This window comes from Schistocerca nitens, chromosome 9, assembly GCF_023898315.1.
Source record: "Schistocerca nitens isolate TAMUIC-IGC-003100 chromosome 9, iqSchNite1.1, whole genome shotgun sequence".
NCBI classification, from domain to species: domain Eukaryota; kingdom Metazoa; phylum Arthropoda; class Insecta; order Orthoptera; family Acrididae; genus Schistocerca; species Schistocerca nitens.
The window spans coordinates 342,621,569-342,745,725 of record NC_064622.1 but is presented as its reverse complement, the minus strand read 5'-3'; the positions used below and the strand labels follow the sequence as shown (position 1 = coordinate 342,745,725).

At 40.4% G+C, this 124,157-nt stretch overlaps 1 protein-coding gene across 3 annotated transcripts; it reads right to left on the bottom strand.

Annotated features, from left to right (window-relative positions):
* Nucleotides 1–8,412: 8,412 nt before the first annotated feature.
* On the bottom strand, nucleotides 8,413–110,743 carry LOC126203207 (CUE domain-containing protein 2). Of its 3 annotated transcripts, none has more exons than XM_049937451.1 (8): nucleotides 110,631–110,727; nucleotides 110,423–110,519; nucleotides 108,099–108,304; nucleotides 100,457–100,653; nucleotides 88,608–88,787; nucleotides 45,284–45,409; nucleotides 28,847–29,027; nucleotides 8,413–8,768 (listed from the first exon to the last, which is right to left on the bottom strand). In XM_049937451.1, exons 2-7 carry the CDS (start codon nucleotides 110,512–110,514, stop codon nucleotides 28,881–28,883), a joined length of 948 nt encoding a protein of 315 aa, XP_049793408.1. In that variant the 5' UTR covers nucleotides 110,515–110,519; nucleotides 110,631–110,727; the 3' UTR covers nucleotides 8,413–8,768; nucleotides 28,847–28,880. The 3 variants fall into 3 exon arrangements, with proteins under 3 accessions (XP_049793408.1, XP_049793407.1, XP_049793409.1); XM_049937450.1 differs by having other exon boundaries at nucleotides 8,415–8,768; nucleotides 110,423–110,551; nucleotides 110,631–110,743; XM_049937452.1 differs by lacking the exons at nucleotides 8,413–8,768; nucleotides 28,847–29,027; nucleotides 45,284–45,409 and adding an exon at nucleotides 58,554–58,746 and having other exon boundaries at nucleotides 110,423–110,551; nucleotides 110,631–110,743.
* Nucleotides 110,744–124,157: the final 13,414 nt, after the last annotated feature.

Sequence of the window (124,157 nt, the reverse complement as noted above, 5' to 3'; positions counted from 1 at the left end):
ATTTTGCAGCAGAGTTAGTTACAAGAATATGAACGATATGCACAGAAATGGGTACAGGGGGGATTTAGTGTCTGACTAGGAGGATGACACAGGCAAATCTGTTTAATGCAGGGCGGGCTCTCATCTTGCACTGTTACAACTCCACTAACTGGGGGTTCTAGGTCATTTTCCTACTTTATCCTTGAAGAGTTCAATATCCTGCAATCTTTTCCTCCATTTAGTAAATAATTTTCTGTGCATAAAAACCAAATGTTTTACAAACGTGCATATTTGTCCAAAATGCAATCAGTAATATTAACAATAACACAAAAGTTCAAACAGGACAACCATAAACAATAACTTCTTTTATGAAATACCTCGACTGCACAAGTTGCTACTTCATCAATAGTTTAATTATAACTTTTACACCACTTCTATACCAGGAGAAGCAAACATATAAGAATTAGAAAGTGTAAGACATACAGATACCGGAGGAAATGAAAAGTTTTTCAACAACCAGGATTATGTAATGAAAGAAATTGTGTAGAGAAGTCACAATATACTTTCTAACCACCAAGCAGTCAACTATTTTATCTGCAGTACTTTGTTATCAGTTAACAACCTCTTTTGCATTTCACTGATCTTACATTTCTCTCCTGCATCTTTTATATCTCTCTAGATCAGTATATTTATGTACAGTTGCTGTTAACAATTCTCATAACAACAAATCTCAAACAGTACTGAACTGTAAAGTTTTAAAACCAAACTTTTTCATGTTATAATAATAAATGGTATACCATCTCACTTCTGTAAATCATTATTTGTGTTTTATACAGAGTTGCAGCATTCATATTTTGTCTTTTTTTTCTCCTTCAGGATCCCAGTGTAAAAATTTGAGAAGCAAAGCACTCACTTTATTTTACATATTTAACTTTTCTCTTCCGCTTGTCTGCAAGTTCCACATTTTTAACACACAGTCTATTTTTTTCATTGTACTGTACATTATTTGCCCTTCTTCCAAAGGGTGATCTACATTACAACCTGGCTCTTCAGAGGTCACAAAATGACACACCAGTTGTTGTTAATAATTAAATACTCAAGCACTTATCAGAAGTACCATAATTAATGTTTATCTCCAACACCAGGCAATAAAGTCAAAAAATATGCTACGGGCTGTAAAAGCTGTTGCAAAATAACCACTTATACGAAAACTGTAGAAGTCAGTAACAGCAAAAAGATTTTGAAATTTCATTACTTTTGGACTTATCTCTTATCAGCAGATTTGGTAATGGCCGAATGAGAGGCGATGAGACAAGATAACATCTCTATCAACTCTGAATTCTGTAATTTTACACTTTATGTTAAATATTTTATATTCTCTACTTCCCATAGTGCCAAGATTTTCAGACAACGGATAAGTCAAAATGCTCCAAATTTCTTGCATATTCCCAGTGCTACTGATTACTTTACTTCTGCATTTCTCTAAAATGTTCAACTTTCTCAACTATCTTTACAGGTTCAATCTGTGTTAGCTAGCAATGGGCATTTTTTCAACCTTTCTGCCTCTCATGGCTATATCAATAATGTAATTCTTATAACACAGCAAATCATTCCAATCAACTTCTACTGACAACAATTAGTTACATCTTTCACTACTGCTGTCATAAGCCATATAAAAATTTCTGAAAGAAAATAAAATATGCTGCTTTTCCTTAAATGCATATTTGAACCAAAATCACTGACATACAGCATGTAACTAAAATCCCTTCACAGATTTTGAGGACAAGTTCCTTACAGCAAACGAAGAAAAAAAGGTCTGGTAAACATGGGCTCTGAAAAGCATACCTTAAGAGCTATAAGCACTTGATCATCTTCAGTATTGTGACACACATCTCGTCTTTGCTTTCCAAATTTTGAGATGAGGTAGTAAGGATCAAAATAAAGGAAAAAGGTGCCCATTAAACACAGTCTCTAAAATGCATACCTTAAGAGCTATGAGCATGTGGTCAATAGAAGAGACATGTTTGACAGTAGAGGAAATGAACAAGTGCTCATAATTCTTAAGGTATGCATGTTAGAGTCCATGTTTACACAACTTTATTTCTTGTTTTGGTGTAAGGAACTTGTCCCTAAAGTTTGTAAACAGGAATTAGTTAGACCCGTATTTATAGCCAACTGGATATGAAATTTTCACTGCATTTAATGGAAGAACCTCTATGTTTCGGTTAAGGCCAAAATGAAAAAAAAGAACAAATTCCTTTTAATGAACGTACCAAAATCTGACAGAATGATTTGCAGCAGCAATTGTTACAAAATATTTTGTAGAATTACCGAACAGTGGTTCAGTTTTTTTTTTTTTAATTATTCAGTTTTTGTACTAAAAAGTGTCAATACCACATAATATAAAGTACTCAAACAAGCTGGCTTGATACTTTCAGGAATCTGAAGATGACAATATGCATGCAACATGTTACAACTATATTCACATGCACATTTACCTTGTTCATAAGTTCTGCATATCAGCTTATTCACTACAAAATCTGATTTATCGAGTGGTTAAGTATGATAAAAATGTATAATGCATCACCACAATTAGGTCTTCTGTGTGCAACAACATCAATTGAACATATTGTAACTTCAATAGGCCTATAATGAACTTGAGCACACTACCTTGCACAATAAATACAAATGAAAAGAGTTTGTTTTCAATTTCTGTGTAATTGGTTTACTTCTGGTCATTTTCAGTAGAATTTATGAATAGTTAGATAAGAAACACTTGTACAAAGTCTTCATTATCCTCCTTGAAAAAATGCCGTAAAATACAAGTGTTGGGATATACAAATTTGCACGAGGTATGAATTACTGATCATTGAAAATATGCTATTCTACTGCATGTAACAGAGTACAATACAGTTTTCACCAAAGATGAATTTTTCTTGTAACAGATGAGTGACAGAAAAGAAACTATTTTTGAACCTATAGGTCAGAGTCATTTTACTTAATATAAAATATTTACATGCACAATAAATTTTAGAAATAATATTTACAACAACATGCCTGAAGTACTCTACAAATTAAATATCAGACACATATATACACTTTCTGGTATCTTATCATCTACATTTCTACCAAATATTAGATTCTTTAAATTGTTGCTGGGGGGGAAAAGTGCACATTTGTGGAACAAATTTCACTGTGAAATTCTAACTCTACGTTTTCTACACAAAATTGAATGGTGATTTGCATAACACTAATTGTAAAGCCTCTAGACAGAAAAATGTAAATGCTTCACACAAAGATATTAAGTCCACATAAAGGATCAATGATTCAAAGTTTGACTTTGCCAAGACATCAATAACATAGTATCAAACAGTCAGAGTAAATCTGAACACATTTCCTCTAGCAGCATAACAAGTGCCATTATGGCAAATGAACAGACAATTATATTAAATATAGCTCAACACCATATACATTACTGTAACTCTTTAGTAAAAAGTCATTCAACAATGAATTTTTATTCTGTGAAAATTAGTCCAGATATATTTTACATTCTAAAATGTATAAACTTTTCACATGAGAGAAGCACTACATAAAATATAATTATGTAGCCATATAATAATCAGTGATTCTCTCCATTATCATCTACCATAACAGGTGAAGGATTTTTTTTGCTATTTAACATGTAGCATCAGAACAATTTAATGCCACATACAAAAGCATTTTTAGAGTAATAAACAGCAGAATAACTGCAAGTTAGTGTTATGAAAGTATGATTGGAAAACTTCTATGTAACATAAATGTCTTTTCTTTCTTAAAATTGCTCTACTCAGTTTTCCCCCATCACCACTGGGGAAATAATCTCTGTGATTCAAACAATCATACTTTCTACCAGCACCACTGTCACAGTGAATTCAGCCAACTACTTGCCACATTAAACATCATCACACATTCCTATCAAGCAATGTCAAAAGTGCCCAGTGTAAATTTAAAATGAATGACAGCCTCATTTCCAATTAATGTGATTTCAGTAAGCATTTTTGTACATTTCAGCCTTAATGTCTGTGATAAATATAGTTCATAATATTTAAATTAAAGGAAGGAGTTTCTGACAACTGGAGTTTATACTGTCATTCACTTCATCAACAGTGACAATGTCTGGCAGAAATATATCAATAATATTTTCATTTATGTGAGTGAAAAATATTTTCAACAATACTGTGGTTAATATGAAATAAAATTTCTTGATGCATACATTGACAACTATAAACCAGCAGTGGATCAGGGAAACAGATCTTCAATAACAAATCAATAGAAAAATTATGAAGTTAATTTGAATGCAGTTAAGACAAACTATTCCAAGTTACGAAAGAAATATGTCAAGACTGTTACTGGGAGAAAATGTGATGTGAGGGGTAGAAAGAGGCTAAACTCTATTTTGTTGCAGTTCTGTTGCACATGACCATGTGGAATTTATCTCAGCTCTTCATGTTCTTCACTTCAATTGGTAAATGACAGTGGGGGTAACGTTCAGTCAGCTACCTGAGTGTACACTGGACTGCCAAGATCAAACAACAACAGAAGTTATCGAGGTTCACTTTAATGACAGTTCCATTGCTAGGACATAAAATCAAGAAATTATATTATACTGTATGATACTCTTTGTCAGGAAGTCCAAATTATTGCACCTGGACAGATGGTACCAAAATGCATATGCATTTAGCTAACCAACAGTGATACTGCATGAATGTTGTTAGATGCAAATTATACACACCTGTCCTAGACTCAAACTGTTTTACAATTTTTGGGAAAAAGAATTAAACCTCTAACAAGAGATTTCCAAATTTTCCTTTGGCCTCACATTAGCTATTTTGCTGTAATTCCCTGCACACTCATTCCATATCCAGCCTGTGTGTCTATCCCCTATTCCACACCTCACAACCTTTCAGTCATCTACCTACGTCACTTTTTCATCACTCCTATTGCCTTGAGAGGTGGTCCCCCCCCCCCCCCCCCCTCCTCCCAAACTCACACCAGAAACTACTTCTGATAATTTCAGTTGATTTCTTCTTTTTATTACCTGTTTTCAGTTTGTTATGCACCTTATTGTCTAATAATACAAAAGTGAAGAGACATTTTCTTTATCTTATCATTGTGAACAATAAGTTGGTAAATGCTTTGCCAATTAGGTTACGGCTGTTTATCTTTGTAACCATTAGCATTAAACTGTTTTTTAAATTCCAAGCAACACCGGTTTCATTATTTTGAAAAGCATGTTTGATCCTGCTGAACCAGACACTAGGCACAATACAAACATGGCAATGTACAACTTTAAATTAAAGAGTACAGAAAAGGCAGTGAATTTAATTGAGGCCAAAAAGTCACAGGACATATTATATTGAAGCAATGTGCAAAAAGACTGTTCTGATTTTTTCAAAGAAAAACTATAAGTTTTTCTGCACATTGTTTTCAAATTATTGTACTACTAGCATACAAAATGAAGGAAGATTAGGGTGTAACTTCGAACCAACCATGAGGTCATTAGAGACAGGCAGAAATATACTGTATTGCATGTGTTAAATAAAACAGAACTGAAATGAAAAATGACAAACATAATATAATAAAACAGAAGAGCACAAAGTTAATGTTAATGGAATTATGTGGAATCAATAATGACTATTCTACAATTAAATTTTAGCAAAAAACAGAATCTGTCGCACAGGTACACAAAAGAATGTGTATACTGAACAAACACAGCCTCAAAATAGTATTTGTACTGAAGAGTGTCCCTCTGTACAATGGTAGTGCTACAGAATCTCACCAGAAAAAGACACAACAGTCGTAGAATGAGTGATGTCAACATTATAATTTTTCCTCCAAGTCATTTTACATTGAACACAATTATACCAAGAGTTCTGTTGAGAAAAAGACAAATAGTGTGGAAACAAACTTACTGACCTTTGTACTGCTGTCATGTATACAGAACAAAACCGATAACACAAAATTATGCCAACATTTTACTGCTGGTGTGAAATAAAGGATACAGCACTAAACTTGAGATAGTAGTAAATTGGGGATCACCAATGAGACTGTAATTTCCCCCTTTGGTGCCACCTTTAATTAATAACTGTCATCAAGAAAGATTGTACAACAGAAATAAGATACAGCAATGAAAGCAAGGAATCTTTTAAGAAGTAATGAACCATGCTGATTTGAAATAAACCATTATAAAAAGCTTTGTGCAATGCTGGTGCTATAAGATTCTTGCGTAGTACTAGCAGTTCAATGGAACTTTTGAGTGTAGTGGTACAGCCATCCATATATTTATAGCTGCAGTTTGTGATTTAAAAGCAAATACTACAAAACAATTAAAATATCAGATTAACATGCCAAACAGATTATTTATGATGATCACAAAGGGAAACAATACTACATTGCTGATCATATATATTGCATAGCTTTATGGGCATCCAACACACACAAACCACTGAAACCACCTGATCCACTCAAATAGAGCTATAAATGAAATGAGGTTGATAATTAAATGATATGAATGGATTCAGTCATACACCCATCTGTAGATATAACATAATCCTTACAAAACTTCTGAAATGATATTTCACTGTTCTTATTTTTTCATGTAAAAACACTGAAGCATCTCTGGCCACTGAGGAAGACACTGCGAAAAAATATCACACTTGTAGCAGTACATACAAAACTAGCACTAAAATTAAATCACTTGGCACACATAGCACAGATTTACTGGCCTTCTAACACTACTTGAAGTAACACCTGTAGAAGAATTTACCTGAAGGCAGATTTGTAATTCACAAATCATAAGCAGTAGAACTGTAAAAGGAAACGTTATCTCGGTGCTGTGAAAGAGAGACCTGTAGAAACACTTCTTTGTGTTTACCACTTACATGCACAAGCAACAAACTTGTCGCATTGATTATAAGTTTGGTCAAATGTAATATTGCACAGTTACCAAATGTGAAAGACAGCTGGCATCATAAGGATTCCGATTATTCTGCATATTTTTTTCTAAGATAATTTTCAAGACACAGTTATTCTTTAAACACAACTAAAGAAATAAGAAAGTTTCACAGCACTATTTTAACACCAGTGATTATCCAGTTAGTGCAAGAACTGAAAGTACCATAGTGTCTTTACAGAATATGAAAAACACACAGAGAAGTGTGGTTATCAAATGAGAAAATGAAAACATTGTTCTTTACATGAGTTTTTACTGTTGACTTCTTGTGTTTCGGAGTAACACTAAAATAAATTTTACCATTCTTGATTTGTGATAACACCAATCAAGCAGAACAATGCACTGAATAAAGTACTTCAACTTCTTAAAACATTTTTAAACGTCAAAACCATTTAAGCATGTTCACATATTCTACAATTCTGTAGCTTTCCTTTTTTAAATTAGTAGCTGCTTTATATTCTCAGTCATGAATACTGAGTTTTACAATTGGATAATATCTATGACACTCACATATGTATAAACTGTAACAAAAAACATCAAATAAAAAAAATTACAAAAAATAATTAGATAAATAAAGTACTTCTATGATCAATAATGGCAAGCTATGACATAAGAAACTTGTAACTGTGACACTATCAAACAAATGATTCTTTCACTCATTCAAATAAACAATACTAGCACTCAGTCTCTCTCTCTCTCTCTCTCTCTCACACACACACACACACACACACACAAAGTAACAAGGGGAAAATGTTCCAGTACAAAGAGTACTCCCATAAATGAAAAAATACATTCTACCAGAGCATAGGTTAATGTGCCTTAAAAATGAGAAAAATATCTGAGTAATTCACACGACAAATACAAAGAATACTCTGATAATATCATGTTCCATTTTATATGGAACTGTCTCTTACTAAACAATTTATGACGTCTTTTTTGTGACATACAATAAAACAAGTATAAGAAACACACAACACTTTTTACACGTAACAAACTTCGTATAAATAATTATGCACACAATTATACAAAATGTCTGCACTGCAATATCAGCAATTACTGCTGTGCCGTATGAAAGTTCATGTAACAGAGCAATTCAATACTGGATGACTGGCTGAAAAAAGGTAAATTTCTCGATGCCAGAATACCCTGCAGTGTCCATTATTATTCCTCCAACTATGCGCATGTAGTCTAAATAAGTGTATATACAAATAAAATAAGCATAGTGAGGAAACTATCTTCTAAGGAACATTAAATAGGTCTCTAATGCTTGGCATTAGTGGTACAGACTGCAGCAAGAATACTGTTAGACACTATTACTATTCAGAAATATTAATGAACACTTCAGTGATGGCATCCGACAAAAGCAATGTTCAGTTGCATTCTCACTAAGAAGTAACAATTATAAATACATTCTTGGCAGAGACAGTGCTGTGTCAAAACTTGTACAAGTTATAAAGTGTGGGGAAAATTGTCCAGTCTTTCCAAAATGTCACATTTCAGATCTGTATATTAAAAAGAATATTACAAAATTTCAGAAGAGAAAACAGTTAAAGCTCAAGAATAGTAATGGCACATGAAGTCCATGCGCAAAGTATAACTGCCTTCTAACAGAAAGGAATGCATAAATATTTTCTGTAATATTTTCACTATGTTTAATCTGTAAAACTTCATTCTTCAGATTAGCTGCAAAGATAAATTCTCTTCTTTGAAACAATACCTTTCTTTCAAAATCACATCTCTTTGTGCGGCCTCTCTTTTATTTCCCATTCCTCTAACCAGAAAGATGATGCTAAAATACCTGTAACATTTTTATATTATAAACACATAATAAAAGTGAGCTATCATTATATAGTAAATTGATTACAAGAGTGAAACATCATTATATAATGAACAGATCAGAAAAGTGAATCACCATTATGGAACAAAAATGTAACTGGCAGATAATGACTTTAAAAACACATACAAATTAATAAATATGAATGTAACATCCAGAGATACTGAAGTTCAAAATGCAAGATAGAACATGAACTCTAACAAACAAATAGTGCAGAACGCCATTTGCAGTCTTATAATTTTTGAAGCCAAATATTAATGACAATTGAAGCATATGTATGACTGTGAAATGCCACTGAAATGACAGGCAGTACAGAAAGAAAGAAAGATAATAACTCCGCAGCCATGGAGAGTGAGTGCTAAATGTCTTCAATCTTTTAAATGTTGCCTGCAATGCATACAACAGTACACACTTAGTCATAAACAAGAAGAAATGTAATTGTGGAAAGATGAAAATACCTGGCAAAAAATCAAGTCAATATCTAGTCTCATTATAAAATGACAAATACAGCCTGAAGTCTATTAATACATCAGCTGCAATACCTCTTCTCATTATGTGCCTTTATGAATTAAATCTTGCAGGCCACCTGCGTAAAGTTAATGAGCAGTTGTATCAGGTATCTGTGGAGAGGCCAGACTAACCCATGGTTCCTGAGACGGACAGTAGTTTTTCAGTAACTGCTTGGGCAACAATCTGGATGATTGACTGATCTGGTCTCGTAACATTAACCAACATGTTGGTAGCCTTCCTGTGCTGGTACTATGAATGGCTGAAAGCAAGGCAAAGCTACAGCCACCCCCCCCCCCCTTTCCCTCTCCTCTTCCCAAGGTATGCAGCTCTGTACAGGGGTTTAATGATGATGGCGTCCTCTTGGGTAAAGTATTCAGGACGTGAAATACATCCTCATTCAGATCCCTGGGTGGAGACTACTCAGGAGGATATCCTCCAGAAAAACAAAACTGACATTCAAATGGGTTGGAGAATGGAATGTTAGATTCATTAATCAGGTAAATAGGTTACAGAATCTGAAAAGGAAAATGGACAGACCGAAGTTCGATACGGTGGGATGAATTGATTGTGAATGGATTATTGTAATCAAGGTGGTCAAGAAACCATCAACCACCACTGTAATACAAGTTTATATGCTAATGAAGATCTGGGAAGAATGTACGATGAGATAAAGGAACTTATTCAGATGATTAAAGGATATGAAAATTTAACTGTGACGGGTGACTGAAATTCAGCAGTAGAGAAGAAAGAGAACGAAAACCAGTAGGGGAACATGGACTGGGGGAAAGGAATGGAAGAGGAAGGTGTCTGGTAGAATTTTGCAAGCACAGAGCATAATTTAATAATCACTAACACCTGGTGTAATCATCATGAAAGTAGGTTGTATATGAGGGAAAGTTCTGTGAACCTTTCAAGGTTTCACATTGATTATATAATAGTAAGACAGTCTTCAAAACCAAATTTTAAACTGTAAGCAATTTCCAGGAACAGATGTGGACTCTGAACATAATTTATTGGTTATGAACAGCAGACTAAAACTGAAGAGGTAACAAAAAAGTAGGGATCTCAGGACCAGAGGTTGTTGAGAGTTTTGGAGGGAGCATTAAGCAACTCTGGATTGAAACGGGGGGAAGGAACGCAATAGGAAACAAACGGGTAGCTCTGAGGGATGAAAATGGTGGCAGCAGAGGATTAGACATGTAAAAAGAGAAGGCCCAGTACAAATCACTGAATAACTCATAAGAAACTGAATCTAGAAAATATAAAAATGCAGGAAATAAAGCAGGTGAAATGGAATAAGATTGTCATAATGTGCCAAATGGCTAAGCAGGAATGACTAGAAGACAAATGCAAGGATGTAGAAATAAGCATAACTAAGGGAAAGATAAGATTGCTGCCTATATGACATTACACAGACCTTTGGAGGAAAGAGAAGCAACTGTATGGATTCCAAAAGCTCAGATGGTAAGCCAATGCTAAGCAAAGAAGGTAAAGCTGAAAGGTGGTAAGAGTATGTCGAGGGTCTACACAAGGCGAACGTACTTAAAAACCACATTATAGGAACAGAAGGTGAAGGTAACAAAGGTGATATGACAATGTGAGAAGAATTTGGCACAACACTGGAAGACCTAAGTGAAAGCAAGGCCCCTGGAGTAGACAACATTCTCTCAGAATTACTGAAATCCCTGGGAGAGCCAGTCACAGCAAAAATTATTCCACCTGAGGTGCAATACATACGAGACAGACAAAACACGTTTCAACTTCAGGAATAATGTAATAATTCCAATTCTAAAGAAGGCAGGTGTTGGTAGGTGTGAATACTACCAAACCAGTCATGGTTGCAAAACACTGACATGAATAATTTAGAGGAGAATGGATAAACCGGTAGAGGCTGACCTTAGTGAAGATCAGTTTTACTGTTTCCTACATGCAATCTGCCACTAATATAGATTGTTGCCACAGGTTGCTGAATTGCAGGCCTGTCGATGTCACATAATCGAGAAACAAACAGAACAGACCAGACCAACATCAACAGCAAGCTGTTGTCACAAGAAACTACGGCAGCCTACACTGCAACCTGCAGCACCCCTGTCAATGACAAGGATCTTGTTTATTGCTAATAGGGGGTATGAGAATCAAAGCACTACTCGCACTTGCCAGGTCACATGCCCACAAAAAGGCTGCACCATATTCCTCTGCCGCCACAGCATTTATGCTGCTTCACTCACTCAGTGAGCCAGTTCAGTTCGAGCCACCAAACCAGAACTAATACAGATGCTGACTCAGGATCGAGCTGTAACTGCCAATCCAGGACCACTTCACCTGCTTCGTCCTCCTGAGCAATCAGCTGGCCGACAACAAGCCTTCACCTTGTCGACTATCGTCTCGGAGGACTCCCAGCTTCTGACTTGGTGTAGAACTGCCACATAGACTTTACAGATGTGTATCCCAGACAGTAGTCCAGCCTGTGGCCTGTCTGCAGACAGACATTAGACTATCATTCACAGTGATTGTGTTTCCATCAAGACACCTAACCGTCATCAAATAACTACCTGAGAGTAGCTGTGTTACTAAATACTAAAATCCCTGTTGTGCTTTTTAGTATCTAATGCGACAGCAGCCCAATTAACTAGTGCAGTGTGTGTATTTATGCTGTGCCTAATAAAGCCCATAGTGTTACTTGTCTATTTGGATGCTCATTCTTTCTACATGCACCATGGTCTGGTCACTTCAAATTTGGGTTTCAAAGTTGATGATGATGATGATGATGATGTTTGGTTTGTCGGATGTTCAGCTGCATGGTCATCAGTGCCCTTACACATTCCCAACCTGAGCACAATCCAATCTCGCCACTTTTCATGAAAGATGATGGAATGATGAGGACAAAACAAACACCCAGTCCCTGGGAGGGAGGGGGGGGGGGAGGGGGGTGGTTTCAAACAACTATAGAAATAGGCAAGATAATACTTCCCCTACGGCTGACCTTACAAGACAGGTAGAAGAAAGGCAAAGCCTACATTCACTATATTTGTAGATTTAGAAAAAGCTTTTGACAGTGTGGAATGGATTACAGTCTTTGAAATTTTGAATGTAGCAAAGATAAAATACAGGGAGCATACGGTTATTTACAACTTGTACAGAAACAGAATGCAGTTATGTGTTGAAGGACATGAAAGGAAAGCAGTGGTTGATGAGGACTGCAGCCTACACTCAATGTTATTCAATCTGTACACTGAGCAAGTAGTAAAGAAAACTGAGGACAACTTTGGAAATTAAAGTTCAGAAAGAAGAAATAAAAACATAGCAATTTGCCAATGACACTTTAATTTCATATCAAGTACACCAACCACCAACAGTACCTCCACTTCACACACTCCATGTTAAAAAGTCTCCTCCTTATAGCCTCACCACCTCTAGATGCCACACCTGCAGAGGAAAGCAGTTATTATCAAAATATGCTGAAAACTTTACCAGAGGCTTTATTGACAGACAATATCCTAATCAACTCATCCATTAACATCTATCTCGTGCCATCTCCTCTTCTGACACCAGTAAACCTGTTAACTAGTTGCCAAACAGTACTCCTCCGATCATCCAGTATCAACTTGATCTTGAAAAGCTCAACCACATCCTTCAATATGGCTTCAACAACCTCTCGTTGTGGACTGTGATGAGGGATAGCCTACCCAAAATACTATCCATATCACCAAAGGTCTGCTGCCCACCCAACCTACACAATATTCTTATCCATCACAATATGGTAACCCACAGGTCATTCCTTTGACAAGCCAAGTGTAAGACCTGTCTCATACACCCATCCACCACTTCCCACTCCAGTGCAATCCCACTCCCAATACCTTAACTCATGTGTCATTCCCTCGTGAACAACTCAGGTACAACACCTGCCCCCACCCACTGCCACCTACCACAGTCTAGTCGAAGGCATTTACTACATATTAAACGGCAGGCCACTTGTGAAACTACCATGTTATGTAACAGATGTGCTGCAATTATTGTGGAGCATTCTATGTGGGCATGACATGTAGCTAACTGTCTACTTGCATGAATGCCAACTGCCAAACTGTGGCAAACAGCAAACTTGGTCCTCTAGTTGCCAAGCATGCTGCACACTACAACACACATGCAAACATTCCAAATGCCAAATCTGACATTTGTCAAGAGAATGAAAAAAAAACTATGTATCTCTGTTTATACATAAATGATTTGTATTTAAAAAATTGAGAAGGTTTTTTTTGATACAATTAAATTATGGTGTTCAATGCATCACCACAAAAAATGAGACAAATTATATATTAAATACTTCATTAGGAACATTCTAAGTACCATAACTGACTAGGTCTCAATGACAATAAGAAAGTTTCTACAAGTTGGTTCATGCAAAGAAGAAAACAGCACTATTTATTTACACAAATAATGCTGTTACAAACTGAGAGGTTCATATTCAGATGGCTGTTTACAGTTATATTACATTTGTTGTTGTTTACATTGGTGTTGGCTGTGTTTTTTGGAACACCTAATGTAAACAACAACAAATGTAATACAAACATGAACAGCCATCTGAAGATGAACCTGCCAGGATGGAAAAGGTATTGGTGCTACTTGTGTAAATAAAAAGCATTATTAACAGTGGCTGATTGCTGTTTTCTTCTTTGCAAGCTTGACAGAAAAGCAGGAAGAAAGTTTTTGTTCCAAGTGCCATTAGTACTGAGGAACTGCAGTTTATTTGTGGTGCTACACGAACAGAAATATAGCATCAGATTTTTAACTATTAGAAATATAGTCAGCAAAAACCATTTCTCATATTTCTTAAATTTCAGAACTCCACAAAGAAGCATATTTGGCACAAAGAACAGAAATATAGCATCATATTTTTAACTATTAGAACTATAGTCAACAAAAACCATTTCTCACATTTCTTAAATTTCAGAACTCCACAAAGAAGCATATTTGGCACGAAGACCATGCACCATCTACTAAAACATGTTTAAAAGACATTCTCTATGATTTGGCACCTGGAGACTTTCTCTGTGATTTGACACCTGGATTATATCTAGGTACATGCAACAGAATATCGAGAACACAATGGCATGGAAAATATGTTTTATGGAAAAATGCCGATGTTTTACATTTTCACTTTTCAAATGACGCTAACAGCTGCATCACTATGTGGTTGGGAATTGTCTTTCCAGCATATCCTGCACTCTCACAGTACCTCTGACCTAAATTCTGCTAACCTATTTTCCACTGCCTCACCTCACCTTTTTCCTTTTATCTTCCATCACATTTTTTGCTTTTAGGAAGCTTTAATTGTCGACTGCTAGTAATAGTGTTCCATAGACTTCGTGTTTGTTTTGAATACAGTCAGAGACAGTCCGTTTAGTCAGCCATAGTGCCAGTCGTGTCAGTGTCGTCGTAACTGCCGTCTGCTTCACGTCTGCTGTGCAGCGAGCTACATTAATTCAAGTATGAACTGTATTTTTCTTACTTGTCACTTCTTCGGTGTGTTTTTGCTTTTAGGAAGCTTTAATTGTCGAATGCTAGTAATAGTGTTCCATAGATTTCGTGTTTGTTTCGAATACAGTCAGAGAGAGTCCCTTTAGTCAACCGTAGTGCCAGTAGTGCTAGTGTTTGTTTTCAATACAGTCTAGAGACAGGTAGTGCTATTTTCATTGTTTTCTACAAGAAGTGTCTAGCAACCACAGTTTAGTCAACAATCAGCCACGTTTAGTCTAGTTAAAAGTTGATTAACTCTCTACAGTAAATTGATTTCTTAGGATGGATAGGATGTGTGACTGCTGTGTACGGACACAGGAGGAGCTGGCCACTGTTCGTGAAAAGCTGAGCATGTTGATGGCCGCGGTCAGCCGTCTTCAGGCTGCTGCCTCGGAGTGTAGCGGCAGTGGGGACTCTGGTGGGTCACATAGTACACCCCAGGTGTTACATGCTTCACCCAATGCCCTGCTGTCGAGACATCTTCATGGGTACCGGGCGCGGTTGGGCCACCCTCTCCCTAAGGGGAGTGGCGGGTTCAGCGGCATTCACGGCGCACGAGGCGGAAGGTCAATGTGGAGGCTGGCTGTGTGGCATCGCCCGCTCTGCCTGTGAGTGGACGTGTGGCCGCTCCTTTAGGAAGGTCCGAGCAGGCACACGGGGGGAGGGGTTTATTAGTTATTGGGAGCTCCAACGTTAGGCGGGTGATGGAGCCCCTTAGGGAAATAGCAGAAAGGTCGGGGAAGAAGGACAGTGTTCACTCTGTCTGCTTGCCGGGGGGTCTCATCCGAGGTGTGGAGGAGGCCCTGCCGGCGGCGATAGAGAGCACTAGGTGCACCTGACTGCAAATTGTTGCTCATGTCGGCACCAATGACTCCTGCCGTCTGGGTTCAGAGGTCATCCTCAGTTCATACAGGTGGTTGGCGGAATTGGTGAGGGCGGAAAGCCTCGCTCGTGGTGTGGAATCTGAGCTAACTATTTGTAGTATCATTCCCAGAACCGATCGCGGTCCTCTGGTTTGGAGCCGAGTAGAAGGCTTAAACCAGAGGCTCAGACGATTCTGCGGAGATCTGGGGTGCAAATTTCTCGACCTCTGCTATTGGGTGGAGAAATGTAGGGTCCCCCTGAATAGGTCAGGTGTGCACTACACACCGGAAGCGGCTACAAGGGTAGCAGAGGACGTGTGGAGTGCACATGTGGGTTTTTTAGGTTAGAGAATTCCCTCCCTAGGCCCAACAAGACACCTCCTGAAACGTGGCAAAGTAGGAGTAGGCAAAATGCAACAGGGAATAACAATATTAATGTGCTAATAGTAAACTGCAGGAGCGTCTATAGAAAGGTCCCACAACTGCTCTCATTAATAAACGGTCACAACGCCCATATAGTACTAGGGACAGAAAGTTGGCTGAAACCAGATGTAAACAGTAATGAAATCCTAAACTCAGATTGGAATGTATACCGCAGAGACAGGCTGGACAGTGAAGGGGGAGGCGTGTTTATAGTGATAAGAAGTGCAATAGTATCGAAGGGAATTGACGGAGATCCGAAATGTGAAATAATTTGGGTGAAGGTCACGGTTAAAGCAGGCTCAGACATGGTAATTGGATGTCTCTATAGGCCCCCTGGCTCAGCAGCTGTTGTGGCTGAGCACCTGAAGGATAATTTGGAAAATATTTCGAGTAGATTTCCCCACCATGTTATAGTTCTGGGTGGAGATTTTAATTTGCCGGATATAGCCTGGGAGACTCAAACGTTCATAACGGGTGGCAGGGACAAAGAATCCAATGAAATTTTTTTAAGTGCTTTATCTGAAAACTACCTTGAGCAGTTAAACAGAGAACTGACTCGTGGCGATAACATATTAGACCTTCTGGTGACAAACAGACCCGAACTATTTGAAACAGTTAACGCAGAACAGGGAATCAGCGATCATCGATGATTTCACCCGTAAATAGAAATATTAAAAAAGGTAGGAAGATTTTTCTGTTTAGCAAAAGTGACAAAAAGCAGATTACAGAGTACCTGATGGCTCAACACAAAAGTTTTGTCTCAAGTACAGGTAGTGTTGAGGATCAGTGGACAAAGTTCAAAACCATCGTACAATATGCGTTAGATGAGTATGTGCCAAGCAAGATCGTAAGAGATGGAAAAGAGCCACCGTGGTGCAACAACTGAGTTAGAAAACTGCTGCGGAAGCAAAGGGAACTTCACAATAAACATGAACATAGCCAAAGCCTTGCAGACAAACAAAAATTACGCGAAGCGAAATGTAGTGTGAGGAGGGCTATGCGAGAGGCGTTCAATGAATTCGAAAGTAAAGTTCTATGTACTGACTTGGCAGAAAATCCTAAGAAATTTTGGTCTTATGTCAAAGCGGTAGGTGGATCAAAACAAAATGTCCAGACACACTGTGACCAAAATGGTACTGAAACGGAGGATGACAGACTAAAGGCCGAAATACTAAATGTCGTTTTCCAAAACTGTTTCACAGAGGAAGACTGTACTGTAGTTCCTTCTCTAGATTCTCGCACAGATAACAAAATGGTAGATATCGAAATAGACGACAGAGGGATAGAGAAACAATTAAAATCGCTCAAAAGAGGAAAGGCCACTGGACCTGATGGGATACCAGTTCGATTTTACACAGAGTACGCGAAAGAACTTGCCCCCCTTCTTGCAGCGGTGTACCGTAGGTCTCCAGAAGAGCGTAGCGTTCCAAAGGATTGGAAAAGGGCACAGGTCATCCCCGTTTTCAAGAAGGGACGTCGAACAGATGTGCAGAACTATAGACCTATATCTCTAATGTCGATCAGTTGTAGAATTTTGGAACATGTATTATGTTCGAGTATAATGACTTTTCTGGAGACTAGAAATCTACTCTGTAGGAATCAGCATGGGTTTCGAAAAAGACGGTCATGCGAAACCCAGCTCGCGCTATTCGTCCACGAGACTCAGAGGGCCATTGACACGGGTTCACAGGTAGATGCTGTGTTTCTTGAATTCCACAAGGTGTTCCATACAGTTCCCCACAGTTGTTTAATGAACAAAGTATGAGCATATGGACTTTCAGACCAATTGTGTGATTGGACTGAAGGGTTCCTAGATAACAGAATGCAGCATGTCATTCTCAATGGAGAGAAGTCTTCCGAAGTAAGAGTGATTTCAGGTGTGCCGCAGGGGAGTGTCACAGGACCGTTGCTATTCACAATATACATAAATGACCTTGTGGATGACATCGGAAGTTCACTGAGGCTTTTTGCAGATGATGCTGTGGTGTATCGAGAGGTTGTAACAATGGAAAATTGTACTGAAATGCAGGAGGATCTGCAGCGAATTGATGCATGGTGCAGGGAATGGCAATTAAATCTCAATGTAGACAAGTGTAATGTGCTGCGAATACAGAGAAAGATAGATCCCTTATCATTTAGCTACAAAATAGCAGGTCAGCAACTGGAAGCAGTTAATTCCATAAATTATCTGGGAGTACGCATTAGGAGTGATTTAAAATGGAATGATCATATAAAGGTGATCAACGGTAAAGCAGATGACAGACTGAGATTCATTGGAAGATTCCTAAGGAAATGCAATCCGAAAACAAAGGAAGTAGGTTACAGTACGCTTATTCGCCCACTGCTTGAATACTGCTCAGCAGTGTGGGATCCGTACCAGATAGGGTTGATAGAAGAGATAGAGAAGATCCAATGGAGCGCAGTGCGCTTTGTTACAGGATCATTTAGTAATTGCGAAAGTGTTACGGAGATGATAGATAAACTCCAGAGGAAGACTCTGCAGGAGAGACGCTCAGTAGCTCGGTACGGACTTTTGTTAAAGTTTCAAGCAGTATATTGCTCCCTCCTACGTATATCTCGCGAAGAGACCATGAGGATAAAATCAGAGAGATTAGAGCCCACACAGAAGCATACCAACAATCCTTCTTTCCACGAACAATACGAGACTGGAATAGAAGGGAGAACCGATAGAGGTACTCAGGGTACCCTCCGCCACACACCGTCAGGTGGCTTGCGGAGTATGGATGTAGATGTAGATGTAGATGTAGATGTAGACCACTCCTTCTCTGTCCAGACTCCTTCTCCCACCACTCTTCCTCCTCCCCCATGGAGGTATATGCTCCCTCCTCCCTCTCGCTCTGTCTTTTCCGCTCCTACCTTGCACTATCGTGTTACCCCCTCCTTGGCTCATGCATTCTTCCCTACCCCCTCCCCACATCCATCAGCCCAAGTAATTGCTCTTTAATAATTAGTGTTGTCACAGCCACAATAGTGTCTGTTTGGGTACCTGTGCATGAAAAGTGAGGGTTGGAAGCTAGTTAATATTGCATTTTTATAATAGGAAAGTTCTGCTAGAATGTAAATAATTTAGAAATACAGGAGGCCACTCCTCAAATAACAGAAACATTGAGTCACTGACAGGGAGACAAAAAAGAGAAAGAAAACTTTCGACTTTTGGAATAAATACTTTCTTGAGGTAGAGTACTAACAAACAAAAGCAAGGAAGTGGGCGCGCGATATGCACATGCACGTACCCCCACACAGTGCTGACTATGCGACACAGACCGGACCCACCAAGTTTTCCTTCTCTTTTGTGTGTGCCTGTCAGTGACTCAACACTTCTTTACAAAAAGTTCAGTGATTGAAAGAGATTCAGTGTTCATTCTACAGTGGTCCATATATCACACAAGAAATCCAGTTAATGCAAAATACATGCAAAATTTACAGTGTAATGCCAGTCACCTTCATGACCTGTATTGAAGAAAACAACTGCACATGCAACATTCAGTACTGTAGAAGAAAGCATTGACTGACGAAACATGTGAATTAGTTCAAAACGCAGTCACAGGGTGACCACTTTGACAAGTTCATGATTCTTTTGTTGCAATCTGACTTGAAGAGAATTATGCGTAGGATACCAATTCATCTGAAAACATCTTCTGTGGAAGTTTGTGTGTGCCTGTTTCAGTTGTCATGTCAGTATCCTCACAGAATCTACAAAGGCTGGTGTACTATTTGCATAAGAGCACAAGGCACTCAAGGATGTGACAACAACACATTTATCATTTAACTACTTAAATCACACAAGAACGAAGAAGTTAAGTACATCAAGCAGGTAAAGTCTGTTCACACAGAGGACACAGATCAGACAGTATTGAAAGAAAAGAATATACACTGTCTGACAAAGCATCCAGATGACATCGTCAGATGTCAGTGTAACTCTGTACACGTACATACGATCAGTGGGGACGCAAACTATCAGAACTGCAATTCCTTGTGACGAGTAGAGTGGCCACCAGCGTGTGTTAGTGTTATTGTTTAGTGATATAATCAGCGCCGGTACGGTATACGAGGGGCACGAACTGCATCAGATGTCGAGTCACCACTGTGAACGTCACGAAGGTACTGTGCACTCGTGTGAGACCGCACTGTCGGCCAGAGTGGCAAAAGGGCCTCACTGTGGGCCTCTATTTGGCCAGCTATTGTGCAATATCCAGAATTTCAGGGCATTCAGATGTGACAGTGGACTGTACGAGAACACAAGGTAGGCACACTTGTCGTCACGTTTCTAGTCAATCACGTCTGACCGCCACAAGTGCTAATCGCTGTGTAATTCATTGAGTACACTGTAACCTCTCATATTTGCACTTGCTGTCTAAGAATAAGTAATGCTGTGTAGTTCCACACACTGGTCAGTGACTAGTAGTAGCCGAACTAGGGAATTATCATTATATGTGTAGGCTGTCATTAATACAACATAAACAGATTTTTATTTATTTTATTTATTTATTTATTTATTGTTCCATGGGACCAAATTAAGGAGAAGTCTCCATGGTCATGGAACGAGTCAATACATGAAATTATAACACGATAGTAGAAACAGATAAAATGAAATATAAAAAACATATTCAGGCAACAAGTCGTAAGTTTAAATAAAGAAAATCAACAATGTAACACTGGAATTTGCTTAATTTTTTAGCTCTTCCACGAGCTCCTCGACAGAATAGAAGGAGTGAGCCATGAGGAAACTCTTCAGTTTAGACTTAAAAGAGTTTGGGCTACTGCTAAGATTTTTGAGTTCTTGTGGCAGTTTATTGAAAATGGATGCAGCAGAATACTGCACTCCTTTCTGCACAAGAGTCAAGGAAGTGCATTCCACATGCAGATTAGATTTCTGCCTAGTATTAACTGAGTGAAAGCTGCTCACTCTTGGGGATAGGCTAATATTGCTAACAACAAACGACATTAAATAAAATATATACTGTGAGGGCAATGTCAAAATTCCCAGACTTTTGAATAGGGGTCGACAAGAGGTTCTCGAACTTACACCACATACAGCTCGAACAGCCCGTTTTTGAGCCAAAAATACCCTTTTTGAATCAGAAGAATTACCCCAAAAAATAATACCATATGACATAAGCGAATGAAAATATGCGAAGTAGACTACTTTTCGTGTTGAGCTGTCACTTGTTTCAGATACTGTTCTAATGGTAAATAAAGCAGCATTTAGTTTCTCAACAAGATCCTGGACATGGGCTTTCCACAACAGCTTACTATCTATCCGAATGCCTAGGAACTCGAACTGTTCCGTCTCGCTTATAATATGCCCATTCTGTCTGATCAAAATATCGGTTCTTGTTGAATTGTGAGTTAGAAACTGTAAAAACTGAGTCTTACTGTGATTTAGCATCAAATTATTTTCCACAAGCCACGAACTTATTGGATTGGTGCCACGATCAGGAAATCCGGACTGCAGACGAAGTGAGTTGCAATGTATTCGGCAATTTTCAACGAACAGCAGTTTCGCACTACCTCAGACGATTATCGTCAGCAAGTATAGCGACAACCTGGGTAGAGTACCCATTCTTCCACAGTTTTGCAGAAATACAGTGGTATTACACCTGGCATCACGGCGTCTGGAGTCATCGGGTACAACTTCAGGTCACGGCTGGTAGTGATCGAGGAAACTCTGATGACACAATGGTACACCGGGACATCCTATGCCCTCACATTTTGCCTCTGATGTGGCAGTATAGTGGTGCCATTTTTTGACAGGACGATGCTCGTCCAAATGTGGTACGTCTCTATGAAGTTGAGGTACTCCTACGGCCGGCAAGCTATCTACATCTGTCCCCAATAGAAAATGTGTGTGGCCAGGCCCAGTGGCAGTATGCAGGACATCGAGACCAGTTATGGTCGCTGTGTGCCAAAGTGCCTCGAGAGGCTACTACAGCTTTATGACACCCGTACCAACTGTATCATTGTGCACATCCAGGCAGAGGAAGCACAATGTCCTACTAGTAAGTGAGCTTGTAATGCAAAGTTCTTTGTAAATCTGACTCAATTTTGTAATCGCTGAATTAATATCACAAACCACCATAACCCAAAAGTTTCATTTCATTTACTTCTCCTTTTCTGAGCACTTCACATTTTTTATCAGGCAACGAACATGAAACAGGGATGTCTGTAACATCTGAATACATTAAATAAACTGTGTACATATAGTAGGCTCCTGTTTTCCACCTGAATGGCCTTCCTGCGCACCATTAATCCTGAAAGATTTACCGTGTGGCATTACAAGACAATCAGCATAATAATACAGATGCTTTACATGTAACACATTAACAAAATCCGACATTATTATCCTTTCTAATTGCTGTTTGAATCCATCATGTTTCTTATTAATGCTAGATAAACTTTCATTCATTTTTACACCACATACTTTTGAAGGACGGCTTCCAAAATGTAGTGCTCTCTGAAAAAGACTTTTAGTCCATTTCACTGTTTCCAGTACAGTGAAACCTATATTTATCCTGTTGAAAGTAATTTATAGACACCAATATTTGTCATGTTTTATGTTATAACTTGATTCTTTAATTTTTGAAGTGCAATACAATGTCCAGGAGTACTTTTGAAAGTAAGGATACATCAGGATGAAAATTTTACTAATGGAGGCTTTAAAGTTAACATAATGTAAGAAACATGTACACTAGATTTGTATCTGCAGAGGCACGTCAATGCTGTTAAACAACGCTGTCAGCATAAGATACAGAATGGGCCGACGGTGGCTTGACAACAAGCTGAGGAACTGAACCCTGCAAGTGGAAATCAAAACTTATTGTGTGATGGGAGGCAGAAAGTCCGAAATTGTGTAGAGATGTACACAGAATTAAACAGAACAGACATCTGGTGCAGGTGGCTGATGACCGAGCACATAGAAAATGCATACGACTCAAGGTGCCATGCGGGGTCTGTGGTTGTTGGATTTGATTGGATTGTTTGAGGGAAGAGACCAAACAGCGAGGTCATCGGTCTCATTGGATTCGGGAAGGATGGGGAAGGAAGTCGGCCAGGCCCTTTCAAAGGAACCATCCCAGCATTTGCCTGGAGCAATTTAGGGAAATTGCTGAAAACCTAAATAAGGATGGCCGGACGCAGTATTGAACCGTCGTCCTCCCAAATGCGAGTCCAGCGTCTGTGGTTGTTGAACATAGCATTACGAGGTGCATTCAAGTTCTAAGGCCTCCGATTTTTTTTCTAATTAACTACTCACCCAAAATCAATGAAACTGGTGTTACTTCTCGACGTAATCGCCCTGCAGACGTACACATTTTTCACAACGCTGACGCCATGATTCCATGGCAGCGGCGAAGGCTTCTTTAGGAGTCTGTTTTGACCACTGGAAAATCACTGAGGCAATAGCAGCACGGCTGGTGAATGTGCGGCCACGGAGAGTGTCTTTCATTGTTGGAGAAAGCCAAAAGTCACTAGGAGCCAGGTTAGGTGAGTAGTGAGCATGAGGAATCACTTCAAAGTTTTTATCATGAAGAAACTGTTGCGTAACGTTAGCTCGATGTGCGGGTGTGTTGTCTTGGTGAAACTGCACACGCGCAGCCCTTCTCGGACGTTTTTGTTGCAGTGCAGGAAGGAATGTGTTCTTCAAAACATTTTCGTAGGATGCACCTGTTACCGTAGTGCCCTTTGGAACACAATGGGTAAGAATTACACCCTCGCTGTCCCAGAACATGGACACCATCATTTTTTCAGCACTGGCAGTTACCCGAAATTTTTTGGTGGCGGTGAATCTGCGTGCTTCCATTGAGCTGACTGGTGCTTTGTTTCTGGATTGGAAAATGGCATCCACGTCTCATCCATTGTCACAACCGACGAAAAGAAAGTCCCATTCATGCTGTCGTTGCGAGTCAACATTGCTTGGCAACATGCCACACGGGCAGCCATGTGGTCGTCCGTCAGCATTCGTGGCACCCACCTGGATGACACTTTTCGCATTTTCAGGTCGTCATGCAGGATTGTGTGCACAGAACCCACAGAAATGCCAACTCTGAAGGCAATCTGTTCAACAGTCATTCGGCGATCCCCCAAAACAATTCTCTCCACTTTCTCGATCATGTCGTCAGACCGGCTTGTGCGAGCCCGAGGTTGTTTCGGTTTGTTGTCACACGATGTTCTGCCTTCATTAAACTGTTGCATCCACGAACACACTTTCGACACATCCATAACTCCATCACCACATGTCTCTTTCAACTGTCGATGAATTTGAATTGGTTTCACACCACGCAAATTCAGAAAACGAATGATTGCACGCTGTTCAAGTAAGGAAAACGTCGCCATTTTAAGTATTTAAAACAGTTCTCATTCTCGCCGCTGACGGTACAATTCCATCTGCCGTACGGTGCTGCCATCTCTGCGATGTATTGACAATGAACGCGGCCTCATTTTAAAACAATGTGCATGTTTCTATCTCTTTCCAGTCCGGAGAAAAAAAATCGGAGGCCTTAGAACTTGAATGCACCTCGTACATCTGCCCCACCTGGCTTACTATCGCCTGCATGTTAACATTTCTATCAGCATGTCTGCCCATGCCACAAGTCGTATTTGCCTCCCATGGCAGCTGTCCACACAATTCTGCCACAGTAATTACACCAGCTTATCTGCCTGCATCGCGATGTCTGCTGATGAGGATACTAAATCCCTCTCCCCTGAAAAGTTAACGTAACACTGAAAATGGCCTGGCTTTGGCCACCACCTCCTCTGCAGAACCTGGAAGAGTGGCAGAGACCCAGTCAGTGGACCAGCCACCAATGCAGACAATGCCGATGCCGCCAGAGCGGTAGAAGGCCAAGGAGGTGGAGGCAACAGTCGATCTAGTGGCAATGGCGGATGGGGGGGCAAATCCGATGGCTAGGGGGGAGAGGAGGCACAAGAGAATGGCATGTTGAAGTCCATGGACTCTACATTGGGAGGCACAGGAGCAAGCCTCGCTGGGGCACTACACCTCAGGTGAAGGGAGGGGGGTGATGGGGGAGGAGGGGCAGTGAAGGGTTCAAGGGGGCAGCAATGGGAAAGCACACTGCTGCAATTGTGAACGACATTGTGACTAACCGTACCACCTGGCTGACTGGAAGACCATATTGTGATGACCTGACTATGTGCAGGCATAACTGATTTGCATGACACCTCACCTGCTCTCAACTGACATCCACCACAAACAACCGCCAACCTTTGTCACCCACAATGACACTCGGCAGCTCTCCCTGCTGCTGGACTAAGACCTGCTCCAAACAGCAATCCCAGGGGAAAATACAATGAGCCATGGGTGGTCTGCAGTATGCAGCTTGAGGCAAAACTGTACCAATGCCATACTGGGACATGTCACATGCCAGGAATTAAGGGTTTAACCAGTGTAAAAGAAGCTAAACAGGGAGCAAAGCACAAACACTGCTCGAATGACTGAAAAGCTCATTGAAAATCCACAGACCAGACAAACTTAACATCCTATGTGTGAAGCCAGTTAAGAGGGTGGCAGATACTTGCAGCCTTGGAAATGAACTTAGCATAATACAAAATCTTGCCCAAAACAGACCGGAGCTCTTTCAGTTTCTTGGTAGCGGGCAGACTGACGGCAGCTTTGATGTGTTTGTCCATAGCGATGACACCACATATGCTAAGCACCCCCCCCTCCCCCCTCCCCCCCAAAAAAAGAAAGAAAAGGCAGATGAGATTCCAAAAGGCAAGCGAGTAAACTGGTAAAGTCCACAGAGGGTGCTGAGTTCCAAGAAAGCTCAAGAACCAATGGAAACTACAAGTATGTATTGTGAATGTAACTCGTGAAAAATAATGGTCCATACAGAAACTTCACCAACTCATTTGGCAGAAGAATTGCATATGATTCTGTGACACACTGCGCAATGACCATCTGTCTAAAATCACCGCAAAGATGCACGGCATCACTAGGCTTCTGAATCACCATCAAAGGGGTGGCCTATTGACTGAATGAAACAGGAGAAATGAGGTCCTGATCCTGCCAACACTGCAATGCAGTCTCTATCTTGTTGTGCATGGAGAAGGGAATGGGTTGGGGGCGACAAAATTTAAGCACTGCTGACAGCGTAAGAGAAATGTGGACCTCAAAATTTTCTGACCAGCCCAATTTATTCTTGAACAGCTGGTTGTTTGACTGTAGTAAGGAGCCCAAATCCAGAAAAGGAACCAATTGAGACACTAAATGGACTATGTCAACTATCTGGAAGCAAAAAACAGAAAATGCTTCTACCTCAAAAATATTTTTCTGGAGACTCAGGCACCGAACCGACCACCAAAGGAGGCAACAATGAATTGACCATTATAATTTAAGTTACCATTCCACATTCTTACATGATTTACTATACAACACATCCTGATATAATGGCTGCTGAACACCAGACAGCCCAAGAGCCTGTGCGTATCTAAGCTAATGAGCTACTCTAGTATCCATCTGAAATTCAATCATGTGCCTATTTACTACCAACATCAGCAAAATACACAGAGAAACCCGTGTGGGATGTTGTAGACAGTGAAAACACAGGGGCATCTGATGACTGATGGCTCAGCAACTGTCACAAACCAATGTTCAATGGCACATCAGATGGGGTACCTCACACATGGCCTCCACATGCGGGCAATCATGGAAAACATGTACCAAAAGATAATTGGGGCAGGACTGCTGGTTCACTCAATGAGCACAAGGCAAGCAACATCACGGACCTTACACTTTTGGAGGGAATTTTGACAAGTCAATGGATGCAAACCCATCAAACTCGACACTGCTTACAGACAGCACTATGATGCCTTTGAACCAGAATCATCAACAGCATCAACACATGGTAACCTGGCTACAGGGAAGGCCACCTGGGGCAAAGGGGGCTGTTTACCATGTTTACCTAATTGCACCACCAGCCAATTGTTGGAAAGGTCATCCCTTGCCACTGCTGTAAGCTTATATGGTTCCGCAATCTGGACAAAGTTCAAATAGCAAGTCTGCAAATAAGGCAACACATTTGGGGCACTTTTAAGTTACACTTGCATACAGACTCTCTGCAAATTGGTGATCCAGGCAACGTATGACTGTTCGAGACCATTGTAGTGCGGGTTAAACTGCAACCAAGACACCAACACACAGGTTTGATGTCCTAAAGCAACCAATAAAATTTGCCAAAGAGGAGTTTCTTGGGATCAGCGGAGGGCTTCAAATTTTGCACATCATCATACAACACCACGCTGCAGCACAATAACATGGCAGTTTTGTTGACTGGATTGATGATATGCCCTTCCTAGCAGTGCAGCAAGAACCAGTGGAGCTAACTAATTTTTCCATTTGTCCATAGACTTGTTGAAACTGGGAACAGTGTTCGACGTGGGCAAGCAAACTGCACATCAGCTGCCTCGCCCACCACCTGAGTGGCATTTTCTGCATTCTGGTTTAGCAGTGCCTGCATCTGCTCATGCTACTGCTGCTGTTCCTTCTGTAGGTACAACTGTATCTGCCAGTATGTATAAATTCCATGTCCATAGTGGCACACAGTTAATATTATGAAAGAGGAAGAAAAAAGTAGAAGCATTACGTGTGTAAGAATGTCCTTCGTTGCCACTTCAGCACTTGTACAAGTGTGAGAATGCCACTCAGCAATACTGTCAGCAATGGTATTAAACAGGCCGAGAGTTACTTGACAACAAGCAAGGGAACAGCACCCCCCGAGAGGAAATGAATATTTGCCATCTGAGTCAACCTATGGGGAAATAGGAAGTCTGTAATTATATAGATGTATGCACAAGGATAAACACAACACATGGCTGGTATGGATGGCCGATGACTTAGCACATGGAAGCGGCAACTGGCCTGAGGCACAAGGTGAGATCCACGGTTGTTAACTCTGAGTTAGAACTGCCCCGTCTGGTTTACTGTCATCTGCAGGTAAACACTTCCACCAGAGGGTCTGCCCACACCACATGTTGCATGCTCCCACCATGGCACTTGTCCACACAATTCCACTGCAATAACCATGCCAGCTCATCTGCCTCCAGTGCAGTGTCAACTGGCAGGGACAGCAACCACAATGCAAAATAAAAAAAAACTACATATGTTTCAGATTTGTATTAATTCAAATGACTAACAATCAATTTCTTTTTTGTATCTAATACTTATCAATCCCACAGACAATGATAAGCTTTAATTATTACAGTCAGTTAAGAGTAACATTTAAACTGAAAAATTTGGGGCAGTCCTGAGAACAATGGTGTTCAGTTTTTCAAAATCAAGTAGCAATCAATAAAAATATTCTTGATTTATGTCTGGACTATTTTAATACTATTATGCAGAACTACTACGAATTACAGCCCTAAAAATGTCAAAGCAGAGTATGTGTAACAACCAGAAGGACATATAAATGAATAATGTGTATTGGAAGTATCACATAACAGTTTGTAATTGATTAGAAAGTCAGTGTGAAGAAAGAAAGAAAGAAAGAAAGAAAGAGAGAGAGAGAGAGAGAGAGAATGTCTGGAATGCAATGTTCTTCCTAAGCCATATGGTGAACTGAAAAAACAGCAAGATTATCAGAGTCATAACTGTAAAGCTTCTATTGAGGAAATTTTTAACTTTCCACAGTAAATTATTTTACATTCACTTCTCCTCAGTTGGATATTTACCACCCACAACTTAAACATGAATCATACCTTTCTGTGGAGCAAATAAGCTCTAGGAGGAATATCAGTGGAAACGATACTGCCTTGCTGGCTTGATGCTCACATATGTTTTTTTCACATCTTCTTCGTCATCTTTTTTAACTTCAGTGAAACGTTCTCCTTTAAGACTGACAATCTTGTTGTCACGATACCTCACCAGCTTCTTAGGCTCCTGTGATAAATGAGAAATACCAACTACATTAAAACTTTGAACAGAAACATTACACAAATTGATTAACATATCATGGTTCATGTAGGCAGTCATGCAAAATTTTTGAAAAGACGTCATAGTCATCACTGACTGTAAAAAATTATTTATTTGCAATATTGCAATTTTGGCATTTGGGTCATTATCAAGTGGTATACTGAAGAAGACTGTGCTTTAGCATACTTCAAATCTAAAAGTCATCTGACATGTACACATGTCATCTTCGTATTTGTACTTATTTAATTACAAGAACATGTCAACATACATACGTTGTAGAAATAGCATAGATAACCTATACAGTTATCAAAGTTAACAACTTTCACATAGATCACTATTCTTGTACACTCTTTACATGAGAACTCATTGTCATGTAAAGTACAGTCTTTTACTGTACACCACTTGGTAATTAGCATAAGGCTGAAAAAAAAGCTGTTACAGTCAATGGTGACTATGAAGTCTTATAAAAATTTAAATGGATTGTTCATTAGATTTGCTATTACTGATTTCTTTATAGGTTCCTCCAGGAGACGTATCATGGTTAGACAGAAAGGAGTGAGATGTAGCAAAATGAAATTGTGCATTGCAGTAAACAAAGGGGTAAATATACACATCACACACAATATTCTAGAAGGATTTAGTAAAATGTGAATTTTTAAAAATCTGGTGTGTTTTGAGGAGAGATGAGAGAATAACATCAGAAATAGTGTACATTAAGACAGTATACAGGAAACTGTCTCTTTTCACTGCTACACCAGAACCAATTTCTGTGAGAGTAATATCCTGAAAACTACACACTCTTTAACGTAAAGTTATACTATTGAGTCACAGGGTCCCTGACACTTGTACTAATCAAAAATCATTTATAACAGACACAGCACAATCTATTTGTCACCTTTCTGAAGCCATATGTGAGGACAGTGGCAACATATGTGGAAAACTAATGTTTCAAGTTTCTTAGTATCTTGCACAAACTTAAGAGAAGGAGGCACGCAAGTTCGATGACTGTAACTATTGATTTCAACAATTACTCCCTGTTGTCTTCACACTGTTGAAGAAATTGGTGGGCACAGTTGACATTCTACTAATTGTGGTCTTCGTGAGACCCACTGTGTGCACACCTTGTGGCTCACCAATTTCTCGGCCAAAATTCTCACATTGAGCTAGCACAAATCTCAAGAACCCAAACAGCCAGTTCACGGTTGGTAAGCCTTTGATCTCAAGCAGTAGTCTCTCGAACTTGTTGACAGCCCCGTTTGTGATTGACGGTCAGGTTGAATGGCCCAATACTTTTGCCATAACGTTCACACAACTAACAATGGATGTCTATATGTGGAACCCCTTTTGTGTTTAATAACCAGGTAACTGAATGAATTTCACATTTGGCAGTAGTGGCGATTGGGACTTCCATCATGGGTGGCTGCTATGCAAACAGTGAATGGTGAAAAGAAGCAGGGAAGGTTGGGATCAACAGTAGGGAGCCACCATGCATGGCAGTGTTGCTGGATTTTGTCAGACACCTCGGCTTGTGGATCTACCACTTCAGGAACCTTACTATGAATCAACACTCATATTTTACAAGGCTGGCATCCCTTATTGTTAAGTTATGACTCATCAGTCTCAATGCAGAGACTGGGGCCCATTTTTAAAGGCCCAGTAGCCAGCATAATCCTTCATGGTGCAGTATGCCACACATTTTTAAATAGGAGAGTCTTGCAGACCCATATACCATACACCAACAATGAAGTCAAGATGCAGGAATGCTTTGCAAAACTGATGCATACAGATTCTGTCTGCTTCCCATGTGCTATGGCTACAACATTTTAAAATGTTTTGTTTTTAGGCATTGTGCTTTCAGGTCCATAAGATTTGACAGCCAATTAAGTTTAAATCTGAGGTCCAGAAAACTTAAAAGTCAATTTAAAATTAAAAACAATGTCCCTCATACTAAATGCAGGGAGTTTAAAAACAGAAGGTGCATGGTTAAAAAGGACATACACAGTCTTCTCACAAAGGAAACTCCCCATCACACTACTGTCCAATTTAGTAGTAAGAGGGCCTAGCAGACAGCTGGTCAAAATCTGAACACAGATCAAGCATGAAAACAGGAAGAAGGTATAGTAAATTGTGGCAAAAAATAAATAAATAAATAAATAAATAAAAATAGAAGCAGCGAACAGTCTAAGCTTAACAAGTGCTACATTGAGCAAAGAACAGAAACAACTGCATCATGGTTGAGTGGTTACGGTGTCGGACTGTAAAGCGGATGATCCATTTTCAAAGCTCCCTCGTACCTTTATTTATTTTACTTTTTCTTCCTGTTCACTGTAATCAAATCTGTGTTTGTGTCGTGGTGTAACATTTTGCAACAGCAAGTTGTGGGGAAGGGACCCACAGTGGAAGTTGATTCTGCACAAGTACTATATCAGCAGCTGAAAGGAAGAGGCTTTTCAATCACAAACCTTTGATGACAAAATGACAAGTCAGCTGAATGTCTGCTATATCATAAATGACATTAGTGACAGTACGTATGTCATATGATAGGACCTAATTTGTACATCTGGTGAGTGGGGGAGATATGCCTCCTTGCCTGATTTAGGTGTTCATATGAATGTGATCATTTCCAAGGAAACGATGAAAACATAATAGTTTGTCACATAAACCTGTAATAAAGGCATGCAACAGTTTCACATTCATGCAGTTTCTCTGTGCTCTGTCCACACATATGTTTTCAACATTTTTAAAGTTGCGTTCCATTTTGGAAGTTTTGACTCTTTTATTCCTTTGTTATAACATAGTACACATCTGTTTAATTGTTGTTTTCATTTCTGTGAGACATCTATGTGGCATCTCGCCTGCTGTCACATTTACTTGCAATGGTAATGATACTTACCACGTGACATATATTCTATAACCAATGTGTAATGTGACGCCTGCCAAGAGTACAGAAAGAGAACAAACATTTCAATGACTGGTCAGACAGTTCATAAAGTTGTGAAAATAAATAAATAAATAAATAAAAATAAATGGCACAATGGGGTTTAGAACCCAGTTTGCCTGCGTTGCAGTTCAAAACCGTGACCACTTAAACATGACGCCTTTGCTTTTGCTCTTCGCTCAATGTTGCACTTGTTAAGCTTGGACTGTCCACTGTTCCTATTTCACTTTTTTTCACAGTTCTGTACATCATCTTCCTGTTTTCATGCTTGATCTGTGTTCAGTTTTTGTCAGGCTGTCCACTGGGCCCTCTTACCACTAAAACTAAGGTGGGTGTGAGGGGAATTTCCCTTGTCCGTTGAAAAATTGAAAACTTTCTTCGTCACCCATTCCTCCAACATTTTAACAGTCGTTCACAACTGATAGGTTGTTGTGCAAGGATAGAAGCTGAACAAAGGACCAAGTAGTCATCTACAAACACAGAACACTGGAAAGGACTTTCTGTTACTAGAAGTTACACTGTTAATTGATTGATTGATTAATTGAGAGGGGTTATGGGACCAAACAATGACGACATCGGTCCTCCAATTCTGAAGTTAGTCATAGAAGAAAGAGGGTCTGCTAAAAGTTCACGGATCCAGTCAGGGGAGTCAAATTATGAAAGAATGAACATTAAACACTTACAGTAAAAGGCATAAATGGTGAGACCAAAGCTAAAAACTGGAAAAAAGGGACTGTCTTGGGGTCACAGATCGAGAAGACTGGAAAACAGGTCCCAACCACAACCAACCTTCCCCTGCTCCAAGGCTAAAGTAGAACCTTATATCTGGGGGAGGAGGGGGGACATTTTCACAGAGGAAACTGAGGACCAGTCTAACCATCCGTGAATCATCTGCAAATATTAAATTTAAGGTATTGGGAAGACTATATTTAGCAAAAGGGCCAAAAGAAGGGAGCATTCCACCAATATTTGGGATCCGTCAGTCTGGTCTGGCTCCACAACCACATTGTGGGAGTGGGTTGGCGCACGAGGAAACAATGGGTGAGCCTGGTATGACCAATGCATAGACGGCATAAAACGGTGGACTTCTCCTCAGAGGAGTGGAAGGAAGAGTGCCAAACTGCAGTAAACTCCTTCATTGTGCAGTGTTTATTACTACGAGCAGTAACACACCAGATATCATTCCATTTTTGGGGAAAGAGAGATTTGATATGGATCCGCATATTCGCAGCTGGAATCATGAAAGGCAATGGGAGATACGTATCTGCTTCTCTAGCCAAATGGTCAGCCAGTTCATTCCCTTGGATGCCCAGATGACTTTGGACCCAGAGAAAGACAACTGAACAGGCAGCATGCCCAAGGCAAGAGTGAAGGTCGTGGATAGCAGAGACCAAATGGTGAAGAGAGTAGCATCAGTCAATAGCCTGCAGGCTCCTCATTCACTCTGAACTAATTAAAACACTGCGGAGGGAGGCCTGAGAAACAAAAAGGAGGGCTCTGTGAATGGCTGGAAGTCCTGATCAGAACACACTATATGACCCCGGCAATAAATGGTACTCTAAAGCCAGTAGGAGACATGGAAGCGTATTCCACCTTATCGATTGTCTTAGAACCATCAGTGTAGAAGATGGTGGCACCCTGGAACTCTGCAAGGATGGCACAAACAAGACACCGGAAAACCCTAGAAGTCACAGAGATATTAGGACCCTGCAATAGATCGGTCCTAATCCATGGTCTAGGCACCATCCAAGGGGGGTTATGGGAGGAAAGACACAGGAGTGCATTCCAGTGAGTGGAGACGAAGATCCTGACGGGGGAAATGAGATGCATGCCAATCGGCAATCCCACCCACCCACCCATGAGCTGGTGTTAGGAGGGAGAAATCCCTCGCTGGCAAAGAGCACAGGGTACTCGGGACGATCAGGGAGTTGGTGAATGGCAGAATGGCAACTATGTAAGAAATGAGGAGCTGGCTCTGTCATGTGTGTAAAGTGTGAATATCCGCTCCTGTGAGGAGACCATCAGTGCAACTAGTGCAAAAGGCACCAACAGCCAGACGCACCCCACAATGGTGAACACAGTCAAGCAGTTTCAGAGTAGAAGGAGCTGCTGAGTCATAAACCTGACAACCATAATCTAGTCTGGACAAGACCAGAGCACAGTAAAGATGGAGAAGAGCAGAACAGTCTGCACATCAAGGTGTGTGGGCCAGGAGGCAGAGAGTGTTAAGCTTCTGTATACATGTAGTCTTTAGGTGGCAAATGTGGGGCAACCATGTCAGCTTGCTTTAAAAAATAAGGCCCAAGAAATGGGACATGTAATACGATGAACCCTTATCTCTGTTGTACACTTCACAAATCTGAAATGTCCGATAAGCGATGACATCACGTGAATTGAAATTATATAGCCCTTTTACTTTATCGACTTTTGGTCCACGTACAAGTGCAACAGTGACCCAGCCGTTACCGTGTTCATTCGTATCCTTGTTAGTGAGAGTGAAGTTCAAAACTCCACCGCAAAACACCGAACAGTGACCCAGCCGTTACCGTGTTCATTCGTATCCTTGTTAGTGAGAGTGAAGTTCAAAACTCCACCGCAAAACACCGATGGACAATGCAAGATGACTTGGGCACCTACAAAATCCTTGGTAGTAGTAGAAATGTTGTCTATTGCTTTAAAAAGCAAGCATTTCTATTACTACCAAGGAGTTGGTCACATAATAAAGTTCTGGACTGGGGTGTACTATGGGTCGATGACAAAAATGCATAACCTGTGTTTTGGAGGGAGAAAACTGGAAGCCATGGGAGGTGGCCCATGCAGAGGCCCATCGGATGGCGCCATGGAGCCAGTGGTCAGCAGTTGCTACCAAATGGGAGCTGCACCAGATGCAAAAATCATCGATGTAGAACAACGGTGTAACCAGAGGTCCAACAGAGGTCAGAAGCCCATTGATGGCAATGAAAAAGAGTGTGACACTTAGCACAGAACCCTGTGGGATACAGTTCTCCTGAATTCAAGGGGCACTGAGTGAAGTGCCAACTCGAACCTGGAAGAGTCAATGAGATAAAAACTTGTGGATAAAAATCAGAACTGGACCACGGAAGCCCCAGTCATGGAGGGTAACTAAAATGTGATGGCGCCGAGCCATGTCTTATCCCTTATGTAGGTGGAAAAAGACCACGACAAGGTGCCGGTGGTGAGTAAAAGCCTATCAGATGGCTGTTTCCTTTCTGAATAAATGGTCAGTTGGGGATTGTCCTGCTTGGAAGCCACACTGATATGGTAAGAAAAGGCCCCGAGACTTGAGTACCCAACATAATCTGAAGCTGACCATCCTCTTGAGCAGTTTACAAAGTAAATTCGTTAGGCTAATTGGGTGGTAGCTGTCGAGAGACTCCCCAGGCTCAAGGATGGGGATAACTATACTTTCTCACCATTGTAACAGAAAAGCACCCATGAGCCAAATGTGGCTGAAGACGCTGAGGAGATGTTGCCTTGGGGGAATGTCCAAGTGTTGGACCATCTGGTTGTGGATGAAGAGGTAAGAGCCTGCAAGAATTCCCATTAAGTGAAGGGCTCATTATAGGGCTCAGCATGGTGCGGGATGAAACAGATGGGGGTCAGTTCAACTCTGCGTTTCTGACAGAGAAAGGTAGTAGGATAGGAAGAGCATGCCGATGCTATCGCAAAACGTGTCATGAGGTGTTCTGTGAGGACCAATGGATCAGTGTACAGAGCACCTTGGAGGTTAAGACCCTAGACAGTTGACTGTTGCTCGCAGCCCAGAAGGCTACTTGCACCAAACTTGAAGAGGAATATGTCCCCAGGGAGGAAACATAGCTCTCCCAGCATTACTTTTTACTCTTCTTAATAAGGTAACGCACCTTAGCACAGAGATGCTTAAAAGTGAGGAGTTTTGTCTGTGAAGAGTGTTACTTAAATCACTGCAGCACCTGTCGGTGGTCCTGCTCAGTGACTGCAACATCCTTTGTCCACCACGGTACCAGTCGACGACGAGGGAGACCTGTGGAAAGGGGGGACAGCAGTGCCAGCAACATGAAGAATAGTGGCACAGTCACCTTGCACAGAAGGTGCCGAAGAGCACAGCAGACATATATAAAGACCAATTGGACCTGCAAAATGCCCTATGTGGAGGCCTGTCTGCCTGGCGGCTGCAGGGCAATACTAGAATCACCAGAAAGTGGTCACTCACAAAGGTTTTCATGGGATGACCAATGTAGGGAAGCCACGAGCGCAGGGGAGGATATCGTGAGACCAATAGCAAAAAGAGGAGACGAAAATCGAGGTCTGAGATAAGTTGGTGAATTAGGAGACCCTACCTGTTGAAGTGACACTCCCTCACAGTGGTAGTGGCACTGAAGTCCCCAAGGAGGAGAAACAGGGGCAGGAGTTGCTGAATTAAGGTAGACAGTGCAATGTAAGGAAGAGGCCTACCTGAAAGGAGGTAGGCATTGCACGTGGTGATTGCCAGAGTCATTTGGACTTGAACCACTATTGCTTCCAGGATGGTACGTAGTGGGATCCAGTCACTAATGACATCGGAGCGAACCAAAGTGCAGACCCCACCAGATGCTGCCCCGGGCCGGCACAGTTCCGACAGAACACCTGAAAACCACGAAATACTGGAGAGTGGTCATTACAGAAATGTATTTCCTGAAGAACAAGACAGAATGCAGAATAGGAGGAGACAAGACATTGCAATTCCGGTAGGTGATGACAGTATCCATTGCAATTCCACTGGATGATTGTGTGGCGAGAGTCCAGGTTAGACATAAAAAAGGCAAGTGAAGGTCTTATCACTCGGTCAGTAGCTGTCACTGACAAGGATGAGGCGACATCCATAAATAAGATGTCAGACTCAGGTTGCGAGGGGGGAGATGGCACATCCAGAGGCACTGGGGAGGGGACCTTGTTTTGGGATTTAGGTTTCTTCTTCTTCTTCTTCTTCCTCTTCTTCTTCTCTGTCAGAGGTGGAGGAGGGTAGGGCACAGAGGAAGTACATGCGTCTGTAAGATTGGGAACTGAAAGAGAGTGGTCTATCTTGGGGTGCACAGATGGTGCATCTCATGGCCGAGTGGTGGTAGGAGTCTTCCAGCCTGAGAGATGCTGGGAAGAGAGGACCTGGGAGAGAGCCTGATCACTGGCAGGTGTTGAAGAATGGGGGCACTTCTTCAGCTGGGGAGGGGGAGAGGTTCCCTGATGGGAGGTCGTGGGAACTGCAGGGGAGGGGGAGGGGAGAGAGGGACGGAGCTGGGGTAAGGATGAGTGAAGAGGAGGAGACGAAGTAAGAGAGGCAAAAGTTGAAGATGGTGATGCTGGTTGGAGTCTCCCATACTTTTGGAGAGCCTCAGCATAAGACAGGCAATCCAGGAACTTGTTATTCTTGGATCTTATGGTCTCTCTTGTAAGCCAGGCAATCTGGTGAGTGAGAGGAGTGGCAGTCAGCACAACTGACATACACAGGTGGCGGAACACTGGAGCTTCCCTCACGGAGAGGGTGTCCACAGTTACCACACAGAGCGTCCGCCATACAGCAGGAAGACATATGCCCAAAAAGCAAGCATAGGTGGAGGGATGTATGGCTCCACGTCACATCTGTAGAACACAACCTTGATCTTCTCTTGGAGGGTTGCCCCTCAAAAGCAGACTGAAGGTGCCAGAATTGGTGCAATTGTCTTTGTGACCCTTCTGCACATGTCGAATAAAATGAAAGCCATGCCACTCCAAATTAGCCCAGAGTTCCTCATCAGTTTGGAGGATGAGGTCGCTACAAAAAATCACTCCCTGGACAATATTCAGAGAATTGTGCGAAGTAATAGACACTGGAATATTTCCAAGACAATCACAAGCATGAAGAGCTGCAGATTGGTCAGCAGAGGAGACTTTGATCCACAGGGAGCCCGACCACATCTTACTAAGAGATTCCCCTTCACCAAACTTGTCCTCAATATTTTTCACAAAAAACAATGGTTTTGTGGTGCTGAATGTGTCTCCATCTGTCCTGGTACAGATGAGGTAGTGGGGAAAGTGTTTCATTCCAAGACAGCGAGCCTGGACCTCCTCCAATGGTGTGGCCAGGGAAGGGAAGGTTTCTGGGTCATATGGAGCAGGATTCAATGATCCTTCACCATTCAAAGAGCTGGCCATTTAAGAATGGCCAGATTTTTGCCACTTGATACCCTTCACGCACCAAGCATCTGCACTGATACCATCCACTCTGACCAGGGGATCTCCCCATGGGCACCACCCAGCCACAGCACGGGGCGTCTGGCACAGTGGCTGTTGCCAGGAATTCTGATGCTCTGAGAAGATAAGCAACTGCTCCTTGGCATACATGAGGAGCGAACAACTCAGGTATCAGTAGTGTGATCCCTGTGTTGTCAGGGAGCTCAGCCATATCGGTACATAACAGCCCCACAACACGGACTGGCTACAAGTACTGGTGACCTGGCAGGGTGGAAGGGGGCTACAGTGGGCAAGGGAGAAGAAAAGGAAGGAGGGGAGAGGTATTCACACCATAGATGCTAGGGAGGAAGTTCTTCCCTAAATGGCTCAGACTTAAAAACAGGAAATTTTGAAGTGGAAGTTAAACCTCAAGCGGAGACCTAAACACCAAAATGAGTGAAAGAACAGGCAAAAAGAACAAAATTGTAACTAATACAAGAAATCATGTGGATAGCCCTGGTCGATATAAATCAGAACACTGAGAGAGGGGTAGGAGGGGGCAATGGAGGAGGAGTGACGATAGGGAGGGAGGGCAGGGTGAAGGAAATGCCACCAGGGAAGGAAAAATTGGCTGCACAATAGCTCGGGGGCCCCGTGTGCACCATGCACGAATTCATGAAAGAACCGTGAGCCCCGGGGGGGGGGGGGGGGGGGCTATTAACAGCTATGGCAAGGATTTAAAACCCACCTCCGAGGGACCCATTCTTCTGTTAAACAAGATCAGATAGGGGGGTCACTGATTTTTTGAAATTCATTGCAAAAAGAAGAAGGTGTCGGAGGATGTTATGCTGCCAAATGGTATTCCAGATCCTCTCAATGTCAAAAAGTACAAATACTATATGATGCCTGTATAAGAAAACCTGCTGCATAGCCACTTGTCATAGCCACTTGTAGGAGGTATACATACTCAAAGGTCGAGTGATACCTCCTGAACCCACAGTGAAAGCAACTAGAAAGCTGTTTCATTCTAAGATACAGAGAAGATAGCAGCTGACTACCTGCTGCAAGGCTTTTCTTACACATCTGATGTGGACAACACTATCTCAGGTATATACAGTCATTTCCAGGTTTTAATAGTGGAATTGTAATAAACCCCGTCCACAAGTCAGGAAATGAAGTTAAAAAGTACAAGCAAGGTTACTTCATCCTGTGATGTGCCACAACATAAAGTAATGGGACATATCGTGTCCAAGAGATGTGTGACAAGCCACAGAAAAAACCAAATCCAGCTCCCACATGGAGAAGGGGTAGTTGTATTGGTGGATGTGAAATCCTAATTGCCCCTCTGTAGTGTTGAAGAACTGAATCCTGACCTGCAGTAGTAGTCACTGACAAAATGCCCCACTTCTGCCTGGACAATGTCTTGAGTTTTCTTTGAGAATTCCATTCTGCATTACAATAGCCACTGGGCATTGGTGATATGTGCTGGTAATATGATCCACCATTCGTGAAGAGTATCACAGTATTCAAACACAACAAAGTGGTTGTACAGTGTCCGGTTTGCATTACTGAGCATTCGCTGTGGTCACTTTCTTTCATCTGGCAGGTGAAGTATGCTGAGAGATCAACAGCAGTGAACGACAGGGTGTTGAAGTGTGTGTCTGACCCTTGTTTCACAGACGTTTATATGATGTGCACATCTTGTGCACTTTACAAACCCCACACAGGAGGAAGGGATGGGGTAGTTGCGTAAGTAGTTCGGTGAGAGCCTCCTATTTAGGCTTCGTGTTGGAGCAGGTAGAGGGAAAGTATTGTTAACCTATGATGTACATGCACTGATATAGCAACTCCTCTTAGGCTGGTAGTGTGGCAAAGAGCCAATACTTCTTCTTTAGCTCTCAGTCCACTACAGCCGTCTTTTTTATGAAGATTAAAGCTTCGTAGGTCTGGTGTTGTCAGATAGATTAAAATGTATCTCCTGTAGCCATACACACATTGGTCTCCACTAAACTAAAAGTTGTAGTTCATCCACACACGTCTTGAACACACGGATGAATCACTGTCATAGGGGAGCCATCTTAGTGCTGAGGGAGGAGGCCAATTTGTAATCAAAGCAATCACAATGCAGTAATGATCTAGCCCTGTGGGGGTCATCTGAGAGTGAGAGTGAGTGAGAGAGAGAGAGAGAGAGAGAGAGAGAGAGAGAGAGAGAGAGAGAGAGTTGGAAATATCAAGAGCTGAGTTTGTCCAACAAGGTGAAGGTGCACGGATTGGTGAAAATATTTCCTACCATATATCATTTGATGTGACTGATGTCACGGGGTAGCAAACTCAACAATTTTATATGAGGCACTAGGTAGTTTTACATGCACTGTCGCTAGTTGGAGCAACAATTGTAGCATATACATTACTGTCAATTGCTAATACGCCATACTTCCATGGACGAGTAAGGCAATGCCACCCTTCTCATCAATCTAGTATTTTTCACTATGTTGTATCAGTGCAGTGTACCGCTACTATACATATCAAGAACAAAAGGTCCAGTACACACATAAAATGTGAGGTACAAAAACATATCAAACTGTGCTGTTTCCCTCATGATCAACCTATTGTTGCATACCTTTAAAAATGGGTAACAACTAGTTAATCTTTAACTTATTTTTCCAATGCAAACTGTAAAATGTGGACCAGTGGTGCATCACAGGAACTATGATAACAAAAGGCATGAAGCAGAGACAGAGAGAATCACATAGGATGGTCAGCATATTTAAAAAAAAAAAAAAAAAAGAGAGAGAGAGAGAGAGAGAGAGAAATTTCGCAACGCCAAGGAGGAGTTGTGCGACGTAAATGAAAGTTTGTAGATGTATGTCTATACATGAAAGACGATGTCTATTCAAATTTCATGCCAGTGACATAATAGTGGTAATAATAGCACCACTGTGAAGATGGAAATCAGATTTGCATCAAATACACACTGTAACGGTCATGACAATTAGTTAGCTTTGAGGCTGCATGTGCTGAGTTGATGTTAGCCAAGAACACCTTCAAAATGATAAAAGATACCATTATCAACAACTCACTGAGTTTGAACAAGGTTGTGCAATAGGGCTACGAGAAGCTGGATGTTCCTTTTGCAAATCTGCAGAAAGACTTGGCAGGACTGTAGCTACTGTACATGACTGCTGGCAGAGGTGCCATGAGAATGTATAGTCAAAAGAAAACCAGGCTTGTGATGGCCACATGGCACTACTGAGAGGGAAGACCATCATGTTTGATGTATGGCTCTGCCACAATGTGCTGCATCTGCACCAGCAATGTGAGCAGCAACTGGCACCACAGTGACACAACAAACTGTTACAAATTGGTTATTTCTTGGACAGCTCCAAGCTAGGTGCCCTATAGCATGCTTTCCACTAAACCCAGACCACCACCTATGTGTCTTTAGTGTTGCCAAGTGGAGTTCATTAGAGAGCTCTGATGAAAACTGTTTCTTCCCCAGTGCCAGTGATGGTCATGTATTGGTTAGGAGGAGGCCAATTGAGGACCTGCAACCAACATGGCTGCGTGCCAGACACACTAGACCTACACTAGGAGTTATGGTCTGGAGTGCAATTTTGTATGACAGCAGGAGCACTCTTGCAGTTATCACATGCGCCCTGATTGCAAAACTGTGTGTCAGTCTGGTGATTTGACCTGTTGTGCTGCCATTCACAAATAGCATTCCAGGGCATGTTTTCAATAGGATAAGGCTCACCCACATACAACTGTTGCAACCCAGAAAGGTCTACAGGATGTTAACATGTTCCCTTGGCCTGCTCAACCACCAGACCCATCTCCAATCGAGAACATATGCGACATCAAGGGACGACAACTCCACTGTCATCCACAAACAGCATTAAATGTTCCAATATAGACTAATCAAGTACAACAGGCATGAAACTACATCCCACAAACTGACATCCGGTACCTGCACAACACTATGCATGCAAATTTGCATGTTTGCATTCACCATTCTGGCAGTTACTCCAGTTATTAATGTAATAGCATTTCAAATTTGCTATGGTTTATCTCTCTCTCTTATATTAACCAGTGATCTTGCCCTGTTAACCACTTAAATATGTTACCTAGACAAATGTTTCCCTGAAATTTCATTACTCTACTTTTTATTTTTGAGGTTGGGATTTCTTTCCCCATCAGTGTATGTGCAACTGTCATATAATGCAAGTTTTTTTTTTTTTTTAAGTTATAAAAATATCAAAGAGCTCGCATATCACATCAAAACCAGTACTGAAAGCAAAATCAAAACAATATGAAGTACAATTGGAAGGGAAATGTGAAAGTCTATTGGGGAACAAGATGACCTAGTAATTAAAGATGTCTAAATGTTCCATCCATGACACAAAGCATTCAGCAGTGTGAATAATCAGTTCAAAATACAAAACATTGCAGTACATGTGAACATATTAACCAATTCAAGATAGCCTCAACTTCTTCCAGTGAAATCAGGAAAATAATTCTCTCTCTTAAAAGTAAAAATTCACCTGGGGCTGATAACATTTCGTCAAAATATTAAAAGCATACTCTTTTGATATAACTACTGTACTCAGCCATATATTTAACCATCATTTTCACAAATTATCTTTCCAGACAGACTAAGGTTGCCTTAGTAAGAACCATCTTCAACAAATGTAGTAGGACAGATATTCATTAAAACTGACTTTTTTCACAGTTAACTTCCTCCTCAAATAATTGAAAGAGTTAACGTATTTAAGAACATCTGAACATAACTGAAAATATACGATTCTGGGTAGTCATAATTTTGATTCCAGAAGGGCCTCTGCAGTGAACATACCATTTACCATTTCACTAACCGTGTATTAAAAATTTTGTGATGAAAGCATTATAAAATTATACTTCCAATCATTTATGTTGTATGAAATAATTTCTTGAGGCAATTGCAAACATATAAATAAAATATTAGTTAAACAGAAACAAGCTATAAGGATATCATCAGGAGTCCATACTCAAACTTCATGCAGGCAATTGTTTGAAAAACTGTGTATACTAACAAAAGCATTATTTGAAAATAACAACAGCATGCATAAATACTGTATAACACTACGAACAAAAGTAGTCTCCATTATCTACACTGTAACATCACTGTTGCACAGAAAGGAGCAAGGTATGCAGTCATAAATATATCTGAGCTCCTCCCCTGTGAATTACACTGAGGTGACAAAGATCACGGGATAGCGATACAAACTTATACAGATGGCGGTAGTATCGCATATACAAGGTATACAAGGGTAGTGCATTGGCGTCACAGTCATTTGTGCTCAGGCGATTCATGTGAAAAGGTTTTTGATGTGATTTTAGCTGCATGACGGAAATTATGAGACTTTAAATCCAGAGTGGTAGTTGGAGTTAGATGCATGGGACATTAATTCCAATTTGGAAATCATTAAGGAATTTAATGTACCGGGATCCACAGTGTGAATAGTGCGCCAAGAATTTAAAATTTCAGGCATTACCTGTCATCACAAACATCACAGTGGCTGACATTCTTCGCTTAACAAGCAAGAGCAACAGTATTTGCATAGTTGTCAGTGTTAACAGACAAGCAACACTGTGTTAAATAACTACAGAAATGAATGTGGGATGTACAGCGAACATATGTTAGCACAATGCAACAAAATTTGGCATTAAATAGGATACGGTAGCAGATGACCGACATGAGCGATTATGTTAAAAACATGAATCGCCTGCAGCCCCTCTCCCAGTGGTTGGACCATAGACAACTGGAAAACCATGGCATAGTCAGATGAGTCCTGATTCCAGATGGTATGAGCTGATGGTAGGGTTCGAGCATGGTGCAGACCTCATGAAGCCACAGACCTGAGCTGCAAAAAGGGACTGTGCAAGCTGGTGGTGGTTCCATAATGGCATTGGCTGTGTTTACTTGGAATGGAGTGGGTCCTTTGGTCCAACTGAACAGATCACAGACTGGAAATGGTTATGTTCAGCTACTTGGAGACCATTTGCAGCCACTCAAGGACTTCATGTTCTCAAACAATGATGGAATTTTTGTGGACGACAATGCAGCATGTCACCAGGCCACAATTGTTTATGAGTGGTTTGTACAACATTCTGGACAATTTGAATGAATAATTTGACCACCCACATCATCTGGCATGAACTACATCAAACAGTTATGGGACTTTATCGAGTGATCAGTCCGTGCACATAATCCTGCACCAGCAGCTCTTTTGCAGTTATAAATGGCTATACAGGCTTTGTGGCTCAGCACTCGGAAGCGGACTTGCCGAGTCCATGTCACGTCGAGTTGCTGCACTACGCCGGGCAAAAAGAGGTCTGGCACGATATTAGCAGATATCTCATTACTTTTGTCACCTCAGTGTAAAGGCGATGCAAATAATGAAAGTTTCAAACGGAACTGAAATCATTTCTACCTGACAACTGCTCTCACTCCACAGACAAATTTTGAGTAGATCAGTATGCATGAGGTTGAGTTACATTTATAAAAGGGTGCTGTAAATTAAGATTAAAACAAAACGTTCATTTACGTAAATGGACAGTATCTAGCTATGTTTTCACAGTGGAAATTGATCTTATTTGTAAATTTGTGAACCTATTAACACATTCCTCATCATGACGAGTTAATGTGAATATGATCCACGGGCTTGAGATTAAAATAAAAATACTTGTGAAAAGCAAAAGTTAACAAATACTATTATTGTGTTCAAAATTTGATATTAAATTAAAAGTGCACTCTGCTCTATCTTTTAGAAAACATGTTAGGCAATGAGCATTTAAATAGGAGCCACAGGCACTATTATAATTTTTTCATTATTTTGTAAAATTTAGTGTCATTAGTTTTTAATTTCAGCAAAAATAATGTTCTGTGTAGTAAGATTAATCTTTCAACTACGCAGTTACATAGGCCCTCATAAACCACATTAAAAAAGAAAGCTGAGTTTGTTTATCACAATGGGAACAATGCATGCATAATCAATTGTCTGCACTCCAGCTGCAGTTAATGTTTTGTGTGTAATTTTGCTTGTGAAAAGCTAATACATACTGCTTTTGGTCCCACTGGCCTGTGCTCACGAACATCATCATCCTTGTCCACATAGCTATACCTCGCTATTATGCGAGATTTCAGTTCCTGATCATCTACAACAGCTTTCTGGCGCTGAGCTAATGCCTGCAACCAAGTAAGAAAATTTAATTAGAGTTTTAGATGTATCAAAACAAGTCATGATACTGTTCAGTAAACTGCTCATTGTACAATGATGGTTCGAATAAGAAAGTCAAGATCAGCTCTCAGATGAACAAGGATGGATCAGGAATTGACTATGACCTATTTGAAAGCATTATGTGACAATTAATCTCAAGTTATTTCAGGATACTGGGTGATGATTTCTTCCAAAGTATAAAGTCTACATCTTAATTACAATCTTAGCCTCACCATTTAGTTATACACTGCATTGTGGGTAAACTCAGAAGTATACTGAAATTCCTTCTCTTTTAATTATGCTTTAGCACAATTAAATGAATAGTTTTGTCACCCTATTATGTGTGTTGCACTCAGATGGATGAATTAGAGTACCACACTTTATTAAAATCCTTTACTTTGGGCTGCTGAAGGTTTATTAAGGAGTCTGTTTTCATTCATTTTCAACAGCTGATATGTGTGTGGATAAAGTGAATATGATACACTGAATGGTGTTCCGAAACTGCAACTGAAGAAGATAACACCAAAAATTTTAAGATATTGTATACCATTAGTTTGCAAATAAAGGTTTATGAAATTTATGATGCTTTGGTGATTTCAAGAAAAAGAGCCCAATATATTTCAAATGCAGAAATTTACTAACAGGAAGCTCTCTACAACATGGGTCCCACAGCTGTTGAATGCTGATCAAAAGCAATTCAAGAATGTCATCTACTTACTGAAAACTAATGGACAAAATTTATTGACCTGTCATGGGACTAAAAAGTCCACCTTTCCCTCATAAAGTGATAATCACTGAGTTAACATTAATAGACAGTATGTTTTTGTTATTCATGGCATGTCCAATCAAATCAACCACAACAATAGACAGTTTCCATAATGACTATGCAACACAGTTTACCACAGAGCATAAGTAATAATATGCTGATGTCTCCTCTATTTACTTGGCCACTAGAACAACAACTGTAAGGAATTTATAAGTTGAATACACAGAAGATGAAATGTGATTTCATTACTTAGGGCACAAATTTGAACACCAAAGATTAAAGCTGAAACACCTGAGACTGCAAATGAAGAAGACATTCAAAACTGAACCTTGGGCAGGAGAATTGTTCAAAATTTTGTTTGGGACACATAAGGATCTTTACTGGAAGACTGTTTTCAAAAGGTGTATAAGATCAACAGGTTGCAAGACATATTCATTTGCTTCTCGACTATTGCCGGCCTGTAATCTGACCAAGTGCTCCTGTGGTCATGACATATTGTGACATCACTTTATGTTTCCCCACACAGTGCTGGCCAGCACACTGACACCATCAACCATATGTGTTTCAAGTTGATGCACTCCTGAACTTGCTTTCTTCTGACTGTCACATCTTTAAACTATTCTAATATACTTTATGAGGTCATAAATTTTTGTTATGAAATAATACTGTACATTTGCAAACATGAGAACAAAGACTCAGCATATTATCTGGCTTGTCAAAATCTTATCTGCTACTAGGTATGTCACTCAGATTTTCAGTGCACATGTGCACTTGACAAAAAAACTGCTGATGTTCTGAATGATGTATGAAACAATCAGTTACATACTGTACTGGTCTAGTAAATGGAAGTTTTTGTAAATAGTAACAGCCTTGGCAGAAAATTGTGTTTTCCTTCAATAAATACATGATGGAGCAGGGAAAAACATTTTCATGATTGAATAACTGAAACCTAGTTTTTGTCAACCACCCACACACATACACACACAAACGCAACTCGCACCCACGTCTGCAGTGTCAGGCAACTGAAACCACAATGCATGGTTGCGTTTGCAAGAGTGTTTGACAAAGGCCTTAATGGCTGAAAGTTATTGTGTGAATCTTTTGGTTGTGCCTATCGCGACAGCACCTCCGCTATATGGTGAGTAGCACCTTTCCTTCTCTAATATTGTTACATTCCATCCTGGATTTTCCATTGTTTGAAACCTGGTTTTGTTTTTTTGAAATATCTTGCATGCAGTAATAGTATTTTTGAAATCTACATACTTTAACAAGGTTCAGAAAATAATGTCACAGAGGTGAATCTTTCTTTACGGACACTAATTTGAATCCTCTTCTGAAAGTTACACAGGCCTCTCAACAACATTTTATTCAGCACAGCTTCAATTTTATGATGAATGGAAACCTTAATGTCATCAACTGTGTGAAGCTTGTTCATGAGGTCATCGACTGTGTGGGGCTTGTTCACGTACACTCTTGATCCAAGTAGCTCCACAGAAAGAAGTCCCAGATTGATAGATGGGGTGAGCATGAGGGATGAGGAACATCACATATCATGAAATGACATGTTCTCAGAATATTTGTTGAACTACTTTCATGGCTGCTCTTGCTGTATGAGCTGTGGCACTATGCAGTTGGAACTACATTTCTCTCAGTTCACTTGATGCCTTTCAAGTATTGTTATGCTAAAATTTGAATGTAATGTGCTGATTCACAGTGTCTGCAGTTCCTCCCTCTTCAAAAAAGTAACATCCACCAATCCCTATCTCAGAGAAACTGCAGCACACTGTTATTTTTGAACTGTGGAGAGGTTTTTCATGTAGTTCTTGCGGGTTCCCTGACACCAAGTACTCACAAATACTGGAAACTCTGCATCTTCTGTAAGATTAGCATCCATTACACCACAAAATTCTCTGCACTGCACAAAATCCACTTCACTTAGCTGCTGGACAATCAATATTTTGTACAGGTGAAATTTGAGATCACCATGTAAAATGCAATGAATCAAATGAGGTGACATACCCAGCGATGCAGCCTGTTGCCAAGTGGATCATTTTGAACTGGCAAGAACTGCCGCCCTCACTCTGTCTATGTTTTCCAGAGTTTGTGAAGGCCAGGTAGTTTCTTTTTCTCTACAGATTCAGCACTTCTAAATGCCGCAACTCATCCATGTATAATGGTTTGATCTGGGACAGCATCTAGATGCATTTGAATGGAAACATCTTTTAATGGTAAAAGATGTTGAACCGCGACCACAGAATCATTGTTTCTAAAGAGCTTCTCAACTCCAAACACATGATGCTCTACGCTCCAATGCCTCGAAGCAACTGATATTGCATTGTATGAACTCCCCCCCCCCCCCCCCCCCAATGATCACTACACATCAAAACCTCCACTTGTTGTCGAGTGCTAGTGGTTTACAAACATGTGTTTCCTCTGTTCCTCCCTGTTATTGACAGACAGCTGAAGAAAGAGTTATCTTTATTTTGTCAATGCAGAGGAGATCAAGAGAAAGTTGCAGCATAAGCCTCAAGCACGCTACAGAAACCATTCAAGGGGTATGTGGGCCCACCACTGACATACTTCTGCAGCTAGGAGCTACAACAATACTGGCACAGGACTCTGCAATGCAGTGTTCTACAGTCAGCGGTGGACAAGATTGTCACATGCTGTAGCACAACACAACATTTGCACAGTCTACTACATGATGGGAATCTACCTCCTACCGTAAGATCCCCAGCCAGAGAGACTGTATATGCTACCAGCTCAGCTGTAGCAGTATTCTGTTGATACCACACATTTATGGAGCCGACGACTTGAATCGGCAAGGGTGCCACTGACACCAGCTGCTGCCTCAGTATACTCATAGTGTGATAGCTATGGCTGGGTTTTCAGCTGCACCCATCAACCTCCTCTATGGAAGCACTAAATAACAAATAACACTGTTGTTGAGTAAGGATTTTTGAGTCTGCACTAATTGTGGTACTGAAGATCCCATCCTACAGCATTCCACAAAAGCCACTTTGGAGTAAGTAGTAGCCATACTGCAAGTCATGTCAGTCGGCTGCAGCAGTGGTATCAGAAGAGCCAGTACCTACAAGTGACATCTTGGACCAACTATCCCTGCCGGCCGCAGTGGTCTAGCGGTTCAAGGTGCTCAGTCCGGAGCCGCGCGACTGCTACAGTCGCAGGTTCGAATCCTGCCTCGGGCATGGATGTGTGTGATGTCCTTAGGTTAGTTAGGTTTAAGTAGTTCTAAGTTCTAGGGGACTGATGACCATAGATGTTAAGTCCCATAGTGCTCAGAGCCATTTGAACCATTTTTTGAACCAACTATCTGCGACAACCCTTCAGCGTGTTGAGTGAAAATGAACTGTTTTGCATTTGACAGGGTTACATAAACATTGTATGAATAGGTGGGGTCTGAACATATGCCAGGGAATAACTGCGGCTAGTATTCGAAGTACGAGTTGGGAAGATACCACTGCAGAGGTGATTCAGACAGTGCAAATGCAGGCACACAATATGGGACTGTCCACGCAATTGGCTGCATTGAGAGAGAATCGTCTCAGTACGTCAGTAACCAACCAAAATGCAAGTACCACTAACCTAGTCTCTCCTTTTTCAGATAAGGCAGGTCTTGTTAGCATCAATGGAAAATTTGTTGACAGCTATAATGCTGGGACACTAGGCACAGCAACTGCTTCTACAAAGGAATGTACCAACATCTGAAATTCTGAAGGCGCGCTTACTGCAGTGGTGAAGAAGAAAAAACAGCTGCAGGTATTACAATGAACATGTCATAAAAACAGGGAGAGACCACCGAAAATTTTGTGGAGAGGTTTAGGAAGCTAAATGTCAACACATATGAGCTAACAGAAAATGATGACATCAACAGGGTCCTTCTGCAAGAGACAAAACAAAGGGCAAGATATATTTTTGCAGGGATTGCCATCTGATGCATCAAGAAAGGTACAGACAGAGTTCCTTAAAACTTAACTGAAGCCACAAAGCATTAGAGGAAATAGGCGCAGTGACCCAAATTCACAACTGATGTAGAATTTTCAGGTGTGGGTGAACAGGCCACTTATGATGTGAACGCCATGAAACATAAAGTAAGAAATGTGGGCAAACAGGGCATCTAGAATGGGACTGCAGACAAAAATCTAACGTGGGCTGAGAATGGTACCTCAAATTAAAATAACAATGGGGGCTCCAGAGGTGCTATGTTACTCCCAGTACATGCAAATGTCAAAACTTTTGCAGTGGCATAATTTTGCTTAGTAAATGAAAAGAAGCATAAGTTTATATTGGACTCGGCTTTACAAATGTCTGTGGCAAGAGTGGACCAAAGGGAGAACAGGAGGTTGGACCCAACACAATACACATCGAGTGTAGGTGGAAATGATATGTGCTCACGGGGTTCACTGATTTTGAGTTTTCAGGTTGGCACAAAAAGTGTTTGGGTTTGTATAGAATTTCTGCCTCATATAGGCAACAGTTACTGTACAATCTTGGGGTTAGATTCCTTGATTAAATAGCATGGTAACATCGATCTAGCATGGTGCATAGAAGAGCTGGAAGGTAAATCAGTTTGGTTAGGTACTACTGCCAGGAATACTGCTGCAAGGTATGCCCCTGATGTTGGGGAAGCCACCTAAACTGTGAGTATGGTCCATTAGATCAAATTACAAGACAAAATACTGCAAGATACATGGAAACAATTGTGGGTGCGTTTACAAATTTACATTTTTTGTACAGTGGAGCTGAAAAAGGAAAATGAGAAATCAGATAAAGCACAGTGTGTAATACTCGAGAGTGTTCTATAAGTATGGAATTTAGAGGGTGAGTAGGTAGTGTCCATCAGCATAGATACGTTCAGGACCACAAATGTGGAGTTACCCAAGGGATTGATGGTCACCAATTTGAAGATTTAGTTGGGAGACAATTTAGGTAAATTAAATTCTGAACATAAGCTTAAGCAAACCAGCATTGTAGCTGCATTGCAGGAGAAGGTAGTGCACTTGGAAAAAGCAGAGAAGATAGCAATGGAATAGTTATTTTTAGAATATGATGATTTGATTAATACCCATGGGTCACTGACAGCAGCCCTAGAGACACAGCATAAATCCCAACAGAGAATGATTGCCGGCGTAACATAAACTGTACTATATACCACATCACCTGCAACCAGTGATGGATGAATTTATTTAACAGTAGCTACAAGACTGGGTGATACTGAGGCATCCAGGACTGGGGTAACTGAATTAGATTCTCTGTCAGTGTTCCAACTACCTGTCATCGTGTCCAAAAGTGCGGAATATCCTGCCCACTATCCTCCCCAACTCCCACACTGTGGAATTCCACCACCCACCGAACCTATGCAGTATCCTTGACTGTCCCTACCCCACCCCTTGCCGTATTGCTTGTATCCCTGCAAGAGACTGAGATGTGGGACCTGTCCCATACATTCTCTCACTACTACCACCAACTCCTGTGCTGTCACAGGCATCAGCTACCCCTGAAGGGAAACGCCACTGTCAAAGCAGCCATGTGACTACCAACTAAGCTGCAGGCATGTGATCTACCAACTAAGCTGCAACAACTTTGCTGCTTTCTACATGGGCATGACAACTAACAAGCTGTTCACGAACAAGAGTGGGCCCTGTCAAACTGTGGGCAAGAGACAGCTGGACCATCCAGTTGCTGAACATGTTACCCAACATGACGTACCTCACTTTAATGACTGCTTCATAGCCCACGCCACCTAGATTCTTTCTACTAACACCAGCCTTTCTGAATTGCACAGTTTGGAACTCTCCCTACAATGTATCCTTCATTCCTGTAACCATTGTTGTCTAAATATTGACTAGTCTCTGTCGCCCACTTACCTATCCCCTTCCCTGCCCCCACTCTAATACTACACGTCATCTATCCTGCCAAAACACCTATAAGTAATTTATCCTCCTCTACTTCTCACCTACCTCCCAACAGCCTTCAAACTGCTGCAAATTACCAGCCTTATCCTGTCCCCACCAAGTCCTTGCATTTTATACCAGGCAGCACTAGCATTCTTACCCACCCACACCTGCTATCCCTCCCCGTCTGAAACCCGTGGCTCCTGTTTACCTCCCCCATCCATCCCTGACTGCTGCTCCATTATGATGCAGTCACATTCGGCCTCTTGGGCTCTGAAACAGTCACCTTGTGTGCGCAAATTATACTTTTGCATTTTTTTTATTGCAGAAGGAGGGCTTCATCTGAAACCTTAAATATTTTAGCAGTCTTTTTCACTGTGCCTGTTTGCAACTCAACACTTTTACATGCTGAGTAGCAATATGGTCTCACTGTACCCCAGACCATGTATCAGCCAAAGAGCAGCAGCAGTATTCTGTTCAAGCGCGCATCATCAGCATAGTCTGACAGTTCTATCCCACAATTTACAAATGGGAAAACAGTCACATAGCATACTATTTTCATAGTTTTATTAGGTTCTATTTTGGACAGCTGGCTAAGTCAATATATTCCCATTTGCAATTTTTTTTTTAATTATTATTGAAGTCCAGGCAAAGAATGTACAGAATTATGAAATCTGTTACAACTGTTCCATTGCTTATAACTTAAATTAATATCAGTATCTGTGAGAAATAAAAAGTTATAACAGAAAATGAGAGAATCATTCATTCACTGTTGGGTCGTTCATGCCCAAAGAGGCACTTGAAGGAATATAGGAGCTGAACTTATACAGTACCTATTTTATTGGATTAAGTTCTAAGAAAGAGTGCAATGGTTGTTCCACATTCCAAATTATCAAGCAATAAATACATGCATGCTAAAGCTCCAGCACCTTCTGCAATCCAATCCTACAGCTTTCCTTCTTACTTATTGTCTTCACAGTTTTCTGATAACTCAAAGGTATCCAACAGTCTGCAATGCACAGTTACATTTCTGCCATTGTAACACAAACCATTTCACTGCTTATAGTTAGACTGTATTTACCATCTCATTTCTTTTTGGATTATTTTCACCAGTCAAGCACAGGGGTAGCATTGTTAAAGGCCAAAGACAAATTCATAGCTGGCCATTCAAATTCACTTTTAGGGTTCTATACCTCACTTGGTAAAAACAGAACACTTATACGATCACTTTGTTGTCTTTCTGTAATACCCCTTCTTTCATGAAAATGGGCATAGATATCCAGTTGAAATTTAGACCAGGTACAAAGGTCTATGGTCCCTCGGTGGTGGAAAAATTAAAGCTTCTGAGTCAATGCATTAAAAGATATGATCGTTTATGTCACATTTTTTGTTATCGGCAGACTGACTTATCAAAAACTATAGAGGACTTCCTCATGGTATAGAGACATGAAATTTTACAGGATGCAAGATTTTATCGTACGTTGTTGTTGTTGTCTTCAGTCCTGAGACTGGTTTGATGCAGCTCTCCATGCTACTCTATCCTGTGCAAGCTTCTTCATCTCCCAGTACTTACTGCAACCTACATACTTCTGAATCTGCTTAGTGTATTCATCTCTTGGCCTCCCTCTACGATTTTTACCCTCCACGCTGCCCTCCAATGCTAAATTGGTGATCCCTTGATGCCTCAGAACATGTCCTACCAACTGGTCCCTACTTCTTGTTAAGTTGTGCCACAAACTTCTCTTCTCCCCAATTCTATTCAATACCCCCTCATTAGTTATGTGATGTACCCATCTAATCTTCAGCATTCTTCTGTAGCACCACATTTCAAAAGCTTCTATTCTCTTCTTGTCCAAACTATTTATTGTCCATGTTTCACTTCCATACATGGCTACACTCCATACAAATACTTTCAGAAACGACTCCCTGACACTTAAATCTATACTCGATGTTAACAAATTTCTCTTCTTCAGAAACACTTTCCTTGCCATTGCCAGTCTACATTTTATATCCTCACTACTTCGACCATCATCAGTTATTTTGCTCCCCAAATAGCAAAACTCCTTTACTACTTTAAGAGTCTCATTTCCTAATCTAATTCCCTCAGCATCACCCGACTTAATTCGACTACATTCCATTATCCTTGTTTTGCTTTCGTTGATGTTCATCTTATATCCTCCTTTCAAGACACTGTCCATTCCGTTCAACTGCTCTTCCCAGTCCTTTGCCGTCTCTGACAGAATTACAATGTCATCGGCGAACCTCAATGTTTTTATTTCTTCTCCATGGACTTTAATACCTATTCCGAATTTTTCTTTTGTTTCCTTTACTGCTTGCTCAATATACAGATTGAATAACATCAGGGAGAGGCTACAACCCTGTCTCACTCCCTTCCCAACCACTGCTTCCCTTTCATACCCCTCGACTCATATAACTGCCATCTGGTTTCTGTACAAATTGTAAATAGCCTTTCGCTCCCTGTATTTTACCCCTGCCACCTTTAGAATTTGAAAGAGAGTATTCCAGTCAACATTGTCAAAAGCTTTCTCTAAGTCTACAAATGCTAGAAATGTAGGTTTGCCTTTCCTTAATCTATTTTCTAAGATTAGTCGTAGGGTCAGTATTGCCTCATGTGTTCCAATATTTCTGCGGAATCCAAACTGATGTTCGCCGAGGTCGGCTTCTTTCAGTTTCTCCATTCGTCTGTAAAGAATTCGCGTTAGTATTTTGCATCTGTGACTTATTAAACTGATAGTTCGGTAATTTTCACATCTGTCAACACCTGCTTTCTTTGGGATTGCAATTATTATATTCTTCTTGAAGCCTGAGGGTATTTTCCCTGTCTCATACATCTTGCTAACCAGATGGTAGAGTTTTGTCAGGACTGGCTCTCCCAAGGCCGTCAGTAGTTCCAATGGAATGTTGTCTACTCCCGGGGCCTTGTTTCGACTCAGGTCTTTCAGTGCTCTGTCAAACTCTTCACGCAGTATCGTATCTCCCATTTCATCTTCATCAACATCCTCTTCCGTTTCGATAATATTGTCCTCAAGTACATTGCCCTTCTATAGACCCTCTATATACTCCTTCCACCTTTCTGCTTTCCCTTCTATGCTTAGAACTGGGTTTCCATCAACACTCTTGATATTCATACAAGTGGCTCTCTTTTCTCCAAAGGTCTCTTTAATTTTCCTGTAGGCAGTATCTATCTTACCCCTAGTGAGATAAGCCTCTCCATCCTTACATTTGTCCTCAAGCCATCCCTGCTTAGCCATTTTGCACTTTCTGTCGATCTCATTTTTGAGACGTTTGTATTCCTTTTTGCCTGCATCATTTACTGTGTTTTTATATTTTCTCCTTTCATCAATTAAATTCAATATTTCTTCTGTTACCTAAGCATTTCTACTAGCCCTTGTCTTTTTACCTACTTGATCCTCTGCTGCCTTCACTACTTCATCCCTCAGAGCTACACATTCCTCTTCTACTGTATTTCTTTCCCCCATTCCTGTCAACTGTTGCCTTATGCTCTCCCTGAAACTCTGTACAACCTCTGGTTTAGTCAGTTTATCCAGGTCCCATCTTCTTAAATTCCCACCTTTTTGCAGTTTCTTCAGTTTTAATCTACAGTTCATAACCAATAGATTGTGGTCAGAGTCCACATCTGCCCCTGGAAATGTCTTACAATTTAAAACCTGGTTCCTAAATCTCTGTCTTACCATTATATAATCTATCTGATACCTTCTGGTATCTCCAGGATTCTTCCAAGTATACAACCTTCTTTTATGATTCTTGAACCAAGTGTTAGCTATGATTAAGTTATGCTCTGCACAAAATTCTACCAGACGGCTTCCTCTTTCATTTCTCTCCCCCAATCCATATTCACCCACTATGTTCCCTTCTCTCCCTTTTCCTACTCTCGAATTTCAGTCACCCATGACTATTAAATTTTCATCTCCCTTCACTACCTGAATAATTTCTTTTATCTCATCATACATTTCATCAATTTCTTCATCATCTGCAGAGCTAGTTGGCATATAAACTTGTACTACTGTAGTAGGCATGGGCTTCGTGTCTATCCTGGCCACAATAATGCGTTCACTATGCTGTTAGTAGTAGCTTACCCGCATTCCTATTTTCCTATTCATTATTAAATCTACTCCTGCATTACCCCTATTTGATTTTGCATTTATAACCCTGTATTCACCTGACCAAAAGTCTTGTTCCTCCTGCCACCGAACTTCACTAATTCCCACTATATCTAACTTTAACCTATCCATTTCCCTTTTTAAATTTTCTAACCTACCTGCCCAATTAAGGGATCTGACATTCCACGCTCCGATCCGTAGATCGCCATTTTTCTTTGTCCTGATAATGACGTCCTCTTGATTAGTCCCCGCCCGGAGATCCGAATGGGGGACTATTTTACCTCCGGAATATTTTACCCAAGAGGATGCCATCATCATTTAACCATACAGTAAAGCTGCATGCCCTTGGGAAAAATTACAGCTGTAGTTTCCCCTTCCTTTCAGCCGTTCGCAGTACCAGCACAGCAAGGGCGTTTTGGTTAGTGTTACAAGGCCAGATCAGTCAATCATCCAGACAGTTGCCCCTGCAACTACTGAAAAGGCTGCTGCCCCTCTTCAGGAACCACACGTTTGTCTGGCCTCTCAACAGATACCCCTCCGTTGTGGTTGCACCTACGGTACGGCCATCTGTATCGCTGAGGCACGCGAGCCTCCCCACCAACGGCAAGGTCCATGGTTCATAGTACAAGTAAAGGAAAAAAATCCAAAAATTATTAATTTGTAATTATAGCGCATAATTTTTTTAATAATTTATTGTCCATATGTCCGTCTGTCTGTACAGATGTTAAAACCTCCTTTCACAGGAATGGGTATAAAAGGTATCGAGTTCAAATTTGTGTAATGTACTAGGCCTACTGTCCCTTGGTGATGCCAAACATTTAAGCTTCTGAGTCAATGTAGTCAAAAGATACGGCCATATATGCCACACATTTTGATACTTGCAAACTCTCTCATCAAATTCTATAGATGCAACTACATATATGCATTGAGGGCATGTCAAAATCTATAGATGCAACTACATATACGCATTGAGGGCACAATGGTCAAGTGGGAAGGCGTGAGCCTGGAAACAGAGAGGTTGCGAGATCTATCTTGGTCTGATCACAGATTTTTCAGTCCTTGTTTCAACCTAGGCTTTACATGATGTGAGGAGTCACCAGAAACAGCATGTGGTACAGATTCCACATTGAACTGTACGTCCCTTTTTTCCCCTTGGGTAATGGGCGTTAAGTTAGGTACACACAAGTTGTTGAAGTGGCATTGCGTAGAAAGACTAGCATTGAGTCACAAAAAATCATCATCATCATAATCATCATCATCCATATACATACATAGGTATGCACGGAACCCTCAGAAGGCGAGTCCTGCTCGCACTGTAAGGATTTTTCCTTCTGTTTGCCTAAACTGCGTAAGGAAGATGTCTACACAACATATTCATTGGAAGATCATTACCGATGACTTTCGTCACTTTTCTCCAGATGAGGAGCTATTCTGTCTCTAAATGATTCTGAAAACAGTATGTTGACTGCACACAAAAGAGGGACTGTGTTGCCACTTCCTATGTCACTGATTGAGCCTCTGATGAATCCTGATTATTTCTTTTCGGTAAATCAGTTACAAACAACAAATTTTGCACATGATCTGTTTTCTACCACAGCCAACATGGTTTCAGCCAGTGCAAGCAAGATATACCATGAAACGACACTTTCTTAAATTAAATTCTTATTTTGTATTGCTTACATCGTACAATATTCTTCATTGTGTATGTAAGTCATTTACCAGCATCATTATCAAGACTTACTTCCAACATTCTCATAATTTCTACACAATTACTATAGCAAAAATATCCTTACAGAGCTCTCTGCACTAGCTTGCATTTTGATCACTTTTCATTGGCACAGATTGTTCTTAATTGCATAATGTCCTCATCAAAACAGTCATAGAGCCTCAAATCACTGAAATGTACTGGAGCTAGTTCGGCAGACAAGTTAGTGCTGTTTGCTTTATTTAATGCTAAGGTTCTTGACTTATCTTATGCGAGTCTTATTCCATTTCCAATGATGCTGTTCTCATCTTTTTCATATTTTTAAATCTTTTCCCTACATTCTAGAATAGTAATAATTAAATGCGGACAGCAATTAAGTTTCAGTTATACTTCTGAAGATTTATCACATAGTTTATTGAAACTGAAACAGTTTAAATCCTGTTCATAATCAATGCAAATGAAATGCAACAGGTCATTTAATGTTGAAGACATACAGAATAATTAATAATACTTGAATATTATCTGCACAAAGATACTAAAACTTTCTAGAGTTTACATCTGAATGACTAACATCAAGGCTTTCTCCACTACATACTACAGCTGACATTATCGTTATTCCTTATAGGACATTGTGGGGTGCACTCAGCCCATCTGAGGAAAACTGAGGGGCTACTCGACTCAGAAGTAGCAGCTCTGGTCTCGTGAAGTGACATATGGCCTGGAGAGCGGTGTGCTGACCACATGCCCCTCCATATCTGCATCCAGTGACACCTGTGGGCTGAGGATGACATGACAGCTGGTCAGTATCGTTGGGCCTCCATGTTCTTTTGGGGCAGAGTTTAGTTTAATAGAACAATGAGCACATCCATTAAACACAATAATATGTGGGCAATTTCCACATCATAGATGCGATGGTGTATTCAGTATAAATCATAAGTCAGTTCCAGTGGCAGTATGATAAAATTAATGGTAGCCTTAAAAACTGTGGCCGCAAAAGCTGCTGTTCAACGAGCAATACGGGGTAGCTATGACAAGTGACCCCTTACTTCAACGAGGCACAGGAAGAACAATTAACAATGATATGAGAAACCATTACTTTGTTTCTATGTTGGTGTTTGATGATAAAAATTGTAATTATTATAGCGTACATCATTTTAAATACCATCATTTGAAGCATTTGAATTTGCAATGACTATCCATCAACAGTGTGAAAAAATCAATTATTACAGTCTTACATCTCGTTACCAGCTGTAAGCTAGGGTCTGTGTTGTACTCAACTTAGGTGCACAACATAAACCCTAACTGCTTATTTGAAGCCAAAAATGTACCTCCATGTCAGAATATTCCATGTAACATAGAAATAAAGAATTACAGGGGACAGCCAGAAAGTTCTGTACTGCTAATAACATTACCTATGCCACCCTTCACAGTTGACTATACATCTAATTTGGTTGCAGATCCTGGTAGGGAAAAGACAGAACATGTGTTAGCATGCTATCGTTGGAATTTTTGTTCTCATAATAGAGGAGAGAGAGAGGCATGCTTAATTTGCTTATAACATCATCTCAAACAAAGTGGAATATCAGTCTGAAGTGGTTTCTTAGGGTGCTGCGATGTGTCACATTGCAGGGCCTAAAACCTATGATCTCTTTTACAAGTTGATTTTGTGTTTTATATAGATTATTATTATTATTATTATTATTACTATTATTATTATTAACTTTATTGGTCACATTGGACAACTTGAGTCATACCACATTCAGATTTTCTTTGAAACTTGTACTGTTTGGTTTTCGTAATCTGCCCAATACCATTTCATTCTTTCCAATCATAATTTTACCAGGTCATCTAAAACCTCTGTAGGCCTTCTATGTGTAACTCCTGCTGAAATTTTATGATTCTTGAGAAGAGTAATCATTTTATCTTAGTTCTCTGCAGTTGTTATCTGGAGTCCAACTGCTATAAGATCTTGCTGAATTTCTTGGATCCTTTGACCTTCTGACTTCTTTCTAAGATTTTTTATCACAACTTGTTGAAAAATGCTGTTTCCTTGCATCCACAACAAGATATGAAAGAAGTGAGAGTTTTTTTTTTCTTCGTTATGCCGATGATGGCGTCAATCCCCTGATAAACAGTATGAGTGGAGAAGTTTTTCTGGACTCCTTTTGCATGGTATTTTTTATTTAGGCAAGTTCTGATGATTCTTCTTTCAGTTTTGTGGAGCTGATCAATACTTTTTTAATTTTTATTTTTGAAGAGGGCTTTGAAAGTATAATTGACTTCCAGGAGAGTTACAGTTTTATAGTACAACATTTTAGTGTCCATTGACAAGCAGTTTTCATTATGTGTTGGCCAGCTTTGAGGTTTTTTCATTTTGTTGGTTTTATATTATGCTTAAAGATTTCTCCAAATTATTTAAATAGTAAAACTTTGTTAATTTTTCGATTGTTTATAAAGTTTTTGCCTACACACAGGTGTTTCATGGCTATACTCTCAGTTTTCTCGAAGGATGCTTGTAACCCTATTTTCAAGGAGATTGTTTTGGAGACTAGTGATCTGGGCACAAATTTCTTCCACACCATGATCTGAGAGAGCTAAATCAATCATCCACAAACCCCATGCATTTATTGTTTGATCCTTGTTGCTTTAGGGCACAAAACAACTGAGGTCAAAAGAGCCTGTGTAGTAATTTAAAATGGTCAATTACAGAATGAAGTTCAAGTCAACAACTACTAAGAGCCTAATCGACTGGAGTATAGGGGTAGCTAAAAACAATCACTTCCCCTTGGAGGAGGATGCTCAAATGATTGAAAATTAAATTTCCTTCACTGTATTACTAAGATGAGTAAAAAGTAAAATGCGATCTACAGCTCGTGTTGTCTCAGCTAAAATGTATGACAATTCAGATGACAAACATACATTAAAATTTATGCTCTGCAGCATTGAATCAAAAAATAGCACACTGTCAATTGCAGTAAGCACAGAGTGGTGCAGGGTCTCCACTTAACACTGAAACGAAAGTGCCCAATATGCAGCCAAGCTAAAAATATCTCCTTGCAATGAGAAGGCCAAGAGGAAATTGTCCTAGCAAATGAGAGGTATTTAACCTTCGAGCGATCGCGCCGTTTTTCGTAATGCGAGCAGGCGCACAGAGCACTTTGTATACATGTATAGACTAGCTTCATTTATGTTGGCAAGGTGAGTCATGTATGATCAAAATCACAGTTTAATCTTAGTTTATTTAAACAACAAGAAAACAGACTTACATAATATGAGCCACACCACTGTTTTATTAAACAATAATGAAACAAATTTTCAGTACAACACCCTGTTGCCAAAGACAGGTGTTACAGAGACAGTAATGACCCAATCAAAGCATTAAGCAGTGCAGTGGCATCAGATCCCATCCAGCTGCTTATTCGATCACTATTTATCTCATAGACAACTGCCTCAATGTGGAATTAGACTGCTAGCTCATAATCAGGGACCTTCCCCCCCCCCCCCCCCCCCCCCATGGATTGTAAATTTTTTATGCCTAGCTCGCTTTGTATTTTATATTACTGCTGCCCACTTGGACATATGACAACACAAATTATCATTGTGTTACCCGAAGCAATAAAGAAGGAATAGGTACGGATCTGCAGTTGTCAAACAAAAATAGAACAGTGCAAAATCATTTTATTTTTTGTTGGCGCTCTTTATACACAGGCACACCCGCTTGAGGGTTAATTTCCTGGAGTTTGTTCCCATTTAGAGAAACCCAATGTTTATTCCAGAGCAACACAGTGTATGTATTTGCAGCAACACAGAAATCATCTGAAGCGACAGAACAGCTAAAAGGCCTAAGCAGTTTAACAGCAGCCTTGACAGCTTAATTCCCCAACACTCTGATGTGACCAGGGACCTGCATGAAAGTCGCATTGGCTCCATCATCAATCAGCAAGTGGAGGCATTCATGGATTCATTCTACTAAGGAGTGGTATGTGCAGCCATACAGATGCTCTGGAGACACTAAGTAAATCAGAACATAATACAAAAATTGAGAAGCCTGTGTCATCAGATGTACTGGTTGGCCTGATAGAAGGTGGAAAGCTCTGCAGTAAAAAATCGAGCACTGTTCCAGAAGCTAGTATCTAAAATGATTGTTGCCAATGAGAAAGGCGCATCCAACACCATGACTGGTCTTATAGCCATCAAGATACACGTAAGTGCTGTCTCCAACTTGTATGCAACATTTGAGAAACTTACAGCAGTAGATCAAATCTAGAGTACAGTCCTTGGGAAGGGAACTAAAACAACATGAACGTGGACTCTGCACGAAGTAAAGGCAGTGAAGGACTCTCTCATTGGGAACGTAGCAAATAAGGTAAAGTTACATCTTCGAAGTGGTATACGAAAGTGAACTCCTGAAGGCAACAAAGAAGTTGTCTTTACCTTTTACTGGTGGCCAAGGGAGTCACCAAAAAAGGACGCATAGGATGGATGGTTGGGCACAGAGGACAGACAGCACATGTATCTACTGAGCAGAACATCATGCCGGTATGACAGTGGGAGTTTGACAGCATCTACATAGAGGCTCATAAGTGGGCTAGTATAGAAAGCTCCAGTGGCCAAACATATGTCTCAATGGTGTATTGTTTTCAGACAGAGTAAAATACACAGTTGTTGGTATAAGTGGAAGAGGATTTTACAAACCACTCCCCATGAAGTCTCATTTAAAAAACACAGGATATTTAGAAATCAGATACCGCATGTTGCCAGATAAGATACATGGGAGGACCAACAGAGTTTCCTATCGAGCATGAGGCCCAAGGATTTCATGGTTTTGAAAAACAGAAAGGCAACAGGACTGAGAAGCAAGGACGATGGAAGAAATTTTGTACGCCACTGGAAGTTCAGACAGTCAGTGTTTTCAGTGGAAAACTGAAAGCCATAGTTGATGCTCCTCAAGCAAAGACAGTTGAGGCATCGTGTTGAGAGCTGCAGTAGATCACATAGTCACACACAAAACGATAGCCTGAGATGCCTGGCAGGGGACAGTCCACAGTAGGGTCAACTGCTATGGCAAATAGGGCTACACTCGGCACAGAACCCTGACGTACCCCATTCACCTGAATAAAACTGTCTGACAAAGCCAAACCCTCAGATAACTTCAGAACTCAGTCCTTCAAAAACTCCCAACTAAAATCGGGCTAGCGGCTTCAGAAGCATCACATGTGCATTGTGTGGAGGATGCCTGTCCTCCAGCAGATATCGTAAGCCTTCTCTGAATCTACAGCTATGGTCTTGCATTTCCACAGAAAATTGTTTTTAATATGGACTGATGGCGTGGCAAGATGATCAACTGCAGAGCACTGACTATGAAATCCACATTGTGCATTTGTCAGCAAATTCCAAGACTTAAGCCACCATACCAGCTGACCACTGACCATGCGTTCCATCATCTAGTTGACACTGCTGCTGAGAGAAATTGGATGGCAGGTGGATAGACGATGTTTGTCATTAGCAGGCTTGAGTAAGGGGATTACAGTGGCTTCACCCCAACATCTGGGAAACATGCTGTCAGTCCAGATGCAGTTATATGTACAAAGGAGGAAGTGCTTGCTGTCAAGAGATAGGTGCTGCAATATCTGAATGTGAATATTGTCTGGCCCTGGATTGGCGGATTGTGGTGAGGTGAGACCATGTTTGAGCTCCCTTGTAGTAAAAATGGTATTGTAGCATTTGTGATTCTGAGAGGGGAAAAGATATCTCCCAAGCTTCTGCCGTTCATTTCCGAGGTAGGATGGTAATGGGCAGGATTCAAGATCTCTGCAAACTATCAACCTAGGATGTTGGAAATATCAATAGGGTGCACATTGATGTTATCTGCAACAGCCAGGCCAGGAATCAGGAGATGTACCTTGTTTCCAGAAATCTCATATGTTAGCCCAAACAACAGAAATGGGAGTAAAATGAGTAAAAGAAATCCAACTAGCTTTTTCGCTGTCTCTGATATGCGATGACAATTTGAGTGCGACTGTTTATAATGAATAGTTCTCCTTTGTGGGATGGCATTCAAAGACACGGAGAGCACAACCCCATGCACAGACTGGGTCGCTGCATTCCTCAGTCCACCAGGGTGCTGGGACATGTCGTGGTACGGAGGACGTTCGGGGTATGGGACATTTTGTGGCAGTACAGATAACATTTGTAAGGTACTCTGCCTGATCATCACTGCTGTGGAAATGTTGTTCATCAAATGTTGCCAGTAAAGAGTAGAAACTCCAGTCAGCTTTAGAAAGCTGCCAGGTGGTCTTCTCCACAGATGACGGCGGACCACTCTAGATGGTGGGTAAGCTGTGTGTTACAGGATGAGATTGGTTGGTTTGGGGAAGGAGACCAGACAGCGAGGTCATCGGTCTCATTGGATTAGGGAAGGAAGTCGGCCGTGCCCTTTCAAAGGCACCATTCCGGCATTTGCCTGGAGTGATTTAGGGAAATCACGGAAAACCTAAATCAGGATGGCCGGACGCGGGATTGAATCGTCGTCCTCCCGAATTACAGGATGAGAGGTCCAGGTGCAAGAAATTATGTGTGGACTCTGAAAGAAAGTTGGCTTCACCAGCATTAACACAACTGTGAATAAGCTGGTTGAGAATATCTGCCAGACAATGCATCTTGGGCAGGTTCTCAGAGAGCCCCAAAAGGGACTGGGGCTGAGTAGCAAAAAGAGTTGACGGGGCCAAGCAGTAAGCTGCAGTATGTCTGGCCTGGTAAGATCAGATGACGGAAGAAGGGTGGGGTGGGGGGGGGGTATGTAGACGTTACAAAGAGAAAATGTACAACTGGGGAGAAAAAGACAGACAGCATCGGTTTGTACCTGGGTGTTCAACATATGGTCTAGCTATAGATGTCATCCTGAATGAGCGTTATGATTCCCCCGTGGGCTGGAGTGCCTTCCTCGGAAGGAAGGTTGAAACGTATTGGAAGGAGCTGTAAGAGGTCAAAGCAGTCTTGAGCACATAGTTTTATTCCTTGGAGGCATAAAACAATTGAGCTTTGCGATCACAAAAGCAACTGTAAGTCTACCCTGTGTGATCTGATGCCACGAGTGTTCCATTGGAGAACAGTCGCATCAGACAACAGAAATGTTTCTTATAAAAGGTGATTACTCCCATGGTGGTCAAATGCCAGATTTTGGCTGCATACTAATACTGGGTTCTAAGGCTGGAAAATCCTGTTCCATTATTTCTTCAGATGTACTATTAACCTCCCTGTGTTGGTCCGCTGAGTACTGGCTGGAGAATTGGTTGATGATTTGCAGTGGTGAAATGGAAGTCAATCAGACAGAGGTATCATTGCTGTAGAAGATCTCAGAGTTGGAGAAGGGGAAGAACATTTATCTTTGTTTGACCTCTTACTGATGACGATGATGAGGTCCCGTACTCCAAGGAGCATAGGGGACGATGCGGGAGACCCGCACCACTGTACTAGGCAAGGTCCTAGTGGAGGTGGTTTGCCATTGCCTTCCTCCGACCGTAATGGGGGTGAATGATGATGACACAACAACACCCAGTCATCTTGAGGCAGAAAAAATCCCTGACCCCGCTGGGAATCGAACCCAGAAGCCCGTGCGCAGGAAGCGAGAGCGCTACCGCAAGATCACGAGCTGCGGACGACCTCTTACTACCTTTGCATTTTGTCAGACATGGACCCAGATGTTTGCTGACTTGAGGTGGGCAAAAAGTCATCGTGGGATTATTCCTTTTTAAATTTGGGACGGGTTCTATGCGATTTCACAACTTCAGCACTGAACTGGAGGTCACAGGTCTATGTGGCCACATCTTTCGTGGCTCATGATGGTACTGTAATTGCCAGATAGTGGTATGCAAGGCTTTAATCCAGTTAACATTTTGCAACCACCATTGAGGGGCACCTTTCCTTTCACTTGGATCCCCTGAATAGTTCGCTCATCAAGGTACACAGGGCATTCACAATATGAAGCGGCGTAGTTGTCACTGTAGTTGATGCAGTGGGGAAAAGGAGATGAGTGTGATACCACAAGGTAGCAGCGTGCAACTGGAATATACACCATGCCTTTGGCCTCATTCCATTTCTGTTTACTATACAGAGGTTGCATTGATGGTGTTGAATGCCCATCATGGGTGAATCCCCCACGATTGCCAGCATCTCCAATGGCATGCTCGTTCCTTCTGGGGGGCCCCACAGACAGGAGCACACCTGCCTTAGGTGATTGTTCACACATCCTGAATTAAGGCAGAGGGACCAATCAGCAATTGGGAAGGCAACAGCTCAGGCAATCATCCCTCCCCGGGTCTGGCCTTTACAGAGGGTACACAAGAGCTCTGCCTGTTGGCCCAGATACTGGGAAGTGGAGGAAGGATAGGAGAAGTCAGAACAAGAAAAGAGAGAAAGACAAACAAAATCCCCCTAAGTCTTCCGATACTTTCATAAGTTTTGTTTTCCTTATCCTACACATGATAAGGTCCCCAAGGGAGGGGAGAAAGAATAGGATGAGGATAGACATGCAGCACAGGAAAGGAAGGAGCACTCCAAGGGCAGGAGACCCACATTTGCAGAACATATACTCACAAAAGAGTTGAGTCCCCTGGGGTGGGGGGCGAAACCTCAAGCAGACTGATAAAACAACTTCATGCAGAAAAGCCAAAATTTGCATAAAATGAGATTTCAACCAGAGATTTCTAAAACATGGTCACAGTCAATTCTGCCAACTAACCTGCTGAGTTACCTACACATTACAGTAAGTACTCAAAAATACACGTAGTTCTCACAACTGTTCTGTTCATCACCATCTCAGATGCCTTTCTTGGTTCAAAATACTAAGACTCTGATAGCATGTTTTCTGGGGCATTTCTAGAGTGTACCCTCATGCTGGTTGCCCATAAGGTGTAACTCGTTCAATTGCACATATCACATTCTATATAGTTCCAAGTAGCACTTTAACCTCAGAAATGTGACTGGCTCTTGATTAACAGAATCTTAAATAGTACATTTTGGTGCTCGTAGTACTCTTCTCCACATCCCAGGAGCAGTATTGAAAAAAAAAAAAAAAAATGATGACATTAATTTTCCAGTGATTTCATGGACAGCTTTACTGGATCATCATACATAGCTGCATGTGCTGCATTGTTGCTCTGGACGATTAACTAATAACACTCAACTAGTACATTACTCAAACCACATCATACTTACATTTATTTTCCACATTTTTTATATGTGATCATATTCTCTGCATGTACTATGAATTTTATTTGTTTAATTTATGCCACGAGTTCTATATTTCATTATATTTGACAAACACCATCCTGAGTTCTTGTTAGTTTTGTAATTTTCCCTCATTTATAAAAACTATTGTAGTAGTCTTTATGTAGTTGTAGTATATATGAAAAAAGGCGTTTGCACCAGAGTCCATTTCAGTAAAATTTTACTGGGTGTGAGACTATGTTCTGATATAGTTAAAATGTTGTTAGCAAGAGAGAGTTGTCTTTCAAAATATTTCAATATAATCATTAAACTATGAGCAGTCCAAGATGAAACAGCAATACTATGAAAATGATAGTTATTTCTCGTAGTATAGAGATACTTAGTTGCAGACAGTCACAATGAAAATACTGTTATACATTTAAACCTTTGGTCAAGAGGCCTTCTTCCAAAATAGAAAACATATGCACAACCAATGTGTCTGGCCACTGTTGCAATCCACAGTCCAGCCACAGTGGCTGGAGACAAAGATCATGTAGGTGTGAATTGTGCTCGTGTGAAAGAGCGTGTTTTCTATTTTGAAAGTAATCCTTTTTAACAAAAGCTTAAATGTATAGCAGTCTTTTTGTTGTGCCTGTCTGTTACTTAGTGTCCCCTCTATATGATAAGTAGCAACCTATCCTTTTCGTCATACTGCTGTTAATTTAATAATAAGATTTTTTGAATTTCGTAATCTGTTTTGCATGTCTACACAATTTCGTGCAATGTTTGGTTAAGTGTTCGTTCATGGGGCATAGTTTTTAGTACTCATTAAAATCTCCATATTATTCTGGTGAGTTGGGTAGCGTGTTTATAAAAAAAATTGCCTCCATTTCGATCTATCTTGATATACTTCTTGTCTTGACAATATCCCACAGTTTTCTCCTCTAGTCTCCAGATCTTCTTTAATCTTATCCAGCCATCTTGTTCTGTGTCATCCTATTGGTCTTTTCCCCCCACCGCATTTCTACAGAAGTATTGTTCTGTCAGGCTGTTATCCTTCAACTCCTTTATGTGTCGAAACCACTTGACGCATGCAGTACTCAGTCTCTCAGTCACTGACAGATCCACTTGCATTCCTCCTCTGACGTCTTCATTCCTAATTTTCTCTCTGCTAGTATTCTGCAAGGTTGACCACAGAAACTTCATTTTGCGTGTTGGTATGCTCAAATATGCCTTCTTAATTACACAGCATTCCAACAGTAATCAGCAGGAGCACATTTTAAAAAGTACATCATGCTTGGTTCTTGTTGGAATTCCCTTGTCACACACACAAGGTTCTGCAATTGATGAAAAAATTTTCATGAAAGCAATGCAATCATACTCAACTGTCGACTTCCTAGTTATAAGACACGTGAAATTATAAGACCAAATACAACTTTTATAATCTCACCAGTATGTTAAGCCAGGTGTATTTATTACTAAAGTATATGTGGCTGTTGCAATGATATTATTGCAAAGCAGATCTGGTGAATAGTTGTCAAATTTAGGTGAACTCCGCATGGATTAACTGCTCCCATAATGAATATGCAATTGTACTCATTAAATCATGTTTTATAATTTGACTTTGAATGTTTGTAGCTTAAAAACTGTCATTTTATAAATACTTTATACACACACACACACACACACACACACACACACACACACACACTACTGACCATTAAAATTGCTACACCAAGAAGAAATACAGATGATAAACGGGTATTCAATGGACAAATATATTTTACTAGAACTGACATGTGATTACATTTTCACGCAATTTGGGTGCATAGATCCTGAGAAATAAGTACTCAGAACAACCACCTCTGGCCATAATAACGGCCTTGATACACCTGGGCATTGAGTCAAACAGAGCTTGGATGGCTGCCCATGCCACTTCAACATGGTACGACAGTTCATCAAGAGTAGTGACTGGCATATTGTGACGAGCCAGTTGCTCAGCCACCATTGACCAGACGTTTTCAATTGATGAGAGATCTGGAGAATGTGTTGGCCAGGGTGGCAGTCAAACATTTTCTGTTTCCATAAAGGCCCGTACAGGACCTGCAACATGCAGTCGTGCATTATCCTGCTGAAATGTAGGGTTTCACAGGGATCGAATGAAGCGTAGAGCCACGGGTCGTAACACATCTGAAATGTAACGTCCACTGTTCAAAGTGCCATCAATGTGAACAAGAGGTGACCGAGACGTGTAATCAATGGCACCCCATACCATCACGCCGGGCAATATGCCAATATGGCGATGAGGAATACATGCTTCCAATGTGCGTACACCGCGATGTCGCCAAACACGGATGCAACCATCATGATGCTGTAAACAGAACCTCGATTCATTCAAAAAAATGACGTTTTGCCATTCGTGCACCCAGGTTCGTCGTTGAGTACATCATTGCAGGCACTCCTGCCTCTGATGCAGCGTCAAGGGTAACCACAGCCATGGTCTCCAAGATGATAGTCCATGCTGCTGCAAACGTCGTCGAACTGTTCGTGCAGATGGTTGTTGTCTTGCAAACATCCCCATCTGTTGACTCAGGGATCGAGACATGGCTGCAACGATCCGTTACAGCCACGTGGATAAGCTGCCTGTCATTTCAACTGCTAGTGATACGAGGCCGTTGGGATCGAGCACGGTGTTCCGTATTACCCTCCTGAACCCACCGATTCCATATGCTGCTAACAGTCATTGGATATCGACCAACACAAGCAGCAATGTCGCGATACAATAAACCGCAATAGCGATAGGCTACAATCCGATCTTTATCAAAGTCGGAAACGTGATAGTACGCATTTCTCCCCTTACACGAGGCATCACAACGTTTCACCAGGCAACGCCGATCAACTGCTGTTTGTGTATGAGAAATTGGTTGGAAACTTTCCTCATGTCAGCATGTTGTACGTGTCGCCACCAGCACCAACCTTGTGTGAATGCTCTGAAAAGCTAATCATTTGCATATCACAGCATCTTCTTCCTGTCGGTTAAATTTCGTGTCTGTAGCACATCATCTTCGTGGTGTAGCAATTTTAATGGCCAGTAGTGTATATATATTCAGAGTATGTGTGTAAGGTCTTGAATCTCTTCCCAAACCCTTGGATCAATTTCAACCAGATTTGGTACAGAAACAGCATGCCTCACAAGTATCAGCACTGTGGTTTATTACCTCCTAGCTCCAATAAGAGCGGGGGTACAGGGAGAAACACGGTTTTTTCCAGTCCCTGGTGTATAGGCTGCCCTACATGACAGACACGTGTAGGAGAGGCTGCCTGATAGATCTGCTTTGCAGGGCAGCCTACATGTCAGGATCCAGGAATGGCTTTTCAGCCTCCAACATGTAGGCTGCCCTGCACAACAGGCGTGCTGTATTGGAGTAGTATCAGCCTGCCTTGTCAACCCATTTTGCATACAGCCTATATGCAAGGAGCAAGAAATGGATTTCCAACCCCCCAGACATGTAGGCTGCCCTGCATGACAGGTGTGTTGTGTTGGAGTAGTATCAAGTGCAGACGGAGTGATGGATAGGAAGATAGAGAGGCAGGAGGGGATGGATAGAGAGAAGGGGGAAGGGCGGTAGGGGCAGACAGGGGAGGAGAAGGGCAGACAGTGGGGGAGGAGGAGACAGAGTCTGAAGGAGGTGGAGAAGATGAACACCACAGAGAGGGGGCAGGGGAGATGGACAGAAAAAAAGGGGTGAGGAGGGGATGGACAGAGATGGGAGGACAAGGTGACACAGGCAGAGGCGGAACCAGGGGGGAGTCAGTGTGAGCAATATTGTGTCTAATGCATATGCAGGTGAAACCATGGAGAAAAGGCTAGTAATAATAATAAATTAACACTCAAAGTAACATACCACACACTAGTGCCACTTGATGGCCAGAATTTCCATCTTTGTGATACCTTTTTGGAGCTGAGTTGATAGTTGACACCCTGGTTAGTCACAGGTTTTATTGATAACGACACAGGACCTAGTTTTAGAAATCTAAATTTTAGTGAGTGAACTACTTAAATTTTTTAACTTTTTAGTTTTTCATCTTTTGTAGGTTGTTAATGTATAACAAACATCTCTCACTCTTTATGTTTCTCTAATTTTAAATGCTTATGTGGTGATGACAGTCAGAAACAACATAATAAACGAAGATATTTATTAAGTGACATAGACGGTTTTATTTGCGAAATATTCACAATGATCATGGACTCACATAGGAAATTTATTTCCTTTATTAATATGTTTTACTTACACTATCATTTGGGGATGTGCTCAAAATAATTCTAGTGAAATTATTTCACAAAATATTTAAATTTCGTCATAATCTTCCATTTACACGAGCCTTGTGTAATTCAGGTTCTGCAAAAACTCCTGTGATTTGTGTTGCCTTGATGCATTTTTAGCATCAGAGGTACATTTTTATTTCAAGTTACAATTCGCTTTTGCAGTGTGGTTATGAAGAATGCAATACAATATTAAGTTTTAAGTGGAGAGAGATAGTGTAAATACAATATGCACTCTTCATATCCCATTTTAACAACCTCACCACACTCAATGAGAAATATCGAGTACAAATATAAATTAAATTTTAATAAAAAGATAAAATGAGAAAAAGAACTAAAATTTCAAGGCATTTGGTTGGACTGGGGGCTGTGGGGATTGCAGCACTGATGGAGAGGGAGAATTGAAGAGAAGAGAATGCAGAATGAATGAAGCAGGTAGGCACGAGAACAGGAATGGGAGTGAGTGTGGGATGTGCATAAAGAAGCATGCTGTTTCAAAATTTAGCAAAATTTTTAGTGTTGTTTACATGCCCGTCGACAGCTCGATGTCTCGACTGCACAGTCAATTGTTACTTTTACTCTTTCCAATACTTACCTTAAATATAATATACAAAATTCTGAACTTTTAATTACTTTGTACTTGCTGTGATGTTATAACTGAAAATCAACAACTGTGAAATATCACTGTGGGAGGATATTCCCAGCAACGAAATCTCAATCCAGTGGAAATGAATTACTTTTATTCAACATCATCTCCTCACTATTCTTTATTCAACATCAGCAAAACTGAACACTTTCACCTAATGTAGAAGTTGGTTATGAATTTTAAATAGCAGTTAAGATAAAAACAAATAAAAGTTCCAGATGTTGAATAATGAGACACTGATGCACACAAAATGGTGGTTCCACTGCAATGAATCTATACTAGGTAACCTGAAAACTGTTTCATTCCTTTTTTTGCATTCAGCTGTTGGGTTTATTTTTTTGCATGGGAGTACAAACCACCTAACATTTGAAAGAACATAACAGATGCACAATCACAATACGTGGATAAACTCAACAAAGTTGCTCTTTCAAAATTGGCTACACTGTAGTGGTGGAACAGAAAACTTTTACAGCAGTCACACATTGGCTAATGGTGGTGGTGTGTGTGTGAGAGAGAGAGAGAGAGAGAGAGAGAGAGAGAGAGAGAGAGAGAGAGAGAGAGAGCATAACAGACTGACACACACAAAGCAGGATTCACAACTGAAACAGTTTGAAAATCTAAACTGTTTACTGATTTACTCAGGTACTGTTAACAGTTTCTTCCATCAGAAATGTTATTCTCTTGTTAATATACATTTCAATGGAGTGATTGCGACAAGAATATCATTTACATTCCTATTTTTTGGCAGTCCAGCCTGAATTTAAATTCTTACATCACTAAACTACTGTGACTGCACTTTCAGAAGTTCAACAGACTTGTCTGCTGGCTATTTTTTTTTTTTTTTTTTTTTTTTTTTTTTTTTTTTTGTTGCAGCACCAGCACAGACGAGGAGAAGATGTTTCACTTTCCTCAAATATTAGAACCAGTATGGACTGAAAGTATAACAACAGAACTGGCCATGGTCTTATTGAAGGAACCATCCGAACATTATCGTGTCACGTAAGGCTTGACTGACAGTATTCTTGAAAGGCAGTAGGGAGGAGATTGTCCCACCAGAAAGTGCCTAACGTGTGCCATTCACATTACACAACACTGTGCTCAGAGTCATTATTAAGCAATGTAAACTACTGTTTTGACCAGATGAAATCACTTACTACAGCTACCCGTGTCGTCAAGCAAACGTAAACCAATATTCTTCATGCAGTTCAGTAGAATTCAGTGTTCTCCAGTTGGGAATGGGTCTATCACCAAGACTTCAAGGATCATTACAAGATATGAACATGAGCATATTCTCACTTCATGGAGTAAAAAGAAAACAAAGTTGCACCCCAGAGTTGTGTACTCCACAGAAATGTCATTTGAACATTCAACTGCTACTGTGAGACAAAAAAACATCAAAAATCTACTTGACAATGGGCATCTCCTATATCACCATCACATGATGAGAGCTACATCAAAAATCTACTTGACAATGGGCATCTCCTATATCACCATCACATGATGAGAGCTACATACAAGTTATAGCTTGCAGGTACCCACAGCGAGAATGCAAAGTAACTTCTTCTGCCAGTTGGGGGACGACTGGGATAGGTGTAATGACTCATAGAATAAGAAACCATCACCACACAACCAATTTGAACTCTAGGCATCCATTACAAACGACAGTACAAACCCTCGGCACCGTGGTTCACAAAGATTGTGAGCAAGCAAACATCTGGAATGGTACAGAAACCAATGGATTCTCTCTGCTGACAGGTGTTAGGATTTGTCTGACACCTGATGAGACAGCTATGTTCCAATGCACGATTCAGTCAAGTGGTCCATGGGTTCAGAAAGGGGGTGTGACAGTTATTTTTTGGGACGGTTAAATAATAATAATAATAATAATAATAATAATAATAATGAATTACAGCTGGAGGCAATGTTTACACACTAATCCCCCTTGTCAGCTAGAAACTACATCCATGTAATGCATTTTGAGCCAAGGTGACTGTTGATACCTTGGTTATGCATAGTTTTATTGATAGTGACACTATACCTTGTTTTACAAGTTCTAAGTTTTCAGATGCCTCTCATCACTATGCAGTAGCAGGATAGCACCCTCAAGCTTACTGCCCAGCCCTACAGTCAAAATTTTGTTGATGGGTTTGTCTTTTAAGATGATAATGCATGATCATATTACACCCACAGCATGAATATTTTATTTCAGAAGGGAAGAACTGAACAACTTACACTTTACATTTACACAGCTACTACACACTTCGCAATTACCTGGGACAGGTTTCATGGAACTACCTTCAAGCTACTTCTCTACTGCTCCACTTACAAACTGTGCACGGGAAAAACGAATGCTTAAAACTTTCTGTCCAAGTTCCAAATTCACATCTGGAAGAGACTGCTGGTGATTGAAATTTTATGATGAGATCCCATCAAAATGAAAAACATTGATATTTTAATGATTGCCACGTAAATTTGTATATTATGCTTTGCTACGCCCTCTTCGAATGTTTTTATGTCCTCCGTCAAACCTAACTGGCGAGGATGCCACATTGCATAGCAATAGTTGATAAGGGGTTGGACAAGCATGGTTTAGGTAGTCTCTTTAGCAGATCTGCTGCATCTTCTAAGTCTTTTGTCATTGCCTTCTCCACATTATCTATGTGATTGTTCTAAATTAAGTAATTTGTAATTGTAATTCCTGGGTATTTAGTTGAATTGGCAGCCTTCAGGATTTGTGTGATTTATCACGTCATTGAAATTTAATGGATTCCTTTTAGTAATCCTGTGGATGACTCCACATTTTTCATCATTTAGAGTCTATTGCCACTTTTCGCACCTAACACTATCTTGTCTAAACCATTTTGCAAATAGTTTTAAACTTCTGATAACTTAACTAGAAGTAAACAAACAGCATCTGCAAACAATGTAAGAGGGCTGCTCAGATCGTCTCTTAATTCATCTGTATAGACTAGAAAGAGTAGAGGGCCTAAACACTTCCTTGAAGAAAACCAAATATCACTTCTGTTTTACTAGATGACTACAATTCATAGGCCATGAGACAAGACAGCATTTGTCAGGAACAGTGCCAAAAGTCTTCTGGAAATCTAGAAATGGAATCACTCTGAGGTCCACTGTTGATAGCACAGGAGACTTTGTATGAATAAAGAGCTAGTTGTGTTTTACCAGAACAATATTTTCTGAATCTGTGCTGACTGTCAGTAGCTAGTTTTCTTCAAGTCTAATATTTGTACACAGATATTTTCCAAAATCCCACTGCAAAGTATTGTCAGGGGTACGTGTCTGTAATTCAGAGGGTTACTTTCATTTCCTTTCTTGTGTATTGGTGTGACCTATGCAACTTTCCACTCTTTAGATGCAGGTCTTTCTTCACTGAGTGAGCAGTTTTATGATTTCTAAATATAGAGCTAATGTATCAGCATACTCTGAAAAGGACCTAACTGGCATAAAATCTGTCCAGAAGACTTGTCTTTATTATGCGATACAAATTGCTTTGCTGCACTGAGGATACTGGCACCCAAGTTTCTAATGTTTGCAGCTGTTTTTGATTTGACTTCTGGTATGTCCTGCAGTATCTGCTGTAATTAACAAGATTGAGCATGCTTGGGGCAAGTTTAAACTTGCTGAGTGTAGAGCAATATAGTAGAAGTATGTGGTACTGAATGTTACTCAGCAGCAGATTTTGATTCAGCAGATAGGCAATTTTGGTTATCACTTTGTTTTTATTTTACAGTAAAGTTAATTTCAAAAGGCTAATTCCTTCATACCCAGCTCCCTTTCAGTCTAAGCCCGCACACATTCACCAATTGCAGGCGGTGTAAAACCTTTTTTTGGACAGTATATATAATTATAAACTTAACATACAACAGATCATTTAGAAGAATCTGTTAAGTATGTATTTGTCATGGCCCACAATCCTGTCAGCCCACAATTTTGAGTAATACTTCAAACATCTGAATTTCTGAAACTTCCTGGCAGATTAAAACTGTGTGCCCGACCGAGACTCGAACTCGGGACCTTTGCCTTTAGCGGGCAAGTGCTCTACCAACTGAGCTACCGAAGCACGACTCACGCCCGGTACTCACAGCTTTACTTCTGCCAGTACCTCGTCTCCTACCTTCCAAACTTTACAGAAGCTCTCCGCAATATCCTTTCTTTCAGGAGTGCTAGTTCTGCAAGTTTCGCAAGAGAGCTTCTGTAAAGTTTGGAAGGTAGGAGACGAGGTACTGGCAGAAGTAAAGCTGTGAGTACCGGGCGTGAGTCGTGCTTCGGTAGCTCAGTTGGTAGAGCACTTGCCCGCGAAAGGCAAAGGTCCCGAGTTCGAGTCTCGGTCGAGCACACAGTTTTAATCTGCCAGGAAGTTTCATATCAGCACACACTCTGCTGCAGAGTGAAAATCTCATTCTGGAAACATCCCCCAGGCTGTGGCTAAGCCATGTCTCCGCAATATCCTTTCTTTCAGGAGTTCTAGTTCTGCAAGTTTCGCAGGAGAGCTTCTGTAAAGTTTGGAAGGTAGGAGACGAGGTACTGGCAGAAGTAAAGCTGTGAGTACCGGGCGTGAGTCGTGCTTCGGTAGCTCAATTGGTAGAGCACTTGCCCGCGAAAGGCAAAGGTCCCGAGTTCGAGTCTCGGTCGGGCACACAGTTTTAATCTGCCAGGAAGTTTCGTATAAGTGCACACTCCGCTGCAGAGTGAAAATCTCAATCTGAATTTCTGACCCTTGAATGGCACAAACTTCAATGATACTTAACATAACTTCCACATATATAAGTGATGTAGTGCAAAATCTGCCAGTCCATAAGAGTCAACTCTAAACTGGCGTTTCAGGCAACTTGTAGTTGAAGAAGTTGTACGACATCAAATAACACAATATAACAACAGAAATGTTATGGTTTGGTTTAATGTGAATGTGCAGCATCTGCAGAAGTGTAACACAGTATATTATTTATTACTTTAAATTCTCAGTTATAAACTTCTTTTCTACTCTCGGCTGCTTGGTCAGCGCATTTTATATTCAGCACTAATAATGTTATTTCCCTGTCTTTAACACCAGAGGTGGGGAATTTGTGGTCTCATATCTTTTACAGCCATATAGGCTAAAAAATCTATTATACAAATGTAATTAGTTTTATTTCTACAGTTAATTCTTAAATCACTTCTCAAATAAATGATACAAAAATGTAAAAAGAAATACAGTTTGGTATCAATTTTTTATTCTGAAGTAATTTCATGGAATTACATAAAAAATTCATTATTTAAATGACTACATTAGTGTTTGTTTGGGCAAATATTTATAGAACTTTAAAAACAGTCTGTCACATATAAATCAATAATGCCAAATGATAGACTTTTCACATCATAAGCAGCACACTGAAGTGACAGAGAACCAAGCACTCAACTGAAAGACTGCTGGAATATCACCATGGTTTGGTATCCAGGCATTCCTTCAAACAACTTATCACTAAGCTCCAGTTGCAGCAGAAAGGTGGTATATCTTGAGTGAATCACAGCACACACACACAAATGATTTCATCATCAAACACATGGTTCACATTAGCAGTATTCTTTAGTTCTACAGCAAAATTTTACAACAACTTTAATTATCTACCACAATCCCATTGCTATGACTGTTTTCAACAGAAATGTATATTCCAGATACTGAGACATTATCTGGAGATGAAGTTTCTGCCAAAGCCATTTCAAGCATTAAACAAAATAGTTGACTGTGACCGATACATAAAGTTACTGAACATAAACTGGCAGGCACTGTTGCTCTTCCTTCCTATGGCAAATACAGCTACCATCAATGTTCGTTATCTCAGCAATTAGCAAAACTTTTTCAAAATACCACTGTATGCATGTTACGTTTGTTTGATTACCATCTAAGGTTCACCAATAGAAACAAATCATATGACATATAAAAAATTGCTGGCGGTTTCATTGCAACTTGTCAAAGTTTTTGTACTGGGATCTTCAGCTAACATTTGTTTGATAATTTTTCTGACTTTTTGCCAGCACAAGTGACTGTAATTGTCAAAGACTAACCCCCTATTTCTGGTGGCATACTACAGCAGCAAAGAAGGGTAAATCTTTGACAATGTCAGCCATTGGATCTGACAAAAAGTCAGAAAATCACTAAACAAATGTCAGCTGACACTGAGCAAATGTCAGCTGAAGAGCTAAGATGAAAATCAACAGGCAACATATCTATATGACAAGTGGTCACTATGTTTAATTGGGTGCTCTGACTCCAAATGTCTAATGCATGAAAGAAGTATTGCAATTGCCTAAATATGCGAAGGGTTTCAGATTTCAAATGGCACAAAAGAAAAAAGAAAAAAGAGGCTTCTTTCTCGTAATACTGAGAGAGATGTGAGGCAAGGAAATTAATTTGTGCAGAACTTGGCACAAGATCTTGTATCATTTTTAGCAGAGCATTAATCCCTTCCCAATGTGGAACATTATTTCTCATGTTTGGACTTTAAGCTGTTAATACAGGTTGGGGAGGGGAAGAGGCAAGGAAGCAAGGAAGGTGTGGTGTCACCGCCAGACACCACACTTGCTAGGTGGTAGCTTTAAATCGGCCGCGGTCCATTAGTACATGTCGGACTCGCATGTCGCCACTGTCAGGATCGCAGATCGAGCGCCACCACACGGCAGGACTCGAGAGACTGACTAGCACTCGCCCCAGTTGTACGACGACGTTGCTAGCGACTACACTGACGAAGCCTTTATCTCATTTGCCGAGAGACAGTTAGAATAGCCTTCAGCTAAGTTAATGGCTACGACCTAGCAAGGCGCCATTTGTACCATTGCATGTATCTCAAGATAGTCTCACTTGTATCATCAAGAATGCTGTATACCAAAGGACGATATAAAAGTTAAGTGTTCTAGTAGCTACGTTCTTTTCTTTATCACATTCATTACGAATCCTGTTCCAGACTTCGCGCCAGTTGGCGTGTGTGTACGTGTGCCCTTTCGGCTACCCGTCACTGTGGACTGGCTGCCTTGTCAGTCCACTACAGAAGGAATATGGAGAGGCTTTTCAGTTACATACATTTCCTCCCTTTACTGCAAACTCTAGGCAAACCATGTATTTCTCTACCTTCCTAACTCTACTTTGCTTTCTTTCTTCAGGTAAAAATATTTTAATTTACTTCTCACTCATGTTTCTTGCAATTCATTTCTTACCCCCCATCTGCCCCCTTCTTGTCAGAATTTCACCTAGTAAGCGTCCGCCCCTCCGGTAGCCAAGTGATCAGCACGACAGAATGTCAATCCTAAGGGCCCGGGTTCGATTCGCGGCTGGGTCAGAGATTTTCTCCGCTCAGGGACTGGGTGTTGAGTTGTCTTAATCATCATCATTTCATCCCCATCGACGCGCAAGTCGCCGAAGTGGCGTCAGATCGAAAGACTTGCACCCGGGGAACGGTCTACCCAACAGGAGGCCCTAGTCACACGACACTTACTTACCTGGTAAGCAATGCTTCTGCCGAAGAGAAATAAAATTCATCATTCTAATGCTCAAAGCAAGAAAACACACACATTAAGAAGCCAATTATAAAAAAATATAAAACTGTCTGACTAATCACCTCAGAGGATGAGCCTTTAGGGCGCATTGGTAACAACAGTACCAAAAACGTCATTAAATAGCAGTAGGCTGTGTAGGTTTTGTTGCAACTATCGGTATTTGAACCAATGGATACTCGCAGATGGCTACCCCATACCAATGTAACAGAGGCCTTAGATAATCTAGGCCAATGTTGTTATTTCACAACTATGTACCTACAAAGTGGTAATCATCAATGAGAAAGAGCACTAGAAGGTTAGCTACAAACCACATTCAGTTACAAACCATCTGGCCATTATCTGTACCATCATATGCGATTTGGATTAAAATCGCAGCTATCAGATGGAGTATTACGAGGACTGCAACAAAAATGATGCATGGTTTACTTAGACAACATCACTGCATTCCCAAGGACGGCCAGGAGCATGTAATACATTTATCTGATGTTTCTGATAATTTACATGCAGCACAAAAAGCACTCAGCTTGGAAAAGTGGCATTTCGTATTACACGCATATTATCAGCCAGGAGGATGTATATGCTGAGCCATGATTTGTTGAAATCATGAGAACCTGCCCAAAGTCCATTAAGGAAAAATAATTGCAATTGTATTTAGTCTTAGCCAATTTTCATAGAAAATTCATTATAAAATTCAGTGAAATCTCAATACCCCTCACACCATATCAACATAAGGAGCAAAATTTCGATTATCTCTGGACTGCGGAACAGAGTTTTTAAAGTTGGGTCACATCTTAAGCCAGAAGGTAGACGGAAGTAAACATCTGATAGAATATGCTTGAAGACAATAAGGCAGAAAGAAATTATTCAACCACAGGAAAGGAAATGCTAGCACTAATCTAAGACATCACTTATTTCTGCTTTTATTTAAGGGATGATATTGCAAGGTAATAACTGATCTTGTGGCACTGAAATGATTACTGGGACAAAAAGAAGCAAGTGACAAAAAGAAGCAAGTAATTTAACTAAGACTAAATGAATTTGATTTTGAAGTTGTATGTCGACTGGGAAAATCACATAGGAATGCAAAATGACTAAGCAGGAAAATACGTGCCATGGAATGTGCTGGTGTAGACACACAAGAATGGCAGAAAGCACAAGGTGTTGACCCAAATTGTCAGCATTTTTCAAAGCAACCGCAATTCAGCAGTGTAGACAGATTACTGTGCAAATAGCCTCACCACAGTGGTAACACTGGTTTCTGCCAGTGTTACCACTGCAGCAAGGCTGTTGGCACTGCACACCATCTACACTGCTGAATGGTGGTTGCTTCGTACCTGTCAGATCAATGAAGTTAAGCGATGTCGAGCTTGGGTAGCACTTGGTTGGGTGACCATTCATGTCTCCCGAGTGCTATTGGCAACCAAGACAAACTCAGCCCTTGTGAGGCCAACTGAGGACCTACCTGGTTGTGAGGTAGTGGCTCCAGTCTCTAAAACTGAAATGGCTTGGAGTGCAGAGTACTGACTACATGTCCCTTCATATCTGCATCCATTGATACCTATCGGTTGAGAATGGCATGGCTAATGGTCGGTACCATTGGGCATTCCAAGGCCTGTTCGGATGGAGTTTAGTTTAGTTTGCTTTAGTGTAGTTTAGTTTAGACAGAGTGCTGTATTGAAAGCCAAGATGTGGTTTGCGACTAGTGGTACCAGCAAAATTATGAAATGAGTTGTTGATGCAGGCTCAGGATTCAGTTGTACCTGGACAGTGGCTGCCAGTCACAGAATGCTGAGACACACAACCAGGATGTCACGCGTTATGTAAAAAATTGTATTCCATGTGCACGAAGAGTGGGCTTTGCCCATAAACAAAATTACATTACAGAAATTACCAGAGGCAAATAGATTGTATCAAATGATTGGCATGGACATATTCAGATCCTTCACTCAAACACCAACAGAAAACTTTTACATACTAACGATAATTGATTATTTTTCATGTTTCATGTCCATGATCATCATACCAAACCAGCAGGCAGAAACTGTGGCAGAAGCAATGGTTACTCAATGGATAATGAAGTTTTTGAGAGTGATAACGGGCCGACCCACAAATTTTATTTCAGATGTAATAAAGCAGTTGTGTCACTTATTATGCACTATAAAGCTTACGACAAGTATATTACAATCATAGGCAGACGGATGGAATTTTACAGCCCACAGGGCAACAGGAAAATTGTGAGTTACAACATCAATACCCACCATAACGAGGTACATCCTTCTCCCTTATGGATTAGTGGTGTATACCTCCAAAGTCCACGAGAGTACAGGCTTGTCCCAGTATGAGGTGGTTTTCAGTCAAAAGAAGCCCTTTCCTTTTGAGCTATGAAAGTCAATCCAGAAAAAGATATGTTGACAGTTAGAAATTTTTTAAAAAGGTTAAAAAATATTTGGCACCTTGTTAAAAAGATGAACACTTAGGGCTTGGAAAGACAGTAAGGTACTCATAATAAAGAAGCAACATTACTGAAGTATCATGTGAAATGATGGGTGATGCCAACCAATCCATGTGCACCAAAAGACAAGTCTAACAAGTCTGATACACATTCCTAAGTAGTAGAAATGACATCACCTGCTAATGTTAAATTACAATTACCAGTGCGCACAGGGCAACAGGAAAATTGAGAGTTACAACATCAATACCCACCATAACGAGGTAAGTCCTTCTACCTTATGGATTAAATTACAATTACCAGTGCGCACCGCAGTAGTGCACATATTGTGTGCTCATTCACTTAAAGGAACCCAAAATGCACTGCCTCCACTGCTGCACCACCTTTCGAAGGGGCAAAGAGAGAAGCAGAAGGGTGAATGGAAAAAAGGAAAAGAAAGGTAAGATCAGGCAAATATTAATTTGCCGGATGTAGAGTTGAGTGTTACACCCTCCATAATTATCCAGTAGCATGGGGAGCACTGCTAAAGTTTACGTCTCTGAAAGTACACAAAATACTGTTAACTCCACCAGAAAAAGTCCCCTGGCTTGTTCTCCAAACAGGAATTCTGCACTGCCAGACTGGACCAGACACCTCTCCCAAAAACAACATGTGCACACCATCCCCTGGCTGTGTAATTTCATTCTGTTACACTCTCAGAAATCTGTAAGGGCTTGTCCTAAAGATACAATCACAAATAAAACACAATTTTTCCGAAGAATTGGACTGCACTGGTTGTTTTCTGCGGTAACCCGGTGGTCATCATTTGTACCCATTATAATTAAGGATGTTATAGTGGCACACAGCACACAGAGCTACAGGGTTTATTGATTAATGGCACCTGGTGTAAAATTTCTGGACCAACCTTCAGATTACCCACAACCATCACTTGAACCACCACCCTAAATCTCACCCATATATTAACTTGCCTACCTACCTGTCCTATACTTTGAGATTGTATCCACTGTAAACCTGACCTACTTGACTAACATGTTAAACCTGATCTTTCTTGCACCTATAGATCAGATTTTAGTTGTACAAAATTGCCACATATCAATGGAACACCTAATAAACAACATGAAAAGATATTGTGCAGAACATCATCGCAAACTTGTGACCATAGGAACCACAACCTCAGCCACCTGCATAATTCTATCCATCACAGATATTGCTTACTACAAGCATAGAGTTGACCAAATACCACCCCTACCGACCTCCAACCTATGGGTTCACACCAGTGATACTGGCACCCAAGAAGATCTGGCTGACATGAAAAAGTGCAAATTGCAAGAAAAAAAACTGTGTATGCTTAGCTTAAGTGTAACAATGGAGAAAGTGACACCGTAAATGAAGTACACTCACAAAATTCAAGTCACAGACGCAAGATGTACTATATGTAACTACTTCAAGTGCTCTGTTGTAGCCATTTTTTGAACAGAAATTCAGGTACCGAATTTAGTTAAGGACGGAAGAGAGTAATGGATCAAGCAGTGCCAGTAGCCAGAATGCAAACTTCTGGGAAATGACCGTTGCAAGTCAGTTACTTATGCTGACAGAAGCACCTTTTGCCAATCATACCAACCTACTACTATGAGTCAATGACTGTTCAGAAGACTGGCCACCCTTTGTGAAGCTTCCATGCTAGCAGGAGAGTTTGATGACACTGAGGTATTTGGCAATGATGGAACTTATGTCTATTCTGTTCCAGAAATTAGCATTTATATCCTCTGCAACCAGCTAGTCAGGATTCTGGATAGCTGGGCTATGCCATAATGCTCAGCCTGGGCCAGTTGCTGCCATCAAGAAGTCGTACCAATGATGCAGCTGCCCCTGTAACCGTGCCTCGAACCTCCTATTGCTGCCTGACCACCGAAACACTTGGCAGCTTTGCTGGAGTCCAGTTGCCTTTAAGCATTCCAGGGCTCGCATTGAGAACAAAAAGGCTTTGGGTGTGTATCTACAGTAAAATAAAGCAATGAAAACTCCAGGATGGAATAATGACAACATCATGCTGTTACTCACCATATAGCAGAGCCTTTTCATAATAGTGTCTATAGTAAAATATTTGTGTGAATGAATGCATCTGGCTGCAGCTGCCAGTTCTACTTCGCTTGTTGTACAACTGTAGAATACTTTCAAGAATCACTATAGAGAGAACCAATCAGAATTCACTACATAAAAATCAGTTTGATTTTAATTAATTTTTGCTTTAAAGACAATTTTGATGTATTACCAATACTTCATGCACATCAACATAAGATCTGAAGTATACTGAAAGCAAAGTATCCAAGGATCATGGGTGTCTCTATATATTCTCCAAGTTAAGTGTTGTAGGTTATTCAGTTCTATGGTGCCCCTCAATAGCTGTGCGAGTTAAGTTTCGACTCTGCCTGGCAGTTAACGACAAGAACAGAATACTGGCCAGCCTGTATGTGGTTTTTGAGCAGTTTTACATGTCCCACTATATGAATACCAGATTGATACTCATGTTCTACCTCAGATATACATAACACAAACATTTAGAAAACTGAAACTACTCGGCAGATTAAAACTGTGTGCCACACCAAGACTTGAACTTGGGAACTTTGTATTTTGCAGGCAAGTGCCCTACCGACTGAGCTACCAAATCATGACTCACGACCTGTTCTCACAGGTTTATTTCTGTCAGTACCTCATCTTTCCTTCCAAATTTCATAGCATCTCTCCTGTGAAACTTTCAGGACTAGTGGAGACTTGGCTTTGCTACAGCCTGGGGGATGTTTCCAGAATGAGACTAGGTACTAGCAGAAGTAAAGTTGTGAGAACAGGTTGAGAGTCATGCTTACACAGCTCTGTCAGTAGAGCACTTGCCCACAAAAGGCACAGGTTCACGTCTCAATCCAGCACAGTTCCAATCAGCCAGGAAGTTTAATATCCATGCACAGTCCACTGCAGAGAGAAAATATCATTCTGGAAACATACTCTAAGTGGTGGCTACACCAGATCTCTACAATGTCCTTTCTTCCACGAGTGCTAGTCCTGCAAGTTTTACGGGACAGCTTCTGTGAAGTTTGGAATGCGGGAGATGAGGTATTGGCAGAAGTAAAACTGTGAGAATGGGCCACGAGTCATTCTTGGGTAGTTGAGTCAGTAGAGCACTTGCTTGTGAATGGTACAGGTCCTGACTTGAGTCTCAGACTGACACACAGCTTTAATCTGCCAGGAAGTTTTATACAGCACACATTCTGTTGCAGAGTGAAAATCTCATTTTGAAAACTATCACTTACATATAGACTTTATTTTAGAAGCAGATACATGGGGCACACTGGTATCATGCTGAGAGGGGCAAGGGGGGTGGGGGGTGGGGGGGACTGATGACCTTAAGATGTTTTGTCTCCTTAAACCCATAAACAACAGTTTAATTCCAAGGCTTTATTCTAAAGACAAAATTTGGCTAATCCATTAAAAGCTGAAATGTGAGAATGTAAGGTATAAAAAAAATTAATTTTTTGAACCAAATGACCTTAAAAGACTACCAAATAATAAGGGCTGTTATGTGGAAGAAAGCACGAGAATCTATAAATACTAATTTTCAAATTTTTATGCAGAAAGGAAATGTTCAAAAAAGGTGAAACTGTCTCCAGAAGCTGATCAAGCTTTTCTTTATTTACATGAAAATATTTTTAGAGGTGTGCAACGGATCACAGCTCTCCTAATACTGGGCTCTCTCCCCTCTGCCCTGTGCAGCCAGCCACACTTGACAAAGCTCTGCATGTACCTGGAAAACAAGCAACACAACTAGCACTCAGTGCTCTAGGAAGAACTGTAATCAGGTGGCCGCTGGTCGCGTCTGCTTCACCCACTGAAATGTCAATCACAAAATTATTTTAATCAGAGTGTTTTAAACATAGCTGCACAACAGCAACGGTTCCACGTAATAAAATTATAAACAGCCGACCAGTTGCAATGGATAAAGAATTCTTTACCTAGGTTTCAACAAATTTAAATTTGTCTTCTTCAGAAGGTGGCCTAAGGACAATGAACATCATAGCTTACATTAGAAAGGTATGAAACTTAAGTCAAGAATAGATATTAACACAAATTAGAGAGCTCTTGCATTACAAAAATATGAGAATGACAACTGGTAATTACAATTTTACATTAGTATGAACTGATGTATCATCGCCGTTTTTACAAATGTCGGCATAAATCCATTTGTCAAAATTAAAATATAACCCTAGAAATAGGGTTTGTCATGTAAATATAAATTAGTACATGGATGTTGCAGAGCTCACAACCGACTGAGTATAATCAGGCCAGCGTAGTTACTCTGCGGCCAGGGCAGGTGGCGCTCATGGCGCGAACCATGTGCCGATTGGCGTACAAAAGCAACGTGTAAATTATCAGTATTAATAACGTTCTTAGATAAAGTAACAATAAAAAGAAGGAAAGTGTTTAACACTCCCGTTATAACAGTATGGGAGCCTTGGTACAATTAATGTAGTTATACATCAAAAAGCAGGTGGCGCTTACTCTGAGAGAGTTACACACAGTGGCATATACAGCCAGAATATAAAAATTACATTACTATATTAGTGAAGCCCACACACGCTATATATGTCAGAACTTTAAAATTGACAATAATGGCTCTTAAGACAGAATTACAAACCCTGGTCCACAATCCAGTTAATACACATTCGCAGGGAACCAACGTTTTAGAGCCAGACAAAATGACATAAGGGGCGATGTAGTAGCAGCCATACATTGTGAGAAAACCACATTACATAAAGGGTAGTGAGCTTAAAGATTTGAAAGTGCATCATAGCTTCCTGAGAAAATAGACCACTGAGGTTACCAGTATTAATGTTATACCATAAACAGTACAGGTTTAAAGCCTTCGAAAAATTGTCTACAAGCAAGGTTCAACTGCTCGTTCAGTATAGTACCGTCTTTGAGCTCTACATGTTTAAAAATTTGTAACTCTTCCCACGGATCTAGTCTACGCCCTTTGACTTGTCTGTGTAGGATAACCGTGTCTTCTAACTGTTTAGGCGTATGGCCGGCTATCAAGAGGTGTTCAGCAAAAGGAGCGAATATACACAGCTCTACTTTTGCTGAACACCTCTTGATAGCCGGCCATACGCCTAAACAGTTAGAAGACACGGTTATCCTACACAGACAAGTCAAAGGGCGTAGATTAGATCTGTAGGAAGAGTTACAAATTTTTAAACATCTAGAGCTCAAAGACGGTACTATACTGAACGACCAGTTGAACCTTGCTTGTAGACAATTTTTTGAAGGCTTTAAACCTGTACTGTTTATGGTATAACATTAATACTGGTAACCTCAGTGGTCTATTTTCTCAGGAAGCTATTATGCACTTTCAAATCTTTAAGCTCACTACCCTTTATGTAATGTGGTTTTCTCACGATGTATGGCTGCCACTACATCGCCCCTTATGTCATTTTGTCTGGCTCTAAAACGTTGGTTCCCTGCGAATGTGTATTAACTGGATTGTGGACCAGGGTTTGTAATTCTGTCTTAAGAGCCATTATTGTCAATTTTAAAGTTCTGACATATATAGCGTGTGTGGGCTTCACTAATATAGTAATGTAATTTTTATATTCTGGCTGTATATGCCACTGTGTGTAACTCTCTCGGAGTAAGTGCCACCTGCCTTTTTGATGTATAACTACATTAATTGTACCAAGGCTCCCATACTGTTATAACGGGAGTGTTAAACGCTTTCCTTCTTTTTATTGTTACTTTATCCAAGGACGTTATTAATACTGATAATTTACACGTTGCTTTTGTACGCCAATCGGCACATGGTTCGCGCCATGAGCGCCACCTGCCCTGGCCGCAGAGTAACTACGCTGGCCGATTACACTCAGTCGGTTGTGAGCTCTGCAACATCCATGTACTAATTAATATTTACGTGACAAACCCTATTTCTAGGGCTATATTTTAATTTTGACAAATGGATTTATGCCGACATTTGTAAAAACGGCAATGATACATTAGTCCATACTAATGTAAAATTGTAAATACCAGTCGTCGTTCTCATATTTTTGTAATGCAAGATCTCTCTAATCTGTGTTAAAATCTATTCTTGACTTAAGTTTCATACCTTTCTAATGTAAGCTATGATGTTCATTGTCCTTAGGCCACCTTCTGAAGAAGACAAATTTAAATTTGTTGAAACCTAGGTAAAGAATTCTTTATCCATTGCAACTGGTCGGCTGTTTATAATTTTATTTAATCAGAGTATTAACTGGGTAGACTGATATCTACTGCGGCCATGCAAATCGGGAACAACTTGAAAATAGCTGATGGCTAGTACGAACAACAGTTTCAGCCAATATTCGCCTAAAGAAATGGTACACTACAGCTGCTAGCAAAACTGAAGCTAGACTATTCCTAGGTCAGTCTCCAGAAGCAACTTACAGTCATAGCCGGAGAGTGGCTGGTGAGGCTCTGGCCTGCCTCCTGGCGGTGCAGTACCAACTGAGCAGCACGGCCGACATCACCCTCAGCAATGGCCAAGCAGTGACGCACCTCGATAGTGCACGCGCTGGGGAACATCTCCTGTAGGAGCTGCACTTGAGCTGCATCGTACTGTGGCTCCTGCAATAAAGGAAGATAAACTTACAATTCCAACACACTTAGGCATGAACATCAATCATATTAAACAACACACTCTTAAACACTTTTGCCGCAATTTTTAATTTTATTTCAGGTATAAGACAGGTTTCAAACTATACGTACATTACTGATAGTTAGAAGGAGGACTACATGTTTGAGTCGTTTTATACTCATTAAGACATCCTGCACATGTTCCTGGGTACAATTTCTGCTCTTGTAATTGGCCCTGTATATACCTGGACATGCATACAGAAACTGGGCTTCATAAAATAAAATCGAAGCAGCAACACACCATCCACTCACTTAAAAAATTCATCTGACACAGCAAAAAGAGTGAAACTGTATCAACTTTATTACTCTAATGGAGTTCCACTGTATAATTACATATTCAGTTTGCTATGTCATAAGTTTAAAAGAATTACTTCATTTCCAAAACAATTACCATGGTGTTCACAATTCCAGTACCACAATTCACCAATTTGATTTCACAATGAGTAATTAATCACTACAACCACAAACAATTATTCAGAACTAGGAACATTAGACACATTTATCTGATCTTTCTATTGCCAGTATTTGTATCCCTGAGGATTTTTCTTATATGGGCATCACATCAAAGTACAAGGTGTGTTTCTATCACAATGTATTGCCTCCTAATGTTGCGACATCATTAGAAGCTATAAAGAGTCAGATATTAGTTTCAAACACAAACCAGCTCAGAGGTTTGTATGTATCTACACAACGGTTGGGTCGTGATGTCATCAGACCACTGCCTAAGAGTGTGGAGTCACACCGATGTGTGTTACAGAGCTTGTAGTGGGGGGAGAGATGGTGCTGTCTGCTTTGTTTTGTACTAAGGCACACAACTTGTCTAGTTTCAGGCCTTCTTTTCTGTTAAAGTTGTTTTTATGCTTTTGAATTTCTATGACTTCTCTGTAATGCCTGGATCTCAATAAAATCAGAGAAACAAATAGAAATTACTCTTGTGTTCTTTAAGCCAGATGTTATTACTTCTTTCTGTAGTTTCTATGTACATTTGACTGCATGTGGCAAGGAACTTTTTATACTCCTGGTGCAGCAGCTGGTGAGTGCAGGTACTTAGCAGCATTCAAATGTTACCATACCTTTCTTGCTGGTTTAAACGCTATGTCAATACTGTGTTCCTCTTAGCACTTTGCTGATGCAATTTGTAGCTTTTTTATGAACAGGAGGAAAACTTCCTCTAACTTCTTCAGTAGAAGTTCCAGATATTTTTCCTATTTAGTTTTTGCCAGCTTCACCAATTCTTATGAAAGTAATTATTACGTGATAAAGTTCTTCCTTCAAGTACTGTGGCCCACAAATTCTTTTTGTCTGGCCTACCTACAATTTAATCACTACTCTTTTATACGTGTGATGGTAACTGGGATGTTAGGAAAGGTATCCTCCATCCATGTGAATGGGCTTTCTGCAAACTGTGTGCTCTGAAGCCCCATCAGTTAATACTATGTACCTGTGCAGCTAAAAATGAAATTTGGCTTGTTTCCCTTTTTGCATATGAACTTTATATTAGAGTTAATATCATTCACAAAATTAAGAAATTCTGAGTTTTTTCCTCTATGTGACAATATGACAAAAGTATCATCACTACACCAAAACCAACAGGAGTGTTTTTGTGAAATTTAGAACTTTCTCAGGAGACAAACTGTTACATGAAATTTCAGGTGAACTGTATGAGGTCCGTAACTTGCTGCCACAATATTTCAGTGCAGATTTGTTGGTGCACGAGTAGTAATCCTGGTTGTCACCGTACATGCACTGCTTGAGCTTAAGTCTGCAGCTGCAAGTCAGCACGATACTCCGAGCATCCTCCTTGGTGAAAGCTCATCTTATTGATATCATATTAATTTTCTTCACAGGGTAAAATTGCACGACAACACCAGTGTAGTGACAAGTCTGCACAAAACTACTGCGCATTTTTTCGCTCCCATGACATTTGAAAAGTATTCCATATACTGGTAAAGTGTTATATATAAATTTTAATTATTTCTGCAGTAGTAAGTATCTAATGTTAAATTACAAATTGGTTATTTTATGTTTTCCTTGTTGCAAAGATCGAGTATGCACTGACCGTTTTACTTCATTTGGTACACATTAAGTCTTCGCCAGGTCAACAGCCATCTACTGCAACAGCCCAAGGCTATACAAAATCTAATGCAGTGTTATTAGTAAATACACGAATATCACTGCTATAATTAGTTACATAATGCTCACAATAAAGGACACACATATATATATTTACTTTAAGTTTTTAAATACAAGACACTATGATGTAATCTGTGTCATTTAATAACCCACACTGACATCATTTTGAAGATAAAAAAGCAATAATTGAGTTCGCATATTTTATTATTCTTACATGAAGAAATTTATTTTGTGATGTCTTATGAAAGTTTCATATATATACTGAATGAAGTATTTATATTGCAAGTAGTACAAAAAAGGGACCAAAACAGTGATATCCTTTTTTAAAAATGAATTTAGATGCAAGATTTATACAAAAATATGTACCCATTTTAAAGATATACTTTTTACATTTGGCTTCATTTAACGGATAAAATAACTAATTACAAAATACTGTCTTTAGTAGTAAACATTAAAATGATCATTCAGTAATTGCAATATTCAGTTATAAAGTGTATAATGAACCACCCTGATACCATGTATACTATCAATTCTTGCATAGGTTAAAATTATCTCAGCTATTTCATTAAAAGAATTCATATGATTTTGTAGACGATCTATTATATTTCAGGCTAAAATGTATAAAAAAGAAATTAACGTGTGACAATCGATATTTACTGACAGTTAAAATTACTCTTCTTTTAAAAATATTTGAAATTACAAAATTTCCGGTATACTTAAAATTCATATCATTAATTGTACAATCTAACTCTAATGATTTAATTTATTTCTGGATCTATTTATAAAATAATTCTCCTGTCGAGAAAGTTTGTAAACTCTTTTGCTTTTGTAAACTCTTTGATTACTGTGAATACCGCAGAAGGTAAGGAGTGGTGGGCAAGCATCTGATGGAAGCAGATGTTTTCTAAGTTTGTCACCAACAATGTCATTATGTAGTTTTTTTTCCTTTCTTTTAATGTGGAAAATGTAAAAACGGTGTGATGTTGTAAAATGTGAAAAAGAATAAAAGTCAAGAACAATACAGGCAAATCTTCATCAGTTATTTAGTCAACAAGAACCTACAAAATCAAAATTTCAGCTGCAAGAATGTACCCCCAACACAAGACTTTGAGCCATTGACAACAACAACGAGATAATAAAGTAAGTAAAAAGTTATTCTTTTGTATATCTTACGCCTCTCGAAGCTTTCAAAATTTGTGCAAGGAATGAGAATTTTAATGGTGATGTATGGGAGGGTAACATTACAAGTGGAATATAGCGAACAAACCACATCCTTGTATTCTGGTGGTCATGAGCTGCTGCACATTGCTACATTGACTTGGTAACATTTTCATAGTGTTGCCCAACAGTTGGCAGTACTTGCAAGTGGTGAAAAAGTTGAACATTCACAAATGTGTACCTCAGGTTTCCATGGGGGAAAAAAATACTTCTGTTGCAACTAAGACAGTAAAATTGGATGTAAACAATTATAACCAGAAGTCTGAAAGGGTTAAAAAAGATGTGGAGGTCTACAGGCACATGCAAAGAGGAGTGGGTAAGTCATTCAATAACCAAAGAGAGCTTAGAGATAAGCAATTCATTAGGTTGAGTACTAGATACAATTTTGATCCATAGCTTACTGATCTAGATAATAATCTCCCCACCCCTTCTCAGTTTCAAATTTTTGACATTACTTGCATAGTTTTATCAGCTTCTCCTTACCCTATACCTTTTACTTTGAACTTCCTGTTCACCTCCCCCCCCCCCCCCTCTCCTGTATATGTACAGTTGTTATGTTGGCACTGCATGTAGCATAGAGATAGTTAGTCCTACGCTTCCAGCCACCATTCCTTACAGAGTTAAGAAGACGGATCAGTACCATTCTTTTCTTTCGGTGTTTTGAGCGTGTGTGAGTGAAATGGTTTCGAGTCAAAAGAAAGTGGATGTTTCGATGGTCAACAAGTTGGAAGCACTCAACAGAACAGACAAAGGAGAATTGCTGAAAAACATCGCTCAAGGAGATATTGTAGGGACATCAACTGTGGTGTGCTGGAAGAAGAACCAAAAAGAAATTTCAGATTTCTGTTAAAAATAAACTTACAGGCTACTTATGAAAATAAACATGAGTAGAATACAGTGTCTGTACAGTTCAAGTGCCAAAAGAGTGTTTCTTTTTAGTGCCAAAAGGAAAGGTTTGAATATTGTAGCACATATTAGAGTTTTCATGTTTAGTAGAATATGTTCGGATTATCTAGATTTTTGGTAATCTGAATTACACCCAGTCCCACCTAGACACAATAAGTGATGTTCTTGTGTATTGGATTAAAGTGTCTCAACAGGATAACATCTGCAGCATGACATGGATGTACGAATAAGCATTGTTGCCGTCCCCTAATACTGAAGCCCTTCAATCCAAATTCTCATAACTGCACAGTACATATGAGAGTTGTCACCATACTGTTGCTGTGACACAGCAAGCACGGTGCGCTGCTCCTGAGAGCCCAAGCTACATATCAACACAGTTGGGACAAACATGAAAGGGAAATTGTGGCCAAAGATTGTCAACAGATAGTTGCTGGCTAATACTTAGGGATACTACACCACTATTTCCTCTGGCTGCTGGATATCTTTTGAATAAAAATAATTTCCAGTTTTCATGTATAATGCTATTATTATGACACTTGCTTGATTAAATAATTCATAGTCACATCGATGTTTTGTAACAACAAACTGTACACAAACTGTGAAAGTAAACATGCCTATCTACATTTGCTATTTTGCTTTTCATGTTTTATTACAGTAAGGATTGTTTAGTTCTTTGTTTTATTATGCAATTTCATAAATTTTATATTTTATGCTATTTTCATTCTTTAAATATTTTTAGAGTGATTTTTTAAGATTGGGTGGAGGGGGAGGGGGGGAGAAACACCTTGTTACACAGAGGACACACTTACCACAGCTGGCCACAGTTTGCATCTATTTATCTGTTTAAAGATACTCACTGACCTTTACTTTTGGTATCTGACACACCTATTTTGGAAGCAAGAGCGAAGAATGTGTGTAAGAGGTAAGTGACTACTAATATATTTTACGGTTGCACTCTAAACCATAGTTTTCCTACCACAGAGAGAAAACATTTTGTAAGTGTTTCTCATATTATTTTAATTGTGTATTGGGATATTTTGATCACAGGAAAATCTAAGGATGGTACTGTGTACCAAAACTAGTAGACAGTGGGCAGAATAAACAAATTGCGACTGTAGACTGAAGCAAATATTTTTTCCCCTAAAAATTTCAGTGTCAAATGGTGAGAAATGCTTGTGGGCCAGGAAAAGAGCACAGTTGTTAATTCAGAAAGTGGAGTTCTTTCTTTTCCTGTGGGTCACCAAAGATGTAGCTTTCAAGAATACCGTTACAAAGCAGAACACACTAGAAAGTATTGCAGCAGATTTTGAGACAAAATCTGCCAAAATATGAAAAAAATTCATAAACTGCTGACAAGAAATTAATAAATTATTTCCTGAAAACTTATATACGCATACCTCTGCATCCATTTCTTAACTTTTTATTTTTGTCAAGGTTTTTCTTTAATAAAAACTGTAAGATAACAACAACAGCCACAGCTCTGAGTTTCAAGCACAACATTTTCTACTTCCACTTGCTCCTTACAACACGATTCTGTGGAAACAGTTCTGCAAGTTCTTGTAGCAAGTTCCAGAGATTAATAAGGAATTTAGAAAAGTAAACTTGCTGTCCTTGTGCAAAAACGTCAGCAAGTACAGTCCTCGCAGGATACTGTGGCCAATGCGCAGTGACCAATTTTCATCCAAAGCGCTGGGTGAGTTCATTCACTTGATCAGAAGGGCAGGCTGACAATGTCTGAAGCCTTTTGGGCAGTCAGTTATGACAGAATCGAGGTGCACACCCTGCAATCTTTCTCAAATAATTTTACAGAAACTATTCAGTAAAAAATCATTTTTGCTTTACTTATAGCTTTATACATCAAGTTCATGATGGCATGCCCATCATTTTGTTAATGGCCATAGTTATTATGATATTTATGTGGAAGTAAGGCACTGCACAAAATTCGAATAAAGTTTGTAATAAAAAATGAAGGTCAACATATTACATAATATGTTGCAGCATATGAAATTTAGATAACATATTGGATCTTTAGACTTGGGTGGCAGTCTCAATCTGTCACCAATCTCGAGAAAATTGACCAGACGTAGCACAAATGCAAAAGCGAGAGGTAGGGGAGGCCATTTGTGATTTATCAGTTAAAATTCTATGTCTACTGGTGCAAACAGTTTGACCATGTACATGGTTTACCACAATGGCAGGGAATCAATAAATGACAGGCTTCCTCAATCTTAGCTCATCTTTTACTGAGACAAGGAGTTCTCTATCTTGGCTTGCAGGCAAAATACACTTTTCAAAAGCTGTCCAACCTTTTAAGATACTCTGCAGCATGTGGTACGAAAAACACTGAGCTACATGTACAACCCTGTATGTGTCGCTTGCATAGGGATTGTGATGACAAAATTAGCGTAATTACAGATGCACACAGGCATTCAAACAATGATTCTTCCTTCGTTCCATACATGAATGGAACAGGAAGAAACCCTAATAAGTGGTACAATGGGACATACCCTCTGCCATGGACTTCACTGTGGTTTGCTGAGAATGGATGTAGATGCAGGTATATCTTCTACTGGTTCTGCTGAAGGTCCAAGCTCGAAGGTTCAAGAGTTCTGTTTGTCTGTGTAGCCATTCATCTTGAATATGAGCTTAAGGTGTTCCAGCTCTTGTGGCAAGCTCTTCACATCTCCCTCTTTGCCAATGTTTGCAAGACCCTTGTGCATTGGTACAGAGAATGACAGCTAAAATGTAGATACTAATCCACGTGCATCAGCTTTCGATAAACAGTATATCCCGAAGTACTATCATTCTTCTTGTGGGCAGTGAGTCTGGCAGTAAAAGGACAAAGGTTTTTCAGCACATCATATTATAACCAAATATTCTTCAGAAGTGAAAGCATCTTCCACTTTATTCATTCAGTAGAACCATTCTGCAACTTCAATATGTCAAGCTGTTAAGTAAATAATCAATTTCGCCCACATAATCATCCTGTGAAAGGAGAACCATTGTGTTGCCTTTGTCCGCTGGTATGATAAATGAATCTGGATCTTCTCTAATGAACCGGATTGTTGCCATTCTGGCAGTGGAGATATTACTTTATGAGCCCGGAGCCTGATGTAACATAAGGGAAACCTTTTGCCTGATATCTTCTGCTTGGTCCTCAGGAAAGCTGAATAGTACAAGCTCCACTGAGAAAATAAATTCTTGGCTGGGAAGGCTCCCCAGTACAGGAGTAAAATTTACACTTTTCTCCAAAACTGACAGCATGGCATTGTCTATTTCTTTACTCGTGAGGCTAATTATGTTCTACCAGGCAGAAGGCCTCTGCCAATTATCCGACTCCTCCACCTATAAACTTTGCCAGAGTGACAAATAACCTCCAATCCATGCTTAAAGCATTAGGCCCTTCCCAGTACATTTCCCCTGAGTCCATTTCCCTCCACACCCCTATGACACCCTGCACTCCCACCTTCTGCATGCCCCAAAATCTACAAACACAACAATCCTGGATGACCCATTATTGATAGTTATCGTGCCCCCATTGAAAGAATTTTGGTCCTCACTGATCAATATCTCCAACCAATTTCCCATAATCTAACCTCCCATGTCAAAGGCACCAACAACTACCTTCACCAACCCTCCACCATCTCCACACCACTAAGTTACACTACATGAAACTAAGATATTCAAATGTATTAACAGCCATCAACATTTTTCTTAATCACACTTTTTATTTCAAAAATCACGTACAGTCACAGCCTCTGCAGTGTTGTGCTCTGATCGTCGCATAGCGAAACATGGTCATGGAACGCGGTTAAAAAGTGCCGAGAAATAAGCTGTTCCAAATGATTTTTATAAATTTACAGAGATAACTGGCTTTGAAGTTTTCCCAGGGTTGTATATAATGCCGTGGATAAACAAACCCACACTGAACATGTAGCGCAGTCAGTAGCGTAATGGAATGCGAGCCAAATGCAGTTATTCGTGCGTTGGCTAAAATCTCCCCATTACCATTTTTTTCTTCTCATTCAATTTGAAATACCTACATCTCATAAGTATAAAACTCATCATCATTTTTTATGAATAATGCACGTCTTCTTGTTTCTAATTACATATTGGACGTGAAATTCCTGTTTCCATTTCAAATACAAATTCTTAATTATCAATGTTTTATGAAAGACTGTTCACAAAAGTTGTTTAAATTAAGAAAACACAACAATTTAATTTTTCAAGGCACAAATGGAAAACCAAATCCTCTTTATTTGGACTATGTCCATCATTTATACCACAGAGGAAATATGTATCATAGAAACATGACAAACAACCATTTTCACAGCATTGAGCACATTATCACACAAGTGATGAATTTTTACATTTGCTACCCAACAGAGCTGTGGGATTTGGCCCGAGAAGTAACAAGGCTGTTAAACTGTCAGATGTACTGGAACTAAAGCACGCAGCTTTTTCACACGTCACTGCCGAACGCTAGCGGGATATAGAATGGCTCGTCATAAAAGAAAAAGAGAAAATGCTGCGCCTGGTCAGCTTCGTGGATTCTGGTGTTGATAGGCTCATTATCAACATATCAGGTGACACTTCCAAAACTGCAATGTATTTCCCGAATTTGGATAAGGAAGAAGCAAAGAGATTACCAGGCAACTGACTGTAAGTAATACCTACAACTGCAGCTGGACACATCATTGCAGGCTAGCTGTACCAGCTGACTGGCCAGGGCTGTCCAAGGTAAATGCGCCGGTAAAGCTGTTGTCCCATATTAACGCTAAGTCAATGGGCGCATAATGCGCAGCACAAAATGTACCCTTATATCGTACTCAACAGTCGCACATGAAACGGAAATCTAAAGACGTTCCAGCAAATGCGGAAGAATACATAGTGCAATGTTTACATCAGATTTATTCTTATGATGAACGGATTATATATACCATTACATTGACCTTCTCGGGCAGCTTATCCTCTCAAATTCCAGGATGAAAGTGCCAGTGTCTACATGATGGCCCTTGGGGCCTCTCTGGACATGCCGGACAAAATGAACACCATGTTGTTCCAGATTAGCCCCAGGTTCGTCATCAGTCTGGAGGAGAAGATTCCTATGGAAAATTACAACTGTGTCATATTGAGGGACTTCTGAGGAGTGATATTCACTGTGGCCTCTCCTAAATAGCCGCAGGCACAGAGGGGGGCCAAATGGCTGGTGGAAGTTGTCCTTATAAGAAGGGAGCCAGATCTCATCTTGCTTACGGACTCAACTTCATCAAACTTGTCCTCAATGTGTTCCACAAAGAAAAAGGCTCTGGTGGTGGCAAAAGCCTCGTGGCTGGGGAAGAGCAGTCAGAGAGTTTAACACATTTCATGTGCCAAATGTCCGCCCTGGTACCACCCACTCCAAACAGGGACTCACCTTGCTGTACCACTCAGCCATAGCAACGGCCACCTGGCAGGACAGTCATTGCCAGTAGTTCCGATGCCCCGATAAGATGGTTTTGTGTGTGTGTGTGTGTGTGTGTGTGTGTGTGTGTGTGTGTGTGTGTGTGTGTTTTGTACTGATGGAAGGATGTGGGCAAAAGCTTTATGTAGTGTCTTTTAATTGTGCCTGTCTGCAACTTAACATGTCTTCTCTATGGCAAGTGGTAATCTTTTTTTACATTGTTAATCTTCCTAATTAAAGGCTGGCTTTTGCACACAAACAAAAATATTCTTGTTGGGTCTGCAGTCAGATCGTGCAATCATCGGAACACAATACTCCCAAAATTGATCTGGCCACCATCTTCAGGTGCAAGTGCTGTATGCTATTCTCACCAGAACTGATTCAGACCAAAAACAACAATATGCTTACGATGTGGCCACACAAAATAGAAGGTACGAGTCATTCCCTGAATCATATTAATTGTCTTCATTCCAGCATACAGTTCAAAATGGAGGTAAAAAGGGGTGGAAAACTTCCATTACTAGATGTATTTGTCTACAGGAAGGACAACTGGACTCTTGAACACAGTATTTAGAACAAGCCTACACATGCAGATTGGTATTTAAACACACTGAGGAGTTATTCACTGTACCAATGCACAGAGCTCCTGCAGACATTGGCAAAGAGTGCTTACACTTTCTCAGATGCACAAAGCTTGAAACAAGAGCTGGAATGCCTTAAGCTCATGTTTGAGCAAGAAAGGCTACACAGACAAACAGACTCATTTTGCCTTCAAGTTTGGACCTTTGTTGGAAACAGTCAGTGACGCATGTAGATCAGTGGCTTTCCTACCATATGGTGGGGCACATATTTTCAGAGGTAGGATGGATTTTTAGAAGATGTAATACCTAAAGAGTATATTATACACCTAGTTGAGGAAACTTCCTTGCTGTTTTGGTAAAAACATCTATGGACAAACTATTCGCATCAACAGACACACAATGTTATAAAAAACTAAAACTAAACTCCTCCCGAACAGGCCATGAAGGCCAATAGATACTGACCATTAGCCATGCCATTCTCAACCGATAAAACACAAATGATTTCCTGTGTCTCACTTTATAGAATGTGTCTGAAAAGAATACATTGAAATTAGACTGGCAGACAACATTATAAATATAGACACAAGAGTTATCCATTAAGTCAGATTTGGAACCCTGTTCTATCTGATATTGCTTAGGCCGGCAGAATATACCGACAGTCATACTCGATAGAGATTCATCTTTTCTGCCAGCTTTCACACTGGTGGCACTGTAACTTCGCTTGTGCTACAGGGCAGGAGACACGATTTCTGACACATGCACTGTTAACCTTCTGTGGCATGTAAAAGGCCTGTCATCTACGGTAGGGATCAGTTCCGATGAGATTAGCATAGGCCTATAGTCTTCTCACCTCAAGATGGTTGCCAGATGAAATGTGGAAATATTGCATTGAGATAACTGCATGATCCAGCTGCATACCTGACAGGAACTCATCATGTAATATGCTTGGCAAATCTGTGTAGTCACAACAGATTATAATACCAGAAATGTCAATGAGTATATTGAACAACTGGGACCCTTTCAGAGTGGCTGATCTAGCTGTCCAGCAGAGACAGGCCACAAGAATACCAAACTAGAGGACGCCTAATATTATGGTGGGAACAGCACTTGTCACAGAACAAGATAACAGCATATGTATGTAAAAAAAGTTCTAGAAGAAGAAACAAAACTGACTTACTACCAATTCAAACACATGCTCTCAGAATCAAGCTCAGATATGTAATACACAATGTGCTTAATTTGAGAAGAAACTGAATAGTATGTCCTTGTGGACCCCCTACAGTCACATGAATTACATGGAAGGATAATATGTAGATTACCTCCTGTCCCAAATAATAGTCCCCACTGCTGTCTGAGCTTCCATCGCTGTTTTCAGAGAGCTGGTGTACACGTTTTGTGGTGTCACCACTGCCACCACCACTACTCTCACTGTCACCATGGTTACGTGCAGGTACAAGTGTCTGCAGAGTTAGCACAGGTATATCCTTTGCAAAGGAATCGCCGCTGTTGCACTCATCTGTGGACAAAAAAGTCACTAGCACAGGTATATCCTTTTTGCAGGAATCACTGTTGTTGCACTCATCTGTGGACAAAAATGTCACTAAATATTACACACTTACACACAAGTGGTGCTATTTTTTACTCTTACAATGTAATGTCCCAATTAAATACGTTAACAGTTTTATGAAATTTTAAACTTATTTCATTCTAATTTACTTTTTTTTTCTATAAATGTGCTGTGCAGTCACTTTCATAACTTTGCTGAAGTTTACTGGACAATGTGGAGTGAACCATTCAAAAACCTTAAATGAGTCACCTAAAATAATTTACTACCAAATCATACTCATAAGCTCAAAGTCAAACCTAGCAAGAAAATACTCAAAGTGCTTCATGACATACAACACTCACCCATATCTGTCCTGTCAATCTGTTGTTTACTACAATAATGAATTACACAATGCATAAAATGAATTTTTTTCTTCTATTTCAAAGATTGGTTGTTTGCCCATTTCCCAGTTTGTTTGAAATGTAATTCAAGTGTCATCCTTTTGATGTCCGGTCACATTTTTACTTGGCAGTATCTAATCTCTTCTGTCACTGTTGTTTTTACATCCAGCTGTCTTATATGTTCACTCTGCACTCTTTCTCTTAGTGCTGGTCCAAGAAGTGATGTCACAAACCTCATCTCAGCTGCTTCAATTCTTTGTTCATCTCCTTATCTTACGATCCAGTCTGCTACTATCATAAATGACAATTTATGCACCACATTCTTAGTGTTATCTTTTCCTCTATAGTTCTACCAAGATACTTGCTTGTATAACCATTTATAGCATTATATCTCTGTATATTCTGAACCATGTCTGGATTAGTTTTGTATATTGATATTTCTGTCTTGAGATGTTTAAATGAATTTACTTATGTTTCTCCTCCATTGCCATTACTTTTGTTTTAGTTACACATACAACCATTTGATAAGTTTGTAAAATATTTTTCAATTTAAACACAATGGTGAGAACCATGTATGCCCTGGGCAATGCACTACACCATTAGAAGTATAGCAGATGGACGAGGGTGAAAGTCAAGTTCCCAGTGCATTACCTGGGGCTTTTCAGCTCAGGGAGAAAATCCAGACAGATAAAAAACATGCAGATATAATGCAACATATCACTTTCGGAAGAATGATGTTTTCCACAACATGTAGTACCTAACCGATGAATGATGATCGCAACAGTTTAAGAGTTTTATTAGTTGAGCAATGTTGGATCATACACTGTTTGGAAGTTTTTGTTATTGTTTGTGGCTGTACACTGGTATGGACATACACACTGCATCTTGGAGGTGGACTGGTGATGGCAGTTTTACTATACATTGTGGTACTTGCTGGCTTAGCAGTTATTTCATGCTGCTGCATTCCAGCCTGATGAACTGGAGTGTGCTGTCTAGGAAATAGCACCATGACAATGAAAAGGACATCACAGGAAACAAGAAAGAATCTCTTCAGTTATCAAATATACAGGGTGATTCAAAAAGAATACCACAACTTTAGGAATTTAAAACTCTGCAACGACAAAAGGCAGAGCTAAGCACTATCTGTCGGCAAATTAAGGGAGCTATAAAGTTTCATTTAGTTGTACATTTGTTCGCTTGAGGCGTTGTTGACTAGGCGTCAGCGTCAGTTGATGCTAAGATGGCGACCGCTCAACAGAAAGCTTTTTGTGTTATTGAGTACGGCAGAAGTGAATCGACGACAGTTGTTCAGCATGCATTTCGAACGCTGAGTATTGCTCATCAGTGTGGGATCCGTACCAGATCGGGTTGACAGAGGAGATAGAGAAGATCCAAAGAAGAGCGGCGCGTTTCGTCACAGGGTTATTTGGTAACCGTGATAGCGTTACGGAGATGTTTAATACACTCAAGTGGCAGACTCTGCAAGAGAGGCGCTCTGCATCGCGGTGTAGCTTGCTCGCCAGGTTTCGAGAGGGTGCGTTTCTGGATGAGGTATCGAATATATTGCTTCCCCCTACTTATACCTCCCGAGGAGATCACGAATGTAAAATTAGAGAGATTAGAGCGCGCACGGAGGCTTTCAGACAGTCGTTCTTCCCGCAAACCATACGCGACTGGAACAGGAAGGGGAGGTAATGAGTGGCACGTAAAGTGCCCTCCGCCACACACCGTTGGGTGGCTTGCGGAGTATAAATGTAGATGTAGATAGGTGGTGTATTAAACGTTGGTATAAACAGTTTACAGAGAATGGGTGTTTGTGCAAAGGGAAAAGTTCTGGACGGCCGAGAACGAGTGATGAAAATGTAGCACGCATCCAGCAAGCATTTGTTCGCAGCCCAGGAAAATCGACTCGCAGAGCTAGCAGAGAGCTGCAAATTCCACAATCAACTGTATGGAGAGTCCTACGAAAAAGGTTAGTTATGAAACCTGAACGTCAACTACCCGAGGCGATGGATCGGCCGCCAGGCAGCCCGTGACAGAGCACTTCATCACTGGCCTCCAAGAAGCACTGATCTTACCCCCTGCGATTTTTTCTTATGGGGGTATGTTAAGGATATGGTGTTTCGGCCACCTCTCCCAGCCACCATTGATGATTTGAAATGAGAAATAACAGCAGCTATACAAACTGTTACGCCTGATACGCTACAGAGAGTGTGGAACGAGTTGGAGTATCGGGTTGATATTGCTCATGTGTCTGGAGGGGGCCATATTGATCATCTCTGAACTTGTTTTTGAGTGAAAAAAAAACCTTTTTAAATACTCTTTGTAATGATGTATAACAGAAGGTTATATTATGTTTCTTTCATTAAATACATATTTTTAAAGTTGTGGTATTCTTTTTGAATCACCCTGTATTCGTTCAGTTCTAATATCTGAAATTGTAGACCCGATATCAAGAGTTTATTGTAGTGTTTCTGGTAAACAAATATTAATAAGAAAAGTTATTGTAACTGATGTCAACAACAGACATCACATTAGTTAAAACGATGTCATACTCCTTTACAAAATTGCATGTAACGTTAAGTAAAATGCTTCCAGTGAGTACTGCAGGATTTTGGTAACAAAGTTCGAGCTATTTCAAGATGGGGAGTCATGAAGAAATAACAAGGTCACTGAAGTAATAGTCTTAAGTCAATAGCTAACAAACAAAATAGCCAGCTACATCCAGTGGGAATACTGTACAGGTCAGGAGACCTTAACATGGTAGACCCACAACCTCAGTACCTGAGCACGAACCAAGTGTCATCCTGTTGGGAAAGGGGGCGCAATTTGCTCGAAAACCCAAAGGATACAAAGAGATAGATGTATCTGACGACAACATGGGCAATTGTGAATGGACAAAATGAAATACATATAATGACTCTGCAACAACTGCTTGCCCGTATGAGACAGTGATCTTAGAAATCATAGGTACTGTATATTGAAAATTATTTCTCTAAAGTGCTCAAATTCAAAACAATCAATGACAAAAATAATCTATTATGACATGTGACAGCCATGCAATCTTTCAGATAAATGGATAGGAACTGGAAAATGGTGACCCCTTTCAAATTGGCCATTGACTTTAAACATCTGATGAGGCAGCATTCAGGAACGAGACTATAATTTATTATCACCATAAGAATATCCAACAACCAAATTTCAATTAAATTCAAATGAAATACAGCCTATAAGATTCAAATGTATACCAATGTATGTAGAGACATGAGTAGCCTATGAGAGAGAGAGAAATGGTTTCCGCAAAATAAATATTTCAAAATAAAAGAAGAGAGAGTACCACGATTTAAAAGAGCCACCAAGTGATCTAAACCAAACCACTGCCATGTGGAATCAAGATTACAGTTGACTTAACTCTGGATCAATAAGAACAGTCACAGAAAAATGTTGTAAATAGATTTACAAAGTGCGTTCAATAAGTAATCCAACACTTTTTTCTGGAAGCAGGTTGGTTTTAATCAGGATTCCAATACATCATATTATTCCCCACTCTTTTGGTTACAAAAATCTATTTTTCAACATAATCTCCATTCCACGCGACAGCCTTACTGGGAGGGCCTCAACACCACTCTACAGACCGACATTGGAGCCAACATCTTACTGCATCAATAACCTCCCCATCAGCCTCATAATGCTTCCTGCAGAAAGCACCCTTCACTGGGCCACACAGATGGAAGCTGGCTCATTGAGATTGGGCTGTAGAGCAGATGAGGAAGAACAGTCCAATGAAGTTTTGTGAGCTCCTCTTGGGTGCACAGACTTGTGAGATAATGTGTTGTCATGAAGAAGGAGAAGTTCATTTGTATTTTTGTGAGGAGCATGCTGAATTCATTTCTTCAATGTTGTGGAGAGCAGAACAATTCACTTGAGAGTTGATCGTTGCATCAAGAGGGAGGACATTAAACAGAATAATCCCTTCAGAGACTGAGAAGACCATCACCATAACTCTACTGGCTGAGGGTGTCTTTCAACATTCTCTTTAGAGGAAAGATGGTGTGGTGCCACTCCATGGATTGCAGTTTTGTTTTGTTTCTAGTTTGAAGTGATGAACCCATCATATATGATGATGTCCAATGTCTTGCAAAAAAATTTGCCTTTTAACACACAAGAAATTCCACATAGATGGTCCTTCATTGCTTTTTACGGTCTAAAAGGTGTAGCACTAAAGAGGCTGCTGATCTATAAACCGGGTTTCTGCAGTCGAAGTAGGAAGTCTTAGAAGGATGAAGTAGTCACATTGAGTATGAAGTTTTACCTGGTACTTCTATGTAAGTTGGTGTATATGAGGTAACTGAGTTAGCTCAGCATCAAAAACTTGCCCTAGAAAGCAGTATGTCTCTAATCCATTAAGAAACTTGTTACAATGTAGATTTGGGTAAACTAACTATGGCGCGTATTTTAGAAGTATTTTGAGTGCACGGATGGTTGGCATAGAAGAGGCTTTTCTTATGGTGCCCTGTAATACTAAGGTTTCAAGAAGCGTGGTAGATGCAAGTCATCAACATACAGTACGGACACTGTTAGACTGCAGACCTCACAGCCTCTTGTTTGGAAAATGGTTACACTCTAAATGGAGCCCAGGATTTAAGACTGTCAGAAGCATCTTTTTTTAACTCATACAGACCACTGAGATAAAATTTTTGAATAAAAACTGGGAGAGAATCTTGAAAGACCTATCAGTGTAGAGCAGTAAGAATATGATGCCACTATGTGTATCACAGGCTCTTCACAGGTAGAAAAAATGGCTCCCAGGTGTTGGCCATTATGATACCAGATTCCTAAGACACAGGTAGACTTGCCTTGTCAGAAATCCATAACATAATTTGGACATCAGTCCATCTTTGAAGTCCAGATCAGCTCACTATTCATTTGAGCCTCTTGAATCATTTGCAAAAAGTGCTTGTAAGAGAATTGAGGTGATAGCTGTCCACTTGATGGTTCTTTCCCAGTTTTAAAATAGGGAAAACAATGCTGTCATTTCATTGTGCAGGCACCAGGGAGAGGTGGGGGGGGGGGGGGGAGGAGGGAAGGGTACTCATCCTCTTGCCAAAACTGGTTAAGAACTGCAAGAATACAAACAACATTTGTATTCTAAGAGTAAATGATAAAGCATCTACTTATGTATGCAATCAGGGCCTGGTTCGTTCTTGAGGCACAGTGCCAAGGCTTTGAGGTGCTCAGAGCTGAGAATCAAGGACAGATAATCTCCTCTCATTTTCTCTGGGTATGGAAGGCAGGATGGTAATTGTCAGATTTTGGGGCTTGGTCAAAGTGTGTTGTAGTTACTCAGCAAGTATAATGGGGTTAGATTATATGGCACCGTACTGATAGATGCTCAGGATACTAGAGGATAATTGGTGCCTATAAATACTGTGTATGTTACTTGAGAGGAGGAAATGAATCCAAATAGTGATTACAAATTTTCCCAACACTCCTCCTTTAGACAGGGCAGCTGAGTCTTGAGAGTGATAAATGTATTCTTGATACATGTTGTTTATGTTGCTTGAGCCCCTACCAGTATTTTTTATAATTATTTTGTCATTCCACTATGGAACAGGTTTCTGGCTCTGAGCAAGACTGCACATCAGCAAAAATTGTAGAGGGAGACCAAGGCTTGAATACAGTAAGCAAGCTCAAGTGGATGGAAGCTTGTACAGGACAGATTAGCATGGAGAGCTGCATCAAATAAGTGTTTGTAATGAAGACCACAACAAAGAGCCTTGACAGAACGAATGTTTAAAAACCTATAATTACTCCAATTTTGCCTTTGTGGTTCCTATACAAGGAATAAGTAGAAGATTGTAGTATATCCCTCACTAGTTTACCTGTTTATGAGCTTATGTGATCATTCCCTTCAGTATACCCACAAAGTGTTACAACCTGGTATTTGTATGAGCTGACTGATGCCAGTTGGGACTCACTGATATTGTAGTCATTAGATACTATATTTTTGTATTATATAAAATGCACAATTTTACATTTATGAGCATCTAAAGTAGGTTGCCAGTTTTTGCATCACTTTGAAATCCTACAAAGATCTGACTGCATAACTATGCAGCTTTTCTCAGAACAGTGCTTTGTCAGAGACAAAAGTATCATCTGCAAATGACTGGAGTTGCTACCAGGTCACTACCATGCAATATGAACACCAAGGATCCCAAAACATTTCCCAGGGTAATGCTTGAATTTATTTCTACATATGTTGATAACTCTCCATCCAAAATAACATGCTGCATCCTCCCTTCCAATAAATCCTCCACCCAGTCACAAATTTCTTTTGATACCTCACATGATCCACACTTTCCTTAATAAGTATTGTGATACTTGGTCAAGTGCTTTTCAGAAGTCAAGAAATACTGACTATACCTGATTGCCATTATCCACAGCTTTCAGGACGTCATGCATAAAATAATGACTCACAGGTGACTACTTTCTTCATAAAATTACAAAAGGAAAAGAGGCTATCACTCATTCTTAGATGATTGAACAAATGTGACCCCTACTACTTCAAATAACAAATATCTTTTCCAGCCTCACATTGGCTAACGTGCACTGAGCTTACAACTGATGGTGGCAGCTACCACATCAATCTAACAAGCACGGAAACTGGTGTGAATGTATCTAGTATTTCTGTTTATTTCCTTCCCAATGTGCATTGTCATAATATATCTATCAAACACTAAATATAATAGATCTACAAATGGTTGGCTGGGCCATTTCCAAGTTCACCTCCTTATCCTTATCCAGAGGGTGTCCAAAACAAACAAAATCTTTTTAGCATAAAGCAACCAACTCTTTCTGACAAAACAAAATTGGCGGTTATAACAATTAACGACAGTACATCAAAATATGCACAAACTTGATGCTATACATATCACACAATTTCATACACTTCTTCAAAAATCATAAGGGGAGCATACCCTACATCTAATACATGCATAAATCGGTGTCAATTACCCTTTCTCTTCTTTTGGCTTAATGTTGCCTCCAACTCGAACATCCACTGACAGACATCTGTGTGATGTATTGTGGAAAATTCGGGGAAATATGCTGCCATCATCTCACAAAAACCTTCAACATCAAAAGCTTCTTCCACACTTGCTTCTGTGCCGAGGTCTTCAAGTATGCTTACTACATATCTCAAAACAATCTCATCAATAGAACTGCGGGAAAAAAATCTCATTATTAACAAGTACTTTGTAAAGGACTGTTTTGAACATAAAATTTATCTTACCTCCTATACAGTAAATTATCTTCTAAAGGAACAGCACAATCGGATATACGTAGCTTTGCTTACATTGGCTCATTTTCTGTTCACTATGGAAATGGTACTGGAGATATGAGGACTATAGATAATGTCAACGTAGTGCATCACCTTCATGAGCCTGACAGACTTTCTATTAATACGCTACACTCAAAACACTTAATAGAAATTTCAGCCAGCAAAAGAATGTACATGACTGGGGAAAAAAAAATTCTCTTCCCAGACAATGCCCCATTACTTCAGAAAGAGTATCACAGTCTTTAACAACATATTTTGTGCAAAATCTAATACATTTATACGCCTTAGATGAGAAGATATTTCACTGATCAAGCACTAGTAATGCTGCTACAGGGATGATATTAAATGTGGTTCTGAGGAAATTCCTTTACAGTGAAAGGTAATGGACGAAATAAAGGAACACACATTGCCAAAACAGAATAATGCCAGATTAGGTCCAAAAATGAAAATAATGTGTAATAAATGAATTCTAGTTTTAATCGTAGCATTGTAGCAAACAAATATAAAGACTACAATGGTAACAACAACTTATACTTTCAGGTGTAAGTTTCAAACAACAAAAAATGACAAAAAATATGAAGGTTAATTACTTTTGTTATAAATGTATTTTAGGGTGATTATTACTGTTATTATGGTATTGACATCACTGAATGAATCATTTGGTATGCAAATTGTAAGAGCTGCATCAGAATCTGGTTCTGGTTCCTGCAACAGGTATTTCCTGTCATTAAAATATAATGTGTTTTACAGTGGCTCAGATGGTACACGATTCAGGTCCCTGTGTATGTGATATTCTCCATACATGGAATAGGACCTGCAATGGGTCTTTTCAATCACTCTTGCAATCGCATGCTCAAATGATACCCTCATGAGATAAAAATTTCTATTACTAGACGGCCCCCCTCCCTTTTTTTTTTTTTTTTTTTTTTTGTAAAAAAAAAAAAATCAGAGAGTATGCTACTGACTACCTTGAAGAATAACTTTTGAGGTAGGCTATATTCTAGAAAACAAGCTATATACAATAATGGTTTCTCATTTACTACTGAAAACTGCACCCTGTTCAATGACTGTGTTTAAATGCAAGAACAAAGAGCATTGCACAGGGTTATAGTAGCATGCTGTTGGCAACAGATCAGGAAAAGAACTGAGTGGCTTACAAAATGCAACAAATTTGCTCTACAAGAAGGTATGGTCGAAAACCTGATTCCAATAGATTTGGTTCACTGAATCCACTGCTGTATTTCCTACAAATGATTTTGGAGTTATGCTGATGCTAACTACTTCAACTTCTCTTTTATATACAGTACTCAACACAATCAATAAAACTTAGAGAAATAGAGTCAGATACTACTCATACCATCTATCTTGAGGCAGATTATGGCATAGTCAGTCAATATAGATCCTTGTACTAGATTTCACCACCTTCCTGCAGTTACATTGTGATACACAGATGATATGCTCTTTCTGCTCCTTTAATGTGATATTTATGATCATTCTGAGTAGGCCTAAACACTCCTTTGTACCTTAACAAAGTTCTTCTCAAACACTACTTTTGTCATAACGTTCTAACTCTTTTGTGATCAGTATAACAAAATGGGCTATTTGGTGCGCCTATATTTCGGCACTACAGTAACTACAGCCTCTCTTACCTTACTTAGTACACTGAAACATAGAACGCGACTACTGACCGAAAACAGATTAGCACTCACAGTTACCAATGTTAATCATAAAAAAAACGAGTGCATCATTCGAAAGACTGACATCTATGTAATTTTTATGGAAAATTAAGCCTAGTAACAAATGAAAATATGAATCCACACAGCTTACAACAATAATAATGGTAGGATAAGTTTGTCGATTCAAGCTACGAAACGAATATATGAGACGAAAACTTCCTCCTTGTTTTTACGCCTTTCTCAGACCGCTTATCCAGCAGCGATAAATAATTTTTCCACAGCAAAATCACTAACGCTATTTAACATTATTGCATTATGAATACCTTAACTGAGCACTTGGTATGTGCTTCCTCAGGAACTTAAAAAGGGATTCTTTAACAAGATCTTCTTGCTCTGCAATCGTCGGACGATTCATGCTATCTGTAGGAATTCAGTGCCAGGGGTCGTAGTACCTAAAATTGTTTACACCCGTAAGGTTATGCCAGAAACAATAGATCTTTCAACTCAATCGCTCAAAATATACAAACACACCTTCCCTCCACAAGCTCCTCAAATATATGTACAAATTCAACAATAAAATGCTTCCGGCGTCTCCTTATTTAACACAAGCGAACTGACTTACAACGGGGTAAACAACAACTCGCTGACAATGACAGACGACAGTTGCTACATCTGTGAGGAAGAACTGACACTAGACTCAAAGTAGCAATCAATCAATACATTCATATTATTGAAATAAACTTCTTGTTATATATGGAATTCGTGCGAACTCATGAAAAAAACTTTCGTTCAGTTATGGGAATATACTTATGCAAATACAGTTTCTTGCTTATGTTATTGCTAGGGTCAACGTCCACGAAAAAAGCTCCGAACAAGACGAAAACAATTATCAGCGATTAACCAGAAAGACCTACAAAGCAATATTGGAAGACACTATTCACTACAAAATAAGATAGTGAAGGTGTGTATTAAACAACGCTAATTCTATATAAAAACGCAATAACTGCGAAATAAATGCAAAAATAGGCTAATATTGTAACATTTTAGTCATATAATTTTCCAGTGGACATTTCCTAGAATAACAAGTATGCTCCGGACCGTAACTCAAACCCATTTTAGTCATATAATTTTCCAGTGGACATTTCCTAGAATAACAAGTATGCTCCGGACCGTAACTCCCCTTCGTGGGGAATGGTCACACCGCAGAGCTAGCCTTAATTAACGGAGAAATAATGAACAAGAAGCACATTGAAGTGAATATAGGTTGTAGTGGTTATTCAGATATGATCACACAGGATAGACTAGCGTGGAGATCTGCATTATAAAAGTCCTCTGACTGAAGACGACAACAAAAACAAGTTTCAGAAGAGCGCACATTCAGTTGTGTAGTGAAATGTTGTCTTCCGCTAAAAACGGTAGCACGTAACCGTATTAACATCAGAATGTATAATGCAAATGTAAAATCACTTGTTCCACATCGTTACATTCATAACTGATTGAGCCAGTGAGATAATCTTCGCCTGCTGGGCAGCTAGCAGTGTCCTGCCCACTATCAGGGGGAAGCAAGTGCAAAATGGTGTTGTTGTAGCGCAATTTGGAAAAAAAATGCCTTTCGTCTGTGATCCGCAGTAATACCTGGGTCACTCCGACGACTGACAGAAAAGACCTTAAAATCAGCCTTGTCCACGAAGTTTTGACAGAAATTACAGCCTGCAGCATTGTTCCCAAAACTTAATGAGACGCTCTGGTTCTATGCCAGGTGGAATGCTTGAACCAGAGACTTAGGAGGTTCTGTTACAAGCTAGACTGTGACTTCCTAGATTTGCGCCTTAGGGTTGGGAATCGTAGAGCAGTATTTCAGAGGTGCAATAAATATCAAAGGTACCCAGAGGGAAACCTATGAGTGGAATGCTAAGCGATTTCTTAACTTAGAAGACTCTCCATCCAATCTAGATAATGTTGGCAGCCAGAGTACTAGTGTAAAATCCAAAAATATTGACCCATGGATGGAAAAATAAAAATACTAGTGACCAGCTGCTAAAGCACTCGCAACAAATTCTCTGAATTTGAAAAAATCAAATCAGAGGGCTCATACGATATTAAGTGCAGAAAGTTGACAAAAATCTGAAACTGACTGCGGGGGAAGAATCTAACTATGCATCGAAAGATAAGGTAATGGGAAATGGAGGAGTATTTGCTGCAGTAGACAAGAAACTGAAAGAAGCTGCATGCAAGATTGTTTGGACAAGATTCAGTATCAAGGATGAGCAAGAAATTATAAATGAGTCCTTCTGAAGACAACCAGACTCAACACCAGATATAACCAAAAACTTTAAGAAAACCTCAGATAACTATTATGTATGTTACCCATGGGAAAAAGATTGAAGAACCAACGAGAGGGTAACGTTCTACAAGTCGAGGCACGGAATGTCAGAAGATTGAATGTTGTAGAGAAGTAAGAAAATCTGAAAAGAGAAATGCTACTGCTCAGTCGAGAAATAGTGGAGTCAGTGAAGTGAAATAGAGCGAAGACAAGGATTTCTGGTCAGTTGAGTAATATGAACGGCAGCAGAAACTACACTCATGCTCATCAATTAACGATAATTGCAGAATGTGGTGCCACACAACGTGGCACTACACAAAACTGACGCTAATAGCATAGGCACATAGGGAACACACACGACACAGATCTGTAAGTCCACAGTATTGGCGATAAGTTGAGAAAACCGTCCCGAAACACATGTGCTACAAAACGCCACTGTTTTCTGCGCATGTACCCCGACATCAATATGGGATATAATCACCATGCACACATACACAGGCCGCACAATGGATTGGCATACTCTGGATCAGGTGGTCGAGCAGTTTCTGGGGTATAGCCTCCCATTCTTGCACCAGTGCCTGTCGGAGCTCCTGAAGTGTTGTAGGGGTTTGAAGACGTGCAGCGATACGTCGACCAGCTCGGTGGGGCCATGCGTTATCATCCATCATGAGGAAGGTGGGTCCCACTGCACCCCTGAAAAGGTGGTCATACTGGTGCAAAATGACGTGTCGATACATCTGACACGTTACAGTTCCTCTGTCAAAGACATGCAGGGGTGTACGTGCACCAATCATAAACCCACCCCACACCATCAAACCACGACCTCCATACAGGTTCCTTTCACGGACATTAAGGGGTTGGTATCTGAAAGCAGGTGTTGACAGATGTGAAAATTACCGAACTATCAGTTTAATAAGTCACAGCTGCAAAATACTAACGCGAATTCTTTACAGACGAATGGAAAAAATGGTAGAAGCGGACCTCGGGGAAGATCAGTTTGGATTCCGTAGAAATGTTGGAACACGTGAGGCAATACTAACCTTACGACTTATCTTAGAAGAAAGATTAAGAAAAGGCAAACCTACGTTTCTAGCATTTGTAGACTTAGAGAAAGCTTTTGACAATGTTAACTGGAATACTCTCTTTCAAATTCTGAAGTTGACAGGGGTAAAATACAGGGAGCGAAAGGCTATTTACAATTCGTACAGAAACCAGATGGCAGTTATAAGAGTCAAGGGACATGAAAGGGAAGCAGTGGTTGGGAAAGGAGTGAGACAGGGTTGTAGTCTCTCCCCGATGTTATTTAATCTGTATATTGAGCAAGCAGTAAAGGAAACAAAAGAAAAATTCGGAGTAGGTATTAAAATTCATGGAGAAGAAGTAAAAACTTTGAGGTTCGCCGATGACATTGTAATTCTGTCAGAGACAGCAAAGGACTTGGAAGAGCAGTTGAACGGAATGGACATTGTCTTGAAAGGTGGATATAAGATGAACATCAACAAAAGCAAAACGAGGATAATGGAATGTAGTCAAATTAAATCGGGTGATGCTGAGGGGATTAGATTACGAAATGAGACACTTAAAGTAGTAAAGGAGTTTTGCTATTTAGGGAGTAAAATAACTGATGATGGTCGAAGTAGAGAGGATATAAAATGTAGACTGGCAATGGCAAGGAAATCGTTTTTGAAGAAGAGAAATTTGTTAACATCGAGTATAGATTTAAGTGTCAGGAAGTCGTTTCTGAAAGTATTTGTATGGAGTGTAGCCATGTATGGAAGTGAAACATGGACGATAACCAGTTTGGACAAGAAGAGAATAGAAGCTTTCGAAATGTGGTGCTACAGAAGAATGCTGAAGATAAGGTGGGTAGATCATGTAACTAATGAGGAGGTACTGAATAGGATTGGGGAGAAGAGAAGTTTGTGGCACAACTTGACTAGAAGAAGGGATCGGTTGGTAGGACATGTTTTGAGGCATCAAGGGATCACAAATTTAGCATGGGAGGGCAGCGTGGAGGGTAAAAATCGTAGAGGGAGACCAAGAGATGAATACACTAAGCAGATTCAGAAGGATGTAGGTTGCAGTAGGTACTGGGAGATGAAGAAGCTTGCACAGGATAGAGTAGCATGGAGAGCTGCATCAAACCAGTCTCAGGACTGAAGACCACAACAACAACAAAATCTGGTTCCTGGTTCACGCCAGATGAAATCCCGGCGAGAATCACTGTTCAGACTATACCTGGACTCATCCATGAATATAAACTGGGACCATTGTTCCAATGACCATGTACTGTGTTCTTGACACCTTTACGGGCTCTCCTGTGACCAGTGGTCAGTGGAATGCACCTTGCAGATCTTCGGACGAATAACCCATGTCTGTTCAGTTGTCTGTAGACTGTGTATCTGGAGACAACTGTTCCAGTGGCTGCGGTAAGTTCCCGAGCAAGGCTACCTGCAGTACTCCATGGCCATCGGTCTTCTTGTGGTGTTGTACACTGTGGACGTCCTGTAGTGTAGCGCCTGGACACGTTTCCTGTCTGCTGGAATCGTTTCCATAATCTTGAGATCACACTTTGTGGCACACGGAGGGCCCGTGCTACGACCTGCTGTGTTTGACCAGCCTCCAGTCGCCCTAGAATTCTACCCTTCATAACATCATCAATATGTGTTCTTTTAGCCATTTTCAACACACAGTCACAATTAGCACGTCAGAAAACGTCTGCACACTTACTCGCTGCACCGTACTCTGACATGCACCAACACACCTCTGCGTATGTGGACTGCTGCCAGCGCCACCGTGCGACGACCACAGGCCAAATGCGCCGCATCGTCAGATCCCGAGGTGAGTTAAACCCGCAAAACCGCCCACCAGAGAGTTGTTTCACCATGTATCTGCATTATCCTTAATTTATGAGCATGAGTGTAGTACAACAGGAGTAGAATTCGTTATGAATAGAAAGGTAGGGCAAAGAGGGAGTTGCTGCGAACAGAAGCGAAAGCAAACCCTCACTGACAACGAGGGTTCAGGTGTGCATGGTGACGTCAGAACCCGAAAATGAAGAGATAAAGAAAGTATTTGAGGACACAGAATGTGTAACTCAGTACATAAAGGTAGATGAAAAATCTATCAGTCATCTGGGATTAGAATGCAGTTGTAAGGGAAGGAGTAGAAGAAAGGATTACAGGAGAATATGGGCTTGGAACTAGGAATAAAGAGGAGAAAGACTAACTGAATTCTCCAGTAATAGCGAATACTCTGCTCAAGAACCACAAGAGGAGGAAGTATAATTGGAAAAGACTAGGAGACATGGGAAGATTTCAGTTCGATTACATCATGGTGTGATCTCAAGAAATTATTCAGATAGTGAAGGGAGACGAAAATTTAATAGTCATGGGTGACTGGAATTCAAGTGTAGGAAAAGGGAGAGAAGGAAACGTAGTAGGTGAATATGGATTGGGGCTAAGAAATGAAAGAGGAAGCCGCCTTGTAGAATTTTGCACAGAGCACAACTTAATCATAGCTAACACTTGGTTTAAGAATCATGTTAGAAGGTTGTATACATGGAAGAACCCTGGAGATACTAAAAGGTATCAGATAGATTATATTATGGCAAGACAGAGATTTAGGCTCTGAGCACTATGGGACTCAACATCTTAGGTCATAAGTCCCCTAGAACTTAGAACTACTTAAACCTAACTAACCTAAGGACATCACACACACCCATGCCCGAGGCAGGATTCGAACCTGCGAACGTAGCAGTCTCGCGGTTCCGGACTGCAGCGCCAGAACCGCTAGACCACCGCGGCCGGCCACAGAGATTTAGGAACCAGGTTATAAATTGTAAGACATTTCCAGGGGCAGATGTGGACTCTGACCACAATCTATTGGTTATGACCTGTAGATTAAAACTGAAGAAACTGCAAAAAGGTGGGAATTTAAAAAGATGGGACCTGGATAAACTGAAAGAACCAGAGGTTGTACAGAGTTTCAGGGAGAGCATAAGGGAACAATTGACAGGAATGGGGGAAAGAAATACAGTAGAAGAAGAATGGGTAGTTTTGAGGGATGAAGTAGTGAAGGCAGCAGAGGATCAAGTAGGTAAAAAGACGAGGACTAGTAGAAATCCTTGGGTAACAGAAGAAATATTGAATTTAATTGATGAAAGGAGAAAATATAAAAATGCAGTAAATGAAGCAGGCAAAAAGGAATACAAACGTCTCAAAAATGAGATCGACAGGAAGTGCAAAATGGCTAAGCAGGGATGGCTAGAGGACAAATGTAAGGATGTAGAGGCTTATCTCACTAGGGGTAAGATAGATACTGCCTACAGGAAAATTAAAGAGACCTTTGGAGATAAGAGAACCACTTGTATGAACATCAAGAGCTCAGATGGAAACCCAGTTCTAAGCAAAGAAGGGAAAGCAGAAAGGTGGAAGGAGTATACAGAGGGTCTATAGAAGGGCGATGTACTTGAGGACAATATTATGGAAATGGAAGAGGATGTAGATGAAGATGAAACGGGAGATACGATACTGCGTGAAGAGTTTGACAGAGCACTGAAAGACCTGAGTCTAAACAAGGCCCCCGGAGTAGACAACATTCCATTGGAACTACTGACGGCCTTGGGAGAGGCAGTCCTGACAAAACTCTACCATTTGGTGAGCAAGATGTATGAAACAGGCTAAAAACCCTCAGACTTCAAGAAGAATATAATAATTCCAATCCCAAAGAAAGCAGGTGTTGACAGATGTGAAAATTACCGAACAATCAGTTTAATAAGCCACAGCTGCAAAATACTAACACGAATTCTTTACAGACGAATGGAAAAACTAGTAGAAGCCGACCTCGGGGAAGATCAGTTTGGATTCCGTAGAAATACTGGAACACGTGAGGCAATACTGACCTTACGACTTATCTTAGAAGGAAGATTAAGGAAAGGCAAACCTACGTTTCTAGCATTTGTAGACTTAGAGAAAGCTTTTGACAATGTTGACTGGAATACTCTTTTTCAAATTCTAAAGGTGGCAGGGGTAAAATACAGGGAGCGAAAGGCTATTTACAATTTGTACAGAAACAGATGGCAGTTATAAGAGTCGAGGGACATGAAAGGGAAGCAGTGGTTGGGAAGGGAGTAAGACAGGGTTGTAGCCTCTCCCCGATGTTATTCAATCTGTATATTGAGCAAGCAGTAAAGGAAACAAAAGAAAAATTCGGAGTAGGTATTAAAATCCATGGAGAAGAAATCAAAACTTTGAGGTTCGCCGATGACATTGTAATTCTGTCAGAGACAGCAAAGGACTTGGAAGAGTAGTTGAACGGAATGGATGGTGTCTTGAAGGGAGGATATAAGATGAACATCAACAAAAGCAAAACGAAGATAATGGAATGTAGTCGAATTAAGTCGGGTGATGCTGAGGGTATTAGATTGGGAAATGAGACACTTAAAGTAGTAAAGGAGTTTTGCTATTTGGGGAGCAAAATAACTGATGATGGTCGAAGTAGAGAGGATATAGAATGTAGACTGGCAATGGCAAGGAAAGCGTTTCTGAAGAAGAGAAATTTGTTAACATCGAGTATAGATTTAAATGTCAGGAAGTCATTTCTGAAAGTATTTGTATGGAGTGTAGCCATGTATGGAAGTGAAACATGGACGGTAAATAGTTTGGACAAGAAGAGAATAGAAGCTTTCGAAATGTGGTGCTACAGAAGAATGCTGAAGATTAGATGGGTAGATCACATAACTAATGAGGAGGTACTGAATAGGATTGAGGAGAAGAGGAGTTTGTGGTACAACTTGACCAGAAGAAGGGATCGGTTGGTAGGACATGTTCTGAGGCATCAAGGGATCACCAATTTAGTATTGGAGGGCAGCGTGGAGGGTAAAAATCGTCGGGGGAGACCGAGAGATGAATACACTAAGCAGATTCAGAAGGATGTAGGTTGCAGTAGATACTGGGAGATGAAGAAGCTTGCACAGGATAGAGTAGCATGGAGAGCTGCATCAAACCAGTCTCAGGACTGAAGACCACAACAACAACAACAACAACAACAACAACAACAACAATACATCATGGTCAGGCAGAGATTCTGAAATCAGATGTTGGATTGTAAGGCGTACCCAGGAGCAGATATAGACTCAGATCACAATTTAGTAGTGATGAAGAGAAGGCTGAGATTTAAGAGATTAGTCAGGACGAATTAACATGCAAAGAAGCGGAATATGTAAGTACTCAGGAACGAGGAGACATGCTTGAAGTTCTCTAACGAGACTGCGATAAGGAATAGCGCAGAAGGCAGTTGAAGAGGAATGGACATCTCTAAAGAGAGCAATCACCGAAGTTGAAAAGAAAAATATAGGTTCAAAGAAGGTAACTGAGAAGTAACTGTGGGTTAAAGAAGAAATACTTCAGTTGATTGACGAAAGAAGAAAATACAAAAATAATCATGGAAATTCAGGAATACAGAATGAGGAATGCAATAAATAGGAAGTGGAGGGAAGCTAAGGGGGAAAGGCTGCACGAAAAGTGTGAAGGAACTGAAACAGAAATGATTGTCGGAACGACTGACTCAACATATAAAGAAGTCAAAACAACTTTCTGTGAAATTAAAAGCAAGGATGGTAACATTAAGAGTGCAACAGGAATTCCACTGTTAAATGCAGAGGACAGAGCGCATAAGTGGAAAGATTACGTCATTGAAGGCCTCGATGAGGGCAAAGATTTGTCTGATGTGGCAGAAGAAGAAACAGGCGTCGATATAGAAGAGATACAGGATCCAATGTTAGAATTTAGAAATGCTTTGGAATAGCTAGAAATGCTTCGGATAAGGCAGTAGGGATAAATAACATTCCATCAGAATTTCTAAAATCGTTGAGGGAAGTTGCAACAAAACGACTGTTCACGTTGGTGTGTAGAATATATGAGTCTGACGATATACCATCCGACTTTCGGAAAAAACATGATCCACACAATTCCGAAGTCTGCAAGAACTGACACGTGCGAGAATTAGCAGACAATCCGCTTAGCGGCTCATGTATCAAGCTCCTGACAAGAATAGTACAGAGAAGAATGGAAAATAAAAATGAGGATGTGTTAGATTGATTGACTAAATTGCGGAAGGGGAACAAACAGCGAGATCATCGGTCCCATCGGATTAGGGAAGGATGGGGAAGGAAGTCGGCCGTGTCATTTCAAAGGAACCATCCAGGCATTTGGCTGAAGCGATTTAGGGAAATCAGGGGAGACCGAAATCAGGATGGCTGGACGCGGGTTTGAACCGTCGTCCTTCCAAATGCAAGTCCAGTGTGCCAACGACTGCGCCACCTCGCTTGGTATGTGTTAGATGGTAAGTCTGGCTTTAGGAAAGGTAAAGGCAGCAGAGAGGCAGTTCTGACATTGCGGCTGATAATGGAAGCAAGACTAAAGAAAAATAAAGACACATTAATAGGATCTGTCGCGGCAACTGTAAAATGGGATACAACCCGTCAGCTTTGACCATGTCATTGTTTACTTGTAGATATTAATAATGTCTTTATTTTCGAAACATGGATAAATCGGTTATGTTCTGCGGCGAGGCGTCATCATTGTAAATTGAAATAAATCAGTGTGTTTTTAGAAGACAACGCTAGATATCGTGTGCGATTTTCGTCGCTTGTGTTGATTTAAATCATTTGTTCATTCAGATTCATTCGGTACTCACTTTAATTTTTAGTGAGTCTGAGATATTTTGGAAGAATTGTTTTTCGTTCTGGACAGTTTTTGAGTATCGTTTGTGGGTATGGTTTTATCTATTCCTATGAATATGGAAGACTTGAAGCAACATTCGTCAATAGTACGTAATACAAATTTTACGGTTGCCACTTTTTTTGCCTTCACTGGCACTGCTATTACTACGATATTTTTCACTCGGTATTAGCACTGTCGAAGGCGAAAAGACCGACGTATGAAAAATTAGTATCTCCTACTTCAGTTCACCTATATAGGTCAACTGAAGTACCAAATACTAGTACTAGCAAAGATGAAAAAAAAAAAACGACACACTGTACGTAACATTGGCATCCTGTACCTCAGTTGAAATACGAAGACAGTATCCTGTTCTTCAGTTGACCTGTATAGGCCAACTGAAGTACGGGATACAAATCCTGTGTCTGTTGCTGTTTTTCGTCTGCACTAATAATAGTATCCTATTCTTCAGTTGACCTATTTGGTTCAACTGAAGTACAGGATATAAATTTTACGCATGTCGAGTTTTTCGCCTTCGTTAACACTAGTATCCTATTCTTCAGCTGACCTATATAGGTCAACTGAAGTGTGGGATACAAATTTTGTTGTCGTAGGTTCCTTCGCCGACGCTAGTACTATTACGATAACTTTGAGTTGATACTATTAGTGCTGGAGATGAAAAAAAATTGTTTCCCATCTTCACTAGCATCACTAGCATTAGTATTCTATTCTGTTGACCTACATAGGTCAGTAAAGTATGGGATACAAATTTTACGTACGTCGTTCTTTTCGCCTTCGCTAGTACTAGTATCAATTGAAGAATAGGATACGATTAGTAGCGGATGCGAAAAAAGGAACACCTGTAAAATTTGTATCCCATACGTCAGTTGATCTTCACAGGTCAACTGAACAATAGGCCACTAGTGCTGACGAAGGCGAAAAAGTCGGCATACATTAAATTTGTATTCGATACTGCAGTTGACCTACACATACCAACTGAAGTTCGGGAAACAATTCGTACATATCAACTGAGATATTCCATGTTAACGTTACTTCAGTCCCCTGTTTTTTCCTTTCTTTTTCACACTAGTAGCCCATTCTGCAGTTGAGCTACACAGGTTAACTGAAGAATAGGATACTAGGACTCAAAGAAGCGATATACTTAACATTATGTTCGAAATACAAATTTACGTGATGTATGTCTACTATCCGTTTTTTTTTGTCCTGCTTTCCATTGTCTCTCAAAAATCGTCTGTGCTGTTAAATCTGTGCAATATATCATCTCTGGTAACTTCTGACGTCATTGGTCATAGTGATGGATTGGATCCCTTTATTCACTAGTCCCTATTTGTCGACCTGGAAAAAGCATTCGACAATGTCAAATGGTGCAAGAAGTTCGAAATTCTGAGGGAAATAGGGGTAAGCTCTAGGGAGGTGTGAGTAATATACAAAATGTGCAAAAGCCAAGAGGGAGCAATTAGAATGGAAGGCCAGAACGAAGTACTCGGATTAAAAATGGTGTAAGATAGGGATGCAGTAATTCGCACTTACTATGAATCTATACATCGAGGAAGCAATGATGAAAATGAAATAAAGGCTCAAGAGTGAAAGTAAACTTTAAAGGATGGAAATAAATTAAAGGTTCAAGAGTGGAATTAAAATTTGAGGTGAAACGATATCAATAATAAGATTCGCTGACGACAATGCTATCCTCAGTGAAAGTGAGGAAGAATTGTAGGATCTGCTGAGTGGAATGAGCAGTCTAATGAATACAGAATATAATGAAATTTTCACTCTGCAGCGGAGTGTGCGCTGTTTTTGAAACTTCCTGGCGGGCACTTGCCCGCGAAAGGCAAAGATCTCGAGTTCGAGTCTCGGTCCAGCACACATTTTAATCTGTCAGGAAGTTTCAGTACAGAATATGGATTGAAAGTGAACTGAAGAAAGACGGTAGTCACGAAGTAGGCGAAATTACGGAATCCTGCTACCTCGGCAGCAAAATAACACATGACGGCCAGAGTAAGGAGAACATCAAAAGCGACTAGCACTGGCAAAAAGGGCATTCCTGACCAAGAGAAGCCTACTTGTATCAAACATAGGCCTTAATTTGAGGAAGAAATTTCTGAGAATGTACGTTTTGAGTGTAGCATTGTACGGTAGTGAAACATCCATCGACTATGGGAAAACCGGAACAGAAGAGAATCGAAGCGTTTGGTGGACTGATATAGTAAGGAATGAGGAGGTTCTGCATAGAAACACAAAGGAAAGGAATATATGGAAAACCCTGACAAGAAGAAAGGACAGGATGATAGGACATCTGTTTTATCACCAGGGAATAATTTCCATGGTACTAGAGGGAGCCGTAGGCGGAAAAAGCTGTAGCAGAAGACAGAATTGGAATACATCCAGCAGATAATTGAGGATGTAAGTTGCAAGTGCTGCTCTGAGATGGAGAGTTTGACACAGGAGAGGAATTCGTGACAGGGTGCATCAAACCAGTCGGAAGACTGATGACTGAGACAAGATATCCTTTGAAACAGTACTGAAGGCGGCATATGCTGGGATGGTTCCTTTGAAAGGGCACGGCCGACCTCCTTCCCTAATCCGATGAGACCGATGACCTCGCTGTTTGGTCTCTTCCCCCAAAACAACCCAAGTACTGAAGGCTTTCAGCAAAAACTATCGAGATAGCTCGGAAGCCCACTCATGATGAAAATATAGGTAGACCCATCCTACTTAAGAATTTCCACATTGAAATTGGTAGTGGTGATCATAAGACAGTTGCAGCAACTATGATTACCAAAGTACGAACGACAGCTAAAACAAGTAGAGAGATTTATTTGTTCAGTAAACTAGAGAAGTAAGGAGTCATGTCATACCTTACAGGGAAACTCTTTACAACTACCTCTGGGCAGAACGTGGTAGAAAGACTATGGCTCAAGTTTAAAATAATAATTGATGATGTACTGGTTAGACATGTACCATATGTTTCCTTTCCATAGAGTCATCTATGTACTGAGTATTATTTACTGCATTATTATTTATAAGGGTCAGTCAAATGAAAACCGAACACATGCCACAACAGGACCATTGAATGGTTCCGTTCAAAAGTAATCACCACGCACGTTACGACATTTATCTCATTGAGAAACGAGACACTCAGTTCCTGTTTTGTAGAATGCTGTCAGCTACTGTCGGATGCCCAGCCACATCCACTCTTGCACTTCCTCGTGAGATTGAAACCGACATCCATGTACATCTTTCTTCACGTCGCAAAGAAGTGAAAATCACATACTGAAAGATCCAGGCTATACGGAGGATGTTGCAGTGTGTCCCAAACAAATTGCTGAAGCAAAGCCTCCATCCTATTGGCAATGTGAGGGGCTAGGCATTGTCATGCAACAGGATTATTTTGTCCGACAGTCTTCCTGGACACGTTGAATTTATGATGCATCACAGTTTCTGCAAAGTGTCTTCATAGCGCGGCACGTTGATTATGGTTCCACATTCGAGAACTTGATGAACAGCGGATCCCTGCAGTCTAAGTAGAAGCTCTTTGTGACCTTATCATAACTTGTGTGTATAGCTTGGGATTTCTTTGGCGGGAGGGATGTGGAACATTTCCCTGTTGGTTTTGCCTTTGACCCTCAGGCTGGCAGAATGCTGTCGGACAGAATCGTCATGTTGAATAATAATTCCCACCGCCACAATGAGAAATGGATGAAGGCTACACTTCAGCAATTTGCGTGAAAAACCCTGCTACATCCTCCATACAGCTCAGTTCTTTTACCATGTGATTTTCATATCTCAAACTGCCTGAAGAAAGACACGCATGGTTTCAGACGAATGAGAGCATGATTGTGGATCCGTCAGTGGCCGAGCATGTTTTACGAAACTGGAAGTGATTGTCTTGTCTCCCAGTCGGATAAATGTCTTAAAGCATGAAGTGATTACGCTTTAATAGGACTATTCCATGGTCCAATTGTGGCGGGTGTTCACTTCACATTTGACTGC

Bases quoted from the DNA above. Each gene is read 5' to 3' on its own strand.
- LOC126203207 (XM_049937450.1), bottom strand. From the start codon at position 110,514: ATGAATCGTCCGACGATTGCAGAGCAAGAAGATCTTGTTAAAGAATCC. The intron at 88,788-100,456 runs GTAATCTACATA...CCTTTATTGCAG, and splicing joins ACTATTATTTGGGACAGGAG to GAGCCACAGTACGATGCAGC. The intron at 45,410-88,607 runs GTAAGTTGCTTC...ACTTGGTTGCAG, and splicing joins GCCACTCTCCGGCTATGACT to GCATTAGCTCAGCGCCAGAA.